This window comes from Gymnodraco acuticeps, unplaced genomic scaffold (genome assembly GCF_902827175.1).
Source record: "Gymnodraco acuticeps unplaced genomic scaffold, fGymAcu1.1, whole genome shotgun sequence".
In the NCBI taxonomy this organism is placed as follows: Eukaryota; Metazoa; Chordata; class Actinopteri; order Perciformes; family Bathydraconidae; genus Gymnodraco; species Gymnodraco acuticeps.
In genome coordinates this window covers 12,071-132,044 of record NW_022990678.1, presented here as the reverse complement: position 1 = coordinate 132,044, position 119,974 = coordinate 12,071, and the positions used below count along the sequence as shown (strand labels likewise).

Sequence of the window (119,974 nt, the reverse complement as noted above, 5' to 3'; positions counted from 1 at the left end):
TTAAAAATAATAATAATAAAAAAATAAAAATACCCTTAAAAAAGTCCTTTAACTCAGTTGGATTTAGCTTATCAATTAAGTTTGTACAACAAAACAAACTTAAATACTTGCATAGTACCGACACTTGCATAACAATAAGGCAAATCAATAATAATAAAATAAAATAATATCTATAAAATTATTATTATAATAATAAGGCTACATATAATTATTTATTATCCACTATGTCTAGTATTGGAACCATAGTAATCGATCGATTGGTAAAAAGGTTATGTTTTTATTAGAAAGCAAACAATATGCAGTTCATACATTTCAATGCACTGGGTATGGGCTACATTTGAGTAAAAAAAAGAAAAAGTAATCAAAGACATGTATGTACAACAAACTTATGCTAAGTTGTTTGTGTATAAATATTATTTCACTGGTTAACACTTGAGTTGCAGAAACAATTCAAACAACAGAGTCTGAACAATGACTCGTCAGCGTCCTGCACTGAAAAACTGCGCTGAGCACCACAGTCTGAACTAAGCCTTCACATCTCAAGCGCTGCAACGATGACTCAGCGGTTCTCAACCAGGGTGACCTGACCCTCAGAGGTCAGAACATGTCACATGTAAGCTAGTAAAGTATGGAAATACTCAAGTAAAGTACCTCAAAGTTATACTTGAGTGAATGTACCTTTCCACCAATGCCATTTGTGTCTTAATACTACATTTGTCTTATGGTTCAGCAAAAAATAGCAAAAGCCTCCTGGTCAAAACCGCTGATCCACGCAGCAGCTTGTGTCCCTGAATGCATCACACTGACTGTGTGACCTGATTTGAGCACCGTGTTTTGTTAAAGAAAAGCGATGAATTAATGAAGTATGAGACATGAAAGACACAAACGGAGGAAATAATTGACATCTGCCCTCGAGATGGCGCACTGGAGCTTTTTCACTACCACAGAGAACCTGCAGTCTGGTGAGTCATCAAGAAGAGGGACAACAAAACATGACATACAGTGATGTTATCACATTTTATACCTCATATGGATACATAATTTCTTTAAGTCTTCATGTTGTTATATTGTAAAAGTTTCAGGGAAGAACAATTAGGTCACAAAAACGTACTCAAAACTTGAACATTTGGCCAAATATGAAAAATAAATACAATACTTTCTACATTATGTTTAGAATAAACTAGATAAAGGTCCTTGTGACCACCATCGTTTTTCAGAGGTGATGTTTTGTCAATATGAATCTCTAATGCGATATCTGAACTCTTCAGATCATCCTCCAATCAAAAGCCAGCACTGCAGAGATTTGCTAATAATCGGTTGCACACATTTGCGTCAAGTTAGTGTGTTTCCATCCACCTGTTTTTATGTGCATTTTCAAGTTGAGCAATACAAAACCTGAATGGATACACCAGTTGAAATATCTTTAAACTATTAGTTGTTGACTTTTAGTAAACCGTAAACCTTAATCAACAGTTATGAGGAATGAATCATGACTTAAATTAAGCATGTGAATTAAACAGCACTTATCATTGAAAAGCAGTAAAAAAAAAAAACATCAATTCCATTGTGTTTTCCACATCATTATTTAGTGTTCACACTTCTTTTGCAAAGGTTTAATGGCTGTGAAGTATTGCTGCAACTGTTTCTCTTGATCAACAACACTCCTAATATTTGCACAACAGTAGCTTGCATTTTCTTATGAAAGTTTTCTGGAAATTCTGTAAAAATGTGCAATACATTTGGAAGGAAACTTGACTTTTGTTGACACCAAACAGAGTGTGCTGCCGGAGTGATTCACAATGGGACATTAAAAACACAAGTCCATCATTCTCAAAGTTATGACTGTGTCACAAAAGAATCCATATGCAGCTCTTTCCAAACCTTTGCATAATAACAGACCGACTTCAAAGTACTGTGAATTTAGTTTTTATGTTCTGAATCATGGCCAGTATGATTCAGGAAGGCAGGGAAATCAACTGCATATGTGAACGCATCCTTCAACTCTTGTTTACCGACATCATGATTAATGGGTAGAGGGACATTAGGCGCTTTCACAACGGAGTACTTTTCCCTTTTAGTTCCGATAGTTCCTGGGATTTTGCGTTCACACCAAGAAGAGAACTTAGTTCATGAGAACTTTTCCCCCTTTTTCAGTCCCTGCTAGAGAGCAGGTACTTTCCTGGGGAGAAAAAAGTTCCAATTTCTGATTGGCTGGGCGGATTGCAAACCACGCCCCGTAAAACTCGGAAAAGTTTTGTGAAGCCGCCATTGTATTTGCTGGCATTAGCATTATTAGTATTAGCATTAGCCCAGCGCACCAACGGAGAGAGAATAACTTATGGCAACACAAAAAAAAACATGGGAGCGGTGGAGTGATGAGGAGGTGTCGGCGTTCTGGCGATTTAATCTTCTACTGAAGCCAGTCCCCAACTCCGGGGACTTCCGGCCGGGGCTTCTGGTGGCAGTATACGCCGTAAAGTTATTTGCGGCCTGCCAGTAAACCCAAAGCACTCCCTGAGGTTTCTCCCATTTTTCCCTTTAAACTGTGGGTTTTCTCTGGAAGTTTTTCCTTGTACGATGTGAGGGTCTAAGGACAGAGGGTGTCGTATTGTCATACTGATATTTTGTACAAACTGTAAAGTCCACTGAGACAAATGTAACATTTGTGATATTGGGCTATATAAATAAACATTGATTGATTGATTGAAGTGACGTCAGCGGCTTCATTTGCGTTATCTTCCCTCAGGGACTTATTCCGGTGTGAACGCGATCTGCTCTTTAGTTCCATGGGGGAACTAAGTGCTGGGAACTAAGTGCTGGGAACTAAGTACGGCAAAGTACTTGGTGTGAAAGCAGCTATTGCATTAATACATGCTCTCTGCAGAGAAAATGTACAAATCTACCTTCTGCAGCTTTAAGTTTGATGTCACAATTCAAACACTTGAGTATCGGCAGTCCATCTATATGGCAGCCGACCCATGCAAACGCGCTACACCGGCCCAAAACAATCCATTCGGATAAACACACTGCAGCTTCAGAAACTATGCAAGTAAAAGAACCACAAATGTGGCAAAACACATGCAAATGAAGAAACATCTTCGCCCAACCTGACAACACATGCTCAGAGTTTATTAAAAGCTCTGCATAAACGAAACGCTGCAAATAAAAAAAAGACTGCTAAAAACGAAAAAACATTAAAAAGTGACGCACACTGCTGGGACCGGAGTGCTTGTTGATGTTCAGGGATTATGAAGTTGGCCCACTGTCACTGTTGGCAGAGTTAGGCCCCATTTACACGGGAACGGAAACGAAAATGAACCGAATTCGATATAAAAAAAGTATTCCGTTCACACGCAATCGGCTCAATAAACGTGTCCGTTCACAGGAGACCGCTCGACCCGCTGGAGACGCTGCAGTACATATGCCGGGCCTGTAAGTGGTGCTGTACTTCCGCCACAAAATACACCAAAAGCAGCGATGAAGACTTCCCGAGCATGGTTTCCATGGTTGCCCTTCTGTTAATTCTCCGTGGTGGATTTAGCAGCAGATGTGGGGAGAGGCAGGGCTCTGGCTGTTTCTCTTTTTCTCCCTCCGCGAGGCAAGCGTGTCCTCCTGCTGTAAATCTCTCCGGTAGTCCACCAGCAGATGAAAAACACCCACCTCTCCGCCTCTTCCAAGGGACGAGGGAACCGTGCGGCAGAGTTTCCGTTCAAAAAAATGTTCGCCGGTCAACATGTCCGTTAAAGTTGAAATCTTCCGGACAAAATTAGAAAAGTGCCGTTGCTTTAAAACTAATTAATAACGACTCTATATAATAATATAACAATAATACACGGAGCCTCTCTTTTCCTCCCCCTCTCCCACGTGTCTCCATCAGCAGCAGCTGATCTCTGATCTCTCTCTCCTGTCCGATTAGACTTCACTCGCGTTTATGTCCATATCGATCAAATCTAGCTGGAGGCTCCTGCTGGGTGCACTGTCCTGCGAGATAACGGGACCTGGCTCGAAACACTCGGTTGTTGTTGTTGGCGAAACACATCAGCAATGACGCAGGTGACACGGTCACCTTCACAGCTGTGTGCATCACTTTTTAGTGTCCCTGTTTGTGTTGTGTTTTGAGCTAATTTCTTGCGCTTTTATTTTATTTGCAGCGTTTAGTTTATCCAAAATGTGTGTGAACACTGTGCATGTTTCTTTAAGCTGGTGAAGAACAGGTTTCTTCATTTGCATGTGTTTTGGCACATTGATTTTTTTTTCCTCTTTACATCGTTTTTGAAACTACAGTGCTTTGCTCCTAATGGAAGTAACACTACAGAATAGATGTAATGGAAAATATCCTTTACAGTTTCTGAAAACTACAATCAGTCGAACATCTCAGGCTCAAAGACAGGAAGTGAGAGCGATGCAGCATCACATTGTTAATACAGGGCCCAGACCTCAGCTGTATGGTGACAAAAATGTGCAAAAATAAATATGAGTATAGCTGCACAGGAGGTGCTAAGTCTGAGGAAACATGACTTGGTTTTCCTGAGAAGAAGGTGTAATAAATGGAGGAAAGCGTAAACGGATATTGCCATCCTTCTGGAAACCGCAGGATGAGCACACAAACGTCATTGCTTCAAGAACTCCTCTTCATAGTCATAAATCTGGCTCTTGTTCTAGCTCAAATGTTTCTACATCCGAAGAAGTCCATGCCGATGTAGCGGGGATAGCCCTCCAAAGAGTTCATGCCAACGGGATCGAACTTCCAGTACTGTCGACCTCGGACAAAGTGAGCGTAGCCTGAAAGATAAAATAAAACATTCTGTGTAAATAAATCAGTCTCAAGAATCTTTCAACGTTTTTTTGGTAAGATATTTACAATGTGTTAAATGCCTGGGGTAAAGGCTATCTTATATGTACTGGGAAAACTCAGCATAGTTACATTGGAGTTGACAATATGTTTTTTATTAGATTTTTTTGTTTTGAAAGGTTGAATTTGTGCTGTAAACTGCGTTTAGGTTAGGTACATTTTTACTTATTCTTGTGGTTCAAAGTTGGTCATTTCGGTAATCAAAACAAACATGGATGTGTTGTAACCCTAACCCTTAAGGGTTGGAGAAATTAATTTGTTCTGATTTTCAAAACTGACAGATCCCAACAAACCAACTCGTTTATAAAACAAAAAAAATAAAGATATCTGGATTATCTATTAATCCCCGGGGAACATTTTCAGATAGGAACTCGTTAACTTGGTTAGTTTAGCCTTGGACCGTACCGTAGACGTCCCTGAATGTGGCATCCACCTCGTCAGGGATGCCGCTCCAGTCCTTCATGCTGTGCGGGTAGACGGACTCCACCCTCTGCTCTCGGGGGCTGAACCTCCAGTAGCTACCTGACTTGAAGAAGTAGGTGTTGTAGTTGGAATCGTGGCCCCAACGCAGCGCCGCCTGGATCCCAGACACCGACAGACCCAAACTCCTGATGGACTCCGGCCCTCGGATCTGCATCTCGGCATCGAACACCCAGTAATTCTCACCTGCCCCGAGAGAGAGATGTTGAACAATGCTATTTATTTCTAGAGCTTTTTAGCCCTGTCTATACAACTCAAGACTATACCCCTGGAAGATGTTAAAAGACGGTGGAAACGATTTAGAGGTCTGGCGAAGAATATTAAAAAAAAGAGCAATTAGGGCTCTTGGGAATGAACTCAAAAGATCCCAAAAGGTCCTAATTCCTATCACTAGTAATCTGACTTCAAATTATGTTTATGGCCCTCACAGCTCTGTGTTAATTACCACTTAGCACCTGTTTAAACTTGCCCAAGCCTGCTTGATACTTGGTGACTGCTGCACTCACATGAAACCTTTAACCACATAACAGCACAGCTCAGACCGTCATCAATGCCCACCTTGAAAGAACCAAATATTCCCTGACTTGTCTTCAAAGGCGGCATCGATGTTGTTGGGAATCCCCCTCCAGTGACGGGACGCCAGCGCTGGGTAACCGCTTTCCAGATGCCCGTCCCTGATCCGCCACACGTAGCCCGACTTGAAGAAGAACAGCTCCCCTCGGATCATAGACACGGCATCAAAGTCCGTCTGGCAGACGTCGGGCTGGAAATGAGACACAAGTGTAAAGTTTCCTACAAGATGTTTTTTATTGCAGCAGTATGGAGTGTTAAGGAGCCGTTTTATTGTCTGAAAGGATCCCAAAATAACGTCCGGTAAAAGACTACTCGGTTACAACTTAGAAGAAACTGTTTCCAAGTGCTTATGACTAAATAATGACTTTTGACCCTTATTTATCATTTTTGGTTAAAAAATACTCCCCTGAATGATGTGGTGAAGTTTCAAAGATGCTCGCTTTTTTTTAACAGTGTTGTGACCACAGGAACCACTGTGGGATAAAGGGATAAGGCTGGTGGTCTATTCTATATTTCTCTTCTTGTCAACAAAGACCATTGAAAAAACGAATGATCCACCATATTCCCCACGGATATCCTTTTCCTCTGTGTCATAGGGCTCCATTGAATTCCAGAAACTATTAAAAACCACATCAGGGAGCCGCATGTACTGCACCAAATGGGGATTAATCCTCTGCTTGATAAAGTCCCCAACAAAAAAACGATTTACCCCTATTTGAGTAACTTTTATTCATTTTAAAGATTAATGTATTTAGTAAGAACTACTGTGATTGGTCCTAGACGTTGGTTGGTTTTATTTGAAGTCAATGCCACATTCATTAGAGCATGGCACCTAATTTGTCCTTTGGAGTTTCTTGAAGTGAGCTCAACTCGATAAAAAGAGACTTTCTGCAACCAAGCGTGACATTGTTAAAAGCTGCTCAACAAAACAAACAAGCTTACAAGACACGATCAATCAAGCTTATACTTCTGTTAGGGTTAATCACCAATGGTGCTTAATCCGCCACTGAAAAAAGTCCCCTTCAAAAGCACAACACCTTCCTGATTCACTTCCATAAAAACTAAAGTGACCAGCTGTTCAAGGAAATAACTGAGCCTTTTTTTCCTTTATTACAAATGAAACTCCATTTGCTCTAGCTGTTTTAGGTAGGAACCAATGGGATTGGAGCTGAGAGACACATACAGGAAGTCAGAAAGACATACGGACACATTGTTGGTTTTGGTCTTTTCATAGGATTTGTTGACAATAAGAACATTATTATAGTTATTTTGAGATGTTTTGAACTGGTTGTTGTAATGTTGCGCCAGCTCCACTCACATTAGCGACGATCTCGTTAGTCTCGGGGTTGGATGGAGGTGGAGGGGGGGGGTGGCGGTGAGGGCAGGACCTGTGGTTGAGCTCCATACAGGTACTGGATGCCCCGCTTGTCATCCTCGCTCAGCCTCAGAGGGTAGGAGAAGGTGTAGTATGCGGACATGATGGCCCCAGGCTCACGAGAGTGCTGCAGGCCAAGGACGTGCCCGAACTCATGGGCGGCAACCTGGAGAAGGTCTGTGCCTACAGGAGGGAGGGAGGGAGGGAGGGAGGGAGGAGGGAGGGAGGAGGAGGGAGGGAGGGGGGGGGGATGAGAGAAGAGTCAGAGGATGCAAAACCACAGATGGCTCAAATGGCGTCTGGAAATAGTTTGCTTTGACCTGCTTGCGGTGGCAGATTTAGCTATCTGAGATGATACAGTACCAACAAAGAGTCATTAAAAAGTCCCTCGCTGTTGACTAATTTCCCCTTCTTCCTCTCCATGACCTGAGAACACCTCATGTTACAGATGTGTCACATATCATTGACTGTTCATAGTTGCCCCCATGTGAACTCAGCTTGTGAGATCTTTCCATCCTAGAAAGGTTATAACTAAAATCATTGCTGGATTTAGAGATATTGTTGCTTTTTTACATTTAGTAGACTACATGGCTTTGGTGAATACTCATTTCTGAGCAATGAAGCTTGCAATGTCTTATCTTCAGGACGATAGTCTGATATTTGGCAGTAAATAATAACCAGCACGATAGAAATCTTAGCGTCTAAAGTGATTGTATGTGCTTTTTCTATTTTAAATGGTATTTTGATGTGTTGGGCAGTCATGAAAGTCATATTTTGCCCGTTTTACATTTCTTGAATTACATTTACATATTACATTTCAGTGTTTCTAATTATACATATTTTTATATAATACTTCTAAAATAGTAATATAACCTCTGTATTCACTTTTAAAAACCCATGCTCTGCAACTACTACTTTCTCAACAATACATGGTTAGTTCATATTTAATCACATTGTTTATCTGTTATTATTTGCATCTTTATAGTGTCGTTGACATATTAAAGGAAAAACCTGAATTAAAGTGTTGAGAAACCTCTTCTTCCCTCATGATGGTTGTGACGAAGGTAACTTTGTCACTGATGGCTTCGGGCCTTGCATATGTGCACATGTTTATACAGTTTATATTATTTATTGATGTAGTGTTTATTGTATTTTATTTTGAAATGTGTTCCCCTTTCCCCATGTCTGTTGCCATTGATTGTGTGCACCTGGTGCTCTGTGGTGTCTCCTCCCCCCTCACCTGTGTCCTGTTGGGTTGATTGGGTTGGGCATTTAGGCTCTGGGGTTTAGCTGTTTGGGAGAGAGTGTGTGTGAGATCCTTGTGGCTGCAGGCTGTGGTCAGGGAGAAACAGCAGGATTGAGGCTGTGTGTCATGTGTTCCTGACTTAATAAATGCCCACACCGGGTTGTATTTTGGACGTTCTGCCTCTGCCTCCTTGCTTGGTCTGGCTGCTCAATTGTCAGCTTCACAATGGTATTTGCTAGGTACCAGTTTTTTCTTTACTCATTTTCTGATACCTCTTTTCTAAACTTTCAAATTCCTTGTATGGGTACACCTACTGTAATTGACCAAAAAAGTCGACACAGTAAACACATAGTATCATGAATTGTATTAATGATTTATATTCTACTTGAAGCAATGAAAAAAAGTCAAAAATATATTTTTTCTAAATTCTGTCAGGTAAACCCTCACCCATGTGGTTTCCAAGGGTCCAGGACTCGTCATAGTCGAAGTGAATGTCACCTTGTCGGTGGGTTTTGGGGAAAAATGCGTGAGCGAGAATCCCACCCGGGCCATCGAAGGGAAGGTTGTCTCCATGCCAGTACCTGCAATCCCATACATGAAACGTTCTGATGAGCACAAGAGCCACTCTGAAGGTTTACAGCATGATGAACTTTTTAAGTGAAACTTTATGGATGAAAGAACAAGTTGATGAGATTGCTGTCAGAAAACCCATTAATATTAAGTTAATAATAACAAAGGAAAAACACATTTCCTTATCTGAAATTATAGTTAAATAACTAAACAGGCATGTTAAAAAAGAAATCTAAGGCTTTATGGTTTGACTTCCAATCATTTGGTGAAATAAAGAAGAAGTCTTATCGTATTTTGTCATAAATTGAAGAGGTCCTTTGATGTTTTTTGGGGGAGGTTTCCCTTTCCTATAGTGTGTTTTAGTGCATGTAAATGGTCTGCAATGGCTAAAATCCCAAAGTTCCCTCCAGAGGGAGTTTCCAACTTATACAAATACACTTATAGGCGCTTTCACACCGCAGTACTTTTCCCACAAAGGTTCATCAGAACTCTTTAGTTCTCATGGACTAAGTACAGATCGCGTTCACACTGGAATAAGTCCCTGGGGGTGGATTAGGCAAATGAAGCCGCTGACGTCACTTCTTCTTCTTCTGCTTTGGGTTTACTGGCAGGCCGCAAAAAACTTCACGGCGTATACTGCCACCCGAAGTCCCCGGCCGGAAGTCCCCGGAGTTGGGGACTGGCTTCTACTGAAGCCTTCCGAGTAAATCGCCAGAACGCCGACACCTCCTCATCTCCACCGCTCCCATGTTTTCTTTTGTGTTGCCATAAGTTAGTCTCTCTGCGTTTGTGCGCTGGGCTAATGCTAATGATGCTAATGCGAGGATAATAAAATGGCAGCTTCACAAAACTTATTTGGGAGTTTTACGGGGCGTGGTTTGCAATCCGCCCAGCCAATCAGAAATAGGATCCTTTTTCTCCCATGAAAGTCCCTGCTCTCTAGCAGGGACGGAAAAGGGGGTAAATAAGTTCTCATGAACTAATTTTTGTTCCGGCTCTTTTTGGTGTGAACGCAACATTTCGGAACTATATCGGAACTAAATTGGGAAAAGTACTGCGGTGTGAAAGCGCCTTATGTCAGGTTTATTTCAATATCTTACATTGCCACGTACAATGTGTAGGAGTGTGAATAGAAGTGCGAGTGTTACATAGTGATGTCACTATGTTACATAAGTCAATAAAGGAGTCCAATGGAGGTGTTTGAGGCTGGGTGGGGAGTGTGTGAGGGAACTTTGGGATTTTAGCCTTTGTAGACCATTTACATGCACACAGAGGGAAAACCCTAAAAGCATATGGTTAACTGTAACTATAAAGGATTAATTGTGAAAATGTCATACCGTTGCTACCCTAAATTGCAAAACTTTTGATAATTATCAGTAGACACAAATTACAGCAGAGGCCGATGGGAATGTGATAAGGACAGCAGATACTTGATCTTGATAGTCAAAGGATCACACAAATGTATACAGGTATTCCTGAGGGGAATATGAGAGCATGATTCAAATTGCATGCTAATGCACCAAATCGAGATATTTCCATCTTGAACAAAGTTGCAAAAATAATGTATTTTGTATTTTATTTCATAGCACATTCATTAATTTTGCAATCATATCTGTCTGTTTTACTTAAACATATAGAATGCGTTACTTTTCCTTTATAATTACTTCTAAAAGATGCTTCCCCCCCCCAGGGTCGGCTCTAGAACAAATCAAATGGGGGGGCAATCATTTACCAAGGGGGGGCACATACTGCCGTCAACAACCAACACACAAACACCAACGCAACTTCAATTTAAAAAAAACATGCTGTAAAGTCTATTGTCTTTCACACACATTGCAGGGTGTGAAAGCGCACCTATGACCTGTGCATACATGCACGGTTGTGGCACGACCACCAAAACAGAAACATATGGACATAGGCCACCATATGAAAAGTGTTTAGTATTTAGTATCCTATCCATGTGAACATGTTTTAGGTGGGGGTGGACCTAACCTCCTCTAGGAGGGTCCGGGGGCATGCTCCCCCGGGAAGATTATTTTTAAAATATTGAAGTTAAATGCATCAATCTGGTGCACTTTGAGAGCAACATGAAGATCTATGGATACATCTCTCAGCATCCATATGAAACAGAACTGTACACAGATTTACTTTTTCTTTATGGATATTTTACTAATCACTCCCCTTTCAACTGTATTCTTGTGTTACTGTCCTATAGTATTTCATACCCGTTTTTCATTTATTCTCTTATTCTTTAATGACTATAATGATCATATAAAGGTAGCCTATTCCTCGCAAATACTTGTTTACATAAATGGTGACCAAACCGTTTGAGACCCACTGAGATAACTTACACTAAAGTGAACTATCTAAACACTGAGAGTCCTTACCTCACTGAGCTGACGTTATAAGATCCTCACAGTCTGACAGGAGAGGACTCTCCTCCACCTTGGTGTAGAAACAGCTCTTTATATCCGTTAGCATAGCTAGCTAACCAGATGCTAACAACAATATTCCACGTTACCGCTCGCGCACTGACAAAATGCGCTCGTGCCACACACAGAGAGCCGAGCTTGAATGAAACACAGAGACCCATGTACTTGTACTGTACTGTATATCATATTATTTTCGATGGCTTTACTGCATAATCAGTATAACAGATGAACAGATCGCCACTGGGCTTTCATCTAAACACACAGCCACGTAATGATAACAAAACAAAAGTCGGGGTCATTGGTCAAGCAACACACCAATCAGAGAGCAGCAGTGAGCACACCTCAGGCTGTGTTTCATATAAAGAATAAATAAAGAATACAAATGTGTATTCTTTATTTCTGATGTATTTCACACAAAAAACTTTTGGTGGAAACGTTTTAACTTATATGATTAAAAAAAAAAACGGCAAAGTGGCAATAAGGCTTGCCCACCCTGCGTTGGGGGGGCACAGTGACTCATTTGGGGGGGCATGGCCCGCGAATGACCCCCCATGACGCCGACCCTGCCCCCCCCCCCACATCCCGGTCTCCCACCTTGTGAAGTCGATCCGGATGTCGGCCTTCCCACTGTGGATCTCGGTGAAGGTGAGCGGGGTGACGTCACTCCAGATTTTCAGCGCTTCCCGAAAGACACGTCGAACCTTCTCCTCGTCTATCTGCCAGGGAAACCGAACTATCCTGCGGGAGATAAGTGCAGGTGTCACACACACACACTGACGCATGATATACAGTAGGGAAGCAGAGAGGGACCACCAGCCTTGCATGCCTCCCTCTAATCTGATATCTGTCTCATCAGCGGGGAGGTGTTCTGTTACTGACACCCCCAGGCTCCCTTTCCTTTTAAATAAAACCACCCATGTGATAAATAGGAAAAATAACATAAACCTCCTTATTTAACAAACAGGACTCTAAATATGTATTAATCATATAGAATTGATGTAGACCAATCGTTGTAGTAGTTTCACGCTTTGTAAAACATTCTGATATGCGTGTGAGGAATGGACAAACACTCTACGGGTGAAGTACGGAGCTGTCAGGACGTGCCTGTGTTGCGCTTCCAGCTATAGCACGGTTGCAAATTGCCACTTGCAAGCACACATTGAGATTTTGGCACAATGATGCTAAAACTGAAGAGCTGACTCTTCAAAAAGACAGAGATTAAACAAAACAAGATACAACATGTTGATTAAACAGAGTTTGAGGTGTTGTTAGGCAGATTTTTTAGCTTTGCAAAGGGCCAGGCTAGCTGATTACCATTTCCACTCACTATGCTAAGCTAGGCTAACGTGTCATGACTCCAGATGTGTACTCAGCCACGGCGTTAATACAGTTTTCTCACTCAAATAAATAGCAAAAAATAGCTGTATTAACCAACAATCCAATCTGTTACTTTAACTTATAGCTGTTAATTCTGGATATGATTGTTTCTTGTTGATTAAAGGTTTCCAGATAACCTCATTATTAGCTAGTCCCTTCCGGGATCTTTGGTGTAAAAATATAAAGTTAACATTTGCTGCATCATTTTATGGCACAACTTCAGAACATGTTACCTGTAAGATCTTTTTCTGGCTGGCAGGCAGTTCTTGTCTTTCATCATGCATGAAGGGTCAAAAGGGACAGGAAGCAGCAGGGTTTATGGGAAATGTGGTCTTAATTTAGAGAAATCTCTAGCAATAAAAATACAACTGCTGTTCATGTCATTCCCTGTCTCAGTTATCCATAATGCATATACTTTAAGGTGACAGGAAGAGTTACACTTCCTGAACATTTTTCATTTAAACCGCATATTTAAATTTGATACTAAAAGTAATAATTACACGACAAGAAAAAACGTTTGACCATAATCTAAAGTGTGCAGCAAGACTCATGCAAAGGTGCTTACATTTGTTCAGACTGACTTCAGAGGAAGAGGAAGTAGTGCACAGTTGGGGACTATTTTCAGTGGGGGAGCTACACATTTGAGGATCATGTATTTCTTACTTGTTACATAATGACATCACTATGTAACACTTGCGTTCTATTGGCTATCACTCCAACACATAGTGCGTGGAGCGGGACATTTCCCACACATCTATTAGTGGTTGACCAATTATAACAGAGCTGGCTAGCTAACCAATCAGAGCAGACTGGGCTCTGGTTTCAGACAGAGGGTGCATAATGCACAGGCAGTATGAGAAAATGTTTTTTTTAACATTAAAGCATGTACAAATGTCATAGTAGTGGCACAAAATACAAATATGAACCTGAAAATGAGCAGAATAGGGCCCTTTCAAAAAACAAAACAGAATCGCATTAGTTTGCGGCCGGTGCTGCCTCCCCCACCCTCTCTCTCGCTCTGTGTTAATATACTGTTGCGTTAAAGAATGGCTACAATGAAAGAGACCCCAGGAGACACAGACAGAGAGGCAGCCGCCAGCAGAGCACTGCCAGACGCGCGGTGGTGCCAAGTCCTTAGATGAAAGCAAAGCATCACCCCTTTGTCCGAATTATAATTTTAAGACTTCCTTTTCTATATTACTATATATAGAACTATATAAGCCCTCCCGTGTTGCATGTTTTTTCCTTGAGTCTATCATTAAGTTGGTCTGAAAACTGCCTGAAATGGAGTCATCGTTTTGCCTAATGAAGTGATTCTTTAAACCAGCAATATCTTCTTTTTTTTTTGCGATACTGGGGCAGCAGTAACAATTTCTTATTGACCATTTACATTAGATATGGTTAAGTTGCAAGAACAAAGCTTCTAATTGCACACCCGGTAGTTTAAGACGACATATTCTGCAAATGTTCATGCTTTAATGTTCAAAAAGCTCTTTATTTCTGCAGCACCTCTTTTCCCCCTCTGTCTGAAACCAGAGCCCAGTCTGCTCTGATTGGTTTGCTGGCCGGCTCTGTTGTTATTGGTCAACCACTTAGAGATGTCGGGTCCCTTAGCCTATCAAGTACAATGTGTTAGAGCGCTAGCCTATAGAAGCGCAATTGTTACATAGTGAGTAAATTATGTCACGGAAGAAAACAGGCGTTTCAGGCAGTGTGTGGAAGAGAAAAAAAAACGATATAACACACAGCAGATACACACATTATTATTGACCTTATTCAACTATCAGATTTGGCCTCGCCAGAGTTAGAAATCCTGGTTAAACTACCTATTTTACAAAGAAATCACAAAAATAATTGGGGCACATAATAACACAAAATATTCATATCGGATGGCTAGGGTCCTTCCCTTAGAGTGCAAGCCTCTGTTTCACGGAAAGAGAGCAACAAACGTCCCTCTTCTCTTGCAAACATAAAAAAGAAAAATCAATGACCATTCCTGAATGTGTTTTCATTCCATCTCACCATGATATCTATTGACCCACCACAGCCAACCCACAATGAAATGTTGTGCTTTCTACAATTAGGGTATTCTGCATCGGCGCCTGGTATGTACCTGTAGGTGAGGTCTGTCTTCTCTAAACGTCCTCCGTACAGGACGAAGCGTCTCTGTCGCCCCCGATAATGCACCTCCTTATGGGCGGGGTAGTCCGGTACTCCACAGCGTGGTCGGTTCCATGTGTTTGAGGTGTTGGTCTGCAAACTTGTCTCCTTTACAAAGTCCTGAGTGTGAGAAAGCTTCCCCCTCTTCTTCAGGTCGGGGAACTTTTCAGACAACTGTAAGAACAATGGTGGTCAACAGATAGTTGTTTTTAACAAATAAATTAAACACGTAAATACTTTGAAAAAGATGTCACTGTGTGTCATCTATTTGTCTTTTGTGCGTGTAGTGGCCAATTTTGCAAAATACAAAGTTCCAAGGCCACTAAGCCTACAAGGCGAACTCGAGTGTTCACTGGCGTTTAAAACATCCAAATACCTTCAATGAAAACCATAGTCCCAGGTATGCGTCCTGAGGGTTTTATTCACTTACTATTCCATAGATCTGTTGGCGGTCCACTACCGACTTACTCTACAACACTTTTAACTGCATATAAATAAATAAACAAAGTACAAATACCATCAGGCATGTGGACACGTACGGGCAAAAACGTTTTCAACTACCTGGTAGACTTCCAATTCTGGTAGTGGTAATGCGTCATTTTATACTCATAGACTTGCGCACTAGAGTCTGCTTTTCCGTAAACAATAACAAACATAAACCTTGAGCAGTCCATAAACAAACAAAACGGTTTGTTTATAACTCTATGATTATCCAATTCATTTAACCTCACCAAACATAAATATTTACCATAAATATCAATACGCCTGACTGGCTCTTACAGTGCGGTATTCCTGTACGTTGGCCGACAAAAACGCGCTACAACGACCCAGAACATTTCAACTACGAGAAATTCGCTGCACTTTCCAAACGATGCAAATAAATAAACATAATTTTGCCAAAACACATACAAATGAAGAAACTTCTTCACCAACTTCACAAAACATGCGCATTTTACAAAAAACACTGCATAAACAAAAAGGTGCAAATAAAAAAAACTCTGCAAGAAGCTCAATACACACCAGAAAAGGGGACCAATTAGCAACAAACAAAACTTGGCTGCTTATGGTCAACTAAGCTCACTTTTATCAAAAGAGGTACCAATGAGCCTCATGACTGTCGGTTTCCACATGAAGCAGTTTATATTCTGAGAATGGCACTTCAGTTACAGGTGTCACAAGCAGCAACTAGCCTTCTCAATTTTGGACTATTACTTCCATCAAAATGCACCACGGTTAAACTTGAAATGAATTGAATTAACCTTAAAAATGTCACGGTATTTAAATGCTAAAAATGTTAAAGATAAAAGGTTTAAGTAGAAGAAAAAAAAAGATGAGGGGGAAATTACAAAGAGAAATCGTTATGAAGTAAATAAAAAAAAAAGGGAGAAAAAGAAAGTATACGAGGAAGTGAAGGCGAATCAGCTTCATTTTGGACTCTGGAGGAACACACTCAAAATCGTATTCCCCGATTTAAGAGATTACTATCAGTTACACCCCCCACCACTCCCCCAATCCAGAGGAAATGGCTCTGCTCATTTCCACTGGTGCAAATTACAGAGGAGCGCCTCCTCTGTACCTCATCTGCAGTGCTACACCACTGCTGGCATTTCCTTTCCTCTCCACTCAGAACAACCTGTTGGGAAGACGCTGTCCATTTCTTTTGTAGAAATTAAATCATCAGATTCAGTGGAGTTCTTTATTTCATAATCCTGTGGGGATTTTAGCTGATATTGATATTTTTCTGAAAAAATTGCAGTACCAAAGATGTCCATGATAATAGATTAATTAATTTGATTAATTAGTGGAAAGGTAATATGTACATTTACTATTAAAGTAGGCCTACTAATTCAACATACTTCAATTTTAATAGATTGATTTCCATTTTGTTCTACTTTTATTCCATCCATCCATCCATCTTCTCCCGCTTATCCGTGGTCGGGTCGCGGGGGTAGCAGTTCCAGCAGAGAGCCCCAAACTTTCTTTTCCCTGGCGACATCAACCAGCTCTGACTGGGGGATCCCAAGGCGCTCCCAGGCCAGCAAAGAGATATAATCCCTCCACCTGGTCCTAGGTCTACCCCTTGGTCTCTTCCCAGCTGGACGTGCCTGGAACACCTCCCTAGGGAGGCGCCCAGGTGGCATCCTAACTAGGTGCCCGAACCACCTCAACTGGCTCCTTTCGACGTGAAGGAGGAACGGCTCAACTCCGAGTCCCTCCCTGATGACCGAACTTCTCACCTTATCCCTAAGGGAGACACCAGCCACCCTGCGGAGAAAACCCATCTCGGCCGCTTGTATCCGCGATCTCGTTCTTTCGGTCATGACCCATCCTTCATGACCATAGGTGAGGGTAGGAACGAAAATGGCCCGGTAGACAGAGAGCTTTGCCTTCTGGCTCAGCTCCCTTTTCGTCACAACGGTGCGGTAAAGCGACTGCAGTACCGCTCCCGCTGCTCCGATTCTCCGGCCCATCTCACGCTCCATTGTTCCCTCACTCGAGAACAAGACCCCGAGATACTTGAACTCCTTCACTTGGGGTAAGGACTCATTCCCTACTTGGAGTGGACAGTCCATCGGTTTCCTGCTGAGAACCATGGCCTCAGATTTGGAGGTGCTGATCCTCATCCCAGCCGCTTCACACTCGGTTGCGAACCGATCCAGTGAGTGCTGAAGGTCGCAGACCGATGAAGCCATTAGAACCACATCATCTGAAAAAAGCAGTGGGGCAATCCTTAGTCCACCAAACTGCAGACCCCCTCCCCCATGACTACGCCTCGAAATCCGATCCATGTATATTACAAACAGGATTGGTGACAAAGCGCAGCCCTGGCGGAGGCCAACCCTCACCGGAAATGGGTCCGACTTACTGCCGAGGACCCGGACACAGCTCTCGCTTTGGGAGTACAGAGATTGGATGGCCCTGAGTAGAGACCCCCTCACCCCATACTCCCGCAGCACCTCCCACAGTAACTCCCTGGGAACTCGGTCATACGCCTTCTCCAAGTCTACAAAACACATGTAGACCGGATAAGCGTACTCCCAGGCCCCCTCCAGGATCCTTGCGAGAGTAAAAAGCTGATCCGTTGTTCCACGACCAGGACGGAATCCGCATTGTTCCTCCTCAATCTGAGGTTCGACAATCGGCCTGACCCTCCTTTCGAGTACCTTAGAGTAAACTTTCCCGGGGAGGCTGAGTAGTGTGATGCCTCTGTAATTGGCACACACCCTCTGATCCCCCTTTTTAAAAAGGGGAACCACCACCCCGGTCTGCCACTCCTTCGGTACTGTTTCCGACTTCCACGCAACGTTGATGAGACGTGTCAACCATGACAGTCCCTCAACACCCAGAGCCTTCAGCATTTCCGGGCGGATCTCATCCACCCCCGGGGCTTTGCCACTGTGGAGTTGTTTGACGACCTCAGTGACCTCCCCCCGGGAGATTGGTGTTGATCCCCCGTCATACTCCAGCTCTGCCTCTAACATAGAGGGCGGAGTTGTCGGGTTCAGGAGTTCCTCAAAGTGTTCCTTCCAACGCCCTAACACTCCATCAGTTGAGGTCAACAACGTCCCATCCTTACTGTACACAGCTTGGATGGTTCCCTGCTTCCCCCTCCTGAGGTGTCGGACAGTTTTCCAGAACAACTTTGGTGCCGCCCAAAAGTCCTTCTCCATGTCTTCTCCGAACTTCTCCCACACCCGCTGCTTTGCCTCGGCCACGGATGAGGCTGCTGCCCTTCGGGCCTGTCGGTACCTTGCAACTGCCTCGGGAGTCCCCCGGGATAACAAATCCCTGAAGGCCTCCTTCTTCAGTCGGACGGCTTCCCTGACCACCGGTGTCCACCAGGAGGTTCGAGGGTTACCGCCCCTTGAGGCACCTAGGACCTTGAGACCACAGCTCCCCGCCGCGGCTTCGGCAATAGAGGCTTTGAACACCGACCACTCTGGTTCAATGTCCCCAACCTCCACAGGAACTTTTATTATTATTATTTATTTATACTTCTTTTGATTTTTTTACTACTCAACTATGGAAATGAATTTATAACTTTGTTTGAAAAGTACCAGGTAAATATAGCTTATTTTCAATATTTAAATGACTATTATTATGAATTCTCCCCCTTTGGATTAGCTGGTGAAATAATCTAAATAGTTGTACAAAGGGTACACAAATGATTGTATTTCAGGACAAACTTTCCCACAACCAAACCCAGACATGTCTTGACTTATAGTTTGAATAATTACATCATTTTTCTTTTTCCTAAAGTTGACTAAAGACACAGGATAAATTGCCCAAATCTACAGTGGCTGACCTGTGCAAACATTGGCCCCTGTCAGCCACCGTACAACCATCAAATAAAAGAGTTTTCTAAAAAGTAATGTGACCTCATTTATGTGTGAACAAAAATATGTACGCGGATGACATTTAATAATAGACCTTTCAACTCTTCAGACTTAAAACCAAATATTTGACATGAACCCTACAAAAACGCAAACCCAATTCACAAGAGCAAAATATTAAAATAATAATTGTCATTGTCATTATGTTTTTCAGTTGTGTTTGAACGAGGCTGCCTCACTCAGCTCTGCATGACTCAAACTGTGTCGTTGTTGTAGGTGAAGGGGAACAAAACCCAGCAGGATTCATGGAATGTGCTCCAGACTGCAGAAACACACAGTGACTGATGGGTCTGGATCACAGAACCCCCCCACCCACACACCCACCCCCTGTGTTTAACTTTGTTTAAACGACATGTAAGCTGCTTGTTTTGTTGCACAAAGCACTTACCCGCATCAGGGGGGATGTTTCTGCTAATTCCCTACGGTTTTCTTAAATGGCTTGTTAGTGTTGTAATGAATGGGCCTCAGAAAAATGGCTGCTTGTTTGCATGGCAGCTTATTTCTTCTGAAATCTGATCTAAGGGGCCTGTTATATGTCGTTCTGATAACAAAATCCTCAGATAAACAACAAAGCCCTTAAAACAGATCTGACATGTATCAATCTAAAGTCTGTAGACATGAAACTGCTTGTCTGAGTACACAAGTACAACATTTTATACCCTGGGGGTATAGGCTCTATATACTGTAGGTGAGCCTATACAGGCCTGCTGGTTCTATTGAGGTCACTGAGTTCATGCCCCCAGTGTTGTTCATCCAAATCTGGATTTTACTGATCAGAAGAAAAACAAATATAGATGTGGATTGGCGTCATAAGATGTTTAGACTAGGTTCTGCACTGAAAAGAAAATGAACTCCCTTTGTTCCAGTAAAGTTGTAGTTTCTTGTCAGTCCAAAATGTCCTTATTTCATCCTATTAAGATTTGGGTGAAATTGCCATAATTAACGTATTTATTATTCAGTACAGCCAACAACACGGGAACAATTTTGCATTTTACAACTTCCGGTTCCCTCGTCTCGAAGTCAGCGTTTTTTGGAACGTGTTTGTGGTTAGAAGCCTAAAATAAGGTGTGTGGTTAACACAAGCTAAAGAGAGGTTCACATTGTGTTGTACAACATCAAATATGTCAGTAATTACCCCACTTGTGAATGTCCGAAGCTTCTATGTGTCTTCAAAAGACGTGGTTGATATCATTTAACTAATTGAACCACTAAATGTCATCACACATAATATCACCCTTAGCTTAGTGGTGGCGACTGTGATGTAATTTGTTTCTGGCGATTGCATTTATGCTTCAAAAATCACAATGTGTGTTTCTATGTGGCGGTTATCACCCTGAACTAAATGTTTAAGTATCATAAACGTGTGTTTGCCAAAAAGCTTATTTCCTGCAACATTCTGAAAACCAATGGAAATTCCCATTGTTTTGTCCGGGTCGGCCTACATAAATATGTCATCACTGCACCACTCTATATTCAATCGTTGTTCCTTTCACCCTAAAGGAATGATAAATCAGGAAGACTCTGATCCATAGTAACTGTTAGCAGAGTAAGCATTACGTTCGTTGCTGTTTAGCATCCAAATAAGCGGAGGAATAACGAAGCATTCGAGACAGTGGCATTTCATTCAACAGGCTCTCCCATTGGAGGCGTGGCTTTATTTATACCCATCATTGAACTTTAACCTGGTTCGCTGACTGGCTTCCAGTCATGCACAACAAACAACACAAATTGGTAACACATTTACCTGAATGTTAACACCCCCACTTGATATCACATTTGTGGTCTTTTAACAAATAAAAACATTATAAGGTTCTCTACCTTACAGGCATTATTACTCTCCAAACATTTGCAAACTTAATCAACTTAAACTTTGGTGCAGGTTTTGTCATAACATCTGCCACCATCTGGTCTGTTGGACAATACATCAGATTTGTTTTTCCCCCTTCCACAGTAGACCTCAGAAAATGATACTTAATGTCAATATGCTTGCATCTCTGTCTGTTAACAGGATTCTTTGCCAACGCTATTGTGCCCTGGTTGTCTTTGTAAATCGTAGATAGTGTATATTCACATTTGTCAATGCCCTCTAGTAGTTGTATTAAGTACATACACTCCTGCATAGTAGCTGCTAAAGCCATATACTCAGCTTCACAAGTTGATAACGCGACAGTTGGCTGCTTTTTGGTTTTCCAGGAAACAGTAACATTGAAATTATTTGTGTAAACCCAACATACTACATGATCATTTAGGCAGATATTGTTCAAGACCAGCCGCTAATCGGGAGCACCCCAATGATAATCGAAAGCAACAAGTTGGACCTAAATACTGCCCAATTGTTCTCTAGTGTGTGGCCATCCCTATTTATAATTTACACAGCTTTACCAGACTCCTACTGCCCTCTGTGTAACGTCTCCTTAAAGTTCCAATTAAATCCAGACTGCTAATCTGGAATCAGTGGTAATTTGAATAAAACTGATTATGTATCACGTGACAACAATATAAAGTTAAATAATAAAACTATTTTAATTATTTGACAGGGTCACTCTACATGTAATGGTCACATCATCAGAGGGGAACGTTCTGTGGTGCAGCTAATTCATGAAATTATAATTATTAATCATTGACATTCTGTGGACCGAGATTTAAGGGCCCTTTTTTCTAGTTGTTGGTGCCATATAATGTTAACATGGGCCCTTTCAGGTTGTTGAACAAACTCTGATGCTGTTGTTTATTCATTGTTTTCAGCATCCTCTGCGGTCTTTGCAGAGGGCCTGGGATTTGAACTGTAAATCACCTTGTTACACGCCGACCTCCGTCCCTAAACGAGACAGTTTAGACTGAAGCTGCCCGCCGCCTGATCCCAATCAGCGAGGTAAAGGAGTGTCGGCTTACAGGGTCTTAAAAATTGGCTAATTCTAAGTGGTGGGTGAACGGGGAGCCGCCTCTGTCATTTCAAAGAGGTAGATGAGAAAAATGTGTGGTTGAAGGACTGAACCGCACCCCCCCCCTGCCTGTGTGTCAAATGGATTGTTTGACCTGTCTGACCCCACAGGCGAGCTAAACCCTAAATGGGCCTTTTTCAGCTTTCACATCAGAGTTTAAGGTCAAACTCAAAGAACAGTATTGGCTCCAGAATATTTTGCATCTTGTCTTATTTTGCAGCTTCTTCAAACACCACATTTTTTATTCCCAATTCTTCCTTTTTTCATGTATTTTAGCTAATTTTGTTAACAAAAGATTATTTTAGAAATATAAATATTTCAAGACATTTCAAAGGACTAATTTAGTCATTTGCTTTAATGAATGTGGCATAAACTCAAAAATAAATCCCAAAAATAAAACCATTTTGTAGTCTTTAAGACTTTCTAACTTTGCTTCTTTACCGTTGAAGACATTCATCTTTAAAAGGAGGACACAACAATATAGTTTGATTTATATAAAAAGAAAAAGTTATTCGAAAATAACTGTACATTGATTTTCTTTTTAAACAAACAGGAGGACATGCAAATCTTCGGGAATACTATTAGCGGCAGATTAATCCACATTTTCTTTTATAGTGAATTTGTGGATTTACAAAGTATGTTAAATTGGGATAGAATGTACTACATTATGTTCATGGTAACAAATACACTAGTTCACTTACTAAACACTTTTTGGATTTATAAGGATTATAAAGCAGTACTTATTTGTTTTCTTTATTGCAATTGTTAAGAATTATAATGATCAAATTTAACAAACATTATGTTTCTCTGGACCAACCTTTAAATAGGGAAGAGAAGTATAAGTAAAAAAAACAAAAACATCGCAAGTTGGTCTATTAGCAGTAAAATGTTTGGATCAGAGATCGGAGAACTAAAAGTAGGGAAAAAGAATGTAACAAACACAAATTGTACTCTTAATAGTGAAGGGGAGGTAGAAAGTGTACGGGAAATACCTAACTGTACTGTGCCCAATGGTTAACTCCCTTGTTTTTCTATCACAACCATACAGTATTTTCCCATATTTGTGTGTCTAAGTGACAAATGAGGATACAAATGTTTTAAAGGTCACCTATTGTGCAAAATCCACTTTTTCATGTCTTTTATACATAAACATGTGTCCCCTCTGTGTAAAGAGATTCTGACATTTTCATATAAAAACCTGTCTGAAAATGAGATGATCAGATTTTGGCCACATAATCATAACGATTTTTTTGGCTTGTGTAACCATTAGCCAATAACCAACCAAGGTGTACAATTAAGGTTCTTTCTCTTCAAGAAAAGACACATCGTGGTTAAAGTCTTCTTGACGTTTTACTCAGTCAAAGGTTTCTTTGAGGAACTAGCAGTAAAAAACATCCTGACTTCCTTCTGACTGCAGGTTGCGTCTCGGTTGTGTCAAACTTGAGCACAGTGACCCGGGTTGAGGTGATGGTGGTGGGTTTGTTTTAAGACTGGAGACGCAGCTCGTACGTAACTTGTACAGACATGATTCCCGCCAAATACCACTGTCAGATCCCCTGCACCGCGGCGCACACATCTTGTCATCACTGTAACCAGAAGCCAGATATGTCTAAACTTGTAATGGACGGCCCCCTCCAGCTTCCACCCCCTCCGCCACCCTCATCACAAACATCTTTACATGTTCCCAGCATGAAAACACCTTCATGAGGCCTTCAGGCTCTCTGAGATTCATGTCTCATCATTGGCATTTTGAATTCTCAGCAAAAAATGACACACTAAGTGTCCCGAGGGTAATTCTGTAAAGTAGTCACAAAGTCTCCTTGCAGGATTTTCATTGTCTGATCTCAAATTACACAAAAATACACAGGGATGACATGGGATCACATGTTCCATGTTACAAAACAAACTCTTAGTATGAAGCTTTAAGCTATTTTAAACCCCTGGAGTTAGAAGTGATTGACAGGACAAATTGGGCCTTTTGCCCCAAACTTCTCAGAAGATAGTCAGATGGGTTTCTACATATTTCATCTTGAGATATGGAGAACCAAAATGTTGGCATCCCCCGGGCCTGAAAAGTGAAGCCAATATGGAAGTGCCTTAAATCTGCCTTCTTTCTAATATCTGGCAGAGGCCAACTCCACATGTTGCATTAAAAAGTCAGATTCTATAGAAGTGTACGAGAAAATGACCATGCTTCTTACTTGTTTAATTAGCACAGTAAACATTTTCTTGACAAGTTTATGGTCACAATTGCTGTTGAAGCTTTAGGCCGGTGCTTCCTTAGAATGACAGGTAGCCGCCACAGTGTTGTCCGGTTTGGGAATTGTCTGTGTTTTCGTTCTTCACAAGTTTATGGTTGCAACGGCTGTTAATAGAGTATGTATACACGGGGCTACCCTGTGACTGGCATGTTGTTGACATAGTGCTGTCTGTGGTTTTGGTCTTGAAACTATTACCTCTTCACAGTGTTCATTATCAAGTAATTTGTGACAAGTGTTCTTCAGAGTTTTGTTGTACTTAGTTCCACCATCGTATGTCACTTCTGCTTCCACTAGTTGCAAAAATAAGTCAGATTATATAGAAGTCTACGAGGAAATGACCATTCTTCTTCCTTGCGATGGCAGGTCACCGCAGCAGTGTTGTCCGGTTTGGAGATTGTCTGTGTTTTCGTTTTCATAATCAAGTCAGTTGTGTGGCGTTTTGGTCTCTTAAAATGGGTTTAAGCTGAGTTTTGGTCGTACTTAGCTCCACCATGTAATATCACATCTGCTTCCCACTGTGTGTATTCCAGTGCTTTGAAAAGTATATTCAACAATTACAGAGAACAAATTGTACACCAGCATTAGCAACACATGGCAGAATTCATTGCATTCACACAACATGTGTTTTGAATAAGGACAGTATGCAATCTATGACTGCAGTAGGAGTAACAAAAAGAAAGGTTGAGGGAAAGTGGGACCAAAAAGGAAATTGAAAAAGTTAAAGGGGACTTATCATGCAAAATGCACTTTTGTACGTCTTTCATACATGAATATGCGTCGTGTGTCAGGGAACTCACCAAGTGTCAGAAAACACAACCCTCTCTCTTTTCCTCCATACCCAAATCTCTAAAAACGGGGCTGCAACGGAGCTGATTATTATTTGAATTGTTCTGACGTCAGAAAAGGGGTGCTCCGCCTATACGGGCAACTCTCCACCTATCAGGGGAATGAGAGACCGCTCGAAAGCGCTGGAGATGCTGTAGTACATATGCCAGGCCTGTAAGTGGCGCTGTAGTCTGCCACAGAAGCAGAATCAGCCCTTGCAAAAACAGGGCTGGAAAAGAGCAAATAGAGCGAAATGAGGCATGGCTAAAATGCATGATCTGTTTGGTATTTTGAAAAAAAAACTTCACAGACATGTTTTAAATATATGTTTCAAATATAGCATGATAGGTCCACTTTAATTGAACATTTCTCCTGAACATGAACTTCACTGAACATCACAGAGTGATGAGATTGGGTGCATTTACATTTGATTGATTTTTGACTTAATGATTGTTTCAAAGAAGCAGGGGACTCTGCCATTGTTTCTTACAAGAATCTTTGTTGTAGCACAAAAACAAGAGGTGGTATAGGAAGCGTCTTAATCAAACTGATATCTGTCTAAACCCTGTGAATCCGGATGATAGGAAGTAAGTCATAAGTGAGTGTTTACAACAAGAGACAGATAAGGTTTCAATTTGAAGGGTGTGCTCGCCTCTCATTGAAAAAACATGGACAAAGGATTGCTTACAGTAACAGGATTTATAATATCAGATAGGAAGGGGATGTATGAGTTTCATCAACAAATACCTTGTAATCTTCCTTCTTACACTCCTAATCCAAAATATCATTTCAAAATCAGAAACACCCGGCAGTGGAAGGTGATATAAGCCATCAGGGCATCAGCTTAAACTTCATATCTTTTCTGGCGCCTTATCTGCTGAAACCTCAGACTAGCAGATCTTCTGGTTATCTGGCTGCAGGATAAATAACTGATGATTTAACTGTTGATTGTGATTTTTAATGAGAGGACATACCAAGATAAGTAATGGTTTTTGTCTGCAGTTAAAACTCAAAACAAAAATTCTAGCAAGTTTGCGGTTATTATAAAAATCACAGTTTTATCTCATCCCCAACTTTAAGACATAATTAAAGCAACATCTGATAAAAGTTTAAAGTCTATCACTGATATTTGATACTTGAAATTTTTTTGGGTAGAAATGATCTCAATCTGACACTACTTGATCGATTGTCCTGAAATTGTGTACATTAATCCTACTGACTTTAGTAATCCTTTGGATTTTCCTCTAGAGCCATCATCAGGTCAACATTTTAGATGATCTAATACCTTAGTTTATCAGCAAATACCCAAAGAGCTTAAGGTACCCTGCGTAACCCCGGTCCTCAGAGTAGCGTGTAGTGAGTTGTCTCACTATGGGATGCTTCTCACCAGTATCCCTCAGAAGCATCAATCTCATTATGCCAATGCTGATTGGCTGGTGATCATGACATCATTGTCAGGGAATCCACCTACCCTTGAACTTCACTTGTGCTACAAGGCAGCACCATTCAAACACCTCTTCTCGCTTCGGAGCATATCTCAACATGTTTATTAGGCTCTCTAGCTTAACTGTCCATAGACTGGAACTATTTTAACATTCATCATTCTGTCGCATGGCGCTAGATAGCTTGATATGCTTCAACTCTCAGGACTTCACCATTGACTGGAGCTTATAGCCGTGTTTTTGAGGTTTTTGGAAATGAGTTTTGAGTGAGATATTAGCACACCAGCTAATACACTGTCCCATTCAGTTGGCACTCCAGCTAACGAGGGTGGACCCTACCTGTAGCAATACCTCAAGAACTGATCATAATCAGCTTCACCTGTACTTTTTGTTTAATGCTAGTCTTAGCATAAATATATTCTAGCCTCTTAATTTTGCTCTCGAAGTGGACCAAAATGATGCATTTAAATAAGGACAATATTATTGTAGGCATACCCTCGGAAACCCTAGAGGGTCGGGTGTCCACCCATCACAGTCTTACTACTCCTAATCCTGTGTAAACACTGATTATTAAAATATTGAAACCTTCTAACTTCTACAGTTCCCATCTTTGTTTGAATCATGATATGTGCTGTGAATTAATTAGTGCAAACTAATCATCGAGAAACTTAGTGATGTGCACTTAATAAATACAAGTACCAACGCCATCATGCCAAACTCACCCAGCAGAATCACTTGAACTGTGAATACATCCCCTCCTCTCACCTTGTTAGTGAAGGAAACAGAATAGCTCAAGAGCATCTGATTAACTTTATGCCGAAGGGGTGCATGTGCCTCTTAACTGCATCCCCCCCTGTTGTGTCTCATCCGCCACTCACAGCCCGGTGCAGCTGTGACCTAGATCTACTCGATGGGAACGCTCTGATGTCACCTTTGCTCTCACGGTGTCCAGACCAATCGCTTGGCTAGAAAAAATCGCCAAACAGAACAGAGAACCAAGGGGCTCAGGGTTTATTGACAACAACAGTTTGCTGCTAGCTCCCCCTCTTCACTCCGGAGAGAAGCAGGCAATCTGTGAATCCTACTGCCCTGAATGCCACAGACACTGAGGCATGTCGGGGCCTGTGTAATCACTCACTCTTTTGTCAACAACGGGGGAACAAATTGACAAAACTACAGATTAGACTTTCCAGTGAAATGACCAGCAGACATAACAAAGTTGTCATCACAGGTGCAACACAATACTGATAATGTGTTGCAAGTAGAGTCATTTTTCACGTGTAGGAACCGGGTTTTCAACTCGACTGATAATCACTCTGTCGACAAAGACATGTCATAACACCACAATTGCCTGGCTTCTGATTAGTGTGGATTCAACTCTGGAAAAGTATTTCAAGTATGCGAAAACATGGAGTACCAATGAATCAACACAAAGGAAGCACACTAACTGATAGTTATGCCAGGATCAGTACAGAAAATATGTTTCACATTAAATATCATATGGAAGTTCTACATTCCCCTATGCTTTTTCTCAAATGTTTAACATTTTACAATTCAGTATTTAAGGGGCCATAAAAAGGGGCCCATTTCTAATGTCTTGGTGTGTTCAAAACTCATCTCCTTACTTTTTTCTCTATTTGAACTTTCATCTCAATGAACTAGGCTATTTCATGGAGCAATAGACGGTGGAACAGGTCTTTTTGCATGAGGTTTGTCTCTTGTTTTGACCATAGACCACAAGATTTGACCCACCAACATGTTCTTACTCTCAACTTATTAACGGACTGGGTTCCCCTCAAGCAGAATTTTTCAAAGCTTAGGGCAGACAAATTTCAACAGGTGGTTGATAAACATATGTGACAACATTTAAATATGGTATATTCCTGCTTGGATATATTTAAGAACATATAAGGGGTGTAGGTTAAAGCAAGTATGTTTGAGTTTCATAGGTTAGGTAGGTTATCTAAGTTAAAAAGGGAACATTTGTTTATATTGACTTTTGGTTTCACACTGGACATGAACAACAGTTGAAAGTCCAGTGTTTTTTTGTCCTGTCGCTTTTTGCAGTACCTCATCTGACTTTCTTATTATCAACAGTCATAATAACCAGGGCCAATTGAGGTCGCTCTGCATGTGTAACCCCCCCTCTAGAGTCTAGAGCAGGGATGGGCAACTTTGATGGTGGTGGGGGCCACATAATTGATGTACTGGCCACCAGGGGGCCACAGATTCACTTGGAACACATACACAAAAAAATTCCATGTGTTGTATGTCATTATTAACAAATATACTAAGTCTGACATCTTCATTGACATTTCACAATCTTTCAGGGAACATCCTCTAATAAGCTCACTAAACAAATATCAGAAATGTTATTTAATGTTTACAAGTGGCATGTTTGTATTGAACAGGTTATTTAACAGTGGAATAAAACTATTTTAAACTATTGGAAAGCACGGAAAATGTGTGTGTATTGAGATTAACCATTAAGATGACATAAACATGAAGTCATGAACACTAACCCAGACATTAGTTGTCTAACTTGAAACTAAAACACTTGTAGCCAGTCTCTGCATTCCCCTTATTCCACAATAAGGGGAATGTCAACACAGACACCTGTCAGCCCACACTCTCGCAGCTCGCGACGTAACTAGGAGTCTAGTGGACGGTATCAGTACTACAAGTAAAACAATTTAAAATAAAATGTTGTTTTGTTTTTATTAATTACGTTGTTTATAAATTAATCTGATGGCCACAAAAAGAGGAGGTATTTGCCCATCCCTGGTCTAGACTAGAGAGTATGTTCTGCACTGGAAAAACGGAAACGTTGACTCTAATGAAATGTATAATGTCAACAGATTTCACATAACTGTATTAAGTTAGTTGAAAGCCATGATATTAAGTTTTATTAAAAAATATTAGGTTCAACTTCATATTATTGCTTTCAATTAATCTAATATAGTTATCTGAAATGTGTTAACATAATACATTTGCAATCAACGTTTCAGTTTTTTCAATGTGGACAGTGCTTGGGTACTGAAGTCAGAACTTTCAAGGGCTACCAAGCAAATGTAGTTAGTACCAACTAATACACATTATGCCCTGGTGACAGACTGACCAACCCAGTCTCACGGCATTCCGTGTTATAGTCACAACATTTAATCTATTGATTCGTGTTCACCAACACGATTTTCCCCTTCTTTTTTTTTCGTGTCACACAGAACGATTTAAAAAGTATTTCTATTGGTAGTGTGTTTCGTGCCTGCAACACGTATTTTTGTCCGGTCGGGTTTAGGAAGATTAATTGTTTAATTCTATAATCTCAGGCTTTTTTGGCGTCCGTCAGGAACTGAATTTCAAAATAAAATAACCGGAAACAGACGTAGGACTATATGGGACATTTCGAGCATCATTGCGATACAGACCTACTGAACTGATTACCCAAGATCCTCAGCTATGGTTTAAACTCGGTGATTGGATGTTTTAGCCGCAATGCACATTGGAATATGGTGTTAATGTGATATGAAATCCAAAAAACATTTCAGAGTTTAGGATGGCCGAAGACACTATACTACCCATAAAACCCCGTGATTAATCTTCAAGCTCTGGGATTGGATGTTGGAGTGGCAGTGTGCCAAGGTTACGCCAAGTGTCAAACAGCTCTTTGAAATGGAACGAAATCACGGCAGAATATCAAAAACTGGACTCGAACGGGACCATCCCCCCACAGAACTACACATGCTGGCTATTGTGTTTCGCAAAATGTTCTATGGGACGTCTCTACTGGGAAAGTTTTCGTTTTCCCACAATTAGAAGTTGCCAGTATTAAACGCATTGGTGTTATCAGATTTAAAACATATAATTAATAAATGGGTGAAAATTGCTTGTGTCCATAATGGGCAGCACTATATATACCCACATGACAGCTCATTGTTACTTTGTAATTCTACTCCACTACAATTCAGAGGTTAACCTGGTATTTTTACTCCACTGCATTTATTTTAGTTACTTTGCAGATTCTGATTATTGATGTGATATAAAAACAACCCTTAAATCAGACTTTAGTTACACCTGAGTAAAATTCAGGGAAGGTGATTGTCAAGTGCCGACAATCAGGCGAGATATTTGATAGTTGGTGCTTGAAAAGACTAAACATTTATTACCGTCCATACAATTGCTAAGAAAGAGGTAACCACTCGACGTCACTTAACTGAAAATACAGAGGAAATGTTTGCTCAGATTTGTTCTCCCTCAATTGCCCATGCTAACTTCTCAGTAAATGAGCTAGTTGATCATTTTTAATTCTAAAATAACAAATGTCATGGATACCATTGCTCCCATTAAAACAAAGGAAGTATCTAGCAAGAAACAATCTCCATGGAGAAAAGCCATGACTGTGAGAACAGCAACAACTGAGTGCAGAAAAGCTGAACGCAGGTGGAGAAAAACAAATCTCTAAGTTTACTTGTGTATATGTATAAAGAGAGACTGCGTCTATAATCAGGAAATAAAAAAGGCACAACAGTCTTTCTTTTCTGACATCATTACCAAAAATAAAAACAACTCACATGCTTTATTTGCTACCGTCGACAGACTAACAAACCCCCCAGTGTCAGTAGCTCCAGAATTTCTATCCACCAGGGCCTGCAATGAATTTGCCTCCTTCTTCACTGACAAAATCATGCAAATTAGACAGGCTGTCAGTGCCTCTGCATCAGGTACAGCAAATGTGTTGTCCCTGTGTCCACCTAAAGTCAATCCAGACATCATGACACAATTCCGTCTGATAAATGCTAAAGACCTGGAAGACATTATTCAACATCTGAAATCCTCCTCCTGTAGCCTTGATATTATTCCGACAGGATTTTTCAAAACTGTTTTTCCCTGCATGGCCTCAGATATACTACACATAGCAAACAACTCTCTTCAATCAGGTGTATTTCCACAGGCCCTGAAAACTGCAGTAATTAAACCGCTCCTAAAAAAGCATAACTTGGACACAACCGTAATGAATAATTACAGGCCAATATCAAACCTTCCTTTTTTAAGCAAATTGATTGAAAAAGCAGTTTTTCAACAGTTGAGTAATTTCATGTTTTTAACTGACGCTTTTGATGTGTTTCAGTCGGGCTTTCGACCTAACCACAGCACTGAAACTGCACTTGTAAAGGTCTTAAATTACATTCATTTAAACACAGACAGTGGCAGAATATCAGTTTTAGTATTATTAGATCTCAGCACTGCCTTTGATACTGTTGACCACAACATATTGCTAGGCCTTCTAGAAAACTGGGTGGGAGTTTCAGCAACAGCTCTAAATTGGTTTAGTACCTACTTAAAGGACAGAAAAAACGTTATCTCAATAGGCTACTTTTAAAGTTGCAAGATCTACCAGTTCAAATAGAGAGGCGTAGCCATTACCAACTCAGATCTGAAGCTACACATCAACTTTGACAAATATGTCATGCGGGGTTCCTTAAGGCTCCATCTTAGGACCTTTGCTTTTAATATTTATATGCTACCTTTGGCTGAAATTATTAAAAAGAGCGATCAGTCCGGTTCTGAAATCTCTACATTGGCTTCCAGTCGGCCAAATAATTGATTTTAAAGTACTATTGCTAGGTTTTAAATCATTACATGGTTTAGGACCAAAGTATATTGTTGAACTCCTACATAATTACGAGCCATCAAGGTGCCTCAGGTCTTCTGGGACGGGTCTGCTATCGGTTCCGAGAGTAACAACAAAACATGGAGAGGCAGCATTCAGCTGTTATGCCCCGACACTCTGGAACAAACTACCCAAATCATGCACGTCCGCAGAAACGCTCACTATTTTTAAATCGAGACTAAAAACATATCTATTTGCCGCTGCTTTTAATTGATATGATCATATTCGAACTACAGTATGCCTTTTAAACATGTATTGTATACCTGTGGTGTTTATTTTTATTATTTTATTATCTTTGCTTTGTAATGCCTGTTGTAAAATGCCATTATATAATGTGTTTTTACTGTATTTATTCCTAAAAAGTCTTTTCATTTGTTTTGTAAAGCACTTTGAATTGTCGCGTACAGAAAAGTGTTATATAAATAAACTTGCCTTGCAGATCCCTATAGAGCAGGGGTGCCCAACCTTTTTTGAACCGAGAGCTACTTTTAAAGTTGCAAGATCTACCAGTTCAAATAGAGAGGCGTAGCCATTACTGACAGCCTACTACCAGGTAAATACATACTTCTATTTGTATAAAACGGACCTTTGTACGATTAATACTTAATAAAATACTGCAGATCCTTTATCTTACCTCTTTCTAATCTACACACATACAAGTATTTAACTGAAGTTACACAACAGTGTTGTTGATACAGAGTTGGAGTTTATTCACACGTCACATACTACAGTGGGTAATGTTTTCAAGAAACATTGAACAGTGCTGCCACATATGACACAGGAAAAAAAGAAAATACTCTGAACCCTTTCTTTGCCATTAAAATTAGGCTTTCTAATAAGACAACTCAGATCTGAAGCTACACAGGAATCTGCTGCCAAAGTGCAATAAAAAAGACAATATTAATAGAATCAAACCCTTTTTTTGTTGCATTTTAGTAGAGTATAAAAAGAAAGGCCTTTTAAAATAGGATGCAAGCAACACTAGTTTCTTATCCTGAATTGATGATAGACTATAATCAATTTAAGTTTGCATTCTTATACCATTTTGTACAATAATTATAATGAATAAGTTTAAACAAACAAAAACTTACAGCTGATTAATAACGGTATCCAACTTGAGTTTTTATTATATCAAAAACCTGGTGAAATGCTTCTGTTATTTTTACTGTCCCCAAAAAGCACGTCGGCAGCCTCCAGGAATGCTTCTTTCACAACTTCGCCGTCTTTGAAAGACTTCATGTGTTTCGCAAGAACGTGACTGACACGATAAGATGCTATGGTAGCAGCCTTGCTCTTGTTGTTAGGCCTGGTGAAAATGGACTGCTGTGCATTTAGCTGTCCTTTCAGGCCCTTCCCCTTTTGGGAGCGTAGGGCAGAATTAGGAGGGAATTCCGTCTCGTAGCATTTGTGCACTGTTTTGAAATGCCGCTCCTAAATTACCCGTCTTCGATAAAGCCACGCTCGCATTGCAGATGAGACAGATGGACTTTGAATTGGAATAGATACAAAAATAATCATCGTCCCACTCGGAGTGAAAATTATATATTTTGGGCTTTTTTGCTTCTGCCATAATTGCGGTCTTGTGTGTGTGCGGACTGTCACTCCTGTTGACACGGACAACGTCAGCGAAATAGTGCCCACTTCCCACCAGCCACGCCCCCACACATGGGGTCACGCCGGCCAATCACAAAGCTTTGGTGCGTTCAAGTGCATTATTCTGGCACGGGAAGATTATGTTATTGGACATTAACGATAAAACAGAATATTGTTGTTCTATTTTTAGATACATCTCGCGATCGACTGGGAATCTCTCCGCGATCAACCGGTCGATCGTGATCGACTGGTTGGGCACCCCTGCTATAGAGCATATTCATTACTCGTTATTCTCTACTAATAGTTAATTAAAGACTGTATATAATGGCTATTTTGCACATCCCTTTCAAGATTTCAAGATTTTCAAAGGTTTATTGACATATCATATACACAACTACGTTGAAGTTATGCAATGAATGAAAAACTTGGGTCACAGGTTCCTCAACAGTGGATTACAAGACATCTATAAATATTGTGTGTATACCCATTAAACTGTCATATTCTGCACATTTCTTATACTATCTACATACATCTTATAAGAGTATAATTCATATGTATAATATCAGTTAAAATAAATGCTTCAACATAGTTAACATTGCAGGAAAGCAATATATTAGATGTTAAGTACTTTGTCAGGCTTAATATTTATCTGTTGATACCCCCAAAGCTTTTTTCTTATTTAAAAGAAGACCTTAACCTAAAGTATTCTTTAATGTTTAAATAAAGGTTAATTCGTTGTTCTGTTTTGCACATCCTCCTATTCATATCTTTATACATCCGGCACTAAACGGTTTTATTGTAGAGATCACTTACAGTATCTTTTTGATTTCTTACATTCTATATTTCTATCATTGACCTTCTACTTTCCCCCATATGTACTCTTAATATTTGTTTAATCAAATATAACATACTAAAAAAATAATTAAATAACGTGCTTTAACCACTAGGCGGTGCAGACAAGGTACACACTACACACAGCATACAATGCCATAATAACTTTGTTTTATTAGTGTAGGACAATTATGTATGTATATACGGAGCCCCTAAAGGGACATGGAAAAAAAATAAAAAAGAGAGAGAGAAAAAATAAATAGTCAGGATAATGGTTTAAGAGACATAAAAAAAAATATGAGAAAATAAATAAAGTCAGGAAAACGGGTTCGTTTCTCGTGCGCATGAGAAACTAATCCGTTACCCTGACTTTATTTTTATCTTTTGAGAAGGTTACCGATGCGCCAAGGAGGAAGTGGAACACACAGGAGACAACCATTTCATTGCAGACTGTTATGTTTACGTGGGGAAATGACAGTGCATACATTATTTGAGATATATTTCGAACTCAGACTTAAAGAGCCTGTGACAGCCTCCCAACAACTGTTGTGCAATGAAATATTGGGCTACTAGTAATCTCGAACCGTCAGCTTAAAAAAGAAGGTGCGATACCGTTCCGATAAATATCAATAATTTCGAACATCGCGGGGAAATTCCTTGAACTCATTTTGAAGTTTTGGGGGGAGCCGGAAGTGACGTCAATGCGGGAATGCTTCACTGTGCGGCGAGATAGCCAAACACGGACAAAGTGTGTTGTCATGCGTAGAAATGGTGAATTACTGAGTTTAGGCACGTTAATAACGTTTTAATGAAGTTGACTACAGACTTCAGAGATGGAGTACTCGAGTGCCGATTTTCGGGACTTGTGACTCAACTCGGACTCGCGCACTGATTGACACGACTCGGACTCGTGAATTCTCGTGCACGATGACTTGGACTCGACTTGTACATTGACGCTCCGACTTGGACTCGGACTCGAGCAAGTTTTCTCTGGAGTCTGATCCTCTATCCTGGCTTGTGCACCTGTGAGGCGAGTTCACGTACTGGCCCCTGCTGTTCCAGTCTAAACATGTCTAGGACACACCCGCATCATGCTGTATGCTTTCACGCATTCTGCTTCCACATTGGGAAAGAGCAGTGCAAAATGCTTGTTATGTTATGTGGAAACAAGATTGAAGAGAAGGCTCCGTAACACATTACTATAAGGATCGAGTTCAGACATATAGGCTGTGTTGAACACTATCATCAGAGTAACATGATCTAATCAATAAATAAAGATTCAGCCGATAAAACGAAAGCACATGGCTACTTAACATGCAGAATGACGTCATTTTGCATGCTAAGTAGCCATGTGCTTTCTGGGGCTTAATATTTATTGGTAAACTGATTTTACCGGTGAAAGTTCCTTTAAAATAAGAGTCCCGATCTTATTACTATCAAAATAAAAGTGCAAAACGAAAACTTTACCATAGGAAAATATTGGCATACAAATATAATCACTTCTCTAAAAGTCAACTCATTTAAATATAGTTGGACATATTAAAGGTAATTTACAATAATAATATTAATATTAGTAATACGTTTTATATTTGTATAGCACCTATTACAAGAATTGTAGCCAATTTGTAGTTGTAGTACACCAACATGGATTAAATGTGTGGTTTTTTTACCACAATGTTGGGGAAATTAATGGATAAAATGCACAGATTATCCATCCGTCCATCTTCTCCCGCTTATCCGTGGTCGGGTCGCGGGGGTAGAAGTTCCAGCAGTTCCAGCAGAGAGCCCCAAACTTTCTTTTCCCTGGCGACATCAACCAGCTCTGACTGGGGGATCCCAAGGCGCTCCCAGGCCAGCGAAGAGATATAATCCCTCCAACTGGTCCGAGGTCTACCCCTTGGTCTCTTCCCAGCTGGACGTGCCTGGAACACCTCCCTAGGGAGGCGCCCAGGTGGCATCCTAACTAGGTGCCCGAACCACCTCAACTGGCTCCTTTCGACGCGAAGGAGGAGCGGCTCAACTCCGAGTCCCTCCCGGATGACCGAACTTCTCACCTTATCCCTAAGGGAGACACCAGCCACCCTGCGGAGAAAACCCATCTCGGCCGCTTGTATCCGCGATCTCGTTCTTTCGGTCATGACCCATCCTTCATGACCATAGGTCAGGATAGGAACGAAAATGGCCCGGTAGACAGAGAGCTTTGCCTTCTGGCTCAGCTCCCTTTTCGTCACAACGGTGCGGGAAAGCGACTGCAGTACCGCTCCCGCTGCTCCGATTCTCCGGCCCATCTCACGCTCCATTGTTCCCTCACTCGAGAACAAGACCCCGAGATACTTGAACTCCTTCACTTGGGACTCATTCCCTACTTGGAGTGGACAGTCCATCGGTTTCCTGCTGAGAACCATGGCCTCAGATTTGGAGGTGCTGATCCTCATCCCAGCCGCTTCACACTCGGTTGCGAACCGATCCCGTGAGTGCTGAAGGTCGCAGACTGATGAAGCCATTAGAACCATATCATCTGCAAAAAGCAGTGGTGCAATCCTTAGTCCACCGAACTGCAGACCCCCTCCCCCATGACTACGCCTCGAAATCCGATCCATGTATATTACAAACAGGATTGGTGACAAAGCGCAGCCCTGGCGGAGCCCAACCCTCTCCGGAAATGGGTCCGACTTACTGCCGAGGACCCGGACACAGCTCTCGCTTTGGGAGTACAGAGATTGGATGGCCCTGAGTAGAGACCCCCTCATCCCATACTTCTGCAGCACCTCCCACAGTAACTCCCTGGGAACTCGGTCATACGCCTTCTCCAAGTCTACAAAACACATGTAGACCGGATAAGCGTACTCCCAGGCCCCCTCCAGGATCCTTGCGAGAGTAAAAAGCTGATCCGTCGTTCCACGACCAGGACGGAATCCGCATTGTTCCTCCTCAATCTGAGGTTCGACAATCGGCCTGACTCTCCTTTCGAGTACCTTAGAGTAACTTTCCCGGGGAGGCTGAGTAGTGTGATGCCTCTGTAATTGGCACACACCCTCTGATCCCCCTTTTTGAAAAGGGGAACCACCACCCCGGTCTGCCACTCCTTCGTTACGGTTTCCGACTTCCACGCAACGTTGATGAGACGTGTCAACCATGACAGTCCCTCAACACCCAGAGCCTTCAGCATTTCTGGGCGGATCTCATCCACCCCCAGGGCTTTGCCACTGTGGAGTTGTTTGACGACCTCAGTGACCTCCCCCCGGGAGATTGGTGTTGATCCCCCGTCATACTCCAGCTCTGCCTCTAACATAGAGGGCGGAGTTGTCGGGTTCAAGTGTTCCTTCCAACGCCCTAACACTCCATCAATTGAGGTCAACAACGTCCCATCCTTACTGTACACAGCTTGGATGGTTCCCTGCTTCCCCCTCCTGAGGTGTCGGACAGTTTTCCAGAACAACTTTGGTGCCGCCCGAAAGTCCTTCTCCATGTCTTCTCCGAACTTCTCCCACACCCGCTGCTTTGCCTCGGCCACGGATGAGGCTGCTGCCCTTCGGGCCTGTCGGTACCTGGCAACTGCCTCGGGAGTCCCCCGGGATAACAAATCCCTGAAGGCCTCCTTCTTCAGTCGGACGGCTTCCCTGACCACCGGTGTCCACCAGGAGGTTCGAGGGTTACCGCCCCTGGAGGCACCTAGGACCTTGAGACCACAGCTCCCCGCCGCGGCTTCGGCAATAGAGGCTTTGAACACCGACCACTCTGGTTCAATGTCCCCAACCTCCACAGGAATGCCCGAAAAGCTCCGCCGGAGGTGTGAGTTGAAGGCATCCTGAACTTGGGCCTCCTCCAGATGTTCCCAGTTCACCCGAACTACATGTTTGGGCTTACCAGGTCTATCCAGAGGCTTCCCCCGCCACTCGACCCAACTCACCACCAGACGGTGATCAGTTGATAACTCCGCCCCTCGCTTTACCCGAGTGTCCAAAACATACGGCCTCAGGTCCGATGATACGATAACGAAATCGATCATGGACCTTCTGCTTAGGGTGTTCTGGTACCACGTACACTTATGAGCATCCTTATGTTCGAACATGGTGTTTATTATGGCCAATCCATGACTAGCACAGAAGTCCAGTAACAAACCACCTCTCCGGTTCAGATCAGGGGGGCCGTTCCTCCCAATCACACCCCTCCAAGTGTCTCCATCATTGCCCACATGTGCGTTGAAGTCTCCCAGCAAGATTAAAGAGTCCCCTTCAGGAGCCCCATACAGGACTCTTTCCAGGGTCTCCAAGAAGGCCGTATACTCTGAACTGCTGTTGGGTGCATAAGCACACACAACAGTCAGAGTTTTCCCCCCTATAACCCGCAGGCGTAGGGAGGCGACCCTCTCGTCCACTGGGGTAAACTCCAACAACGAAGCACCCAACCGGGGACTTGTGAGTATCCCCACACCCGCCCGGCGCCTCACACCTTGAGCAACTCCGGAGAAGAATAGAGTCCAACCCCTATCCAGAAGTAAGGTTCCAGAGCCGACGCTGTGCGTAGAGGTGAGCCCAACCAGATCCAACTGGTAACGCTCCACCTCCCGCACAAGCTCCGGCTCCTTCCCCCCCAGAGAGGTGACGTTCCACGTCCCCAAAGCCAGCTTCTGTCGCCCGGGTCTGGTCCGTCGAGACCCTCCGCTTTCACTGCCACCCTTCTGGCAGCGCACCCGACCCCATCGCTGTTTCCCGTAGGTGGTGGGCCCGCGGGACGGAGAAGCGGAGGTGTTGCCCACGTTGCCCCTTTTCGGGCTGGGCCCGGCCGGGCTCCGTGGCAAGCCCGGCCACCAGACGCTCGCCGACGAGTCCTCCTTCTGGGCCTGGCTCCAGAAGGGGACCCCGGGCTTCCTCCGGGCCGGGTATCCTCACTTCCTGTGTCGTCTTTCATGAGGTTTTTTGAACCAATCTTAGTCTGGCCCCTTGCTTGAGACCAATTTGCCATGGGAGACCCTACCAGGAACACAAGGTTCCAGACAACACAGCCCCCAGGTTCATCAGGGCACACAAACCTCTCTACCACGGTAAGGTGCTGGTTCTTCAGAGCACGGATTATGATTATTATTATTATTCCCACTCCATTTAATTTCATTTAATTTCAAACCTTTATTTAACCAGATTGGTCCCATTGAGATCATAGATCTATTTTTCAAGGGAGACCTGCAGCAAATAGGTTCCACATGAAACATAAAACAATAAAGGACATTATACATTATATTTACAGGATACATTTACATAGTTATAGACATTTACAAGTGCCCATAGTATCAACGAGCATTTCATTTAGCCTAGCTTTAAAAACATGCAGAGGAATGAGATTGCTCAGTTTCAATTCTTGCTGAAGACTGTTCCAAGCAAGTGGAGCTGCGCACATAAAAGCTGTCTTACCTAAGACAGTCCTTGCTCTTGGCACATCTAACAATACTACATCATGCGATCTCAGACAATAGCTGCTTGCAACTCTGTGTTATCAGAGAGCAGATATAATACGGGAGTTTACCCAACAAAGCTTTATAAATAAACGTGTACCAATGACTGAGCCTCTTTACAGTAAGTGATGGCAAACCTGCCTTGGCATACAGGGTACAGTGATAATTAATAATAATTTAATTATAATAATTAATAATAATAATTAATTCCTTACATTTATTATAGCGCTTTTCCAGATGCTCAAAGCGCTTTACAAATACACATTACACATATTTTGTATACATGCAATGGTCACTGATGAGTAAGTGCTTTACAATTTGTGACAAATCTCAGTGCACTGTGAGTAAGTAGTGTGTAGTATGCATGAGAGAAGATGCCGCGAGATTAGTGGACTTCTATGTAGTGTCCGCTGATAATGTAGTGGGCTGGTCTGGACAGAAAATGCCAGGGCTGAATTTTTGTCCCAGTCCACCCCTGTGAGTAAGTGCTTTACAATTTGTGACAAATCTCAGGCGGTATCTAAATTGTTCAGGCAATAGGCAGGTGCATTCATATACAACAAATCACCATAGTCCAGCACAGGTAAAAAGGTCACAGTGACTAGCCTTTTCCTGGTTTCAAATGAGAAACAGGACTTATTTCTGAAAAATAAACCTAGTCTAACCCTCAGCTTTTTAAGCAGGTTATTGACATGAAGTTTAAAAGTAAGACAATCATCAAGCCAGATACCTAGGTATTTATAACAGGTAACCACTTCAAGTACTTGTCCTTGCATAGTAACACTATCTAAAATAGGCTCTGGTGTCTTTTTAGCTTTAGATAAGAGCATTACCTTGGTTTTATCAACATTTAAAAGAAGCTTAAGCTCAGCGAGCTGAGTCTGAATAATGTTAAAAACAGCCTGTAATTTAACACCAGCCTCTTGAATGGAGGGACCTGCACAGTACATAACGGTATCGTCCGCATAAAAATGTAAAGTAGCTTCATTCACATTTTCACCTAAACTGTTGATATATATGGAGAATAAAAGTGGACCTAAAACAGAACCTTGAGGAACACCATTAGCAATGTTTAACCACTCAGAAGACAGCCCATCAAAGTGAACACATTGGGACCTTTCAGAGAGGTAGTTCACAAACCACCCCACTGCATGGCTGGATATGCCAATACTGAGTAGCCTCTGCTTTAAGATGCGATGATCGACGGTATCAAACGCTTTGGAAAGGTCAATAAATAGAGCTGCACAACTCTGCTTATTGTCTAAAATACTCGTAATGTCATTCACCACTTTCATTGTCGCAGTGATGGTGCTATGTTGCTTTCTGAAGCCTGACTGATGTTTAGACAGGATATTATTTTTACATAAAAACTCCTTTACTTGTTCACTCAATAGGCGTTCAAGCACCTTCGCCAGAACTGACCATTTAGAGATTGGCCTATAGTTATTTTAAATAGTTGCCTCCCCTCCTTTTAGTAAAGGCAAGACATAAGCTGACTTCCATACTTTTGGAATTGCATTTGTGTTGAGGGAGAGGTTAAAAAGAGAAGTAAGAGGAAGAGCAATAAAATCTGCAGCTATCTTTAAAAAGAAAGGTTCTACGTTGTCCGGGCCGGCCGGTTTCTTAGGATCTAGCTTAGATAAGGCTTCATGAACAACATTGACAGTAAAAGGAGTAAAACTGAAAGGGTTTTCCAGACCACATTGTTCAGAGTCACGGATTGGGGTGTTCACAGAAGCAGAGTTAGTCACAGAATCAAACATAGAACCGCAGGACACAAAATGCTCATTAAAGCAATTTAACATAGTGGCCCTGTCCGATATAGAGCCAGATGCTGTGGTAAGGCACGGAGGTAGCTCATTACGGATCTCACCGGTGGATATCGATTTTATTGCTTTCCAACATTTCCTAGGATTATTTAGGTTTTCTGTGGTAACTGACAAATAGTACTTCGACTTTGCACTTTTGACATTTGAAGTGAAGCTATTCCTTAGCTGCCTAAAACGCAGCCACTCTACCTCTGAGCCTGATTGCCTAGCCTTTGCCCAGGCCTTGTTTCTCTCATTAAGGAGACTAGACAGCTCAGCAGAAAACCAAGGATTGTCTCGTCCCTTTACTCTAAATGTACGCAGGGGTGCATGTCTATCAATGATCTCCATAAAACCAAGATAAAAATAAGACCATGCGGTTTTCACATCAGCACACAGATCGATTTTACCCCAATCAAAATCAAACAGATCATGCACAAAACCCTGCTCAACAAAATGTTTTTCGTCTCTCTTAATGATAATGCAAGGTTTAACCTTTTGGACCTTAGTGTCCCTAATTGTGGCTACAACACAGTGATCGCTCAGATCATTTGCAAATACTCCCACAGATGAATATTTATGGGGAACATTAGTTAAAATGAGATCAATTAGGGAGGATTTATTAGGGGACTTAATATTTGGGCGAGTAGGACTGTCAACAATCTGAGTAACATTCAAAGAGATACAAAGGTTTTTAAAATCCTCTGACACTGCAGTTAACCAGTCCCAGTTAAAATCTCCAAGTAGCACTATTTCCTTGTAGTCTAGTTGTGATAAAAGATTTGCTAGTGAAGACAACGAGTCTTTGACAGCTGAGGGGGGTCTGTAACAACTCACTACCATGACCTGTTGACCCTTTGCCACTTCTATATTTAGGGCTAAAAATTCGAATTGCTTACTGATCGATTTGGAAACTAATGTGGTTACACTGAACTTATTCTTAACATAAATGGCAACGCCACCACCTTTATTAGGCCGGTCGGTACGATACACATTAAAACCATTTAAGGCAATGTCAGAGGCCAAAATAGATTTGTTTAGCCATGTTTCTGATAAGACAATGACGTCAGCGTCAGTCGATTTTGCCCAGATACGGACAAAATCTAGTTTACCTAACAGACTGCGCACATTCAAGTGGATGAAACCCAACCCAGACCTAGCTTTAAAATCAGCAGGAGTAGCGATCTGACTACTACTACTGGGCGGACCAGGGTTAGGTGTACATTTCCTGACAGTAATAACAAAAAAAACAAAAACAAAAAAAACCAGGCATCTTTTCCTCTTAAACGACACAAATACATTGTCATCTACTTTAGAATCACCGGAAAAGTCTGCGAGAGTGTGATTAGAGCTTAAGAAGCAGTCCTGAAGAACCATCATCGCAGGAAAATACAAACATATTTTGTCGAGCAAATTGTCTGTGACAAGGCAACCGGTAATTGTTTGTGTAACACATCCGAACCTTTGCAGGGGATGCCCACTGCGGGTGGCTGAACAGACCTGAATCCAGTAGACTTCTCAGAATGACTAGAGATCTTCTCATAGTCCAAAACAGTTAACAGGCACAGCAGAATCCCGATATGGGCCATTTTCCCAGACCAGCACACAGTATCCGCGATGTTCCTGGAGCAAAATTAGCACAGCAGCGAAGGACAGGCGAAAACAGCAGCGTGGAAGCGCTCCGGTCCCTCCGTGGTATCCCCGGGGTGAAAGCAGGCCTCTGCAACAGCAGAACCAGGACAGGTGGAAAGCAGGCCCCAGCCGTGGTAAAATCCTCCTCCGCACAGCAGCACACGCCCGGTGGAAGCAGGCCAAGCCCGAAGCGTGGATCCACTCCGTCTCTCCGCGACGACTCCGGGGTAAAAACCTCTCCAGTACAGCCGTACTCTACAGGTGGGAACAGGCCTCCGTAGATCGCAGATCGCAGGCAGCAACAGGTGGAGCCGCTCCGTCTCTTCACGACGAGCAGGCCTCCATAAATCACAGATCACAGGCAGCAACAGGTGGAGCCGCTCCGTCTCTTCGCGACGTCTCCGGAGGAAAAACACCTCAGTACAGCCGTACTCGACAGGTGGGAGTAGGCCTCCGCAGATCGCAGACAACTAAAACTACTACTTGTATGAGCAGGGATGGCTAAAAGTTTGTAAGCAGGAGAGCTAGATGCTAACAGGTAGTGCGAGCCTGTAGAAATTGCGACTGCCTCCAATGATCAGCAAACTCCTGATTGTTACATTACTTATGGATCTGTTTGAAGCTCAAGTCGGGGACCAGGGAGAGTTCTCTGTCAGGACTGTTTATGACCACGAGGATAATGTGACTGCTGTGATTAAATTAACTTAACGTTTTCTTTCACATTGCAGAATAACAACAGCACGATCCTCTACAAGAACGCCATCGTGACGAGGAACATGTCAGAGTACGGCGTGATCACGCGTCACGACCAGATCCAGATCGACACTAGGTCCACCGTTTCCCCGCAGCGAGGCTCCCCCCGTTGACAGTTTACGTGGGCTGGGCTGGGTGCAGTGGCGGACTGGCCATCGGGACGAATCCCCATGGGCCGGTACCGAAGTGGGCCAGTCGGATAAGTCACTAGCACATCCCCCACTCCCCCCATTGACAACTTACTAGCGGTACCGAAGTTGGCCGGTCGAGAGTCCCGGGCTGATTTTTAGTCCCAGTCCACCACTGGCTACATGACCGTATTATCGCCCATATTGACGCACCTAATTCCTAAACCTCTAACAGATAAAACATAAACCGATCCTTCAGCCTCATATGAGCTCTCAGACACGTTCAAAATTAAACTGTCATCGCTGTCTGAGCTTGCAGCTGTGTGCGCCATCATGCGTTTGCATGCAGATGCTGGGATCTGGAACGGTGCAGCTGGAGCTCTTGGCCCGCAATTACGTCACACATAATTTGGCGGGATTTGAAGAATCCCCAAGAAGATCCAGAATATGGTCAACATTGAAGGGGAGATTAATGGTTATCAAAGTACAAATATCCCAAATCAGTTCAGTAACGATTTCAAGGGGACAATATTTACAAAAAATGGATGGGTTTGGATGATGGGTGAAACCCGTGTCACAGGCTCTTTAATGTTATGGACATTTCAGCCAGGGGTGTAGAGCTATTTGTTTAAGCACCGGATTGGCAAAACAGGAGAGGCTGTAAACCAGTCTGCTTTGAACTCAAGCGGCAAACTCTGGGGAACAGCCGGGACGCCAATACGGAAGTGCCACACACTGCAGTTCATACATGGGCCGCTAGGGACTGACTGCAGAAAGGAGCAATTTCCATAGACCCCCATGTTAAAATGCCCAACTTTACAGCAGAAAAAAACATGTTTCTACCCATGGAAGCAATACATATCATTATCGATATAGTTAGATTCCACCTTCATGATTATGAATCTGTGAGTGAATTGTTTTTTAACACGACCCTTTTATTTATATTAGGTCTTAAAGTTTTTGCATAAATTAGGGCGTGGTCACTTTGATGGACATGTACATGCCTCACTGTCAGCTAACAGCAACTTGTCCACTCTGCTAGGCTACAACCATAGAGGCTACAACGTTAGTTAGTCATAGTACTGTACTTGACCCTTTAGCTTTAGCCGTGTTCGTGGTGATTGTGCCTTTTAGGGAATATTGTTACAAATACCAGACAATTAAAATGTCGGCTCACTCCGATCGGGCCACAAGGTCCACCGTTACCCCGCAGCGAGGCTCCTCCCCGTTGACAGTTCACTAGAATAAATTGAAGATGTTGTTTAATTGCTGATATATTTATGATCCACGTCACGTATTCAGTTTCGGTGGCAGTTCTTCCAGTTTTTCTAGAAATCTTCTAATCAGGGCTCTATAAATAAATAACTACGGCAGATGTGTAATATTTAATGCAGCCGAACCGTTTATTACAATGCCGTTATGTGATGACTTTCAAAGAGAAAAGCAAGTACACTCTGATTAAAGCATAATTTTCTTTAAAAAAAAAGTTTTTCGGATTTCATATCGCATAAACACCATATCCCAACGTGCATTGCGGCTAAACAATCCAATCACCAAGCTTAAACCATAGCTGAGGATCTTGGGTAATCAGTTCAGTGGGTGTGTATCTGTTTCCGGGGGGGGGGGGGCAGTCGATCGCCGGAGCTGTATTAGATTAACATTAACATGCTTATTGTAGTTGTAAGTGCACTGTCTTGATGGAGCATATGTGTGGGCTGGACCTGTATTATACAGGGAAGGAGTGAGCAGAGGGTAGAGTTATAGATTCTTGTTCTGTTTTCTGTGACTATCTGCCTCACCCTCTCAGACTTTCAGTTGCGCGCTACTAAAGAGATGCGCTACCATGGAAACCAAACAATGGTGTAGCTGTATTAAAGTCAGAGTGGAAACAGTCGTGAGTTAATCTGATTTTGTCAGAAATCGGGAAAAATGCGGGAGAAATATGACCCCGGGAGGAAACCGGGAGAGGGCAATGAAATCGGGAGTCTCCCGCGAAAATTGGGAGGGTTGGCAAGTATGGTGGTGCAGGCACGAAACACACTACCAATAGAAATACATTGCTTTTAAAATCGTTTTGTGTGACACGAAAAAAAGGGGAAAATCGTGTTGGTGAACACGAATCAATAGATTAAATGTCGTGACTATAACACGAAATGCCATGAGACTGGGTTGGACAGGCTGCAGGATGCCAGGACAGATACTACTGTATCTATTAATATAAACATAGTAGAGCACCTGAAAACGTTTCAAATTCCCGGTACGGGTAATGGTGTCAATATTGTTTGTGTGTTGGATACCTAACATACACTCAACATGAGGAAAATGTGCAATTCTCACTTCTTACACTGCAATACCCTATTAGCTATTTTGTATCATCCATTTCAATATAACCGTTCTTTCACTGGAGTATAAAGTGCTCCACTGAAAGGTAGGAGTCCTTATCCTCTTTCAAACACCCTGTTCATGGCATGACTCTGACGCTCTTGCTAGCTTGTCTCAAACATAGCTCACTCGTTGGCAGTTAGCTCCCTGGCAGTTTTCTTACTAGCTAGACAAGTTAACTCCCCCAGCTAACCAAGCTTCTACAACACCTATGTGCACGGTCAAGCAGCAGAATTTTCCGTACTACATTCTGGTTTGTGCAGAGTTTAATAGTGTTTTATACTGTCAGGAATTTGTTCGTTCAACTTTAGGGTAAGAGCAACACTCACTGCTGCATTTCTGATGATATAATTGAAATTTGCGTGATTTGTCTGACAAATGTAAGCACATCACCATCCCCTTTGCAACTGTGCTCTAAACAGCTCTGCCTGTGGGATTGGTTGATGCTTCAGCCTTTCAAAACAACTTGCAACCCTCCCTACAAAATCAACACTTGCACCCTTCTCAGAAGTATTCCAAGTAACCACCACATTCTTCTCCGTAACTGCTTATCTGAGTTGCCCTTCTGTTTTGAAAAATCTCTTATTTTTCTGTGTACCTGTAAACAAGACATTCCTGTAGAAAAAGCATGCATTCTAAACCAGCCATCTCTGTAAATATGGGTTACATGGTTGCTTCAGGAAGTAATCATATGATACAGGGGAAGAGAGCATACAAGGCATCCAGATGTACAGCATATACAAATTGTATAGAAACATATTACATAAAGAGCAGCATGTGGTCGGGGTTGTTGAAGGGCATGAATGAATCTTACTTTAAATACTAGCGAATATATAGCGATAGGATCAAACATACACTCTTACTTCTGGGTATTTTTCTCGGAACACAACCATCTTCAAACATCTTTATTTTGATTCCAACTACACTTCTGTAAAGTGCTGTGTTGACAAATAGAACCAGGGGTGTAAAGTGGGGGCATAGAGAGGCAAAGTCCCTCCCCTTCCGGTGGACCTCCATGGGACCTTATTTCGGAAAAATTATGTATTGAAGTCAATGGAGAGAGAAAGATTATCTTTCGATTCTGTTTGAATTGTGCCACGAATTACACATATGTGACCTGCTCTATCGAAATCAGTCGCATTGACCCGAAGACACATTTTGAGTTGTATACACTGTTGGAAAGAGGAGAGTCCTAGCTTTCTAATGATATCAGGATTGTTGTTGTGCTCCAAATATTAAGCAAAATATGTCACATACTGTAATGACTGTTACCGAGTCGTCATTTTGAGAAAAAGGCCTTTAAAGTTTCCTCTTCTCTGGAATCCATCGATCTGATTGATTATTAGCGGAGCAAATGATCAAAGTACTACGGAGGGAAGATATTTTCATTTGGATTACTGGTGTGGGGGAAGCTCGCGAGTGTGTGTGTGTGTGTACGTGTGTATTTTTGCGTTTCTGTGTATTGTGTTTGTTTCCCGGGGAAAACCCTCACGAGAAACACCGGCTGTTGTTATGCCTGCTGTGACGTCAAGTTACTCCGTTCTCCGCTTGTAATTATGCCGTCACAAGCTTCAAAGCTGTATTTATCATCTGAATTTGCCGAAACAAGTTTAATGTTCTGAAAGCCAAGACTTTGTTTATTTGAAATCAGATGAAAACAAACTGTAACGGACCCTGCCGTGTTATCTATGATCACTATACGCCTTACATTCATAATTTCAGCGGAGGGAGGGGGAGCGGCGCTGTGGAAGAGCAGAGTGGCAAGTGAGAGCTGTCATCTTCCCTTTACAAGCTTCAAACATGTATTTATCGTGTGATTTTGGAAATAAAAGTTTCATATTCTGAAAGCCAAGACTTTGTTTGTTTAAAATCAAACAAAACACCCGAACCCCGAAAAACTATTTTTTTACGCAAATCCACATTTATTTTGAAATGAGCCGTTGCGACTTCCGACTGATTTCGATAGAGCGGGTCACATATGATGTTTGTCAATTTAAAAGATAATTTTGCTAGTCAAAAAAAAAAAAATGTGTCGTAAAACTGTGAAGTAACACTTTTTTTTGGTGTGAAACCGCTCAATGAACTACATCTCTCGTCTCACACCACACACCAAGATGGCCGTCACGTTAGCACATTTCACTTCTTTCTTTCAGAATGAGGCGAAAAGTATTAAAAGAGGTGAAAATCACTCCAAGTCTGGACATGTTGAGAGCTGTACATACACACAAGGGGAGTTAGTCTGTTCCGTAAGAGCCAGCATGTGGGACCGGGATTCTGGGATTTGTAGTCTTTCTCGTTGCGTATTTTTCATAGTCTTCATAGTTTTCATAGTCTTACGACAAACTGTGACTTTTTTGACATGGAAATTATTTGTTAAGATTGACAAACATCATATGTGTAATTCGTGGCACAATTCAAACGGGACCGAAAGATAATCTTTCTCTCCCCATTGACTTCAATACATAGCCTACTTTTTCCGAAATAAGGTCCGATGGGTCGGAAGTAGATGGGCGGGACTTCGCCTCTCTATTAAGTTTCGGACCTTGTACATTTTCTTTTTTGATCTGAACTAAAACAAAAACAAGTTTAGTGACTGCATCTTGCAATGTAGTGACGCTTTTTCAGTGACACATTCTGTCCGAAGACAAACAGACACATGGCCAAAGTCTCAAAAACCTCTCCTTTGGTAGTTCCTGCTATACAGTAGGAGCTCAAGGAGGACATGTTGCCTCTGTTACACACAAACATCGCTGTCAGGGCAGGTAAATATGTCAGAGAGATTAAAAAAAAGCCACTGAAACACATGTCCTATTTGTGTAACGCGTGCCACTGTCGCCGTCATGACGGGTCCATATGCTGGACCCCTGTCTTTTATGGTGTTGTTGACTAAATGCCCCTAAGACCTGTTATTACTGCTTCCTGCCCTGCAGAGGAGGGGAACTCAGCAACCTCTCTTTCTCTCTCGCCTAGCCAGAAATCTGAGCTGGGTGCACTGAAGCAAAACCAAAACACTCCGCTGTCATGCTGCATGCACGGAAAGGAGAGCACATCAGGTGGTGGCTGCAAAGTCATGAATGCTACTGCTGAGCAGGCACAACAATAATGATAGTATTTTTTTTGCACGTAAGAGCAGCTTCCGGCCTAATTACAGTGACAGGCCAGCTCCTGTGTTTAAAACTAGACATTTTTTTTAATTACAACATAAGCGCCAATTGTCCAGATGATTCAGAGGAAATAGTGTGTATTCAGTGCGGTTGTGAGCGTTGTTAGGTGCACATTTTGCTTTAGAAAATAACTTCTTAAAACTAAAAGTAATTCTTAATACAAAAATGTGCATCGGTGTATTTTTCTGCAGCAAAAAAAGATTAATTCGGCTCCAAAGATTGCAAAGGAAAACAGTTGAAAACGTGTGTGCATGTGTGCGCCCTGTGTGTGTTTAGGGGGGGGGGTGGGACCCTTGTAGCGACAGAAAGAATGGAAAAAGTAAACACTGCAGATTCCATAAAACATGCAAAATAATAAATCATTCCCCATGCGTGCAACACGTTAAACCAAACCCAATGCAATCATCCTGCACCCGAACATAAACAAAGTAAACCTACTTAGTTTTTTCTGCTTTGCAACAAGTTTGAAAAACGAGTGTCCTCAAACTCACCGGTGCTTTGTACCTGCTGGATCCCCGCATTGGAAGACAAAGTGTGCTCTGCAGGCAATGCAGTGCAAAGACGCAGCAGCACACGGCCAGAGAAGTCCGCATCCTCGCCCCGTCAGGAACCGAGCTGGTGCACAGGCAGGCTGGTTTTGGCGCCGGAGGAACGGTGAGCAAAGCCGGGAGTCACACGGCTGCAGATTCCGGGGCTACGTCTCTTTAAATAGACTCTGATTTCTTTGTTCTCCTAAAGGTTTTTTTCCTCCACTTACACTTTTTTTTTTTTTTGTACAGCCCAGTGCTGATAATACCACCCGCTACCATGTGACTCTTAACCCTTTCTCTGCCGCGTGCCGGCAACTCAAAACATATGAGAGCTTTGCTTGATTCACCCACCTGTGGTTATTGATTATGAAGAAACCATATATTTAGTTATTTAATATTTCTTAAATACACACGGCATTTAACATTGTAAACAGAGACAGCAGTGGACAGGCACACTGCAGGGGATATTATAGGATTAGTATAAGAGTATTATTACACAAAAACCTAGAGTAAAACTAACCAGCAAACCAATCAAAAAATACAAATCCTCTTTATGAGGGGAGAAATATATAATCAATGTTAAACAACACCGACGAGTAGGCCTACCTTATTGGAAAGACACTGAATACCCCACATTTTTTTTTTTTTTTAAATGTTATTTTTCATTTAACTAAAAGTCCTTCATGTTTCAGCTCCCTGTGGAGCTGTGGTGGAAAAAGTATTCAGATTCTTTACTTGAGTAAAAGTACTAATACCACACTGTAGAAATACTACATTTTAAGTAAAAGTAGGCCTACTGCATCGAGAATGGTTCTTAACTAAAAGTACTTAAGTACGCTTTAAAAAAATGTACTTGTACTGAATGTATAAGGTTACTAGAAAACAAATCTGTAAAATAAACGTAGTAGAGTAAACAAAAAAAAATAGGCTTACAAATGTATGGTAGAAATATAAAGTAGTATAAAATGAAAGTACTTAGTAAAAGTAAAAGTACCTGAACTTAAAAACAGTATTGAGTAGATGTACTTAGTCACTTTCCACCACTGCTGTGGAGACACTTCATTCTTCATTCCAATTTTATTTTGCTTATTTTGCTTAAAAACCTCTTAACAATAGGGATCTGACTTTGACGTGGTCAATTGGTTACGTTCCCCGTTAAGTGCAGGGCTGGGGTCAAAGGAATAGCTTAGTTTAGCATAAAGAGTGAAAGCAGATGGAAAGTTAGCCTGGCTCTGTCTAAAGATCATTCAAACACCTACAGTACAAGGGGCCCTATTATGCTCACTTTCAGGGTTCATATTTGTATGTTGTGCCTCTGCTGTGACATGTCTCCATGCTTTAATGTTCAGCTCTTTATTTTTCTCATACTGCCTGTGCTGCAGCACCTCTTTTCACCCTCTGTCTGAAACCAGAGCCCAGTCTGCTCTGATTGGTTAGCTGGCCGGCTCTGTTTTGATTGGTCAACCGCTTAGAGATGTCCCACTCCACCCCTTAACTTATCATGTAAAATGTGTAAGATCTTTAGCCAATACAAGCGCAAAGTGTTAAATAGTGATGTCACTACGTTGCAGAAGTAAACAAAGGAGTCAAATGGAGGCGTTTCAGGCAGGGGGGGTGTGTGGGAGAGAATCTCCCTCTGGAGGGAACGTTTGGATTTTAGCCTTTGCAGACCATTTACATGCACAAAAACCTTTTTTCAGAATGTCAATCTATTGATAGAGCAATACTAATGATTTGAACTGATTTTAAAGGGGAAGCAATAAGTATAAAGTGTATATTTTGTACAAGAAATGTGATAAAGACACTGTGTGTGGTAAAGAGAAACAAAAATAGAAATCTCTTAATTTATTTTCGCAGCTGTCAGATGAAATGCTCGGCCCACTGGGGGTTTCTGACCCACCTCCGTCCCCTTGTGCAGAAAAGAAACCTTCTGTGAGTCAGTTTGAGATCATTTCTATAATTACAACCACTAATAGCAGTAAAGAATTTAGATTTCCTCTCTAATGGCTGTCAGGTTTTTTAAAGCGATTTGGACATGAAAAAAGGGCTCTAATAAAATCTGAATGCCTGACAAGGAATTGCAAGCTCTGTACCACATCAAGCCCGTTATCTTCTAAATGTAATGAAAGAGAAAAGGGAAAAGCTTTATAAGAAAGTGACACTTGTAATTTCCTTACAGGAAACTATAATTAATGTTACTGGATGCAGATGTGTAACGTACATATGCTAATTTAAGTAACATGTAAAGCATACCCTCAATCGGTCAGACCTCATTACCCTCTTATTTAAGTTGTTAGTGAGTTGGGTGACATAACATAGTATCACAATAACATGTAACAAAAATAACAGTCATGGATTTATGTTGCTGTTTTCAACAGTTTTATAGTTGTACAGATCATTGGTCCAAAAAACAATAACAGCTTCAGAGAACAACTTTGACAGTCGCAGCGGAAAAACACAAAGGGCCAATGCAGGGTACCTTAAAGGGGACCTATCATGCTAAATGCACTTTGTGATGTCTTTTATACATACTACATATGTGTCCCCGGTGCGTCGGGAAACTCACGCAGCGTCAGAAAATAAAACCCTCTCTCTTTTCCTCCGTACCCAAATCTTTTAAAAAACGGGTGTACAACGAGCGGATACAGATTCCATCCAAACTGACGTCAAATCGGCGGCAGACCCACATAAAGTTGCTATCAGAAACAATGCCTGACGTGTTTTGGACGTAATCTCGCCTTTGTTTACATTAGCAAGCCTCGCTAACTCTCAGAGCTAACCTGTACTGTGTAGAGCAGTGGTTCCCAACAGATGATTTGAGGTCAAATATCATATTTAGACTTTTTATTTTTTTACATAGAATTGTAACGCAATACATGATTGTCACTAAAAGCCTTGTCTCTACATTACAATAAAATATAAAAAATAATTGATTAATTAATTTGAATAAAAATTCAAGTTAGTATTAAAGGCATAAAAAGACAGAAATGTATAATTCTTTCTTTAATAGAAATGTTTCCTCTGCCCGTAAAGTGTCCAAACCAGGCTTGTCTGGATAAGCGCATTTTTAAAACATAGTCATTGTCCATGCCGGTTTCAGTTCAGTTGGATTATTTGTCACAGTTGCTCCGATCAGATCAGTCTCCTCCATTTTGTAGATTATTTACGACTTTTGAATCCACATAAACACATCGGCAAAATCCGGCTTACTTTGAGCATGTGTTTTAAACAGTTTAATCCCTATGTGAATTGTTTCCACTTGTGCCGTCCTTTAATTTCTTAATACAGCGGGAATCCAATAACCATCAAAGTCACTCCAATAGTGCTCCTTAATTACACTTTCATCCTCCTTTAACAAAATACTTCACATTCATCCAGTTTGTGACAGTAGTTGTAGCATTTTTGAGACTTTGAAACTTGAATTACCACTGTTGCCCCCCCCCCCCCCTCGTGTGTGTGTGTGTGTGTGTGTGTGTGTGTGTGTGTGTGTGTGGGGGGGGGGGCAACTTCCAATAGGAGTCATTTTGGGGGGCTCTTGGGAAAAAAGGTTGGGAACCCCTGGTGTAGAGCACATGTGTTTAAAAAGCAGGAGATAAAAAAGGAACTCACCTTGTGATAAACCTGCAAGAGAAAAGCATTTGAGCTCCATACTCTTTCAGAAATAATCCTTGACGTGGTTTAAACCGGATGGCGTTTTATCACAGCAGAATTTAACTTTATCTCCGGTAGAATTCTGATCAGGCATTAGCTCCGCCTCCTCTTCTTCTTCTTTTTTCAAGCTAAGGACCCAAGATCCGCGTTTCTCTAACAGGGCTGCAAAAGAGGGGTTTGAGCAGTATGAGCAAGGGTGTAACTTTGGTTTGAGAAGTGGGGGGGGACACAAAACAGGGGGTCCTCCGCTATGAAACATTGTTCTCGATTTAATTCCATTTCCTGCCTTTCTACAAATATATATTAGGGACTATAGTGTTAACTAATCCAAGACAAATGTGTAGTGTATATAATGAGTGTGCAAACTTATCTATCCATGAACCAGTTTTATTTGTGATGACCTCACATCCTATAGGGGGGTCCGGGGGCATGCACCCCTGGTAAGATTTATTTCTTTAAATTGCAGTTAAAGGCATCAATCTGGTGCACAAATTAAGAGATTTATGGATACAGCTCTCAACACTCATATGACACAGAACTGTATATATTTCAATACTCCAAAAACCATTAGAATATGCTCACAACCAATAACACATCATTGATATACTCCTCTCTCCTATCTTTATCTTACCTAGTCTGCATTCTTTCTTTTTATTTATGCATATTTTACTAATCACTCCCCTTTCAAACTGTGTTTTGAATTTTTTACTGACATTGGAATGATTTTTTTACTTATTTTGAACAACTATATTAAATAGATGGAAATATTTGTTTAGACCAAACCGTTTGAGACCCACTGAGATAACTTAGACTAAAGTTTACAATATAATCACTCAGCGAGTCCTTTACCTTCCTGAGCTGACGTTATCTCTGAGGAATCTCCCTCTCCTTATTGTTGAAACAGCTTCTAATCTCCGTTAGCTCCGAGCTAGCACCAGATGCTAACAACAACCCCCGTAACTCTCTCTGTCTCTCTCTCTGTCTCTCTCTCTCACACACAAAATGTGCTCCTACCACACACACAGACGCTCTTCTGTGACGATGACCACTTGCGTAAAAAAAAAAACACATTTGAAAAGTGGGGGGGACACAAACAGGATTTTGAAAAGTGGGGGGGACATGTGGAAATTACGCCCATGAGTATGAGGCATGGCTACAATGGGTGATCTGTTTGGTATTTTGAAAAAAAAACTTCACAGACATGTTTTGTATAGGTATGGCCCTACAATATATGTTTCAAATATAGCATGATAGGTCCACTTTAAGGAATGTTTCAACACTTTTGGGAAATATACTTCTTTGGCTCTGTCCTAAGTCAAATGAACCGTATACTGTACTGGCTCAAAAGAGGGGCCTTAGCATTTTTATGTAACCTGTAGGCCACCACAGATTCTCCGACCCCCTTGGAAAGTGAAGGTCCAACCGAGGGGTATTCAGTTGGTTACAACCTCATTGTTTAATGCCACTTATTGTACATACTGGACTTTTAAGTAGCAAACAGCAAACTTAGATTTTTCCCATGGCAATTTTTGTTTAAAGATCTTTTTTGGCATATTATGTGGGTCTCAGATATATACAAATATATAAAAAACATGTCTATGATGTGTTTTGCTCAAAATACCAAACAGATCATGCATTTTAGACATCCCTCATATCCCTCTATTTCAGCCCTGTTAGAGAACGGCTGATTATGTGACAGTAGCTGCTGGCCCCGCCCCCTTTTGAGCACGGCAAGGCAAACAGTGAGCTCTGTGACGAGCAGGCTGTCTGCTCTGCTCAGATGCAGCTTAATGCTGCGGTGATGAAACACCATATCATGTTCCAAACCACATCAAGGATTCTTTGAAAAGGATTTGGAGCTCAAATTTTTCTTGCGGGTTTACTACAAGGTGAGTTCCTTTTTTTATTTCCTGCTATTTTACACATACTCTCTCCAGTACAGGTTAGCTCTGAGCGTTAGCAATGCTTTCTAATGTAAACAAAGACCATATTACGTCCAAAACACGTCGCGCATTGTTTCTGATACACACATTGTACATTTTACATTTATATAATCTGTTAAAAATGTAATATTAATATTCCTTCTGTCATATATTTATGTATATATATATATTTGTATATATAATACCTTTTTAAATTCAACATGTATATTTTCTACTTTCTTGTTTATTTCTAGTCTTTGAATTTTTATTGTAAAATTCCCAAATTGGGATCAATAAAGTACAATTTTATCGTATCTTATAGCGACGTTTATGATAGTGCCGTGGGTGTAAAGCCAGCCCACATTTCCAATATTACGTCATATCAGACGCAAATCTGGATCAGCTCCGTTGTAGCCCCGTTTTTAGAGATGTGGGTACGGAGGAAAAAAGAGAGGGTTTTATTTTCTGACACTTTGTGAGTTCCCTGACACACCGGGGACACATATTTATGTACCTTGGTTGGTTATTGGCTAATGGTTACACAAGCCAAAAAATCGTTATGACATCATAAAATGGCCAAAATCTGATTAGCTCATTTTCAGACAGGTTTTTTATATAAATGGATCAGGATAAAAAGTGAGTGAATCTTTTTTCCTCTAAAACTTTCAGAATCTCTTTACACAGAGGGGACACATGTTTATGTAGAAAATACCTGAAAAAGTGGATTTTGCAAAACCGGATATGTTTTTTGTGCGACATGATTACATGTAATCAACACAAAGACATAGATAGAAGTGAATAAGCGCAATAAACGCGACGTGAGTGATTCGCTAGAGTGCATTTTTTTTTTTTAAAAAGAAGAAGAAGAAGTTTCAGGCCTAATCAACCGATCACCTTTCAGAAAACACCCATTTTAAAAGTGTTACGCCTGCCCTGCAATCTTGAAGCACACATGCCAAAGCATTTCTTTATGGTTTTACTAACTGGTATCAGTATTATCTACATGGAGATAAGCCTGCTTCCTCGCCACCATATCTTGTTTGAGTGAAGCATGTTAACACAACTGAAAACCGCGGCCAAACATGCGAGAGTAGCGAGTAGTCCGATGACGCACCATAAGGCAACTGTGGATGAAAACTTGAGGGCAACCTTACTCTAAGTGTCTAAACTTGCACTGATTTATGCTAAGCTAGGCTAACCACGATCCGGCTCCTACATATTTGATACACACACATTTTGTATTTTGCTAAATATTGAGCGAAATACATATATTGTGTCCCTTTAAGGCAGGGGTGGGGAACCTCCGGCCCCCGGGCCGTATACGGCCCGCGAGACCATTTGGTACGGCCTTCGAGGTAATTTATAAACACTCGCAAAAAAGAACACAATTAAAGAAATCTAGACCGCAAAATAATTAAACAAGCGAGTGCCTGTTTTTCCTGGCCAAGGTCAGGGTCCTTGAACACAACACAAGCCGTGTCATCACGTGGTATATGTCTCGTCTGACAGTGGTGTAGTTCTGCCGGAGACTACCAGAACGCCGCTCCGGGCCGGGACTTCCCAATTTGCAGTACCCATAAGGAGCCGTACACATGTCGCAGTTTTTGCGTGGCTGTGTCTTCAGTTGTAAGCCCAGTGGCGATCTGTTCATCTGTCATACTGATCATACAGTCAATAACTCTTGACGCTGTCACACTGCAGTACTTTTCCCACAAAGGTTCATCAGAACTTAGTTCATGAGAACTCTTTAGTTCACATGAACTAAGTACAGATCGCGTTCACACCGGAATAAGTCCCTGGGGGAGGATTAGGCCAATGAAGCCGCTGACGTCACTTCTTCTGCTTTGGCAGGCCGCAAACAACTTCACAGCGTATACTGCCACCCGAAGTCCCCGGCCAGAAGTCCCCTGGAGTTGGGGACTGGCTTCAGTCTTCCCAGCAGCTTCTACTGAAGCCTTCCGAGTAAATCGCCAGAACGCCGACACCTCCTCATCTCCACCGCTCCCATGTTTCTTTTGTGTTGCCATAAGTTAGTCTCTCTGTGTTTGTGCCCTGGGCTAATGCTAATGCTAATAATGCTAATGCGAGGATAATAAAATGGCGGCTTCACAACACTTTTTGGGAGTTTTACGGGGCGTGGTTTTCAATCCGCCCAGCCAATCAGAAATAGGAACCTTTTTTTCCCACAAAAGTCCCTGCTCTCTAGCAGTGACGTAAAAGGGGGTAAAAAGGTTCTCATTAACTAACTAACTTTGGTGTGAACGCAACATTTCGGAACTATATTGGAACTAAAGTGGGAAACTACTGTGTGAAAGCGCCTTTTGTTGCTATTAGCATCTGGTTAGCTAGCTATGCTAACGAATATAAGAAGCTTTTTCTACAACCAGTGAGGTAAAGGCACATCTTTATATGATCATTATAGTTATAAAAAAATAAGAGAATAAAGGAAAAACTGGTATAAAATACTATATGAAAGTATAAAAAGTTGTTATTAATAAACAAGAATACAGTTTAAAAGGGGAGTGATTTGTAAAATATCCATAAAGAAAAAGAAAATCTGCTTACTGTTCTGTTTCATATGGATGTTGAGAGATGTATCCATAGATCTCCTAATGTTGCTCTCAAAGTGCACCAGATTGATGCTTTTAACTTCAACATTTAAAAAATCTTCCCGGGGGAGTATGCCCCCTAGAGTAGGTTAGGTCCACCCCACACTGAAATCATGTTCACATGAATATGAAACTAAATACATTTTCACACATTTTGTGTCCATATCTTTCTGTTTTGGTGGTCATGCCACAACCGTGCATGCATGAGCGGGTCATGGTAAGATATCTGGATTAAGAGGTTGCTTTTTCTTTGCACAGCATGAAAGAAAGGCGAAATGAATGGGCTGTGATTTTAGTTTTTTTAAGCAGACGTTGAGTTCAATAATTTGTAAGGCCCTCGGAGGATGTTGTAAAAGTTGAAATGGCCCTTGAGAGGAAAAAGGTTCCCCACCCCTGCTTTAAGGGCTTGGCTACACCTAGCTAAAAATAAATAAGCTAGCTGTATTTGTTGTTGTTAAGCAAGTCAGTGAATAGCATATTTGAGAATTTAAAACTTTCAACCTTAAACTATCATTCAAATACCCCCATAAAAATGTAAAAGAAACTTGTGTTTGATGCTCTCCTATTTTTGTTGTGTTATACAGGAACATAGTGCAGTTCAATCATTCATATTTAACTCAACCAATGAGATCATCCGCTTGAGGCTGGCATCTGAAGAAGGTCTGTAAATTATAATCTGCTGTTTTTCTGCCGTGCTCCATATATTTCCATTGTGTTGAAGACTGTTTTCGATCTCACGCAGGACTGTTATTTGACTCAGAATTTCCCTCAAACTCTTTATATTCTCTTAAATAGACTTAAAACAGGCTCTTGTAACTCTCAAAGTAACCTGCTCTGGCCATTGTCTTCACAAGAACTATAGAAACAAGCTATCTCATGTTCCCCACAGATGGTCCCAATACATTTTCCTTCTCAGTTCTTTTTACAAGACGTGGCAGCGTTCCAAAACATGACAGCAGCTCTCAATTAGAAAATAAATATGCCTCTAAATCAGTACCCAAGTCACTGCCAAGTCCAATAAATAAATAAGAATCTTTGTAAGTGACACTGGTGCAGAAAAATGGTAAACACATAAAATGCTGATTAATGCAGAAGGATGTAATTTAAAGCACAATTAAAGGGCAGCCATTGAAAAACAGTAGTTACAGATTTTCTGTTTGCTGCTAGTGACTATACTGTACTGTAATTAGATGTTTAATGTGCTAATTTGAAATCATTTGTATAATGTTTGGTAGTCAAAACAAGATTATATTCTGTAAATCATCATATGTTTGTAGCTTTGAAGCTTTTCCTGTGAGAATTACGAGTTTCTACGAATTTCCTGCTGATCTAAGTGGCTTTTTAAATATTTATTTGGCTTAAGAAGTAAAATAATTTTCCCAATACATAAAGGAACACGTCCTTCATTTCGTCAATTACATTTGAAATCAAAACAGCTGAAAAGAAAACATGCTAATCAGTAAAATAACTCCCCATTTCATGGCCATTTCTACCGTTCATAATTCCATTGTTGAGGTCTACTAAAATAGATTTATATTGTGCAATTTTCCAAACTCACATTGGTTTCTCATACAGCATCTCTATATAAGATTACGATTCAATGTATTGTCATTACACAGTATAGGTACTATGTAACGAAACGGTTTCTCTGCATTTGACCCATCCTAGTGTTAGGAGCAGTGTGCTGCCATTATGTACAGCGCCCGGGGAGCGGTGCCTTGCTCAGGGACACCTCGGTAGCACTTGGTCTTTCCGGGACTTGAACTGGTGACCTTCCAGTTGCCAAGCCAAGTCCGTATGGACTTCGCCACCACCGCCCGTATAGTATGTGTATTCACTCTCTGTCCTAAACGGCTTGTTTGAGCTCCGGCCCCCCCCCCCTCCCTATGAGCCCAGTGGCCGTCTGCGAGTCAGCGAGACACAGTGAAACCCAGCCCGAACACACACACACACTGACTCACAGCCTCGCTGCTTCCCGCTGTCTCAGGGAGGAGAAATCGGCGGAGCTGCAGCTGAGAAAAGATTGAGTCGTGTGTGTATGAGGAAGTCCACGGATTGGCCTATGTGGACCAATCCACGGACTTAACCTAACGGCTCTGCGGACGTAACGTAACGACTCCACGGATTGGTCCATTTTGACCAATGGTTCCATTAGGGTTTATGACTCTGCAAACCGTTTACATGCATAAAAACCTTCATAACACACAAGGGGACGGGTAATAACTGGAAAAGCATGACATGGGACCTTTAAGTTGCCAAAGAAATGTGATGAAAAGTGTAAGGTACAATAATTATCTCAGCCAATCAGGTACAATGTGTTGGAGTGCTAGCTAATAAAAGCGTGATTGTTATGTAGCTATATTATATATACCTATACAACACACTATAGTAGAGGGGTAACCCCAAAAAGCATATTAGGCCCCTATAAAATGCAGTGTTGTAGAAGTAGAAAGATGCGTAAAGGGGCAAACACAAGAAAAGTACCTAGTGACTTAAAAAATAAAAACTAGTTTTTATTGTAGAAATGCCAAATCAATATTATATTTTGTAGTTCTGATCACAATAACAGTCCATAGACACAACGTTTAGAATGCATACTGAAACATGAACCTCTCAGTGTAATCATTCATCGTTCCAAATCCAAGTACACATGTTCATAAATACCCTACATCTCCATAACAAGTATCCTAAGCTGACACCTGCAAGCCTCCATCCAAACCTGGTTGCACTCTCTTTGTCGAGGTTGAAATCAAGCTGAAGATCTTCTTCTTTGGAATTGTTTTCCATCTGGTTCTGTGGGAGCAGCTGTTGCTACGATATGAATGGAATCTGTTTATCACATACAACGATCAACATGATGAAGCATTTGTTTTCCTAGAAATGCAAAAACACTTCACAATGGCACACAACAAAAGTGCGCGTGTCTTTCCAGTGAGCTCATGTTGAATTGGTGTGTGTGAAGTTCATGCCAATGATTTGACTTGGTTAAGACTCAAAACATCTGCCAAAGTGTGCACTTATTCCCACATATTTGACATTTTATTTATGAACTTTATTTAAAACTGGAATGTGACAATAAAGTAAATGTGGACATGCAAGCGTGTGTCCCTGTTTGCTGGTTTGAATCCCACATGCTTAAACCTTCCCTCAATACCACAGCTAATGAATCTAGAGCAAGGTAAATAGCCATTTTTTGTGAAGTACATTGACTTTTTTGCTGAGCGTAAAATTGAGCAACCAATCAGATGACAGATATATGAAGCGGCGCATGCTAGCAGGGGACGTAACCATAGAAACAAAGCTTAACTTAACTTAAAGGCCCAACCTAGCGGTGAACAAAGAGAAAATCGCATTTCAGCTCTACGTATATGCGAAGGAAAATCATATGATAGGATTCAAAACTACTAAACAGCTAAATAGAGTTGATGGTATGATAATCTTCACTCAGAAAGAACCAATAGAGCTGTTCACTGTAGATTTTTAACATACTCTCAAACAGGAAATTGTATAATATATGCAAAAAGTTTCAATTTTCCCCGCGTTCTCCATGTATTTCTAGCAACATCTGTCTAATGCATCTTGTTACATACAGTATTTTAAAACTAGAATTCTGTCTTCGGAGAAAACAAACTTGGTTAGGTTTAGGCAATAATACAAAAAAGAATGTGGTTAAGGAAACGTTGGTTGTTTGGCAAGTGTCAAAGTTACTTAAATAATTAGTCAATGTTTTTGTAGTAAAGAGTTATGCAATGATTAAGTATTTGTGTAAGCCGAAACAGAATTGAGCATTGCAAGGGGATATTTCCATTGGATTTTGATAAAAAAGCTTTGTGGAAAACATATGTTTATAATATTTAACGCATTTTGTCCAGCAGGATAATATTTAAATGCAATCACCAAAGGAAAAAGCTAACGCTAGGCTAAAAACAGATCACATAAGGGTGGCATGGCTGCGCTTCACCACTGCTAAGCTAAAGGTGGACTTGTGTCAACATGATTACGATTGGTAGTACATTTTCACTTATTAGCAACCGCCGTTTCTATCACACATAGAATCTTCAGACATCACCAGTGGTGTAATTACTCACATATTTTATGTCGAGCCGTGAGTTTTATACCTAGGCCCTCTGACCCCCATCAAGGATGAAGCACTTGATGGCGGGGTCATGCAGCTGATCCTTTGCCACTCCAGTTTATCATTGTAACTCAATCTTGAAAATGACTCGGTTAATAATTTCGCAACGATGTCATCACTATCACTGAAGTGAGCCATCATGAACGAACTAATGCTAATCATAAATCTATCGATCATAAATCTATCGATTAGATTTATGATTAGAAAATTATAAAAGTAGGGTAGACATGTGGATATTATCCAGCTGAACAAAACGTGCATTTATCTAACAGGTTTGTTCCACAGACCTTATTTCCAGCTATTTTCCAAAATCCTATGGAGAAATCTCATTGCTTTTTTGTCGAGGGAACCCGAGCGCAGCTTACTTCCGGGTTTTAGGATGCGTCACTGCACCACTTTATACACATGCATAAACTTCACAGCGGGCGGAACTTGTCATACAGTTCGTGAAAATAAAGCCCACCCATTTAGAGGGAAGATATGATTGGTCAATTGTACTGTCATTTGACATTACTCTCTCATTGAGTTACTATAGCTGGCCCTCTGTGAATTTACAGCAGGACTTTGAAATTATCGGAGAAGAAAAAGTTTGAGTGTGGCGCTCGGAAAAGGAAATTGTTGAGGGAAAAGGAGTTTCGAGACAAGCAGCTATTACAAAAAATGCAGAAGCCTACAGGTTATATTAAACCTGTAGGCCAGGATGAGGAAGAAGGACAGATTAGTTCTGTGCCAAGCGGTGCCGGCAGCGGTGCCGGCAGCGGTGCCGGCAGCGGTGCCGGCAGCGGTGCCAGCAGCGGTGCCGGCCGCGGCGCCTCGGAGCCAAGTAGGCATATGTCTGGTTCTGATAGCGATGGAGTAGCGGGAGAGGAAAAACAGACAGGAGAGACATTATCTGTTGGAGGAGAGGAGATGAGAGGACGACGAGGACTTGCTACGTGGAGGGGAGCCAACGGCAACCGGACAAATACATGAGGGAGGCCCGATACGTCACTCATCTGGAGGAGAGGACCAGGCGCGCGTAGAGCAGAGTGGAGAAGTGCGATCACAGAGCCTGCCGAGGCTATAAATGACTTTGATTTGTTGTTTAAATAGGGGGCCTACAAAACAGCCCCAGGGCCTGATGGCAGGTTAAGGCGGGCTTGTCTCCAGGAGGGGGAGAATGAGACGCAGCGGTGGAAAGGCGTAGAGCAGCTATCTTGGCCATGGCTCGTGTGCAAACGTGTCCACCCCCAAGGGTGGATTGTCCTGCCGAGCCAGGGAGAACCACCATTCGTCTGGCAGGGGCCCGCCTCTTGACATGAGGCCGGCCGCCCTGTTCTCCAGTCCCGGAATGTGGGGGGCTTTCAGAGATAAAAACATTCTCTGAGGCCCACAACCACAGGTTCTCCGCTGCGCTAAACAAGGCGGCGGAGCTGACTCTGTCCTGCCTGTTGATGTAAGCCACTGTGGTGCGTTTGTCGCTCCTCACCAGCACATGTTTGCCCTGTAGTAAGGGTTTGCAGTGCTGTAGGAGCAGTACTACTGCCCGTAGCTCTAGAACAGGGGTCGGCAACAGGCGGACCGCGGCCCGGATCCGGACCCAGACGCCGACCTATACGGACCCGGACCTATAATCAATACATTAATAGGGGATTTCAATTTTGACGGGGCGATTCTATTTTAACCGCTGCCGACAGGGGGCGAAAGAGAGGAGTGAGCGATACAGGGAGAGAAACACAGAAGAAGAGATGAGAGCGCGGCAGAGAGAAGCGGAGAGGAAAGTGAGTGAAGAGAATAATTAGCGATACAGGGAGAGAAACACAGAAGAAGAGATGAGAGCGCGGCAGAGAGAAGCGGAGAGGAAAGTGAGAGAAGAGAATAATTAGCGATATAGGGAGAGAAGACGGAGAGGAGAGTGAACAGGCGAGTTAGCGGCAGACAGGGAGAGACAAATAATTACACATGGCGCTCTCCAAGAAGAGGAAAGTGGACAGTGAGAACAGAGCTGTTAACCCTGAGTGGACTCATTCATGTTCATCCTGCCCACTGGGAGCACAGAACCAGTGTGTCTCATTTGTTCAGAGACCGTGGCGCTCATTAAAAGTGCCAAAACGCCACTATGAGACAAAACACAAAGTGTTTGACCAAACATTCCCTCTCAAGTCAGAACTGAGGTCACAAAAAATAAGCAGTCTCAGAGCCCAATATGATCCGTCGACCAGGATCAAAAACTAAATATGGTTCCAGGGCAGGCTAACCGAGGCTAACCAATGAGCACCTGCATGTGTGTACGAGAATGGCCCTGACACCATTTCAGCCCAGATCTAAACTCCTGGCAGGACAAGCTCCAGCTCAATTCTCGCACTGAACAAAAAAAAGCAAGTGAGGGACTGCAATATAAGAGGGAAAGAAAGAGAAACTTTAAAACTGTTCAATTGTTATGATGTGTAAAGACTGATATTGTTCTATAATTGTCTGAAACTGTTAAGTCATGAAGAGAAACTCAAGCTGCTGCTACACTTTATTTTATTTATCTAAAATTAAGCACTTTTAAGATGCACATATTTCAAAAGCTATTTTATTTATTTTCTCCTATTTTATTTTTAAATGCAGCCCGAGAGGAACATTACACATACATGTATCCACAGTATTTTACTGTATATCTGTATAGTTCAATGTTAATTGACAATACATATTGTTGTTTATGAATTGTACTTTCTTTATTTGATTGGCAGTCAGTTGATTACATGCAGATGTTGATAAAGCTACAGGCTACTTCAATATATATCACACTAATTCATAAAGCAACTTAGACATTTTGATGTTCCGGACCTTTGTATGGGGAGATTTTCTCTAACTGGACCTCGTTGAATTTTAGTTGAATACCCCTGCTCTAGAAGGTTGATGTGCAGAGTTTCTGTCAGAGGCCAGCCACCACCTATAGCTCTCTCTAGGCAGGTCCCCCCCATCCTGTCACGGATGCACTTGAATGCATCGCGGCCACTCTCACGGGGGCCGCGCTCTTTCGTATTAACGCTGTGGTTCACATTCAACGGTGAAACTCATTAATCGGAGCTATTATACCAGGCAAGGTGTGTTTTCTGACAACAGCACACCGGCAATAGCGTCTCTTGAACCCGCACAGTGCTTTGACAGCACTTTCTGCGGTTTATTCCACTCACGTGCGAATGCCCACTTGCTGGTTCCTTTACTGGAGTTTACAGCGGGGCGAGTGTGGGACAGTGTTCTGTCCTCTAAGGATGAGCAAGAAGCAGCATACGCCAAGCTGCGACTACTCCTCATCCACGTGACCAAGGAAATCGATCCAAAGAGCCCTTCCGTAAACACGGGAGCTCCCAGGAGATCATCACGGTGCCATGCAGCGTGATCCCCCAGGGACACCACACGACAAGCAGCGGCGGCCACACCGTAGACCAAGCTATTAATTCGGCCGATGCTACGGCCAAATAATCGCTCTGATCCGGTGAGGTGGGGGCATCTTGCGGAAGAGCAATGAGCGAGACGCCCAACACACCGGTGTTTATTTGTAGCCGCCCTGTCACGCGGCAGCGGGGCAGAGGCTCTCTGCCCAGCCTGCTGCCTGCTGGGAGCAGATGGGCTGCCACGCTCCGCCGCCATGGTCATCACCTAGGGGGAAGTACAGACCTGGGCGGCTGGACTTCCATGGACGTCATCCTCCTCCCCGGCAAACGGAGCCATCCGCCCCGCTGGAATGGCGAACGTGAATGGCACCGCCTCGGCCATATCCTGGTCCCCCAAACACTCGAAGCAGAGGTGGTGGGGATCGGCGCCCGCTATTAAGCCAGGGCACGAAGGACAGGCCCGGGTCTCTAGAAGTGGCGACTTCATGAAGGTATGATAACTCTTTCTTCTTCTTTCAAACGTTTTACTTTCTCTGCTTCAGTTGTTGCTCGCTCGCTGAAGAGAAAAGGTCAGGAGGCGTGGCCGCCTTATATACGGTGGGCTTGCGCGCGTATTCAGGTAGGCCCGCCCCGAGGGGCCGGCTACGTTTATAGATATCTCAGTAGGTGAATGCTCGCATAGCATGATTGAGGGTAGTACCCATAGAGTCCCATAGAGTCCGGAGCCTGTGTAAGATATAACAGTGTCGCTACTAAAGTTTTTCAGAGTTTTTGGATAACAATGTGTTAAGGTTGAGCAGCGCAGGGAGGACCCAAGTGCAGACAGACGATTGTTTAACAGCAACAAACCTTTATTCAAGGCAACAGGATCAACACAAAACCAGACAGGAACTCTAACTCCCTCTAAGCACAAAAAGGAACCCACAAAACCCCAACAGAAAACAAGAACTTAAATACACACATGGCCAATCAAGATGACAAGACACAGCTGGGGAGGGGAGGGAAAACACAAAGACACAGGTGAACAGAATCAGGTAATCACACAGGAGGGAAAACACAGACAGGAAACAAATACACACATGACAGACAGGGGGTGAACATCCTTGAATGAAAAACAGGAGGCCGACAGTCCTAGACAATTCAAAAATAAAACATAAAATAAACATATCCTAACACAATGGAGCTCCATGGCCCAGATGAGGAAGATATATCAGGCTTTGATACCCCAAAAATACATGTCACTAAAGTGACTGTTGGTTGGAGTCTGAACATTAAGAAACATATGCTATATCCCTAGAATTTGAAAGACTTTACTAAAGTATCAACTCGCTGTTTGTAGTTGCAGGGTGGTCTGGTGGTTAAATAGATTGTCTGGTCATAAAAGAGGTCACAGGTTTGATCGCTGCCACAACTAATGTGTCCATCAACGGCAATGTGTCCTTGAACTAAACACTGAGCCATTGTATGAGAGCCTGGGGTATAAATCTCAGTGGTGGATATAAAAAGTCTACTTGATTTTTACGACAACATCCAGCCCTTAAATCTGACATGTGATATATCAATTGGAGCTGACACATCTAACATGCGTTATCTGTGGTAGGAGATTCATATCTGGCTCCCATACTGAGTCCTTCTCAGATGTATTGCTACACACCGCAGCGATACTCTGCCAGGCATCCTTAACAAAGGGCTTGAGTCAAATCACAAGCTTCCTGTCATTATGATACCTCCTGTTTAAAGTGAAACCCTAAAAGAAAAAAAAGGTTTGCCTCAATCCGCTGCCTGAGATAAATGTTACATACGACTGGTTATGGGTTCGTGTCAGCCGCACTTCTAAAAACAAAACCACATGTGTCCATTTAATGCAAACCAGACGTGTGGATGGAAGCAACCAGCCTCCAGCTGCCTGCCTCCTCTGTGTGCAGAGAGCTATGAAAAATGGCCCTGGATGGGGTTAAGGGGAAGCAGTGGGGGTCATTAGTGAAGTTGATGGCATTAACCCTCGTTCCCTCCTTCTGCCGTGACCCCGGGTGACCCCTGGCAGGCATTGCCACAACAAAATGGCCAAAGGGCAGAGGGGCTGACAGAAGAGAGATCAAAAAAGAGCCACAGAGGTGTACTGCTGCTGCTTATCTTAGGATGTCATGCCTCAGCATCCTCTTGAGCTTCTGACTTTACATCAAACAACATCAATCTGCTGCAGTGTCTGTGCCAAAAAGAACTATGATGTTACAAAGTTTTGATTGGCAGCATGGTTTAAACCTTTTACTTCAGGGACTATATCATCATCTTTAACTGTGGCTTGAGAGAAACAAACCCTGCAGTGTTTCAGTCAGATTTTCATCCACAAGTTGTTAAGCTTTCACTACGCGATACAAATGAAGAACTGGAAGTATGGTGGCCGACAGGGGTAAACACGTTACAACAGCCCTAAATATTTCGAGAAACGCGCTGCATTTTCCAAGGCGGATCAAATAAAAAAAGACGAATATGCCAAAACTCATGCAAAGGAAGAAACATCTTGACAACACATGTGCAGCGTTTACTAAAAGCACTGCATAAACAATAGCATTGCAAATACAAAACGCTGCGGGAAACTTAAAACACAACGGAAACAGGGACATTAAAAAGTGATGCACACAGCTAGGACCGGAGCACTTTTGATTATAAAGTTGGCCAACCGTCACTGGAAACTTACCTAAAATCTAAATTGTATTACCTTTTTTTACATGATTAAATTATTTATTTCAATATTAATTTAGATCTGCTGTAAGCTAGCTAATTTAGCTAACATAGTCATTTCAAATATACTGACAAAACACTTATGTCATGGTTTTGGATTTATGTTTTCCACCTTTGTATAATGTCTGGTCCCTCTCTCTGTGTTTTTCCTCCCTGTCGTTAGTTTCCCTGGTGTGTCTAATTGTCTGAGTGTGTTCACCTGTTGCCCTTGTGTTTCTCCTCACCTGCCCAGCTGTGTCTTGTCCTGTGATTATCCTTCTGTGTATTTAGTCTTGTCTTCCCCTGTGCTCCATGTCTGTTCATCGTCATTTCATATCACTGTCACCCATGCTTGTCCGTGTCTCCTGCCTGTTCCCGTATGTAAGTTTGTTCCTGTCTGTCGTGCTCCCCGGTTTTGTTTCTGTTAATTAATTTCTTGTTTTTTCATGCCTTCGGCTTTTTATAATAAAGCTCGCTTTTTGTTAACAAACCTTTTTTTGTATTTTTTAACTGCACTTGGGTCCTATTTTCCCCAAACCTGACAGTACGAACAGACCAGTATGGACCCAGCTGTTTTTTCATTTAGCCAAGAGCTTTATGAGCTTAAATACAATCTGGAGTGTATTTTCAATGACTGGAGGAGGGCCTCATCCAGAGAGGCCAAAGAGGCTGCCCTTAACGAGGCACGCAGGGAGGTTGACAGCAGGCCCTGGCTTAGGAGCTTGTTGCCTGAGAAGCTAAGCATTTTTACTAGCAGCCCTGAGTGCCAGCTTCAAGCCTTAAGAGGTCCACGGAGCCTCCAAAAGGTCTCCAGGAGACGCAAGGCCAGGATTCCAGCCGTGGTCCCAGCAGCCATGGTTCCAGCCCCAGCAGCCATGGTTCCGGCCCTAGTTCTGGCCCCAGCAGCCATGGTTCCAGCCTCAGTCCTGGCCCCAGCAGCCATGGTCCCTGCTCCAGAACCGGCCCATACAGCCATGGTTCCGGCCCCAGTTCCAGCCATGGTTCCGGCTCAAGTACCGGGCCCAGCAGCCATGGTCCCGACTCCGGCTCCTCATCACCTGTTGACTCTTCGGCCGATGCCAGCTCCCCGTGTCCTGTCGGCGTACCGGCCAACTCCAGCACCTCGTCTCCTGTTGGCTCTCCAGCCGACGCCAGCTCCCCAAGTCCTGTCGGCGTACCGGCCAACGCCAGCACCTTGTCTCCTGTTGGCTCTCCGGCCGACGCCAGCTCCCCGAGTCCTGTCGGCGTACCGGCCGACGCCAGCTCCCCGTGTCCTGTCGGCGTACCGACCGTCTCAAGTCACCTCTCGAGTTCCCTCTCGAGTCTCCTCTCGAGTTCCCTCTCGAGTCACCTCTCGAGTCCCCTCTCAAGTTCCTTCTCAGGTCTCCTCTCGAGTTTCCTCTCGAGTCTCCTCTCAAGTTCCTTCTCAGGTCCCCTCTTGAGTTCCTTCTTAAGTCACTGCTCGAGTCCCCTCTCAAGTCACCTCTCGAGTCCCCTCTCAAGTCACCTCTCGAGTCCCCTCTCAAGTCACCGCTCGAGTCTCCTCTCGAGTTCCCTCTCCTGTCTCCTCTCGAGTCCCCTCTCAAGTTCCTTCTCAGGTCCCCTCTCGAGTTCCTTCTCAGGTCCCCTCTCGAGTTCCTTCTCAGGTCCCCTCTCGAGTTCCTTCTCAAGTCACCGCTCGAGTCCCCTCTCAAGTCACCTCTCGAGTCCCCTCTCAAGTCACCTCTCGAGTTTCCTCTCAAGCCTCCTTTCGAGTCACCTCTCAAGCCTCCTTTCAAGTCACCTCTCGAGTCTCTTCTCAAGTCACCTCTCGAGGGTCCTCTCGAGTTCCCTCTCGAGTCCCCTCTCAAGTCACCTCTCGAGTTCCATCTCAAGTCCCCTCTCCAATCCCTACTCAAGTCCCTTCTCTAGTCGCTACTTAAGTCCCTACTCAAGTCCCTACTCAAGTGCCGTTGGCGGTTCCGCTGGGGGTCCTGCCAACTCCATGTCCTGTCCCGTTGGGGGTCCCGCCGACTACTCTTCTGCCGGGGGTCCTGCCAACTCCATGTCCTGTGCCGTTGGAAGCCCCACCGACTACTCTACTGCCGGGGGTCCTGCCAACCCTATGTCCTGTGCCGTTGGTGGCCCCGCCAACTACTCTTCTGCCGGGGGTCCTGCCAACCCTATGTCCTGTGCCGTTGGAGGCCCCACCGACAACTCTTCTGCTGGGGGTCCTGCCAACCCTATGTCCTGTCCCGTTGGGGGCCCCGCCGACTACTCTTCTGCCGGGGGTCCTGCCAACCCTATGTCCTGTCCCGTTGGGGGCCCCGCCGACTACTCTTCTGCCGGGGGTCCTGCCAACCCTATGTCCTGTGCCTTTGGGGATCCCGCCTACTGCTCTCCTGCCGGGGGTCCTGCCAACCCTGTGTCCTGTCCCGTTGGGGGCCCCGCCTACTACTCTCCTGCCGGGGGTCCTGCCAACCCTGTGTCCTGTCCCGTTGGGGGCTCCGCCGACTACTCTTCTGCCGGGGGTCCTGCCAACCCTGTGTCCTGCCCCGTTGGAGGCCCCGCCGTCACCTGTCTTGCCGGGGGTCCTGCCAACTCCTTGTCCTCTTCCGCCGGGGGCCCTGCCTACTCCTTGCCCTGTTGCGTTGGTGGTCCCATTGACACCAGCCCAGGTCATGTCCAGGATCCCGTCTACGCCTGTCCCACCGGGTCCTGTCCAGCCTCCGGAGCTGTGCGGTCTTCGCCCTCGAGCCTGGCCCCCTGAGTGCCGCGGCCTTCGCCCTCAAGCCCGGCCTCCTGAGTTACCCAGCCGTGGTCTTCGCCCTCGAGCCCGGCCCCTGACTCCTCAAACTCTGCCTTGCCCCCGGGCCGTCCGCCCGAGAACCCCTCCTCGAACTCTGCCTTGCCCCCAGGCCGCCCGCCCGAGACCCCCTCCTCGAACTCTGCCTTGCCCCCCCCCGGGCCGTCCGTCCGAGATTCCCTCCATGGATTATGCTTTGCCCCGGGATGTCCGTTCGAGTAAGTAAGTTTGTTCCTGTCTGTCGTGCTCCCCGGTTTTGTTTCTGTTAATTAATTTCTTGTTTTTTCATGCCTTCGGCTTTTTATAATAAAGCTCGCTTTTTGTTAACGAACCTTTTTTTTGTATTTTTTAACTGCACTTGGGTCCTATTTTCCCCAAACCTGACAACTTATAATCATGAAAAACTCTGACTCTGCCAACAGTGACATTTGGGCAACTAAATAATCCCCAAACATCAACAAGAGCTCCAGTCCCAGCTGAGTGCGTCACATTTTAGTGTCCCCGTTTCCGTTGGGTTTTGAAATTCTTGCAGCGTTTATTTTTTTTCAGGTTTTTTTTTGTAAATGCTGTGCATGTTTGATCAAGTTGGTGAATGTTTTCTAAATGCTACCGGTCTGCTTAATAAAATCCCACATGTTTGTACAATGACTCTCTCTGCCTGAATGGTGGAACAGGTCCGCACTGCAAGTCTAACATAGATGATGTTACCTTTCCAAATCACCTATAAACTGTAAAGGAAAGCAGAATTATGCAACTGCATGGTGCTTTCTTTTTCAATTCTCTCAAACTGATTTTGAGGGATAGTTTGGTGAAAACTGATCAGACGCCAAGTTTATCAAATTGAACATTTTTGTAAATGACTCAAGTCAGATGGGACAGAAAAATATCGGTATATCATATTGTTTCCTATGAGTAGATCTAAAAAAAGTGCCATAAATTCTGTTATAGTTATCATTAATATGCATTAAATGTTTGAAAATTGCTAGTCAATTAAGATAAAATTGCATTTCTGAAGAACATACTGATCATAAATTATTATTCATAGTTCAAATGAGAGTTTATCGAATGTACCTGTTTTGGGCTAACCTGTCCTCTTAGCTAGCCAGGGTATTGAGCACAGTTCCTCACTTTGTTTTGCTTTGGATTAAGGAATCGTACACTTTTGTCTTCTGTCATACTGGTTAGTGAACATGTTTTTAAGATTTTTATCAGGGTTGTTTCTCTTAATCACTGGAAAGTGCTCAAAGAGGGACATATTGATACAAAATAAAATTGTCAGTATACATTATTGGTGATTGTTAAAATGATAAAGCCTTTTTAAAGTTACTTAGCTCTCCATACATTTAATGCACATATTATAAAATGTAGGTATGTATGTTTTGATTTTTAAACCCCGTAAGGTATTACTAGATACATAAGTATTCTTTGGACTTTGTTGGAAGGCAGTCAGTCAGTCTGATTCATTGACCCCTGTTGACCTTGACCTTCTACAACCATCACAGTCTGTCACACACACACACACACACACACACACACACACACACACACACACACACACACACACACACACACACACACTGAACCTATGTGAACTTCAGGGAGTCATCAAGATATCAGAGCCTTTATTGACCTCTGTTGGTGATCAGGAGGAACTGCAATAACATTGAAAAACATAGAAAGTCTCACACCACACACATCGTCAATCAGATGATTTTATCAACCAATTATGTAATTTATTAATAGTGTGCATTGTTCAAATAGAACACAACATCTGCATTTCAATTTAAAAGACAGTCAATAAAATACTAATTGCAATGAATTTATAATAATAATAATATAATCCCAAATAAATATAAAGTGTTTGTTACTTCTCACCAGAGATGGCAAAAGTACACACACATCCTTTACTCAAGTAGAAGTACAGATACTCGTGTTTAAAAAATACTCTGGTAAAAGTAGAAGTACTGACTAAACATCTTTACTCAAGTAAAAGTAAAGAAGTATGGGCTTAGGAGCCCTGTGAGTTGTACTTAAAGTGGACCTATCATGCTATATGTGAAAAATATATTGTAGGACCATGCCTATATAAAACATGTCTGTGAAGTTTTTTTTCCATTTTTTTTCTAAATACCAAACAGATCATGCATTTTAGCCATGCCTCATTTCGCTCTATTTGCTCTTTTCCAGCCCTGTTTTTGCAGGGGCTGATTCTGTGACGTAGCTTTAATGCAAATGAGCTGCAGCTGACCACGCCCCCCTGCAGGAGAGGGGGCGTGCTCAGAGATCAGCTGCTGGGCTCTCAGAAGAGGGGGAGGAAAAGAGAGGCTCCGTCCTCCGTGTATTATTCTTATATGATTATATAGAGTCGTTATTCATTTGTTTTAAAGTTCAATAAATAACAAAGAAGACCTTTGACCGGCACTTTTCAAATCTTGTCCGGAAGATTTAAACTTTAACGGACATGTTGACCGGCGGAAAAAAATCTAACTGAAACTCTGCCGCACGGTCCCTCATCCCTTGAAAGAGACGGAGAGGTGGGTGTTTGTCATCTGCTGGTGGACTACCGGAGAGAATTACAGTGCTTGCCTCGACGGGGAGGGATTGCATTGAATTACAGCAGCAGGAGCAAACGCTTGCCTCGGGGAGGGAGAAAAAGAGCCAGAGCGTCCACAGCGGAGAATAAACAGAAGGGCAACCATGGCAACCATGCGCGGGAAGTCTTCTTCGCTACTTTTGTGGCAGACTACAGCGCCACTTACAGGCCTGGCATATGTCACTTTCGAGCGGTCTCGTGTGAACGGACACTATTCCGGGCTGACGTTGGGTCGGATGGAATCTGTATGTTGTAGCCCCGTTTTTTAAAAGATTTGGGTACGGAGGAAAAGAGAGAGGGTTGTATTTTCTGACACTTGGTGAGTTCCCTGACACCGGGGACACATATTCATGTATAAAAGACGTACAAAAGTGCATTTTGCATGATAGGTCCACTTTAACTAAAAAGTACCCATAACTAGCAGCTGTTTCAAAGAGTACCTGACCTCCCTTTATATTAATAGAACAATAATGTCATTGTTAGCTAATGAATGTTTCCATGCTGAATAACGGCAACATGACAACGTTTTCATTGGTCCCTCTTCTTTAGAGAAGACCAGGAAATGATGGATACACGGATCGTGTTCAAATCAATAGGCACGCAATGACTCTAAATAATAATGATCACGCCACCACATTCAAACTAAAGGAACCAGCTTGTTTGGTAAATGTAAGAAGTAGAAAGTACAGGTCTTTGTGTTCAAAATGTAAGAAATAAAAGTAAAAAGTCGTCAGAAAAATAAGTTGTGGAGTAAAGTACTGACACCAGAAAAATGTAATTAAGTACAGTAACGAAATATTTGTACTCGACTACTTCCCACCTCTGCTTCTCAGTATGTCATCGCCATGCAATAAAAACGTCTAATGTCTAAAATAATAATTGTAATAACTGGAAAAGGCAAGAAAATATCTGTCAGGTATTTTCCACATCAAACTGTGTACAAAAATACATAATTTATTAATAATAATAATAAATTCAAAAAAAAATGTCTAGCCTTCCAAAGACTAGAACGTTCCCAATAGGTTAAATATGGAATCTTTAGAGAAAGTTCCCCAAAGATTATTCCAATAATCGGAAACATTTCCAGAACGTTTTCAGAAATGTATTTGGGAAAAAATACAAACTTTAAAGAGCTGTTAGGTAACATTACTTCTAACGATCAAATGAACATTGCCTGAAAGTAATCTAAAGGTTATTGTATAAATCTTTAGGGAACCGGGAACGTTCCCTGAAGATTCCCGGACCAATTTAGCTGAAACGTGTGGTGTGGTTATGATTAAAGGGGGACATTTACAAATTCAATCTTATATTCATATAGTGTGGTTTACAGTAATATAACACAGTATTATATATATTTATATAAATAGAAGTTTATACATTTGTATCATTTTAAATGATACAGTCTTTTACATGGGACCAGCCGCTCTCCTTCCTCTGCAGGGACCAGCTGTGTCTGCAGAGGTACACCACCATCCTCAGAGAGGTAGGAAGCATGACTGCAGAGGGCATCAGTGTGAGGTAGCAGATGAAGGTAACTACGTAACCGTTAACGTTGACCCAGACTGGGAACAGAGGCTTTTTGATGGCATAAACAGCCTTTTCTGTGACGTTAAGAACAAGAATTTTGGTTTGGAAATTGAGGTAGAAGAAAGGGGTGAACATCACGCAAGAGGTCAGCAGGGTCACCAGCAGGGCGACGTTCAGGATGGTGGAGAGGTTCATCTTGATCGCCCTGAAGAGAATCGAGGAGAAGCTCAAAACCCTCACACAGTAGAGGATGCTCTGCCATGAGACACACCAGAAGCTGACGGAGTTGCTGCTGAGGCACATGAACAGGAAGACGCAGAAGAAGAAATGTAGGTCCGGCCGGCAGAGCACCCCGGCCCAGACGCTGCGTGAGTTCCCCGACACATATTTATGTATAAAACACACATCATTTAAACTCGACAGGAACAAAACCTTCTTTGTAAGTCTTTCATCTGTTATAACATGAACCAACACAAATAGGTAACCACAGTAACATTTTCACAGATTACTTAAATCAATGGTGAAAGGTGCTGTTCACATGTGGAACTAATCCTCTTCCATTCAAAGGGATTACAAAATGACTGCAACAAGAAAACAATATATTTTCCTCTGGACTCTCATAGCTAACATCTGTTTCAGCAAGATGTCTACTCAAAAAACGTACAAAATCACTTTGCACAATGCAAAAAAAAATGCCATAGTTGCATTTCACAAACATACCAACCCTCTGATTTGAAATTCTGATTTAAAAACTGAAACGTTGACTTTAATTAAATGTATTATGTCAACAGATTTCACATAATTGTATTAGGTTAGTTGAAAGCAATCATATTAAGTTTAATAAAAAATATTACAGGTTCAACTTGATATTATTACTTTCAACTAACCTAATTCAGTTGTGTGAAATTTGTTGACATAATACATTTAATTAAAGTCAACTTTACGATTCCCTCAGCCCTAGATCCCTTTCCCTTACCTAAGCCAAAGCCAGCCTCATCAAATGACAATAACATATTTTTATCTTTATCTTTTTTATCCATATGATTTGCTGTAAACTCATTACAAAGAGGACAATTATTTACAGACTAGGGGAACGGCAAGCAGATACAAATGTGATAATCTCCACAATGTTTACAAAATGTTGAGCAAAGCGGAGGCCAAAGGTCGGACCGCTCAACCACGACGGCCTGCTTACTTTTAACTGTCGCCACCGTTTAAAAATCAAGGAGCCTCACAGCGAGGAGAGGCGGAGTTCCTGTCGGACGGAGGATAACAGGCGGGGTGGGAGAGGGCTGAACTCACAGCACAGCAGCCTCAGACTCTGACAGGATGGAGCTCTACCTCGACCTGCACTCCCAGCCCTGCCGCTCCGTCTTCCTGTTGGCCAAAGTTATCGGGATTCCCTTTGAGTTTAAGTTGGTGGAACTCTCTGCAGGTAATCTCACAGAAGAGACAGGGACGAGACTTTTTGATTGCATGCACTTCCACTTTATTTGTGTTCAAGTAGTTTATAGCTCTGACTTAAAATAGTTTATTCTATGATTTGTTAATATGCACAAAGTTGAGATGTTGAGTTTGCAGAGTTTAATGGCTTGACTTAGATAAAGGCACATTGTCTTGTGTAGAGGCTAAGCCAACGCTTTAAGCCTCTGAGGATCCGCTTGGTGGGTGTAATTGACGCACACAAGTTTGCTGCCGAATAAAGGTCAGAAACAAAGTTTCCAGTTTGAAGCAGTCCATTTATTTCCATTTTACTGGTTTCCATTTACTTGCTTCTTTCGATATTCACCACACGATATTACCGTTTACACAATAACTTTGCTTTGCTTGTAATCCCGTGTTTGTGTGTGTGTTCTCCGTGTGTGTTCTCCGTGTGTGTTCTCCGTGTGTGCTCTCCGTGTGTGTTCTCCGTGTGTGTTCAAAAACTGTATGGGCCTTCCTGCGGAACCTCTCCCCAACACACATAGGTTCCTACCTTTATACCCACAGTTAATTGGCTCCTACAGTCGTGTTTTTGTAGCCTTTTCTTTCTCTTTGTGTTTTTTTACTCTAACACTTTTTGATGTTGGGAGTTGAACATCCCGCAGGCCTTGAACTTGATCTGTAAGCACTAACATAAAAAAAAACTCCTATTAGTTTACATTGCTACATCTCACCCAGACCTGTCGGCAGACTTCAATCTTTGCAGGCAAACAGAGAGCGGAATGTAGAGGGCCAAAGGTCAAAGCATCCAGACAAAACATTCCTCCGTCCCTGAGGTGATCGAGTATAACAGAGACGTGACAGGAACACAAAAAGAAGAAGGACAGAGCTGTTGGGAGGGTTACAAAAAACACCATTTTTTTTTCATGTTTTTAATTTTACCCTTCTTCGCCAAATGGTGGAAGAACCCATGCATTCATGTATACTTTTTATATTTCTGGTTGAAATATTGTCTTTATTCAAACACATCTGTGATTCTGATTTGTGTGTGTTTCTCTCAGGGCAACAGTACAGCGAGGAATTTGGAAAGATCAATGTCATGAGGAAGGTTCCCGTCATGAAGGATGGAAGCTTCATTCTGACGGAAAGGTATAACAAAGACTTGGGTTAATGGTTGACTTCCTTTTAGATACCAATTTGTTTTCAAAGCCAGTATTAATGGCCACGTTTGATCCATCTTTTCATATTAAGACACCTGCAAGTAAGTTATGATGGTTTTAAAGATGTTTTGTTGAGTTTGTGATGTTAACATATTCAACAGGCTTAGCTTTATCTAATCATTACCTTAAAATCCCCAGAAGTGGAAATAGTGGACGAAGGACGAAGGAACTTCTGCACCGTCAACCTGGTTGTTGAACGTAATTAAAGAGATTATTTAGTGTAAACTTTAAAAAAGTTCTACTAATGTTAATAATTAGAGTTCCTGTGACAATTTCCTAGTTTTTGAAATTGAGATAACATTACTGTTACCTGGCCTTTTGATTACATTTCCAGTGCAGATCAAAAGCAATGAGGTGAAACACTTTCACTACTTTAAAACATTCCTTGGTTCCTCATATTTTCTCCATGCTGTCTTGTGTTGCAGCGTGGCAATCCTGAAGTACATGCTGCAGAAACACTCGTCGTCATTGGCAGATCACTGGTACCCAGCTGACCTGCAGCAGCGTGCTCGTGTTAATGAATACCTGTCCTGGCAGCACATGAACCTCAGAGCTCACGGGTCCACGGTCTTTCTCATGGTACGAGTCCCCGATCAACCCGGCTGTATCCTCTGTAACCGGCGCTGTAACCTGACACACTTCAGTAAACAGCTGTTCAAACATCGCTTTGTTTATTTTGGGCCCTTCCGAGCAACGAAAAGTAATTATATAATGTTTGACTATCCTTATCTGACAATTAAAGGTATATTTGAGTGTAGTTCATGTAGAAATAAATACTTACAGTGTAAGTGTTTAAATGTATGGACATTGTATGGGCAGTTTTTGTTCATGCTTTAACAAGGCACATCTACAGTCATGCTAGGAGCCCTGTGAGTTGTTAAATGCTAACATCAGCATGCTAAAATGCTCAAAATTATAATGTTTATGTGTTGATTTTGAGCAGGCTATGATCTTTACAATGTTTTGATTTTGGACAAATTCATTTGAGACTTATAGTATAGTCCTATTGAAAGGACAACCTTGTAGCACTCTCCAGACCTTATGTAGGATCAATTATGAAGAGCAGTCAGGGGCTGGAGACAAAACTTTTTTTTTTATCCCATTTGATATGTGCTATGAATTACACATATGATGCGTGTCAATTTTAAAGATCATTTTCATGTCAGAAAAGTTACGGTTTGTCATAGTACATATACGTTTTGTCTAAAACTGCTCAGTAGAATAAAACTCGTCACACACATTATTCATCAACAGGCCTTGTCCCATAAAGCATCACTTGCAGGGTTGGAAAACTGTAACCAATGCGGATTGCTTGAACCTATTTTCTCAGATTTCCAGCAGAGGGCGACTCTAATGGCTGCAGAAAGATGGCAGATTGGATAGAAGTCTATGAGAAAATAGCCCTTCTTCTCACCTGATTTATTGCCGTATTTAAGATTTTTTTAAATCTTCATCAGTATAGTATGAGGTACATTTTTTAAAATTATTGTCTCATTTACAGTAAAATTGGCGATAAAGCAGCTTATGCTTTAGGGCAGGGCTGCCTTGTGATTGACTGCATGTCATTGCCATGGTTTGGCTGTTGTTTTTTGAAAACAAAGTGATCTATTATGTGACTTTAGGATTTGTTTTCTTTCTCATCCAGATGTTTATATTGACAAGTTCATACGTGTTATTCATGGCCAGTGGCGTTTTTATATGTACAAAAGTGGTGGGGCACAAAAAACTTAGATGTCTATAAGCTTCTGCAGTGACGTGCAGTGAGGTTCATGGCTGGTGAGGCACTGGCACTGACTCTTCAGGTTTACAAATATTATATTTTGACCTAAATCAAAATATAATATTATTTTCAAAAGCTTTTTTAGTCTGATGCTTCGATTAATTTTAAACAGACAGTTCAACAAAAGGATACCCAAAAAAAGTAATTTTATCATTTAAATATTGAATTGTTCTTTCTTAGTAAGATCCCATTTTCAATTAAATTGCGGTCTGACCTTGACTTGAAGATGAAGTCCATTTGCCTATCCTTCTGGACAAAAATCTCTATTACTTTTTTGTAAAAGTCCTCCTTATCTTCTTGTAGTTTCAAAAGTCGATTCATAAATCTAATCGATAGATTTATGATTAGAAAATTATAAATGTAGGGTAGACATGTGGATATTATCCGGCTGAACAAAACGTGCATTTATCTAACAGGTAAGTTTCCCACAGATCTTATTTTGAGCTATTTTCTAAAATCCTATGGAGAAATCTCATTGCTTTTTTGTCGAGGGAAGCCATGCGCAGCTTACTTCCGGGTTTTAGGACGCGTGACTGCACCTCTCTCGTCTCCTCTTTACACACCACACTTTTCGCGGCACACGTACTTACAGCCAATCAGCTCTGAATTATGTTAGATGACGTATGGTGGGGATGGCAGCTCAGTGCCCCTATGGTCATTCTTTTTTTGCCACACACATTACATAGGAAAATACTCTGAGCATGCGCAGTGTAGTTTTTACAGTCACCATTCACTTAGACTAGGGGTCTACAACATTTTTGACCAAAAGCGCCATTTTGCTCCCTTTTCCAACAATTTTTTTTGTCTGGAGCCGCAAAACAGTGACTGTCACTACCCGATCTGCAGCTCTGCCCGATCTGCAGTGCGCATGTGCGAGATGGTCCGCCATATTGGACAACTCCGGACGGCAACCCAAATAGGACACTTGACACAGTGGTTTTTGGCAAAACACAATAAGAAAACTCGAGACAGATAAGTTATTGTTATTACAACGTGACTTCACTATTATTTAACAACTCTTTTTATTGGGTTCTTTTATTTGGGGTTAAGTACATTGTCAGAATAAGTGAGAAATGGATTTAACTTCTGTTAGACAGCCATATGCCATACATTTTTGCATACATTCACAGTAAATATTTATTCAGTATGATAGCTGTCTAACAGAAGTTAAATCCATTTCTCACTTATTCTGACAATGTACTTAACCCTAAATAAAAGAACCCACATGTTGGGCGCGCTCTCTTCTGACCATATTTGGAAGTACAGCTTCCTACAGCTTCAACCTCCACCGACTGGCTGCGGCTGCAGCTTGACCCTTCTCGAAATAAGCGCCATGGGACGGTACTCAAGATGGCGCAGACAAATCAACTTCCGGTGATACAGAGGAGCGAGGAAATGAAAATAATCGACCTGAGAAGGACCCAAGGCTGCAGCACCTTTGACAACTTCTCTCTACATATCAAACATACCGGTAAACCAGTATCGTTTGCTGTGAAAGCATATCTCTGTCCACGCAGAATTACATCCTGTGTTCCTCCTATACTTTTCTTTTCTTTGATTTATCCATAGTTCGCTCATCGAGCCGGGGGTCAGGTTATTCGCCTGCAGGAAAAGGCGCTGGCCGTAGCAGGATGTGACGCATATTTTAGTTGACCTAATTAAAACCGTTTTGTTTTTTTATTTATGTGTCACAGTATCACCTCAAAATACAAGATACGAAACATTTTCAACCGTGCAACAAAATATAAAAAGTCCTACAAATACTTTTATTGTATTTCCTTCTTATTTTTGTCTAAGCTCAAGGGAGTCAGAGGAGAGGGCTTACCCCCAGTTTCCACCGGGTCCGTCTGCGCCGCGCCGTGTTACGGCTGCGCCGCGGCGGTCGTAGGGATCGCGGCCACTCTAGTCAATGGGTGCTATTCCACCACACGCGCCGTGTTACGGCTCAGAATCGTCTCAGAAGCGTCCCAGAAGCGTCCCAGACAGGGTGCGAACTGGAGGGGAGCAGGGGGAGCTATAGCTCTCCTAGTGGTGACATGAGCTTAACATGGTTTGTGAAATTTGGGGGGAGCTCTCTAAAATACTGATATGATGACCAAATAAATTCCATTTTTGGCATGTTTTTTTTTTCAAAGGTGTAAAATAAGTGAAATAAAATTATATTTAGAGTTTATGATTCATGAAAAAAGTGTCACCTGCTTGCACGCTGCCCGCAGCTCCACCCACTACCCACTCACTCACAAGCTCGTTTAGTTAGCACTGCATGTTTACCAGGCATTGTTGCTGCTGCTGACATGTCGAAAAGAAAAAAACAACTTACCTTGGGCAATTTCTTTAAAAAGACGGCCAAACAACCTGATCAAGAAGACCAACCGAATGTAGCTGGTGGTAGCACATTGTACGTTGTGACTGCTGCTACAACAGAACCGAGAGAGGAGGGAGCTAACGTCAGTGCTAGTGCTAACTTGACAGCTAACGTTAACTTGGGGGCTGAAGAGCTATGTGCATCATTGCGTTGTGTGTGTGGCGTCGCGTCTCTCCAGGCAGTGAGAGGGTTGTGTTGTGCTATAGCTGTATTATTAGGGCCTGAGCACAAAGTGCAAAGACCTATTGAAATCGTCAGTATTATTAGGGCCTGAGCACGAAGTGCAAAGACCTATTGAAAAAAGACCTATTGAAATCCATGGTATTATTAGGGCCTGAGCACGAAGTGCAAAGACCTATTGAAATCCTTAAAATTATTATTCTTATTAGGGCTGAGCACGAAGTGCAAAGACCTATTGAAAAAAGACCTATTGAAATCCTTAAAATTATTAGGGCCTGAGCACGAAGTGCAAAGACCTATTGAAATCGTCAGATTTTTTATTATTATTTTACCGGTTCTGCACTTTCGACCTGTTTTTGAGGGGGTTACGACACTATTCATGTAGCGACATTTGGCAACGCCGGCAGAACGGGTGAAAATGTTAACATTCTGGATTCGATGGGTGAAAAATGTCCAACTTGCTCTCTAGCGCCACCTGTGTAAATGCAGTTTTTCGAAACATTTACAAAGTCGCAGCCTAACTCTGACGGACCTGAGACTTTGCACACTTATCCGGGTGCAGCAACTCTACATATTATCTAAAAATCCCCATGAAATCCCGAAGCTCCGCCTACTTTGATTTTTTTTAATTAGCATAATGTGAAAAACAGTGAAATATTAACTGAAATTCCAATTTCTTGATTGTCCACACCAAACTTAGTGCACAGCTTCAGTGGAGGGTCAGACACATTACCGTAGAAAATGAGCACGAGGTGTGGAAAAATGTGGCCGACATCAATCAAAACGTATTAGCAAAAAGGTGTGGCCTACACATAAATGCTCACAATTCATCCAAAATGTATCCAAATATCACAGATGTCGGTGGACAGGTTCAGTGTGTCTTGGTAAATAGGCACAACAAACAATGTTCATTTCGGACAATAGGGGGCGCCAAAAACACAACTAATTTATATCTCAAGAACCAATGGACTAAAAAAATATATGTTGTCATAGTCACTGGCAGGGTGAGTATAAACTGAGATTTAAAGGGTCGCAACCAATGAAAAATGTGGGCGTGTCCTATTCAGTTTTTTCTCGAAATCGAAGGGTTAAAAAATTTAGCGAGCCATAAGTAGGGGAAAAAATGAGTTACAGCCTTTAAATTTGGAATGCATGTCACAGCCCACAACTTTTTCCAGACTGTAGAAAAAAATCGTACGTTTTAGCAAATATGGCTCAGTAGCGGCCCCTATTGGGCGGTAGTCAAATATAGTTTCTTCGAACTACCCGAAACTTGGCACAGAGTTTCCTCATGGAAATGCGGACATATTTCAAAATGGCTTCCATTATCCCCGCCCCCTATTAAGTCGGCCATTTTGAAATATGTCCATTTTAAGCGCATTTTCACATACTTCTCCTAGGAAAATGATCGGAAAAATTCCAAACCAGGACAAGATCAGCCCATATCCAATGCGATGCTAAATTGCGAATGAATAATCGACTGCTCAAACGGGGAGCTCGTAAGCTAACAGAACATGTACCAATTTTGATGATTTAAATGCCACAAAATCGCTAAAATGACTTTTGGATGCATAACTTGGAACACACGTCACAACCCACGTCTTTTTCCAGACTGTACAAAAAAAACGTAATTGTTTTTACACCAGCTCAGTAGCGCCCCCCTATTGTGCGATAGTCACATATAGTTTCTCCAAACTACCCCAATCTTGCCACAGACATTACTGATGGAATTGCGGACATATTTCAAAATAGCTTCCATTAGCCCCGCCCCCCAGAAAGTCGGCCATTTTGAAAAATCGGCGTTATTCATGCATTTTCAGTGCATTTTCGCAAACACCTCCTCGGGAAAAGATCGGAAAAATTCCAGTCCAGGACAAGTTAAGCCCATATCCAATATCATGTTCAATTGCGAATAAAATAGTTGCTAGCTCAATCGGGGTGAACGTAAGCTAACAGAGAATGTACCATTTTTGACGATTTACATGTCTCAAACTACTCGCATATTTTTCCAGATATTCACGAAACGCTGTATACACATTGCTATTATGATGGCACACAAATGTACCAGCAACAGCTCTGCTTATTAATTTCCCACATGAACCATAAACACCCAATACATATAAAAGTCCTAAACAATGTATGGTGAAATGTTTTCCATCTTTGTTTTTCTATCTACGACTACAAACAGTCTTTCCACTACAAGCAGAACAGTAACACATCTTTCTATGCAATACAATAGAACACATAATTTAAACCAGCAGGATATAAACGGAGGAGAACAGCCGGTCTGATTTAGTGTCATGTGATTATCCTGTAATGAGTAACATACACGGTGTTGATCGACTATATAAACAGTTCATTTATTATCTCGATACATCTGTTGTGTAAGACATTTGAATCAATTTGATACGTCAATATTAAATGTACCTTTATTTTGAAAAACTTTATTGTGATGGACAAACCGGATGTCACATTTCCGGTATTGCCGGTTTAGGGAGAGACTTAATTCAGGTAGCTTGCCTTGGCTGTGTGTGTGCGCAGAGGTTTTGTCGTCGACAGACTCATTAAAATACCCACTTCTCGGTACATGGAAACCCTGCTCCACTTTGTCAAACGTGAGTAATATCGCAATTGGTGTGTTATACTGAAATGTGTTGACGTTGTATGCTTTTCATTGGAACACGCGGTGGGTGTGTGCATTAATAATGCTAGTTAAGCTAATGAAGCAGGTCCATGCTACCTCACGCGGATAGCAATGCCTTTGAAAACCAGTTTAGACCAGACAAAGAGCTATGTTAGCCTAGCGCATGTTAGTAGCTAGCGCCACTTGTTTTGATGTACGTTTTTGTTGATAACCTCGCGAGTTTGTATCTTTCAGTGTTGAGGTGGGCACCGTTAGATTCTGTGTCTTTACGGTCATAAACAATGTGTTGGATGTGGAGCTAGGATAAGTAATAAGGGAGCTAGGAGTGATTTTCGGTGCAGTAATAGGTTAGCATTTTTCGCTCGGGGCTAATTCGGAGGCTCACTGTTAGCATTGTGTGTTTTTTTTGAAAAAATAAATGAAAACGATCAGTTAAATGAGTTTTTTTTCCCGTTATATGGATATAAAATATTCATAGTTTATTAAATATTAAGGTTTCTTAGACGTTGTTTCCTGCAAATGACGCGATTTCGGGTCCGTGGGGCCTAAGAGGATAACAGAGTTTTCTCGAAATCGAAGGGTTAATACCCACATTACTTATCGAAACTGCACATACAATATATCCGATTAAAGCTGAGACTCCACAGATTATTTAAGTATAGTATCTAAGCGATCCAATCTCGCAACAGGGGAAGCAAACACAGACATCACAACACGTACCTTTTACGGGAGATTGTCTCACCGTAGCTGTCAATCTGATCAAAATACGTGTTCAATGGCATTAAAACGAGAAAAAAGCGGCTGAATCGGTTGATCCATAGGTTGATAATGTATATGTGGCTTTGAAGCAATTGTTTATAATCCATAATTCCATTTTTATGTAAAAATCGGAGCACAAAAGTTAGCTGCTAATGGTAGCAGCTTCCGGTTTTGGCTACGCGTCACTCTCACTCCTTATTTGGTAATGTGTGTGTGTTACACTGCGCTGGACTGCCGCATTGCCAAGACCGGAAGCAGCAGCCACTCTGGTAGCTACCATTAGCAGCTAACTTTTGCTCTGCGATTTTTACATAAAAATTGAATTATGGCTTATAAATGAAATAATTATTTTATACAGAGACGTTAAAAACCTATGGATTAACCGATTCAGCCGCGTTTTTTCTCGTTTTAATGCCATTGAACACGTCTTTTTATCAGATTGACAGCTACGGTGAGACATCTCCCCTAGAAGCTACTTAAAGGTATGTGTTGTGATGTCTGTGTTTGCTTCCCCTGTCCGAGTTCGGATCACTCAGTGATGATACTATATACCTAAATAATCTGTGGAACCTCAGCTTTAATCGGATATCTTGTATGTGCAGCTACGATAACTAGTAATAAGCGTACTTTTATCTTGAGTTCTGTGCCAAAGTGCGTTAGCATTTTCGCTCAGGGGTCATTTAGATGCTTCTTATGAGACTTGTGTTTTGTTTTGGTAAAAATGGTTTGTATCGTCAGTTAGCTGAGATTATTTCCGTTAATCTGGTATAACACATTAATAGGTTCTTAAATATTAATTAAGAAAAAAATATTAAGAAAAAAGTAAAGGACCCGCCGGGACTTTGGGACTTAACAGGTTAAAAAAAACGTAATATATACCGCAGGGGGGGGGGGACACATCGCGATGTCAGTTTTTTTCAATATCGTGCAGCCCTACTAGCTGTGCAATAGGCATGTATCTGTTTAGTATGGGCAACGGCACCATGTAAGCTAAGTCTAGCGTGAATGCTACTGCATTTCCTCATTGAGTTTAAATGTGTCAAAGTCATCACATAAACATTTTACTAATCTTTACAATCTTTATATGTCACAAATACAACTCAATATCTGTCAGAAACCAAAGTCAAGCCAATGTACTTCAGTACTCATGAAGCAGTTCAATGTTTCATACCCAAGCAGTCCTAACCTTCAACAGTTCCATTTCTGTAACTGACAAAGAACACTCACAGTAATTTATTGGTATTGATGTGATTTGGTTGTGTGTGTGTGTGTGTGTGTGTGTGTACACAACGGAAGCAGGGACAGGTATACAAAGTGCCTTAATCCCTGCCGAGTCCCACATAACTGTTGTCAGTACCAGAGCGACTTGTTAGGAGTAATGTGTGACTATATATATGTTATGTCTTTATATGCGTACACAAGGAGAGGCACACCATTGCTTTCAACACTGTCAACTCCATCCACAACAAACACTAACCAACTCTGTGACATCTTGCACCTAACCCTACTTACTTTACAGTCATTTCCACAGGTTGTTCCACAGTCAGCAAAAAGGTCTGACGTTATCAGCACCAATCCACATTCCCACATATTCTATACCTAATCTGCAAACACATCTGACTTCCCAGACAAAAACAATCATTCCGTTTCATTGCATACACTATTTCAAGGCCAAATACATTTTATTTCTTCATTTCACATACAAACTGTCTTAATTTCTCTTCTCACCCACACCTTACCTAATCACCTACATGTCTTACTAGAAATGGAATGGAGACCTCTTTCATGCCGAGAACAAACACCACTGCCCTGCTAACAGGATCTTTTCAATTACATAGCATGCTATTTACAATTATATCTGATGACTTTCATCCTGTAATACAGTACAATACATATGTTGAGACTACATTTGAAGTCATACGCTAATATTAACCAATACACAGCTTCAATCATTACTTTACTTACCTTGACCACATAACAGCTGTATTGAAGGTTTGCTTTTTGATCAATAAACACAACAACAAAAAGCAAACTCCACTGGTATGGAACATACATGGCCTAATATCCAGAGGAGATGCGTTTATCGAATAAACAAACGGTCAAGGGCAGAACGTCTGCACAACCCACTGCACCGTACGCCACGGTTAAGGCTCCTCCAGACAGCCTCCGCGATAATCGATCGTCGACGAGCCTTTACGGAAATGTGTTTTCCTTCGAGGTGGCGAGCCCACATACGTTTCCCGGTCGCTGCCGGAAGACCTGGGAGCCCGGGACCCGAATGTTTGAGAAATGACGAACGGCTCATTTCGGAGGACATGCGCGCGTCTGCTTGACGCCGGGACGACCGGCGACCCTCCCCTACAGGCGCTCGGACGCGAAGGCCCACCCACAACTGCGTGCACGTCTGTGACCGCAGTTTTAATTAATATTAATATTGCAGGGTTGCCAACTTTGGGCACCTGGCTGGAGTGAGATTTTGATATCATGGGTTTAATTATATGCGCACTAAATGACTGCTATCGTGTCAGCAGCGGGACCTTAGCATATATATAGGATATATATACAATATATACAAATACACAATATTGGACACAGACTATAAAGGGCAAAAAGTTTCATTCACTAATGAAAGTCAAACACATTTTTGTTTCCACTGTTTTATTGTGTGCCTGTCGCGATAAGCAATTAATTGACTTATCGTAGCCTACAATAAATAAAAATGAACTTGATACATTTCCATTTACATGAGGATGTGACTAGCAGTTTGAAAGGATGTACTTGAATTATTATTATATATTATCATTATGTCAGTGGTCTAAAATGGTCATACAACGGTGCTGACAATATTATCATTTATCGCAATAATTTCCGGGAAAATGTATCCAACAAAATTAATTATCGTGAGAGGCCTATACATTAAACACACACACAAACAAATCTACAGACTCACTCCAAACTGCCAAATATATTAATTAACACACTCTCACTCTCATATACTCTTTGACTCTATTTTGGCCTAGTAGAACAATAAGCAGCAGACTTTTACTTTTTTATAATTTCTACGGGATCTTAGATCTGCGCATGCGCAACACACCTGATTGACCAGCCGGCTCCCACTGCTCTGCTGTCTGTTAACGTTGTTAAGAGTGGTGGGGGAGGGAGCAGATCGACAGCTTGAGCAGCTGTCAACTCAAAATTGTAAATAACCAACCAAAAACGATCGCCGTTCATCTTGTTTTTGCCGTGAGAATAGTTTGGGCAGCGTGAGAGCGTGAGATTGAGAGTGAAAGCGTGTGTCACACGCCAGATGCGTGAGAGTAGGCAACCCTGATATTGTTCATGGTTGGTGCCGCTGGCTGCTCTTATGGCGTGTGTTCGGCTCTGTGTAGGCTACAGCCATAATAGGCTATAGCCCATGTGAAACAATGTAGTGTAGTGCCAGGAAAAGGGAGTCGGAGGCGGTGTATTAAGAACAGAGTTCCAATCTTTATTAGCCATTAATAACAGAGAGGTTATCACATCAACTGCTCTGCTTGACGAGCTAGCAGGAATGGAAGCTAACGCTACCGGTGTTCCCACTAAAGGGTCCGTGTGGCAACACAATACGAGAGGTGAATTATGTCCAATAACGTGTCACCACACAAGCCCCCCCAGAATTCACGTGTAAACAAAATCCGTATGGCGGGGAGGAACAATCCGCCTGCCCCCACGAGACCTGCGCACAGGAGTCGGTACAGCGACCTCTGCCCGTGCGGCCCCTGACAGAGGAGGGACCGGAACAACAGGTCCACACTCCCCGACAGGAATCAAAGCCGGGGGTCGGCCCCGTCTCGGCGGCCGAGCCAGCACCACCGGCCGGTCCACGTCCAAGTGAGCAGCCTACCGAGACGTGCTCAGCCTTACCGCCCATGTCGACCACCAGGTGTTTTTCACCGTGTTCCAAAACCCGGAAAGGTCCATCGTAAGGGGGCTGCAGGGGGCCTCTGTGTGCGTCGTGATGAATGAAGACGTGCCCAGCCGAGCGTAGCTCCGCGGGAACTTGAGACCCTGGCGCACCGTGCTGAGTAGTCGGGACTGGAGCGAAAGCCTCCACCGCGTCACGCAGAAAAACTCGCTGGGCCGTGGCAGACCAGGGAGCTGATGCATTTGGGAGGAAATCCCCCGGAACTCTCAGCGGCTGACCGTAGACCATCTCCGCTGTAGAACACTGTAGATCTTCCTTAGGTGCGGTCCTCAGGCCCAGCATCACCCAGGGCAGCTTGTCGACCCAGTTACCGTCCGTAAGGCCGGCCTTGAGGGCCGCTTTCATGGAGCGATGAAAGCGCTCGCAGAGGCCGTTAGCCTGAGGGTGGTAAGCGGTAGTCCTGTGCAGCTTAACCCCCAAACCGCCTGCCACAGCGTTCCAGAGCTCGGACGTGAACTGAGAGCCCCTGTCTGAAGAAATGTCTGACAGGGTGCCAAAACAACACACCCACGTTGCAATGAAGGCCCGGGCAACGTCTGCGGCTGATGTCGAAACGAGCGGAACCGCCTCCGGCCAACGGGTCGTTCTGTCCACCATGGTGAGGAGGTAGGAAAACCCCTGAGAGGAAGGCAACAGACCAACCAGGTCAATGTTGACGTGATCAAACCTCCTCTCAGGCACCAGGAAACGCTCCAACGGGGCCTTCGTGTGGCGGTGCACCTTAGCGCGTTGACAAGCCACGCACTCCCTGGCCCAAGTCCTCACGTCCCTTTTCAGTCCTTGCCAAACGAAATTCGCCGCTACCAAACGTACTGAAGGTTTAACGCCGGGGTGTGACAGGCTGTGCATAGCCTCGAACACAGGACGCCTCCAGCTGGCAGGGACGACAGGCCGCGCCAGGCCCGTAGAGACGTCACACAGGAGAGTAATGCCCGCGTCGCCGAACACCACATCCTCCAAGCGCAGCCCCGCGCTCTCCACCTTCAGAGCCTGGACACCGGGATCTGTGACCTGGTCCGCCGCCATGCGAGTATAGTCCAGGCCCAACTGGAAGGCACCGATGACGACCCTGGAGAGGCAATCAGCAACCAGGTTCGACTTGCCAGCCACGTGCTTAATGTCCGTAGTGAACTCTGATATGTAGGACAGCTGCCGCTGCTGACGTGCCGACCAAGGCTCCGCCACTTTTGACATGGCGAAGGTGAGCGGCTTGTGGTCGACAAACGCCGTAAATTCACGGCCTTCCAGCATGAAACGGAAGTGCCGCACGGCCAAATAAAGTCCGAGGAGCTCCCGGTCAAAGGTGCTGTATTTGCGTTCTCTAGGCGTCAGCTGGCGGCTGAAAAAGGCGAGCGGCTGCCAAGCGCCCTCCACCCACTGCTCGTGCACTGCGCCGACCGCGTAGTCTGACGCGTCCGTGGTGATGGAGATGGGAGCCGTAGATGATGGGTGTGCCAGCAAAGCCGCCTGAGCCAACGCGGTCTTGACCTCAGCAAAAGCGCCGTCCGCCTCTGCTGTCCAGTCGATCTCCTGGACGGGGGTCTTGCCTTTCAACGCTTCATACAGCGGCCGCATGATGTGTGCGGCCCGGGCGATGAAACGGTGGTAGAAAGTCACCATCCCCAGAAACTCACGGAGCGACCGGGCGGTGAGCGGGCGAGGAAAAGCCGCGAGTATGTCGTCGAGCTAGACAAACACAAACGGCAGGTCCCGCATCACCGAATCCATCAGGCGCTGGAACGTCTGAGCGGCATTCTTGAGTCCAAAAGGCATCCGCAGGAACTCAAAAAGTCCAAAAGGCGTTATCACTGCTGTCTTGGGAATGTCCAGGGGGTGCATGGGCACCTGGTGGTATCCACGCACCAGGTCCACCTTGGAAAACACCCCCGTACCGGCCAGATGCGCCGAAAAGTCCTGAATGTGCGGCACCGGATAGCGGTCAGGCGTAGTGGCGTCGTTGAGTCGGCGGTAATCCCTGCACGGGCGGAACCCGCCGTTCGGTTTGGGAACGATGTGCAGGGGGGAAGCCCAAGGACTGTCGGAGCGGCGGACAATGCCCAGGCGCTCCATGGTTGCGAACTCTGCCCTCGCTACAGCCAGCTTAGAAGGGTTCAACCGCCGGGCCCTGGCGTAGACAGGAGGCCCCCCGGTAGTGACGTGGTGTTCCACGCCATGCTTAGTGGTAAGCGCAGAGAAGGTGGGTAGCGACAGGTCTGGAAACTCGGCCAACAGTCTGAGAAACGTGTCTGCCCCTGACAGCGAGCCTGACAGCCTGTCGTACGCTGCGCTGCCAAGTGTGCACACGAGGGAAGAAAACGTTAAGGCATCAACCAAACGCCTATTCTTAACGTCCACTAAGAGTCCATGAGCACACAAAAAATCCGCTCCGAGGAGGGGAAAAGAAATGTCCGCTGTCACAGACACATACGCCTCACGCCGTACGTGCGAATGGGACCGCCGTTAGCCGTCGTCAATCGCGGTCCGTGCCCCCCACGGGCGACGTCTTCACTCGACGCTGGAACTACGCTCCGTTGAGTGCCCGTGTCACACAGAAACAGGCTCCCCGAAACGCTGTCGCTGACGAAGAGGAGCCTGCACGTGCCGCCGACGCTCAGAGCCACTACTGAGCGCTGGCCCCTCGGTTTCCCGGGGGTTTGTAGCTGCACGGAGCGATGCATCTCTTCGCCCTTGCCCCGAAACGTGCGTGGTAAACGCACTCTCTGGCGTCTCCACGCCGGCTCGCCACAGCCGTGTCCGGCCTCCGCCACGCTTTCTTGACTTCAGGTGGGCCGCTGAGCGTCGCGGCTAACGTCTCTGCACCGGGCTGTTGCGTAGCCAGGAAAAAACGATCCGCTTCCTCAGCCAAAGCACGGGGCTCCGTGACTGGCGTGTTGGCCAGCGCCGTCTGTACCCGGGGAGGCAAGTGACGCAGGAAAATCTCCGTGAATAAAATCCGGGGATCTTCCCCCCCCTAGCAGATTTAGCATTTTCTCCATTAGCTGTGATGGCTTGCTGTCTCCTAGGCCTTGGATGTCAAGTATCTGGCGGGCCCTCTCCTTAGCAGATAAGCTAAATGTCTTGAGGAGAAGGGCCTTAATCGCCTCATATTTGCCATGATGTGGGGGGGGCTGCGATGAATCCCACCAACCTGGACGACGTGGAGCTCCCCAGCGCTGCTACCACATGGTAGTATTTCAGGTCCCCGTCACGGACCTGTCGGCAGGCGAAGTGCGCCTCCACATGTGCGAACCATGCCTCCGCGGCGTGCTCCCAGAATTCCAGCAGCTTTACGAACACATCGCGTTCAGCCATGCTCGTTAATTTCCCGGAAACTTTCTCGGAAAAGTCAAGGTCACCAGTGTAGTGCCAGGAAAAGGGAGTCGGAGGCGGTATATTAAGAACAGAGTTCCAATCTTTATTAGCCATTAATAACAGAGAGGTTATCGCATGAACTGCTCTGCTTGACGAGCTAGCAGGAATGGAAGCTAACGCTACCGGTGTTCCCACTAAAGGCTCCGTGTGGCAACACAATACGAGAGGTGAATTATGTCCAATAATGTGTCACCACAGTAGCCTGTTTTTGAGTCATTTTAAGTTGATTTAATTAAACAGTCAAACGTTACATTGGTGGTCCGTGGATTATTTATTATCAAGTTGATTGAAGTTTGCGTAGCCCATACATGCTCGGGAAATCTGTTGACATGAACATGATCCATCGGGACGTTTCATGTAAATGTAGACCTGTGGCACCCACCCCGTGTGCAACAGATTTTCTCTTTATAATAGGCCTATGTCTGTGCTGTTGCTATTAATGCACGGATCAACATTTACCCCCCCCCGCAAAAAAAAAAAAAATCCCGGCTCCCCCGGAGACCGTATAGTTCGCACACTGGTCCCAGAAGCGTCCCAGAAGCGTCCCAGAAGCGTCCCAGAAGCGTCCCAGAAGCGGCCCAGAAGCGGCCCAGAAGCGGCTCTGCGCAGCGCTTCTCTAAAATTAGGATGAATCCTATTTTTGCCGCGGCGCAGCCGTAACATAAGGTCGGGCAGGCAGCCCCCCCTCGCAGGAAATGGAAATGCGAGCGGAAATGCCAACGTTATCCTCCGGTTTACAGGCACTGTAAATTATATATAATAATTATGATGATGAATGCATTTGTTTACCACTAAAATACAGCAACACATTTGATTCATGTAGTTTATAATGGGACTATTACAATTATTATTAACTGTGTCTGTAGACTACAACACAACAAAATAGGAAATGTATAACAACAATAAACACAATTTAACCTCTTAAGCCCTGAGTCTGTTTTTAAGGTTTCAGGCTCGAAAATGCTATGCCCAAAACAAATGACTATAACTTAACTTCTAAAACGGTTATATGAATAATTTATTTTATCAAAGCAAGGTTACATCTGTGAGTTGGATGTAGAAGTGTCAGAATCAATATAGATATTTCTCAGTCAGAGTAAATTCAGATGGAACATAGTAAAAAAAGGTAAATTCTTACCCCCGCCTAAAAAAAAAACATTACTTATAGTGAAAACTACCCTTGAATGATGGGATAGTAGACTAAAAGCTTTAGGAATCCAAAGTATAACATATAATAAGTACCCTGTATCAAGATTGAGGCAAAACAAGTTAAATTTGACCTTTTTAGAGAGGTTTAGCTAAAAGTAGTCCAGGCGGACTGACCTTTGGGCACATTTGGGCACATTTGGATACCATCAGTGCCATTTGACCTTTTTCAGGTACCATACTGTAAAAATAATTGTATTATCACTACAGGTAATCATTCCATCCAAATACAAGTGTTTTTAAAAAAATATATATATATTTTTTAATTACATTTGTTTTGTATGTAAATGGTCTGTGTGTGGACTTTGCCACAGCCCTTACATGTTTATCACCCGACTAACACTTCTAGGAAGGTTTACTTACACAATAACAATTAGGAAACATAGGATACACTTGTCTCTTGTCTTGAGCAGATTTATTTAAAAAATAACACAAAAAAACTACACTAAAACCGAAATAACACCACGAGCATTTTTTTTGTAAATACTGGCAAAAAAGAAAAAATGTACACAACCTGAATGTGTTTAGTGTTTTTGAATTGAGGCACCAGGCACTTAGTGCAGTAGATAGGTCTTCACCGTTGTGTTGCCAGCATCAGAGCACCTCCTGAGCGCGGTGGCATCTTCCCCATAATACTTGGGAATGCATACGAGTGATGATGGGGGGGGAAGTGGTGGTGGTGGTGCTGCTGCAGGGACTTCACCCCTCATGTCTGCAGCAAGCTGCTCCCTGAAGGACTTCTGGGTGTGTGGCTTCGTCCTGCCGGGGTCACCCCTCATCTTGTGCAGCTCCTTGTGGAGAAGGAAGCTGTTCACCACTGCAATGTCCAGAAAATGGTAAAAAAAAAGGTCTTGTACCATTTCATGGTTTTGTGGTGAACACTGTAGTACCCAATCAAAGCATCGGACATATCCACGCAGCCCATGCTTCTGTTGTAGTCCACCACAGCGTCAGGAACGGTAACAACCTTAGTCTTCCACACACCAGCCCGTTTCACTTTCCTCCTGACAGTCTGTCCACTGAATCAGAAGATGCAGAGGGAGGCTGAGTTAGTACTGGTGCAGACGTCCAGCGGCGTAGCTTGGATGTTGATGGCTCTGGGGCAACTGTATGCTGATCTGATGTACGTCGTAGCTCGGATGAGGCAGATGTTGATGGCTGTGATCCAGAAGCCATTTAATACTTGTCTTCATCACTGTGAAAACAAATGTGGAAAAAACAATTACTTTGATTACTTCACTGGATTATTCTTTCAAAAATGTAACTCAAATCAGAAATAATTCCTCCATTTAGCGTGTGTGAAATAACAGTATACATATATATATATGTGTGTATACTGTTATTTCATATATATATATACTATAGCGTGTGTGAAATAACCGTATACATATATACTGTTATTTCATACACGCTATAGTATATATATATATATATGTATACTGTTATTTCACACACGCTATAGTATATATATAGATATATATATATAGACTGATATACAATACAGCTTTATTTATAATCTGCTAATAGTCAATGTCTGTAGAACTACAAAACAGCATCCATTTGGCGTGTGTGGAATAACAGTATATATATATATATATATATATATATATATATATATATATACTGGGTTGATATACAATACAGCTTTATTTATATACTGCCGTGTTATAGTCACGAAATACAATTAATCTATTTATACGTTCACCAACATGATGTTGCCATTGTTTTAGTTTCTCACGGAACGATAACGCTACAACAACAAAGCGGCGTCCATTTTGTATTTTGCGAGTGTGGAATTACTATAGATTACACCAAATACACAACTAATAGATACAAACAGAGAGAGTACATACCTTTCCTGAAGTTCCTAATCAGAGTTTCCTGCTGTTGTCTCTGTTCGCTGTGTTCGTTGCTGCTGTGCTGGAGCGGTTGTGCGGCTGCTTCTGCTCCTGTGCGTAAAGCAGCCGCTGCTGGCATTATTCATACTACGCAGGATCCTATCTCTGGAACCCATAGGTCGATTTGGGTGATTGACACCTTTTTTGAAACTTTGGAGCCAATAGAATCGAGGGAGGGTTAGTAAATCCCGCTTTACACTTACGTCAAGGAGAGAGAGGCTTGCGTAAACAGCACTTGAGAAAGCCTAAACCCGGACTGCAAAACGTTATACCTACGATGCGGCCATGAATGTAATGATGGATTATCAGGAACAATTCTAAAGTGACTAAAACACATTGGATTAACCTTGATCAGCGTTTTTATTCCCTTGAACACGACTTTTGATCACAAAACAGCAACGGTAAGACATAATTATTGTTATGCTTTAGAACACTGTTGTTGTTTTCTTGCTCTGTTCTGGCTGCTCGCTCAGTGAGTTTGTGTCCTACAGTGATGATACTTATATAAAAATAATCTATGGAGTATCAGCTTTCAGCTGATATGTAGTTTGTGCAGAACATATTAAGTTTTAAAGATCGTTTTTGCTAGTTAGCACCGGAAGTAGCATCAGCCTGTTTTCACTAAGGGCTAATGCTAACGCTTCTTGTGAGACTTGTGTTTTGTTTCGGTAAAAATGGCTCATATCATTAGGTTGCTGAGTTTTTTCCCGTTATTTGAGTATAAGACATTCATAGGTTTTTAAATAATAAGAAGCCCCCAGACGCTGTCTCCTGCAGTGACCTGTTTTTCCGCCCGGTATCGGGGGGGCCGGGTTTAAGAGGTTAAACAGACACAAAAATAAAACATTTAACTACGTAGCCTACTTACTTTCTTGTAGAAGTACAAATGTCCAGGATGCCCGAATCAATAACAAAACTGCGAGCCTGCACGCACGACGCTACGCTTCTGAAACGCTTCTGGGACGCGCAGCCGTGATGCGGCGCAGCGCGGTGCAGACGGACCCAGTGGAAACTGGGGGTTACCCCTAGGGCCCAGTCCAATAGTCCATTTAGCTTAGGAACCTTCCTAACCAAGTAAAATGACCCGGAAGTCCCTCAGTGGCAGCCATGATAAGTGCCGTTCCAATTCTCCAAATTAAAGGAAAGGAGGTTTCAAACTTCCTTTATAACCTCCTTTAGCTTAGGAACCACTGGACCTCCCTTACCGAAAGGAGAGGAGAAAATGCTGCCCCACAATGCATTGCAGCCGCAGCATTTGACGTCACACAACAGTCGGCCGTTCACGGACACAAACGATAATGAGAGAAATGATATCATGAAAGTTACGGTGCTTATGACGCATTTTAAAACGTATGTGGTAAGTTGCCAAAGTGCTTTGTTTTGAACGTTCATCAGTATTATAATCAAAAAGAGAAATATGAATGTTAGTTTTTACTGAAATGATCAAATAAAGTCAACATTTCACTGAGCTGTGTGGAGTTTGTTCAACTTTTAAAAGATGTTTGAATGGTGATATACACAGTGATAGATGTTAAGGACTAACGTTTATAATAAATACATTTGTATTTATTTTAAGATATTTTAATAGTTCATACAATCATACGTATTGGGATCATTTGTATTAATGTGGACCGGAGGGAGAGGGTGACGAGCATAAGTTTCACTTTCCTTTTTTATTTCAATTCCAACTTTGGTCATGAAGAATATGTTTCTCTCTTGTCCACGTTCATAAAGCAACAGCATCAGAGCACGGTGCAGAGTCTCTAGATGAGTTTACAGTAGTCCCTCGTTCTTATTAAACATCCATGTTGTAGTCCGCTGTATAGAAAACTGTAGTTTCCATAGTTTCCCCACAGCAGCAGACGCACACAACGACGTCCGCTGGCGCATCATAAACACGTCGGATAGTGAAAGTGAATTCGGATTCTCTAAAGCAGTGACCACCAACTGGCGGCCCGCGGGCCACATCCGGCCCGCCAGACATTCTCATCCGGTCCGCACGACGGGGGTGACTGCGGCGTGGTTACTGCGTTCGCAGTAACCACTGTGTGCAGTATCGGAGTCCAACAGAGAGGCAGCAGCTGCGGGACAGTAGACTGCGTACTGCAAAACCTTCCCTGCCTTGAAGAAGAAGTGATTCTTCGTTCTGAAGAGTCTGCTTTGTGCGCTCCGCACCACAGCAGTAGCCCCGCTGCGACAGAGTCCAACAGAGAGGCAGGAGCTGCGGGACAGTAGCCTAGAAGCAGGGTTGGGTTGTAACGGAATACATGTAACGGCGTTACGTAATCAGAATACAAAAATCAAGTAGGCTAACTGTATTCAGCTGGCGTTACATTTGAAAAACGAGTAATCTGATGACAGTTACTTTCGTAAACCTGAAGTGAATACATTTTGGAATACTTATTGTAATTATTGGTGGAAAAATTTCCTCGCAAAATATAATATTCATTACCGGCAGAGCTGTGTGCACACTGCACGGCGCTGCAGCGTGTCTGTGAGCGAGAGAGAGATGCAGCGCGTCTGTGTGCGAGAGAGAGATGCAGAGGCCCCGCCCCCGCACGCAGATGAGAGAGAGATCTCTTTTAAAATATATTGAAAGTTAGAAACGGAGATGGTTAGATAAAATGTGCAAGATAACGTTTATGTAGCATTTCTTTATTGTCGAAATTATGACATTTCATAACGGGATCAAATCAAAGTGAATGGCCTGCTGCTGCTGAATGCATGGGGCAAGTGACTGGAAAAAGTTTTAAAAGTTATAACATCGTTTCAGATAATAAATAATAATGATAATTCATTCTATTTAGGGGCGCCTTTCAAAGCACCCAAGGACACCTTACAATTCATAACATATTCTAAGGAAAGGTTTTAAGACAGTACAAAGAATGCAGTCTGGGTGATGTTTTTTATGTGGGGTGCAGATGAGAGGGAGCCGTCCAGAATGACACCAAGATGTTGTGTTTGAGTTATTGATAACCCATTAAAACAGTAAAATACGTGTCTCCTGTTCACCAAAACATACCCATCTGTTATGGAAAAAGAAAGTATTCCAAAAGTATTCTAAAAGTAATCTGAATACGTTAAAGTAGACCCGATTCCAACGTTTAAGACACGTAACTGTCTTAAACCCCCCCGGTGTACAACTTCAAAATTCTGGACTATATAAAAATCGCTGGCCTGCGATAGTGTCTATTGGATACATTTTGGCCCTTAGACAAATGTAGTTGGTGATCCCTGCTCTAAAGTACCGCAGTCTCTTCTCCTAAGTCCTTTTGAATTCTCCTATCCACTATCCCTTAACCCCGTGACGTTTCACTCAGAGGTCAAGGAATAGGAGATAGGGTTAGAATTTAGGAGCTAATTTTTGGATTATCGGAACGCAACCCTAGTTTCCACTGGGTCCGTCTGCGCCGCGTTACGGCTGCGCCACGGTTTTGGTCCGACCTCCTCTAGCGTCATAAGGGCGCATTTCAGAAGCATTTCAGAAGCGGAGCGTCTTGCCTGCCGGCGAGCAGTTTTTGTTGATTTGGGCATATTTCCTGGACAGGCTACTTTGTACAGACAAAGTTAATAATAATAATAATAATATTCCAGTTATAAACGACATGAATCAAAGATGTGTTGCTGTATTTTAGTGGTAAAAAATGCATTCATCTTAATAATTATTCTATATATAATTTACACAGTGCCTGTAAACCGGAGGAGAACGCTGGCATTTCTCCTCCTACTTGAAAGACTATGGAGGGATAGGGTCTGCATAATTTGTTTGTGTGTGTGTGTATATATATATATTAGGGGTGTAACGGTTCACAAACATTTCGGTTCGGTACGTACCTCGGTTTTTAGGTCACGGTTCGGTTCGGTACATTTTCGGTACAGCAGAAAAAATTATCACAAAACATAACTTTTTTTTTTTTTATTATTATTAAACTGTGAATAATGTATTCACTCAAATAAATACAAAACTGAAATAATCTGTATTTGAACTTTACTGTACTAGTATTCTCACAAAACATAAACTATTAGTTTTGGGTTTTTAATTATTATTAAACTATGAATATTCACTCAAATAAATACAAAATATAATTTAAAAAAAACATTAAGGTGCAGCTTTTCGATGAACTGAAATAATCTGTATTTGAACTGTACTGTACTAGTACCTAAGCAGCCAGTTTGACATTATGACTTGCTTGTCATTGTATTGTCATGTTTTTTTAAAGAAAAATGAACTTGTCCACATTGCTTGCCGAAAGGGCAGATCTGCTGGCACTAACAATGTCTCCTGCTGTGGAGAATACCCTCTCGCTAGGGACAGAGGTAGTAGCAGATACAGCCAGGTAGCGCTTTGCTAACATGGCAACATAAGGATATTTGGCGTTTGTAATAGCTTTGGCTCGGTCTGAACTTTTTGCGAGTGGTGGAGGCTTAAATGCTAGTGGGAGTTGGGTTTGCACTTCAGTCTTTTGGTACCGGTGATATTCACGTTCGGGTGATGCCTTTTCAAATGAGTGTGCAAGTTTGATGTATTGCCAGCCGCGTAACCAATTTTAGTTGAACAATGCCGACAAATAGTTTTCGTTCGGTCCACCTGTCTTTGTCCGTCATCCTTGTACGTAACTGCGAAACCAACATTTTCCCAAACCGGAGACTTCAATGATGCTGGAGGATTTTCAAGCTCAACTTTATCTGCGTTCGCCATTTCGACAGTTCCTCAAATTACTGACTACATTTGAATGCGTCCCTCTGACCAGCTCTCATAGTATGCCTCTCGTCCAATGAAATGACTTGCCCTATGCCCTAACCCTATGACGCGTTGAACCCAATGTGAGCAAATTACTCTGAATGCTGCGACGCAGCACCTGAGATTACTTCCAAGAAGTTGTTCACGTTCTCGATTTTTTACGTTTAACGTTATATTCGTTCGGTACACTTCGGTACACACGTGTACCGAACCGAAGGGCACGTGTACCGTTACACCCCATCCATCCATCCATCCATCTTCTTCCGCTTATCCGTGGTCGGGTCGCGGGGGTAGCAGTTCCAGCAGAGAGCCCCAAACTTTCTTTTCCCTGGCGACATCAACCAGCTCTGACTGGGGGATCCCAAGGCGCTCCCAGGCCAGCGAAGAGATATAATCCCTCCACCTGGTCCAAGGTCTACCCCTTGGTCTCTTCCCAGCTGGACGTGCCTGGAACATCTCCCTAGGGAGGCGCCCAGGTGGCATCCTAACTAGGTGCCCGAACCACCTCAACTGGCTCCTTTCGACACGAAGGAGGAGCGGCTCAACTCCGAGTCCCTCCCTGATGACCGAACTTCTCACCTTATCCTTAAGGGAGACACCAGCCACCCTGCGGAGAAAACCCATCTCGGCCGCTTGTATCCGCGATCTCGTTCTTTCGGTCATGACCATAGGTGAGGGTAGGAACGAAAATGGCCCGGTAGACAGAGAGCTTTGCCTTCTGGCTCAGCTCCCTTTTCGTCACAACGGTGCGGTAAAGCGACTGCAGTACCGCTCCCGCTGCTCCGATTCTCCGGCCCATCTCACGCTCCATTGTTCCCTCACTCGAGAACAAGACCCCGAGATACTTGAACTCCTTCACTTGGGGTAAGGACTCATTCCCTACTTGAAGTGGACAGTCCATCGGTTTCCTGCTGAGAACCATGGCCTCAGATTTGGAGGTGCTGATCCTCATCCCAGCCGCTTCACACTCGGTTGCGAACCGATCCAGTGAGTGCTAAAGGTCGCAGACCGATGAAGCCATTAGAACCACATCATCTGCAAAAAGCAGTGGTGCAATCCTTAGTCCACCGAACTGCAGACCCCCTCCCCCATGACTACACCTCGAAATCCGATCCATGTATATTACAAACAGGATTGGTGACAAAGCGCAGCCCTGGCGGAGGCCAACCCTCACCGGAAATGGGTCCGACTTACTGCCGAGGACCCGGACACAGCTCTCGCTTTGGGAGTACAGAGATTGGATGGCCCTGAGTAGAGACCCCCTCACCCCATACTCCCGCAGCACCTCCCACAGTAACTCCCTGGGAACTCGGTCATACGCCTTCTCCAAGTCTACAAAACACATGTAGACCGGATAAGCATACTCCCAGGCCCCCTCCAGGATCCTTGCGAGAGTAAAAAGCTGATCCGTTGTTCCACGACCAGGACGGAATCCACATTGTTCCTCCTCAATCTGAGGTTCGACAATCGGCCTGACCCTCCTTTCGAGTACCTTAGTGTAAACTTTCCCGGGGAGGCTGAGTAGTGTGATGCCTCTGTAATTGGCACACACCCTCTGATCCCCCTTTTTAAAAAGGGGAACCACCACCCCGGTCTGCCACTCCTTCGGTACTGTTTCCGACTTCCACGCAACGTTGATGAGACGTGTCAACCATGACAGTCCCTCAACACCCAGAGCCTTCAGCATTTCCGGGCGGATCTCATCCACCCCCGGGGCTTTGCCACTGTGGAGTTGTTTGACGACCTCAGTGACCTCCCCCCGGGAGATTGGTGTTGATCCCCCGTCATACTCCAGCTCTGCCTCTAACATAGAGGGCGGAGTTGTCGGGTTCAGGAGTTCCTCAAAGTGTTCCTTCCAACGCCCTAACACTCCATCAGTTGAGGTCAACAACGTCCCATCCTTACTGTACACAGCTTGGATGGTTCCCTGCTTCCCCCTCCTGAGGTGTCGGACAGTTTTCCAGAACAACTTTGGTGCCGCCCGAAAGTCCTTCTCCATGTCTTCTCCGAACTTCTCCCACACCCGCTGCTTTGCCTCGGCCACGGATGAGGCTGCTGCCCTTCGGGCCTGTCGGTACCTTGCAACTCCCTCGGGAGTCCCCCGGGATAACAAATCCCTGAAGGCCTCCTTCTTCAGTCGGACGGCTTCCCTAACCACCGGTGTCCACCAGGAGGTTCGAGGGTTACCGCCCCTTGAGGCACCTAGGACCTTGAGACCACAGCTCCCCGCCGCGGCTTCGGCAATAGAGGCTTTGAACACCGACCACTCTGGTTCAATGTCCCCAACCTCCACAGGAATGCCCGAAAAGCTCCGCCGGGGGTGTGAGTTGAAGGCCTCCTGAACTTGGGCCTCCTCCAGACGTTCCCAGTTCACCCGAACTACACGTTTGGGCTTACCAGGTCTATCCAGAGGCTTCCGCCGCCACTCGACCCAACTCACCACCAGATGGTGATCAGTTGACAACTCCGCCCCTCTCTTTACCCGAGTGTCCAAAACATACGGCCTCAGGTCCGATGATACGATAACGAAATCGATCATGGACCTTCTGCCTAGGGTGCTCTGGTAACACGTACACTTATGAGCATCCTTATGTTCGAACATGGTGTTTGTTATGGCCAATCCATGACTAGCACAGAAGTCCAGTAACAAACCACCACTCCGGTTCAGATCAGGGGGGCCGTTCCTCCCAATCACACCCCTCCAAGTGTCTCCATCATTGCCCACATGTGCGTTGAAGTCTCCCAGCAAGATTAAAGAGTCACCTTCAGGAGCCCCATACAGGACTCTTTCCAGGGTCTCCAAGAAGGCCGTATACTCTGAACTGCTGTTGGGTGCATAAGCACACACAACTGTCAGAGTTTTCCCCCCCATAACCCGCAGGCGTAGGGAGGCGACCCTCTCGTCCACTGGGGTAAACTCCAACAACGAAGCACCTAACTGGGGACTTGTGAGTATCCCCACACCCGCCCGGCGCCTCACACCTTGAGCAACTCCGGAGAAGAATAGAGTCCAACCCCTATCCAGAAGTAAGGTTCCAGAGCCGACGCTGTGCGTAGATGTGAGCCCAACCAGATCCAACTGGTAACGCTCCACCTCCCGCACAAGCTCCGGCTCCTTCCCCCCCAGAGAGGTGACGTTCCACGTAGTGTTAATTTCGTTGACTAAATCTATGACGAAATATGTTCGTCAACGACCTTTTTTTCCATGACGAAAACGAGACGATGACGAGACGGCACCGACGGCAGTAAACATTAACTGTAACGAAATCATCATGCAATATCGTTGACGAAAAGTGACGAGATGAAAATGTAGTTCACTAAATAAAAACTATGCCAAAATCTCTCTTTACTTTCGTTGACGAAAAATGAGGAGACGAAATATTATCAAAGATAACGTTACATCTCTGATAGTCAGTTTTTCTCCCAGCAGTTCCATTTCCGGGGCTGCGGCAGGGCAGCAGCTGTGTGTGTCTGCGGTGCGCGCGGCGGTAGATTTGAATTACACCGGGCAGCGGCACAATATGAACTGTCAGGAAGACTCGGGTCTAACTCATGGTCTAACTAACCTTATTTAACAGAAAATGAAATGGCAACAGGGCTTGGGAGCAGTGGTCGCACTCGCGTTAACCGAATACTCCCCCGTCAGCGCGAGTGATTGATAAATTGTGCACTCGACGGATAATAATGGATTATGACGGAAATGTTACGATGCGTCAAAATGACTGACAACGAAAAAGTCTAAAGCCACCACTGCTTGGGAGAAAGAAACAATGTGATATTTGGGCCCATTTTCGCTACAATGAGGCGGAGAAAAAAAGCGAATGCATTGTTTTATCAGAAGGGAAGCAATGTGGCCATAACACAGCTGGTAAAAACACCACAAACCTGAGCAGATACTCTCTGCAAAGCTGCATTCTTAATCATTCAACCTGTGTTTTTCATCAAATAAGGACAAGATATAATCTTATTTATTTATATATACTAAAATGACAAATTATTGGTTTTGGCTAGACTAGTTTGACTGAAATGTTCTATATAATCTGATGACTAAAAAATACTCAACAGTTTTTATTGACAAAAAGTAGACTAAAATAATTAGTTTTCTTTGACTAAAATATGACTAAAATGCTCAGACTTTTAGTCGACTAAATCTTGACTAAAATGTTTACTGTTTTAGTCGACTAAAATAAGACTAAAATGCTCAGACTTTTAGTCGACTAAAACTTGACTAAATAAAAACAGGATGAAGGTGACTAAATATGACTAAAACTAAAAAGGAAATTTAACACAGGACTAAGACTAAAACTAAATAAAAAAATAGCTGATGAAATTAACACTAGTTCCACGTCCCCAAAGCCAGCTTCTGTCGCCCGGGTCTGGTCCGTCGAGACCCTCTGCTTTCACTGCCACCCTTCCGGCAGCGCACCCGACCCCATCGATGTTTCCCGTAGGTGGTGGGCCCGCGGGACGGAGAAGCGGAGGTGTTGCCCACGTTGCCTTTTCGGGCTGGGCCCGGCCGGGCTCCGTGGCAAGCCCGGCCACCAGACGCTCGCCGACGAGTCCTCCTTCTGGGCCTGGCTCCAGAAGGGGACCCCGGGCTTCCTCCGGGCCGGGTATCCTCACTTCTTGTGTCGTCTTTCATGAGGTCTTTTGAACCAATCTTAGTCTGGCCCCTTGCCTGAGACCAATTTGCCATGGGAGACCCTACCAGGAACACAAGGTTCCAGACAACACAGCCCCCAGGTTCATCAGGGCACACAAACCTCTCTACCACGGTAAGGTGCTGGTTCTTCAGAGAGGACCGTTACACCCCTAATATATATATATATATATATGCTATATATGCTCTGAATGTTCCACCTCCTGCCTGCCCGACCTTACCTTACGGCTGCGTCGCGTAAAAAAATAGGATTCATCCTAATTTTAGAGAAGCCCTGTGCCGAGACGCTTCTGGGACGCTTCTGGGCCGTAAGTTACGCGCCACGTGTGGTGGAATAGCACCCATTGACTAGAGTGGCCGCGATCTTTGCGGACGCCGTAACGCGGCCGTAACGCGGTGGAGATTAGGGGTCGAGAGCCGCGGGTTGCAGACCCCTGACTTAGACAGTGAGAGGGAGGGGCATGATCGGGTTTTGTCCCACATGGCTCAAAACAGCTCAATAGACACACACTGTAGACACTAATTAGAAGAACACAGACTAAAACAGCAATGTACAGACGAATCAGATGATTAAACATGATCTTAAAATATGTTTTATAATTTATTTTTTTGCATTCTTTGTAATCATTATTTGTAACACTTTCTGCTGACACTAGGTGGGGCTGTGCCACCTGCCCATAATGACCAGTCGCCACTGTTCATGGCACATTTTAAACAGGATCAAACTATTTTTCTTTCGCCGTTGCCTACCATACTTATCTTTTCTAAAATGAGGTTCCATGTTGGTCCAATGGAAATGGGCAGGACTTCCCCTCTCTATGGACTGCTTCCGTTCTTACCAAAGTCTCATTGGTCTTCACAGGCTCTGTTTCCTGTCATCATGGGCTCCGAGGTCCCGAAGGAGAAGATGGACGCTGCTGTGCAGGATCTGAATCAGTCGCTCCAAATGCTGGAGGACATGTTCCTGCAGAATAAACCGTTCATAGTTGGCGACAAAATCTCTGTGGCCGATCTGGTGGCTATAGTTGAGATCATACAGGTAATACCACTTTTGTTTGTAATACAATGTACTACTTGCAAATAAAGGTAAGTCTTACTACTCCTGCTACTAATGCTAGAGATGTCATGGTTTTATTATGATTTCACAGGAAATTCCTATTATTCTTGTGGAAATAAATGCAAATGTTTCATCGATTTATGCACAATAATATGATAATGATAACCCTGGGACTTTAACAAGGGTGTTTTGGCATACAAACACATGTGACTACTGTTTTTGAAAGAAATGTGATGCAGATCTTTAAAGGGCACAAATGTTACCCATAACGTTCATGAGGTCAAGAGTAGCACTAATCAGTAACAATGTTTGCAAAGTTTAAATTGCATAATTAGAGATGTGGGATCAAGTGTTTTACCCCCAGAGAATAAGTGATACAAATATTACAATCTGGAGCCTTCTTCCACCACTGTCTTCGAGATTAGATCGGGACTTCTCTGATATAGATCACATTTATCTTTTGCTTTATTTAGGCCAGGGGTGCCCAACCAGTCGATCGCGATCGACCGGGAGATTCCCAGTCGATTGCGAGATGTGTCTAAAAATAGAACAACAATATTCTGTTTTATCGTTAATGTCCTATAACATAACATCTTCCTGTGCCAGAATAATGCACTTGAACGCATCAAAGCTTTGTGATTGGCCGGCGTGACCCCATGTGTCGGGACGTGGCTGGTGGGCAGTGGGCACTATTTCGCTGACGTTGTCCGTGTCAACAGGAGTGACAGTCCGCACACACACAAGACCGCAATTATGGCAGAAGCAAAAAAGCCCAAAATATATAATGTTCACTCCGAGTGGGAGGATGATTATTTTTGTATCTATTCCAATTCAAAGTCCATCTGTCTCATCTGCAATGCGAGCGTGGCTTTATCGAAGAAGGGTAATTTAGGAGCGGCATTTCAAAACAGTGCACAAGCGCTACGAGACGGAATTCCCTCCTAATTCTGCCCTACGCTCCCAAAAGGGGAGGGGCCTGAAAGGACAGCTAAATGCACAGCAGTCCATTTTCACCAGGCCCAACAACAAGAGCAAGGCTGCTAACATAGCATCTTATCGTGTCACGTTCTTGCGAAACACATGAAGTCTTTAAAAGACGGCGAAGTTGTGAAAGAAGCATTCCTGGAGGCTGCCGACGCGCTTTTTGGGGGCAGTAAAAATAACAGTAGCATTTCAACAGGTTTTTGATATAATAAAAACTCAAGTTAGATACTGTTATTAATCAGCTGTAAGTTTTAGTTTGTTTGAACTTATTCATTATAATTATTGCACAAAATGGTATAAGAATGCAAACATTAAGATCTGTTCCGTTTAAATTGATTATAGTCTATTATCAATTCAGGTTAAGAAACTAGTGTTGCTTGCATCCTATTTTAAAAGCATTTATTTTTATACTCTACTAAAATGCAACAAACATGTTTGATTCTATTAATTGTGTCTTTTTTATTGCACTTTGGCATGCCAAAGTAACTAATACTAATAGTATAGTACTATACTATAGTATATATATTATATAGTATAGTATTTAACTAATTTATACTTTTGTAGCAACACTATTTTTATATAATGGCAAAGAAAGGGTTCAGAGTCTTTTCTTTTTTTCCTGTGTCATATGTGGCAGCACTGTTCAATGTTTCTTGAAAACATTACCCACTGTAGTATGTGACGTGTGGATAAACTCCAACTCTGTATCAACAACACTGTTGTGTAACTTCAGTTAAATACTTGTATGTGTGTAGATTAGAAAGAGGTAAGATAAAGGATCTGCAGTATTTTATGAAGTATTAATCGTACAAAGGTCCGTTTTATACAAGTAGAAGTGTGTATTTTCCTGTACTACGCCTCTCTATTTGGACTGGTAGATCTCGGCAGACTGGCAACTTTAAAAGTAGCTCTCGGTTAAAAAAAGGTTGGGCACTCCTGCTTTAGGCAATATACTTGCCCATACACAGAGTTTAAGTGGGTGCGTGTAAATATCGAGCCCTGAAATATTATGAAGGAAAATGTGCGTTTCAGCAGGATTGGTACAGCCCAGAATCAACATCCCTTACCCCCTGATCCCACTGGAAGCGTCTGCGCTGCGGCTGCGCCGCGGCTGCGCCGCGCTGCGACCTCCTCCTGCGTCCTAACCCACCAGGCGCGTTTCAAAACGTTGCGGAAGCGGAGTGTCGTATGTGCAGCCTCGCAGTTGTTGTATGAACATTCCACTTCGCTGCGCTGCGCCGCGTCAAAAATAGGATTCATCCTATATTTTAGAAATTCCTTGCGGCGAGGAGCTTCTGGGACGCTTCGAGCCGCGGCGCAACGCAGCGCAGACGCTCCTGGTGGGATTAGGGGGTTTGGGAGCTCTGAATAAATCATGATGGAATATTTAAGAATTATAAAAAAATAAAATCTATTTGTCTGTGTCAGAATAACATTTTGATGACCCTGTCTGCATGCAAGGTAGAGAAACTGCAGTTTAACATTTCATGTACATGTTATTGAAATGTGGTGAGCTTTGCCGTGTGTTTCACAGCCTGTTGCCACCGGCCTGGATGTGTTTGAAGGCCGGCAGAAGCTGACTGCCTGGAGGGAGCGAGTGAAGAAGGCTCTCGGTGAAAAGTTGTTTGCGGAAGCTCACGAGGTGATCATGAGCCTGCCGCAGCAGATGGAGAACAACAGCAACCTGGAGATGCTCAAACCAAAGTTTCAGAAGCTTTTCAGCTGAGTACAAAAGGATAGAGGATGACTGGCAATGATCTAAACAAATATTTCATTGTGTGAGTTTTTTCCTTGCAGAATTCGAGAACATGAAGTTGTGTAAAACTGTTAGAACAGTTTCGAAAACTCTGTGAAAATTATTTCATTTTTATTTCTGCAGAACATTTGGTTTACCAACAGAATTTTCTTTCATGCTAACTTGAAGGAAATCTATACATTTGAAAGAAAACTGGAAAAATGCACCAGGAAAAAACAAGAACAATCTATTTTAACAACTCATTGTGTATCAATCATTATGAGTGAATACATATTCATGATCCCTTCACCACAACTATTAAAGAGCATCAACATTATATTCAAGAATTCCCTGTCTGTGACCATTATTTAACCTTTTTTAAGTTTAACCACATTTCAAAAATGAAGTCTTTAGATTTAAAACTCAGTGTGTACAACATGAACAATAAAACAGTCTTTTTTTTAATGGGCCCTATTCTGCTTATTTTCAGGTTCATATTTGTATTTTGTTCCTCTACTGCAGTGGTTCTCAAACTTTTTCTGTCATTCCCCACTTTGAACAGCTGGGCCTTTTCAAGCCCCACCTGTTCCTCATTGCTCCAATAAAATGGTAGGCCAAGCTTAACATTGTCAAATGTATCGTTCTATAACAGGGGTCTCCAACCTTTTTTTAGGATGAGAGCTACTTTCAAAAAAGGTGGACCTCACATCCTCTAGGGTTAAATCTAAATCAACAAAATTAATTTATGGATACAGCTCTCAACACTCAAAGGGAGCTGTACTTTTCAATAATCCAAAAATCTTTAGAATATGATCACAACTAATAACAAATAATTTAAACTTGTTTATTCTTATCTTATGTTATAGTTAGCATTCTTTCTTTTTATTTATGCATATTTTACTAATCACTCCCCTTTTAAAACATTTTTTTTTTTTTACTGTCCTATAGTAGTACACATTGGAATGATTTCTTACTTTATTTTTTACAACTAGGCTATATTAAATAGATAAAAGTGTGCTCTCTCTAGCTCTCTCGCTTTCTCTCTCTGTCTCGCTTGCTCACAGAGGCTGTGTGCTCCTCCGTGGCGATGACGGCTTGCGTTAAAAAAATAAAATAAATATAGGCTAGGTCTATTTGTAAAGTGGGGGGACACAAACGGGATTTCGAAAAGTGTCACGGTTAAACTCCTTGGTGAGGTGGCGCTCCACATTGCTTTTCTTCCCGACTGCAACACTGTTGTGTGTGTATGGGCATAAATATGTCTCATAATTATTTGTGTGAACATAAAAATAATTTGTGTGTAAATATGTGATTTGTAAATGTAAAACAACATCCACAAATGCATTTAAAAGATTTGCAAACTCACAAATACATTTGCAAGTGTAAAACGGATCTGCAAATACGATAAATATGTTCACAAATTAAAAAAAGATCTGTGAATATCTCTTTAACATTTACACCTTTCGATCAGGCATTTGTGAATCCAATTTGTATTTGTGGACCAAAAATGCGCTTGCGGATCTCAAATCTCTGTTCACGGATCTCAAATCTCTGTTCGCGGATCGTCTTTTTACACACACGGAATTTTGAGACATATTTTCCGCCGGTCTCGGCTAAAATCTACTCGTGTCACTCGGTTATTTTCCGAAACCACGTGATGGCCTGCTGATGGCGACATTTCCGCATGATTTCAAAGTAAGAGCATGATGGTTTGTTTAATGCTCTGTTTTTGTATTATAATGAACAGCGGAATGTTAGATGCATTCTTCATCACCATCACCATCATCATCATGTTATAGTGATACAGTTAGTTTGTGTTATTGATTCAATATAGCATATATCGAGCACTTTCGTTGATGTTGAAGTGCAGGTTTTCGCCACTTTCGGGTCCCGGGGGAGCAGCTCTGGGGGAGCAGCCAGCTGCTCTTACTTTGAAATCATGCGGAAATGTCGCCATCAGCGGGCCATCACGTGGTTTCCGAAAATAACCGAGTGACACGAGTAGATTTTAGCCGAGACCGGTGAAAAATATGTCTCAAAATTCCGTGTGTGTAAAAAGACGATCCGCGAACAGAGATTTGAGATCCGCAAGCGCATTTTTGGTCCACAAATACAAATTGGATTCACAAATGCCTGATCGAAAGGTGTAAATGTTAAAGAGATATTCACAGATCTTTTTTTAATTTGTGAACATATTTAGCGTATTTGCAGATCCGTTTTACACTTGCAAATGTATTTGTGAGTTTGCAAATCTTTTAAATGCATTTGTGGATGTTGGCTCAGAACAGTCTCATAATACACACATGCACACAGAAGGATTCACACTTGTATTTCATGATCCGCAAAACGATTCACACTTGTATTTCCGGATCCACACTTGTGTTTTTCAATGCACACACAAATGTGTTCCGTTTCATACACATGTAAATAAAATCCAAACACAGAAAAAAGTTTTACATATGTATTTTTGATCCTCACATATTTGTTTTCCGTTTAAATCCTCTGAACATGCAAACACAAACCGCTTTCTGTGCATGGATCGCTGTGCATTCGTGTGTGGGTTTTTGAGACTCCCCTGACGGTCAGCCGATTCGTACTTGTAATTTTTTCTATCTATAGCCAATCAGATGTCTCCTCCATTCTAAGCCAATCACATGAGCGCGCCCCCACGAGGGTATGATTTATTGCGTTCATGACACTTCATATACGCATTTTGCGCTGTCCGGTAGTGATGGCGAGATGAAGCCTTATGAAGCTTTGAAGCTTTCCAGCCAATTGGTTCGCAAAAGGGTTCATCTCATGAGGCTTCATCATGGGCTTCATTTGAACACAACCCCCCCTGTTGGTCAAAGTGTGTAAAACAGGCAGATTGGACATCTCAACAGTGTGCTCTATCTCATACCATGTTCCCAATGAGTAAAGCCTTAGAATAACTCTAAACAACGAACATTAAATCATATTTTCATGTTAACAATATTGTATTTATTCCAGTTTAATGATTGCGATTGAAAAGCCTAAGGACACTGGTAAACATTGCAAAGAGGGATTTGTATTCCTTAATAATATTCGTAAACTTAACCATGTTGTAGCCTGAGAAAGGCTAAACCATATCAAAGAATACATTTACATTATCTAATTTAGCTGTAGCTTTTATAAACAAAACAAAAAAGACATATTGACCAGTCGTTGAACCAGGGACCCTGCGGTCATGAGTCAACTGCTTTCCAGCTGAGCCACAGCACACACACACTGAATTCATCTGAAAACACTGCATGCTATTTATTCCTGTATTTATTCATTGATGTTTTTATTCCTACTTTTATTTATTTATACTTAAAACATGTTCCGACCTCTATAGCTGAAATGCTCCTCTCGAGCTCTGTTCTTAAATATCTATAGACCACTGTTACGTTCCCTCTTTGCTAGGGGTAAAAAGGGGAAACGACACGACCAGTTTGTAATTGGTATTGGTTACCGGTGGGTTTATTTATGACTGCAAGTAAGCAAAATGATGTACACAACCAGCTTGGCCCAACAACGGGTCAAGCTGTCACTATCCAACAAAAGGGGTCTCCAAAAGAGAGTTGCCCCGCTATACAAAAGGAAAGAAAATCTCACTTCTAAAGTGGAAACAAAACAATAACAAAACGGGACTGTGTGGAAACACAGCTGTTGCTGATCAACCAATGCTAATCACCGGGGTCTAAGCAATATACACAAATGCTGATCTACAGGCGCTAAGCTAACCTGGGTTTAAGCTGTTTCACAATGTCACTAATCTAAATGCGGGTCTACAGGAGCTAAGCAACCTGGATCTACGCAACACACACACACAAACCCTACACTAAACACAGAATACCACGACACACTGCAAACCAGTGTGCTCGCACAGAACCCTACAGAATACACACTGCTAGTCAGTCTACAGAAGCACAGAATACACACTGCTAGTCAGTCTACAGAAGCACAGAATACACACTGCTAGTCAGTCTACAGAATCACAGGATGAGGGCTTTGTCACAAGTAGAGGGTTGAGGCATCTGTCACAAAATACAGGGCCTCCAGACGGATGTTCGTGCCCAGCCTTTATCCTCCTCCCCCGGATGACGTGGCAGCAGCGGGCAGGGCTTGAGTGACGTCTGTCCAATCCCCGCGAATGTTGCGAGGTCGGGGCGGCCACTCACAGCATCAGAAGGCACAGCTCATTTGCATACACACAGTTAAAGGCACAAGGTAGCAGCGGCTGTAACAACCACCCAAATACTGTGCAAGCTTTTTTGATGACTTTACTCAACTGCTGTCTATAATGTGTATTGACTTTGACCGTCTAGTCATTGTTGGTGATTTTAACATCCATGTTGACAACCCCCAGGACAGAGGGGCAAAATAACTGTTTTGTGTTCTTGATAGCTATGGACTGACTCAGCATGTGACGGAACACAATAAGGGGCACACTCTGGACTTAATTATCTCAAAGGGTCTGAATATCTCTGAGGTTGTGGTGACTGATGTTGCACTCTCTGACCATTCCTGTGTTTTCTTTGAGAGCTCTATTTCTGTTCACAAAAATGTTCAAAAAGAGGTAACCACAAAGCGATATTTAACTGAAAACACTAGGGAAATGTTTACTCAGAATTTTTCTTCCACACTTGCCCCTGCCAACATATCAGTAAATGAGCTAGTAGATCATTTTAATTCAAGGGTTCAAAATGTTATAGATGCCATTGCTCCAACTAAGGTAAAGGAAGTGTCTGGCAAGAAAATATCTCCATGGAGAAAGGCCATGAGCGTGAAAACAGAAAAAAGAGAATGTCGAAAAGCTGAACGCAGGTGGCGAAAAACAAATCTCCAGGTTCACTTTGAAATCTATAAAGAGAGACTTGGCCTTTATAATTTGGAATTGAAAAACGCACGACAATCGTTCTTCTCTGACATCATTACCAAAAACAACGCACGTGCCTTGTTCGCTACCGTCGACAGACTAACTAACCCCCCAGTGTCAGTAGCCTCTGAATTTCTATCCACCAGGGCGTGCAATGAATTTGCCTCCTTTTTCACTGACAAAATTCAGAAAATCAGACAAGCAGTCAGTGCCTCTGCATCAGGAACAGCAAATGTGTTGTCTCTGTGTCCACCTAACATAAATTCAAACACCATGACACAATTCCATCAGATTAATGATAAAAACCTAGAGGACATTATACAACTTCTGAAGTCCTCCTCCTGCTGCCTTGATATTATTCCAACAGGATTTTTTAAAGATGTTTTGCCTTGCATGGCCTCAGATCTACTTCATATAGTAAACAAATCTCTTCACTCAGGTATTTTTCCACAGGCCCTGAAAACTGCAGTCATTAAACCGCTCTTAAAAAAGAATAATCTAGATGCTTCAGTAATGAACAATTACAGGCCCATATCAAACCTCCCATTTCTAGGTAAAATCATTGAAAAAGTTGTTTTTCAACAGTTGAGTAATTTCTTGCATTTAAATAGCTGTTTGGATGTGTTCCAGTCAGGCTTTCGTCCAAACCACAGCACTGAGACTGCTCTTGTAAAGGTCTTTAATGACATCCACTTAAACACAGACAGTGGCAGAACTTCAGTGTTAGTATTATTAGATCTCAGTGCTGCGTTTGACACTGTTGACCACAGCATATTACTAGACCGACTGGAAAACTGGGTGGGACTTTCGGAAACAGTTCTAAATTGGTTTGAATCCTACTTAAAGGACAGAAACAACTTTGTTTCTATAGGTAAATACACATCTGAGTTGACAAATATGACATGTGGGGTTCCTCAAGGCTCCATCTTGGGGCCTCTTCTCTTTAACATCTACATGCTACCACTGGCTCAGATAATGAAAAACAACAAAATAAGTTACCATAGCTATGCAGATGACACACAAATGTACGTAACAATTTCCCCAGGAGACTATGCTCCAATTCAAACACTGAGTAAGTGCATTGAACAAATCAATGACTGGATGTGTCAGAACTTTCTCCAATTAAACAAAGATAAAACTGAGGTAATGGTTTTTGGAGCCAAGTCAGAACGTATAAAAGTTAGCACTGAGCTTCAGCCTGCAATGTTCAAAACAACAGATAAAGCCAGAAATCTAGGTGTAGTCATGGACTCTGACCTGAGTTTCAACAGTCACATTAAAACAGTTACTAAATCAGCCTACTATCACCTAAAGAATATATCTAGGATTAAAAGACTAATGTCACAGCAGGATTTGTAAAAACTTGTCCATGCTTTTATCTTCAGTAGACTCGACTACTGCAATGATCTCTTCACAGGTCTCACTAAAAAATCTATTAGGAAGCTGCAGCTGATTCAGAACGCCGCTGCTCGAGTCCTCACTAACACTAAGAAAGTGGATCACATCACTCCTGTTCTGAAGTCTTTACACTGGCTTCCTGTGTGTCAAAGAATAGATTTCAAAATACTGCTGCTGGTTTATAAAGCACTGAATGGTTTAGGCCCAAAATACATTTCTGACCTCCTGCTAAATTATGAACCATCCAGATCTCGCAGGTCTTCAGGGACTGGTCAGCTTTCTGTCCCCAGAGTCAGAACTAAACATGGTAAAGCAGCGTTCAGTTATTATGCTCCAAATATCTGGAACAAACTCCCAGAAACCTGCAGGTCCGCTGCAACTGACTATTAAATCCAGGCTGAAGACTTTTCTTTTTGTCGCTGCTTTTAATTGAACTATTCATATCTTAGACTGCACTGTAACTTTTATCCATGTATTTTTTCTTTTAATGTTTATTTTAATAGCTTTTCTTTTTAATGACTGATTTTAAATGCCATTTTCTTAATGTCTTTCATTTTTTGTAAAGCACTTTGAATTGCCTTGTGTTGAAAAGTGCTATATAAATAAACTTGCCTTGCCTTGCCTGTATAAGAGGGTCTGAGCTCTCTTAATTCCATCGTGTCACCGGCCCAGGTACAGGAGGGGTAATATGGTTCTTATTATACATCCATGGGTAATATGAGCGTTGTGGTTCAACCGATCTAAAGCACTTTCTGCTTCCAGCAAATCAGTTCACTAAAAGGTTCATCTGAGGCTTCATCATGGGCTTCATGTGCACACAAGACCCCCTGTTGGTGAACAGGTGTAAAACAGCCAAATATTATTTGTAATCTTTGACATACTAAAAATACTGGAAATAATTATACAAAAGTGTAAAAGATGTAAAATGTATTTGTAATCCTGTATTAACAGAATGTTGCACCAGTAAGTGTTTTAAAATGACTGTATATAATAATAAAAACAATGTATCAATACAGTATCTTGTTGTTATATCTATACATAAATAAATGTAAATGTCTGCTGCCTTCTATAAAGACAAAATAAGCAATATATGTTCGAAACTGGAAAAGAAGAAGGGTTTAACTTTCCAGAGGGCAGTGAAAATGCTTGTGATTCATGGAACAATGTTATTGGTTTTTGTTTAAAAACAATATTTTTTCCACAGTTTTCGGGCTTAGGCGATTTATTTTCTTTGACACAACTTCTCCTGCCTTTGAAAATACCCTTTCACACGGGACTGAGGAAGCAGGTGTGCACAAAAAAGTGACTGCAAGTTTATGCAGGTTTGGATAAACATGTTTTTGTGTCTGCCAGTAGTTCAGAGGGTCCTCCAAGAGTCCGATATTTGGTTCGGCCAGGTACCGCTGGACTTCAACAGTTGCGTCAGCTGTGGCATTCTTGGTCTTCCTGGACATCTTCACAGTTTGATCCAATTTATGCCAGTTTGTTTCCTGAAAAGTATACACAGAGAGTGTCAGTGGATGTAGTAATTACTTCAAATTGCTTTAAAATTAATAAAATTACCTGGGATTTCTTGTTCAGGTTGAGATGTATGGACTTTCTTCTGGTGTTCCAGGTGTTCGGATCAGTGCACCACATTCAGTCACAAGCCTTTTTGTGGCTTCTGCAGCTTTTAAAGGGCTACAAAATCCGATCAGTTTATAGGGTCCAGTAGCGTTGCCAATGACATGATGCTCATAGATTGGAGTGTGTGGAGCCTCTCTCTTAGCTGCCGTAAGAGGTGTTCTCCCATTTATTTGGCCACTGCTACTGCAGTTTTTGCCATCTCCTCATGAAACATTTGCTCCAGCATTTTGAGGAGGGGCACAACCTTGGAACCAGATATATTTTTCTCCTCAGAAAGCTCAATGTTGGCATCATTGATGTCACGATTCTCATGTCATGTCACATTTCTATGTCTAGGTTTGGGTGTTTTTGCTGTTCTCTCTGTCATGTTTTCCTCCTGGGTTATTGTCTGGTCCTTTTCCCTGTGTTTTTCCTCCTGTCGTTAGTTTCCCTGGTGTGTCTAGTTATCTGATTGTATTCACCTGTTGTCCTTGTGTTTCTCCTCCCCTGCCCGGCTGTTTCTCGTCTTGTGATTACTCCTCCCTGTATTTAGTCTTGTCTCTTCCTGTGTTCAGTGTTGGTACTTCTTTTGTTTGTGACCTAGTTCACCGTAGAGTGTTTTGTCTGTCCAAGTATAATTAAGTCCTTGAAATAAAGGTGTTATCAAGTGCTATCTGCATTTGGGTCCTACCTGCTTCACTCTGCGTATCAATTGAATCCAGACAGCAGAGAGAGGCACCCACTTATGGTGGTGAACTCAGCAGAGGTCAGTGTGGTTATTTCTGTGTTCAAACTGGCTAATGCCGCACCAACTGGTTCTCTGAGGTCCACCAGATGTTGCAGTGTGATATGTGCTGTTCCAGCGGGTCTCCACCTCTTACAGGAGCTTCAGTGTGGGCCTTCCAATTGCCTTCACACCGATACAAGCTTCTCCTTTAACACACAATTAAAGATGTATTTAATTGTCAAATTAGCAGTAAGATAAACATAGAATTATTATTATTCATTATAAACCAATGTAAGAAAGGTCAAAGCACATACCTTAGCAAGGATGCTGCTCCTGAAATATTCCACCAGTTTTCTTGCCTTGGCTCGAATATCACACAGCACATGGGTCATGTCAAGAGATTTTTTGACAATTAAATTCATTGTATGTGCAATGCATATTGCATGACGTAGCTTTAATTGTTAGCCACAGGAAATCATATTGGCTGCACCATCCTAACACAGAATTGAGACGTGTGTTATCGTCAACAAAGTGGCAGGTTACAGCCAGATAGGCATCCATATTGATGGACGTCCACATGTCAGAGGTCAGGCTCACTGCAGCCACCTTCTGCATGTCAGCTATGGCCTTGTTCCTTTCTAGAACGTACTTGGCGTCCACTATAGCCTTAACAGCCTAAAAGAGGGGAAATCACTGGTTAATTGTCAAATGCCATGGAAAAATAAACAATTTTGCTCTATACATGTCTTACACACCTGCCGTGTGGGGATGACATGGTTTGGATCCAATAAGGCCACAAATGCCCTAAATCCCACATCCTCCACAACACTGAATGGCTGTGTATCCTTCACAATCAGGTTGACCAAGGCCTCATCCAGATCCTGTTTTCTGGTAGGCCTAGCTGGGGTGGGGGGATGCTGAGTTAAGAATGAGTATCTTGTAACTTTCTTTTATTTGCATGATAAAGTGAAGTTAACATGGTTAAAATTATAAAATATATTATTCCAAAATATTAAATGACAAACCTTTAGCAGGTCCACCTCCATGTCCCTCCTTGTTCTCCTGTATGGCACGATAATGCCTTAGCATGGATGAAGTATTATTATTGTATCCCAGTTGGAGCACAATAAACACTTCACCTTTGAAAGAAATAGAAAAAGTAAAACAATGAACCATACAAAATCTGACATAATACATCGGTTG

General features: G+C 42.8%; 3 protein-coding genes across 3 annotated transcripts; 1 reads left to right on the top strand and 2 right to left on the bottom strand.

Moving 5' to 3' along the window:
- Positions 1-3,843: 3,843 nt before the first annotated feature.
- Positions 3,844-51,045, bottom strand: mmp11a (matrix metallopeptidase 11a). The gene is given in 9 exon segments (XM_034230136.1): positions 3,844-4,782; positions 5,258-5,518; positions 5,891-6,095; positions 7,224-7,274; positions 7,276-7,463; positions 8,974-9,107; positions 12,123-12,266; positions 15,019-15,239; positions 50,829-51,045. Coding segments are annotated over 9 exon segments (1,425 nt in total). The 5' UTR covers positions 50,931-51,045; the 3' UTR covers positions 3,844-4,663.
- A 24,989-nt stretch (positions 51,046-76,034) lies between these two features.
- LOC117555268 (taste receptor type 2 member 40) lies at positions 76,035-76,624 on the bottom strand. The gene is made up of 2 exons (XM_034230117.1): positions 76,605-76,624; positions 76,035-76,536 (listed from the first exon to the last, which is right to left on the bottom strand). Exons 1-2 carry the CDS (start codon positions 76,622-76,624, stop codon positions 76,035-76,037), a joined length of 522 nt encoding a protein of 173 aa, XP_034086008.1.
- Positions 76,625-77,487: 863 nt separating this feature from the next.
- gstt1a (glutathione S-transferase theta 1a) lies at positions 77,488-110,506 on the top strand. The gene is made up of 5 exons (XM_034230135.1): positions 77,488-77,607; positions 78,656-78,743; positions 79,240-79,393; positions 107,246-107,422; positions 109,959-110,506. Exons 1-5 carry the CDS (start codon positions 77,502-77,504, stop codon positions 110,148-110,150), a joined length of 717 nt encoding a protein of 238 aa, XP_034086026.1. The 5' UTR covers positions 77,488-77,501; the 3' UTR covers positions 110,151-110,506.
- The last annotated feature ends 9,468 nt before the right edge of the window (positions 110,507-119,974 follow it).

Coding starts and splice junctions, on each gene's coding strand:
- LOC117555268 (XM_034230117.1), bottom strand. CDS start 76,624: ATGAAAGACTTACAAAGAAG. Junction 76,537..76,604: donor ATGAAAGACTTACAAAGAAG/GTTTTGTTCCTG, acceptor GAACTCACGCAG/CGTCTGGGCCGGGGTGCTCT.
- gstt1a (XM_034230135.1), top strand. CDS start 77,502: ATGGAGCTCTACCTCGACCTGCACTCCCAGCCCTGCCGCTCCGTCTTC. Junction 78,744..79,239: donor AGCTTCATTCTGACGGAAAG/GTATAACAAAGA, acceptor CTTGTGTTGCAG/CGTGGCAATCCTGAAGTACA. Junction 79,394..107,245: donor GGTCCACGGTCTTTCTCATG/GTACGAGTCCCC, acceptor TGGTCTTCACAG/GCTCTGTTTCCTGTCATCAT.